The sequence below is a fragment of the Anser brachyrhynchus genome (genome assembly GCF_964034855.1).
Source record: "Anser brachyrhynchus genome assembly, chromosome: 2".
Lineage (NCBI taxonomy): Eukaryota > Metazoa > Chordata > Aves > Anseriformes > Anatidae > Anser > Anser brachyrhynchus.
In genome coordinates this window covers 140,180,167-140,322,748 of record NC_137695.1, presented here as the reverse complement: position 1 = coordinate 140,322,748, position 142,582 = coordinate 140,180,167, and the positions used below count along the sequence as shown (strand labels likewise).

General features: G+C 44.8%; 4 protein-coding genes and 2 long non-coding RNA genes across 17 annotated transcripts in view; 2 read left to right on the top strand and 4 right to left on the bottom strand.

Moving 5' to 3' along the window:
- The window catches only part of BAALC (BAALC binder of MAP3K1 and KLF4), a 26,152-nt gene extending 14,541 nt beyond the window's left edge, over window positions 1-11,611 (bottom strand). Inside the window, exon 1 of the mRNA XM_080579938.1 lies at window positions 11,281-11,611. Within this exon, the coding sequence (XP_080436064.1) occupies window positions 11,281-11,446 (166 nt within the window). The 5' untranslated portion in view covers window positions 11,447-11,611. The remainder of the gene's footprint in view (window positions 1-11,280) is intronic.
- Window positions 11,612-37,009: 25,398 nt separating this feature from the next.
- ATP6V1C1 (ATPase H+ transporting V1 subunit C1) lies at window positions 37,010-54,870 on the bottom strand. Its single transcript, XM_080581683.1, has 13 exons — window positions 54,732-54,870; window positions 49,921-50,102; window positions 48,564-48,631; window positions 47,331-47,416; window positions 46,431-46,525; window positions 44,641-44,732; window positions 43,474-43,572; window positions 42,005-42,073; window positions 40,810-40,902; window positions 40,627-40,720; window positions 40,034-40,131; window positions 38,801-38,927; window positions 37,010-37,616 (listed from the first exon to the last, which is right to left on the bottom strand). Exons 2-13 carry the CDS (start codon window positions 50,050-50,052, stop codon window positions 37,521-37,523), a joined length of 1,149 nt encoding a protein of 382 aa, XP_080437809.1. The 5' UTR covers window positions 50,053-50,102; window positions 54,732-54,870; the 3' UTR covers window positions 37,010-37,520.
- Window positions 54,871-72,003: 17,133 nt separating this feature from the next.
- LOC308189229 lies at window positions 72,004-90,879 on the bottom strand. The gene is made up of 3 exons (XR_013946168.1): window positions 86,608-90,879; window positions 82,800-82,918; window positions 72,004-79,675 (listed from the first exon to the last, which is right to left on the bottom strand). It is a non-coding gene; the product is annotated as an uncharacterized lncRNA (long non-coding RNA).
- AZIN1 (antizyme inhibitor 1) lies at window positions 85,157-119,610 on the top strand. 5 transcript variants are annotated; one of them, XM_080579018.1, is made up of 13 exons: window positions 85,179-85,470; window positions 91,183-91,320; window positions 98,343-98,540; window positions 99,469-99,639; window positions 100,634-100,807; window positions 101,097-101,269; window positions 112,742-112,876; window positions 114,623-114,704; window positions 115,956-116,030; window positions 116,970-117,135; window positions 117,711-117,829; window positions 118,024-118,238; window positions 118,936-119,543. In XM_080579018.1, the coding sequence occupies exons 5-13, from the start codon at window positions 100,706-100,708 to the stop codon at window positions 119,045-119,047; spliced, it is 1,179 nt and encodes a 392-aa protein (XP_080435144.1). In that variant the 5' UTR covers window positions 85,179-85,470; window positions 91,183-91,320; window positions 98,343-98,540; window positions 99,469-99,639; window positions 100,634-100,705; the 3' UTR covers window positions 119,048-119,543. The 5 variants fall into 5 exon arrangements, with proteins under 5 accessions (XP_080435142.1, XP_080435143.1, XP_080435145.1 ...); XM_080579016.1 differs by lacking the exon at window positions 99,469-99,639 and having other exon boundaries at window positions 85,157-85,470; window positions 118,936-119,610; XM_080579017.1 differs by lacking the exon at window positions 99,469-99,639 and having other exon boundaries at window positions 85,178-85,390; window positions 118,936-119,610.
- On the bottom strand, window positions 119,145-134,851 carry LOC308189226. 6 transcript variants are annotated; one of them, XR_013946158.1, is made up of 3 exons: window positions 134,712-134,851; window positions 127,576-134,232; window positions 119,145-126,426 (listed from the first exon to the last, which is right to left on the bottom strand). It is a non-coding gene; the product is annotated as an uncharacterized lncRNA (long non-coding RNA). The 6 variants fall into 6 exon arrangements; XR_013946160.1 differs by lacking the exon at window positions 134,712-134,851 and having other exon boundaries at window positions 119,145-124,062; window positions 124,396-126,426; window positions 127,576-134,702; XR_013946161.1 differs by lacking the exon at window positions 134,712-134,851 and having other exon boundaries at window positions 119,145-124,688; window positions 124,846-126,426; window positions 127,576-134,702.
- On the top strand, window positions 134,718-139,432 carry KLF10 (KLF transcription factor 10). 3 transcript variants are annotated; one of them, XM_080579014.1, is made up of 4 exons: window positions 134,718-134,902; window positions 135,839-136,078; window positions 136,183-137,074; window positions 137,988-139,432. In XM_080579014.1, the coding sequence occupies exons 1-4, from the start codon at window positions 134,804-134,806 to the stop codon at window positions 138,245-138,247; spliced, it is 1,491 nt and encodes a 496-aa protein (XP_080435140.1). In that variant the 5' UTR covers window positions 134,718-134,803; the 3' UTR covers window positions 138,248-139,432. The 3 variants fall into 3 exon arrangements, with proteins under 3 accessions (XP_080435140.1, XP_080435139.1, XP_080435141.1); XM_080579013.1 differs by lacking the exon at window positions 134,718-134,902 and adding an exon at window positions 134,913-135,435; XM_080579015.1 differs by lacking the exon at window positions 134,718-134,902 and adding an exon at window positions 135,329-135,608.
- The last annotated feature ends 3,150 nt before the right edge of the window (window positions 139,433-142,582 follow it).

Sequence of the window (142,582 nt, the reverse complement as noted above, 5' to 3'; positions counted from 1 at the left end):
TACAGCATAGAGTGGGTCCTATTAAAAATGAATGGCTAGGAGGCTGTGAAGAGAGTAGAGCTTAAGTCATTGCCTCTGAAGCAGAAGCCTAAGGGATGATGCCAGATGGTCAGTACATCTGCAACAGACTTTTTTTTTTTTTTCCCAAAAAAGGAAGGATTTGGAAACTTTTGGACATAGCAAAGAGTGAATTTTTTCACTCTGGATAAAGGAGCCAGAAGATCTGCAGAGGGAGAACGTTCTGCAGCAGGAAAATGTCATCAGAAACATCTTGCATTTATTGAATCAGCAGATATAATAATGCAATAAATTTACCTCCCAGACATTCAGAGAATCCAGACTGATTTATCTGAACTCTAACATGATATAAACCGTCGACAGTGAAGCAAAACAAAACAAAACAAACAAACCACAACACAACACAACAAAACAAAACAAAGTATTTGTGTCTTTGCCACTAGGGGCTTGGCATTGCCCCCAGCTCGCAGCATGCCCTGCAGCTGGAGGGGCTGCATCCCATGTCCTGTCATCTGCTTGTCTGAACTCTGCTTGTCCCAGGAGCAAGGCAGTCTCATTTTCTGTTTAGAAAGTACCTACTTTGCTTTCAGGGCTAAGGAACTAGGTAATAAATAAGAGCAATATGAAGAGATCTGTGTTCATGCAAGACAAGAGGACTCAGATAACACTTAATAGATAACAGAAGGCAAATGAGACTCTCTGATCCTCATTTGGCCATGGTTTTGTCATGTTCAGAGCCTTACAGAATTATGTTCTTCTGTAAGACAATGGCATAAAATGTCTAACTTGGTACTAAAAGCACAAGCTCATGATTAATATATTTAACAATGTAAATGATATATGCACAATGGGGTCCTGGTAAAACTGAGAAATTAAGCAACATGTCTTGCTTTCCTTTTTTCCAACTTCATTTCTGAGCATAAGACAAATGTGATTCTTAGAGATCTGTGTATTTCAAAACTTCTCCTATCATGGCTTTTCTGAAACATGGCAAGATGCTCCTCTTGTGTAGATAAAAGGAATTTTTTAGAGATTCTGAAACTGAAATTTAACAAGCGCATGCATAAATAAACGTATGATAAATAGCTCTGAAAGTCTGGTTGGATTTATTACGGCAATATTAAGATTTCTGATATAGAGTACTCAAGGATTCTAGCAGACAAATAGAACACAGGAAAGTCAGCATTAAAGCCACAAACCTTGATGTGCTCTAGATGGTCTTATTTCTCGGTTACAGACAGATGCTAAGTGTTTCCTTACTGGCATGTTTTGATTTCAATTTATGATCCAGAATCATGGTACAACTTCCCTGTTCTTGTAAACAAACTTAACAATTTTGCAACCACATCTATGAAATGAAAGGTGAATATAAAATTTATGTTTATTCCAAATAGTAAAACCACTCCGCGATGATCTTTAATGATGTGCAAAACATCTGCAAAATATTAGCCTGGATTTAGATTTGTTGACTAGTCATGCTGCATGGAAATCTGAGTGCTCTGAAGATGCAGTGATCATTTCAAAGATCAAGATACTGCATGGAAAATAGACTCCAGAAGTAGATTAGGAGGGAATTGGTCTGATCCTGAAGGGAAGATAAGAAATGTAAACTTGAAAGAATTATAATCAGAGTGCTAGGGAAGGACTTCATGACAGAAAGGTATCAGAGTCTGATGGATGAAGATACAGATTTTAATAGCTGGAACAGGAATGAAGAACTGAATTCTCACTACATTGTGGAATAAGTATTAGCAACATTTTGGAAGAGCCTTTGTACACATGGAGAAGTCACAGACATTGATGGCTGAATATTTTTTAAGCCTGGGAAAATCTTGAGATGGAAGAGATTAAAGAATTTACCAGTGCCACATGATGTGCCAGAAACAGACCACTCATTCCTCCAAAGTGAAAACTCAACATACGAATAGCAAACCTCCAAAACACTTTTTATAGTGTTAGAAATATAGACAGAACATGGATCTGATTCTCCATGTGCAGAGATCTATACTACGTTTCAGTACTGCCTGTGAAAAATTCACCATAAAAAATGATACACTCCATGCACGGTGCTGTACTTCATGGCTGTCCAAGCTAAGTCAAGTCACCCCTGTTTTCCAGAGGTGTTTGCTTTTGGATCAGTTCCTGTCTGATACTTTCCTTTTAAAATGAAAAGAAAAAAATAGGGAATCACTGCGCTGGATGGAAAACAAGATGCACGCTGCTGACCCTCTCCCAGCCACCCTTACCACAACTGCTGTACCCACCCTCTCTTAAGGACGGTCCTGAACAGTGGCTTAGATTTGCAGGTGTTCTCATGGTCTTTCTTTCTCCTTAGGGAGGGGGCAATGAAACATCACTCATTTTGTTTTAGAATAATTTCTGGTACAGAACTAGGAAGTATTATTAACATTTTCATTACCTAGCTAATCATGTGTGGAAGCCTAAGATGAGTAGGTTGTATCATTTCAATTAATCACTGAGAGAAGCAGCAAAATATTTAGGCAGATTAAACAGAAATATTCATGAAAAACATCTAAAAACACATGAAATTTGATCCAAATGTCCCTTCAGTTTTGCTCACCAAGGTTCAGCAGCTGGAAATCGAAGCAGAAGCTTCCAGGTAAGACATGAAATGTGCTTTAACAAAGAGTGATTAGCTACTGGAATAATTTAAAAAGACTTTGGCAAAAGGTCAGTGACTGACAAGTTGTAAATTAAGTCTGAATTTCCTGAAGATACTCACACTCCATGTGGGAATTGATTCAGAAAAAAGACAAAGGGCTGTGTGGCCAGTTGAAATTTCCAGCCTTACAGTCTATGTATATTTGAATGGATGTTGATGATTTCACCAGCTCATGTATGAATGTGATCATAAAATATTTTGCCTTAAGATATCCGTATGTATGTGAAAAAGCTGCTGCTCATATTTTGTGTTCATCCTAAAACAATTGCAGTGGTTGTGTTAAAACCTAATGTTATCAGCTGTTAACAATCGGCTAAGTAACTCCATGACAATTTCCTCATCTTTTCTCCTGCCAGTGCTGAACACACTCAGAAATCACTCAGATATGAGAGACAGATACTCATACTTCTAGCACAGCAAGTGTTAGCATAAAACCCTTCTGATAGCCCTCGTGGGAAATGCAAGCAGTTTACAAGAATGACAACTGCAACGTGACAGGAAGCAAGGAGAGGACTATATCCAGCTGAAACATACAGAAATACAAACGTATGCATTGCTAGGAAACTGGTTAAAAAAAAAATAATAAAAATCAGTCAGTAGAGGAGCTGGCTGATTATTTTGCTCTTCAGTAACTGGCATCCACCTGAGCAGGCTAACCTGAACCCATGATCTTCCAGGAGGAATGGGAGGCTGAAAATTACTTCTTTTTCATCAGATGCTTAACATTTAAGGCTGAGTCAAGCCAACGGCAATACAAAATCAGTCTGGAGGCTCTCGGTGCATTTAAGAAAACCTTAAAATGGGAAATCCTACCTTGCAGCCTAAAGCTGCCAATGCTACCAGTAAAATGTTTCTCTCCCATTTACCTGTTTGTTTTACTCTTAACCTGCATTTTTCCTAAACAGATCGGGAAAGGCAGTGTTACAGTCTAGGGAAATAATTATGCATGTGCTCATCAGATAATAAAATTGGGGTAGGAATGCATTGTCTATCACTGTGCAATAAAGGTACAAGCCACTTTTTTTCATGCAAGTGCACTGCAGAGCCATGTATGTAATCACATAATGCATCTTCTGAAATGTTATCCACATAATCTCAAAAAGAGTGCTGCTTTATGGAAGTCAAACCAAAAGCCTTATACTAAACTCATAGTTATATTTTTTTCAGTCTTTCCTATTACTGTATCTGAATTTAAGGTAAAAGACAACTTTAAATCCCAGAACTTTTAGTTGTAATCTACTGATTTCATTTGTAAACTGCAGGAATAGCTGAGAAAAAAGTGGGATGAATAACATCAGTTTTCTTTCTATTAAGAAATATATTTTTATGCCTGACAACAGGTATCCAGATTTTTTTCACTTAAGTGCTGGATTACTGCGCTATGTGCTCAGTGTGAAAATTTTGGAAATTTTAGTCAATGGACAGTGAGGTAAACTGGACTCTGTGCTATGCTTCTCGTATAAACACATTACACCTCTGTTTTGAGACTGGGAGTCTTCACTGGAATCTTATTGCAGTTTTCAGTGTTAGTTTTGAACTATACAATCCTAAACTGGAAAATATAGGATTAGAACAGGTGAGAAAGAGTAAATTCATCCCCCAAAAACAGAAAAGAAGAAAAAAAAAAAAAGGAATTTTTAAATGTCCTGAATGGGAATATAAATGGAGGAAAAAAAGAAAGGGGAGATTTTTCTACAAGAAGGATTTTACAGAACAGTTTCATTCTGAGAAACCTGCAGGCAGCAGGTGCCATTGACAAAAGCACTCAAAGGGGAGAAAAGAGCACAAGGGTTTCCTGCTCGAACACTTGCCCTCTCTCGCCATCCCTCCTGCCCACTGCTGGCTCCAGCAGCGGAGGTCAGCAGCTCTTCCCACAGCTAATGAGAGCCCTTTGGGCAAGCACTAACAACATTCTTCTTGTTGTTGTTGAAGATTTTGGTGCTGCGAGAAAATCGCGAAAATCATCCAGAGAAGGTTCCCAATCCTCTCAGCTGCTTATCATCTCTGCTGATGCCTTTCTACTTGGGGCTACGGTGACAGCAAGGAAACTGTCAAGGTGTTTGTGCACATCGCATTTTAGTGGCTTTGTTTTATCCATGGGTAAATGACTATACTGGGGTAAACTATCAGTCCTAGTGGGTCTACTTTAGACTGCAAGAGGGTTTTAGCAAGACTTGGCCTTTGTCTGAAGGGGAATTAATCAGAGATGAAGAGACCTGATGGGAAAGTCATCACACTATGTTTAAAAATCGTAACTGATTGGGGCTCAGGTTGATCAATCCATTGTCAGCCTTTTCCTTCAGCAAAGCAGAAAGATGCCAGCACCCTGCTTTTGTGGGGCAGGACGGGCAGCCGGAGGGGGCTATTTGCCCCATCAGAACATACTAAACATCACTGGCATCTTTTTGCTGAACTGACAGAACACAAGAAATAAAAATACCCACAAAGCAGATGATCACACAGAATGGCCATAGTGCGAAACAGCAGCAACAGACCCACCCAAATTATTTACTTTCCCTACACATTCTCCCAAACAACATTTACTTCTCTAACAATCCTTCTCTCATAATCTAGTAAAAAGCTTAAGCACATGTGGTCTCAATATCAACAGGACTTTTACCATGCTCAGAAGTAAGGAGATGTTTAAGGAGATGGGTATGGGTCTGATGACTCAGACATACAAGGAAAATGTCCTTAAGTTCTCTGATGATATACTGAGACATTTTGTTGCTTGCAATTCGTATTTCAGCTTTTGTGCTTAAATGACATCTGTACCTATGTGAAATTAAGACAATATTAAACTGTTAAACTAGAGCAAAGGTTAAAATGCATGGCTTGGAAGAATTTACAAGCAATGGTTAGGCTAAAAAATATGGTTATTACAAAAAGCTCTATTTATCCTCTAACTTTTCTAATAATTTTAATGCTGTCTTTCAGTGGTGTAACTATTGGTTTGGGCCATCACTGGCTGAGCAAAACCCAAGGGTATGTGGTCAATGAAGAACGGCAGTGCTGAGTACTGTCTGTGCAGTGGGCTGCCCACCGTCATTTATTGCAGAGATTATCCATTTAGTTCTATTGTTTTCCTCCACTGCTGTCTAAGGTTTTTATAATTCCCTGATCCATAGACTCATGCAAAATTGTGTATTTTTACTGGCAAAGGCTGTTGTTATTTTCCCATTTCCAAGGCAGGAGTACAGCTGGGCAGTGCACCAGTGCTGTTCCCCTTATGTCCTGCTACTTCACATCCCTCTCTGGCAGGCGTGCTGAAAAGTTTAACTAAAGTCAATGAAGCATTTGTGGATGATCAGTTCTTCCAAAACAGCAGGCTCTCTGAGCTTTTGGTATGGAGTTTGTGCTTTCTAATCCTCTTCTTGTGCAGGTGTTAAAGGAGCTGCGATAACACGCTCTACAGAGGAGCCTTACATGTATAGGAAGGCTATTATCCACCCATGTAAACGTTAACACACTAAAAGCTGGTGTACAAAGCTGAGCAGACACATAGGAACCCTGCTTTCTGAAAACCAGATGATAAAAATTAGAAGGAAAAGCTTACTCTCTCTATGAAACATCACACATGCTCTATTTTTCTTTCTTCTCTTGCCTTTTTTTTTTTTTTTGGTGTGGCTTAGAAGGGTTTGTTCAGTACCATCCTCCATACAGAGTCCAGAGACTGTATAATTAAAGTCCAGAAACAATATTAAAATGGGTTCCTCTAACTCATACCATATTATTATACCCAAGATCTGGATTAAGGCAGAATATGGAACTACTGTAATCTGTCTACAGCCCAGGATGATGCTCTGCCTATTCACTTTTACTGTAATTCTGAGCTGCAATAAGGTTATGTCCTTAAAATATCACATGCCAGAATCACTGCTGTAGTTGTTCCTTAAACATACCAGATTTTGAACCAACCAGTTAAACAAGCAGTTTTAACAGGCAGAAGAGATACTGATATACCTGGATTACTCACTAGCAAAAGCGAGCAGTCTTTGGCTCCTAAGTGAAAACAGTTTTTTTTGTTGTTGTTGTTTTGTTTTTTTTTTTTAATTAAATGCTCCTCTGCAGTCTGATTTACAAGAAACAATCTGCTGCACAAAAGAAGTTCTTCATTTACAACCTGATGCTTATTCATTTATCTTAAGCCTTTAACTGTATGTTTACCTGGTAAATGAAGCAAGAGACGATTGCAGCTGTGGTCAAAACCAATCCCAGTCTGTGTTGTTATGGCAACTAGTATTCAAACAGCCCTAGTATTTTTCTAAAACTGCATTCAGTCTCTCCTACTATAAAGAATGGAAAAGCAATTTTCAAAAACTTCTATATGAAAGGTTGCCACTGAAGCACTGCATCCTGCATACTGAGACTTGGCCAGAGGCTAACTGCGAGGATGAACACGGGCTATAAAACTTCCCGTAGCTGGCAGTAATCACAAAACAGCAGCATAATCGTGTCCTTTAACCCCAGAGGAAAGAACAAGAATTATTCATAAGTGCACAACTATGCTAAAGGCAACCGTGTAAAGTAAAATGCTAGTCAACCATGCTTCTAGATACTAACAGCATTTCTCTCCTACTCTTGGGATGGATTTTTTACAGGTTTTTGTTTTTTTTTTTGAATAAAAGGCTACAATCTGCTCCCATTTCATAGCTGTTTTGTGAATGTCTTCACAAAGGGATGAACTGATCCTAGTGTAGGTTTCATTTCTGGCAGATCACCAACTGCAGTTCTATTTTCTGATGTCAATTGTTTCTCCCAGGTGCATCAGGTCATACCTGTGGATAATATTTTTCTTCAGTGTGCTTCAGGAGGAAAGACTTTACTATAGGAATAGTACAAAGCACAAAGACAATAAAAACCAATTGTCTTTGGTTTCAAATCCTTAGCTGATACTGTGAGAGAGGCAATGATAAAAAATAAATGAACATTTTATTAGTCGAGGCACTGAACAAATGAGTTCAGAGACAATCAATACACAGCTTCTCAGCTCTGATACAAGGGAGTTATTTTTCACTTGGTTGCTACATCATTTAAAAATTAATTACTTTTATTTGCATTTAAGTAACAATCTCCAGCCAAGACTGGGGTCGTACTGTGCTACTCACTGTTGGAAACAGTAAGGACAGATCCTGTCCTAAGGAGTTAGCAGCAAATGAGCTAAATCTTGACCGTAAGGTCTTTCTGACCATGAGGCAACATGCTGCTTTATCCAATCTAAGGCACTTTCAAGCGTAATAAAGAAAAAATAATTGAATACAGCAGCTTAGTCACTGAAAAAAATATATAAAATAAATAAATAACAGAAAGAAATAGAAATAAGATGGCCTCCTTGAGAAAAAATAAATTGTTACAGTTGCTACTTAATCAGTTTTTAAAACACTTTTACAGTACTGGTAGGAAATTGTGTATCTTAACTTCCCAGCCTACATATATGCACATATCAGAGAGTTATCCCAACGTAACACAGCAGAATATGCAATTGTGTTCCAAAATACTTCAGTTTTTGTGCAGATTTTTTTTTTAATTTAACCTTTTCCCTGTGGTTTGCTTGTAACCCACGCAGTCCGCCCCTGGGGACCAGCCTGATCCTGTGGATTCTTCCTCCCTCCCAAAGTCATTTCTCGTGCTAACACTTCCACTTAGCTGAATCAGACTGTCTGAAAGGGAAGGCAATTTGTGCAGAGGGTTGCAAGGATCAAGGAACGGTTACCAAGCAGAAATGTAGTCTATTATTTCCCCCAGCTATAGCCTACGCAGTAGCCAAAGCTTGTGAAAAGTTCTTCGCTTGCACACCAATGGTGCTCGTATGAGAAGCCGCTCCTTTGTACTCTCTCATTGTGAGTCTTGCTTTTTTCTCCCTCCTGGAAGCCACTCGCCCTATGAACAGTACATAATCTTGTGGTTTAGAAGATGTCTTTCAATTTCACCACCTGCAGCGCTTCATGAAGTCGTTTATTACTTTTTTACTGCGCTCATCCTTACCAACGCACCCTGTTCATCACTGCCACAGGCTCAGCGCTGTAATGCAGCCAGCTGCGATCACACATATTTGTGTCTGTTAGCGACTGGTCCTGAACCTGGGAAAAATTGTCTGTCTGATTTTAGCTATATTATATAACAATTGCTCTTGTCCCACAGGTCTTCCCCCTCCAAAATGGAGAAAAATGTTAAAATGTAAAAAATCATGTAGGGAAGCGAACAAATATTCTAAGGAAGGATCAGCTGAAATAGAAAGAAAAGAAAAGGGAAGGGAAAATGAAAAAAACTATTGCATGACTTCCTTTTTAATTTAATGAAAATTTAGCTCTCAGAATGCTTTAGTAAATATACAAACATTTGGCTACACAAATACATCCAGTTCCAATGAGAGTAGACACAGAACACTAAATATGCTGTCTTACAAGAAGAGAAGGATAAAATGAAATTTTGGGATGAGATGAGATTACTAAGATTAATATATAGCAGTTACTAGCCCTTTCTTCATTAGTATGCTCACTGATCCTGTATACCACGTTCTTTCCACCTAAAGTAATTTGTCCCTCTTTCCATTTTGATATCCGATGTCCGGGGTTGTTCTTTTGCACTTATTTGACACAAGCCAAAAATCCCAGCCATCTTGTTGTTGTTGGTTCATTCCCCAAATCTTTTCTTCATCCTATCTTCACTTCTCTCTCTTCACTGAATTTCCCCAATTTATTCCAAGGGAAAAATGACAAAGGACAACTGCATCCTCTTCTCCCGGCCGCCTTTGGCTTGTCCCCTTCCCCCTGGCTCCCAGATGCAGCATTTTCTTACCTCCAGTTATCCCAGTTGTTATGGGATCACATCCCATCTCCTCAGCTGCCCCGTCTTCCCCTTCTCCCCTCCCTTATTCCCCTCCTTTGTCTCCCACTCTTCCGTAGTTCTCAGCTCTCACAATGAAGCCGTGCTTTCCTGTTTAAGCCTTAAACCCACACTTGACCTCATTTGCCCCTCCAATTGCTGTTTCCTCTCCCTTTCATCTGTAAATTCACGGAATGCCTCGTTTCTGGTCACTGGAGTACCTCTCCTTAGTCCCTTCCTTTCCTACTCAGCCGTTACCCTACAACAGCTCTCACTGAGGTACTTTATGACTTTCTAGGACCACTGCACATTCCCCAGGTTCCCTGAGCTGCTGGCTGCGGCCAGCCTGGCTGTGTCGAAGTGTGAATCTCCCCTTTCTGAAGCCTTGTCCTTCCTAGTTCCTATTAGCCTCTCCTCTCCTCATTCTTCTTCTCTATTCTCTTCTGCAATATATTTTTGTAGAGTTTTTCTCTTGCCCTAATCATTTACTAGCGTACTCGAGAGTCGTCTCTTGTCCTCTTATCTCTGGTATTCTCGTCTGTGAATTCAATTATCATGTGTTAGTGTAGAACACTTACTGATCTACCCCTTTTTCATCTCCTATTCAGTATCACATCTCAGACTGTATCTGGCTTCTCCGTATGATGTTCAGCCATCAACATAAAGTAAACATGGCTAAAATAGTGATAAGCATGAGTCCCGAGGTCATTCTTACTGTGTCTAGCCTTGACTGCTGGAGATAGTCAATGACTGTTGCCTGTCATTCAAGCTTCCCAGCCAATAGCATCTCAAACCTCATTAAATTCCTTAGCTAATCCTTTTTTTTTTTTTTTTTAATACAGCATTTCATATGCCAACTCACCTTCCAGGTCTCACAATTTGCCATGCAATTTCCGCACAGCCTTCCTCTGGCCCCCACGAGCACAGCATACACCCTTCTCTTCTCCCTCCCTGTCACGTTTCGGTCAGCGCGGAGTCGTCGTCTCCCCACTCCGGCTGGCCGGTGATGCCCACCTTTGACAATTTGCAGCCATGCCCTTTTTGTGATTTCTTCCTGGTGCTTTGTAGCCCAGCATAAAAAGCTGCAAAGCTTCTTCCCTCACCACACGCACGCTGAGGCTGCCCGTATGCATTTACTGCTTTACATGCAAGCTTGGATCTATCTGGGCAGCACTCATATCCGTGTGGTGCTTGTACAACAGCTAGCACAATGAATTTCTGCAGCTGGGCTGAGATTTCTAGACACCGCTGCATACCGACTAGTTCTGAAAACACGTTAAAAGCCCACATCAGATCAGAGCTCCTCGTTCCCTATCCCACCTTCGTCCCTAGTGCAATCCCGTGGATGCACGGCTAAGGCTGTGCCACGAGCTGCCGGGAACTGGGAGACTCAAACTTGGCAGGGCACCATTTGATCCCATTTCTGTTTTGCGCATCTCCCAAATTGCATGGTATGAAGCAGCAGGCTGGGACATCGCTACCTCTTATTTCAAACCTATTTTCTCGAGGAGCTGCTTTGCAAAACAACCCCCAGAACAAACAAACACCCCCCAAATCCCCAAACCCACCGCGTCTTCCACCTCCAAACCCCACCTCCCCTCCCCTCCTGGTGCCCCATGGGGTTCATAAGGCCACTCGCGACCCCCCCCCGGCCACCCAGCCCGGCGGGGGTCCCCGACCCGGCAGTGCCCGGCTCCCCCCAGCCCCATCCCTCCCCGGGGACCCCTCCTCGCCCCCCGCCCGGCCCCGCTCACCGGTGCGCCCCGCGCCCTGCTCCCTCCCTCCGGCCTCGGCGCCGCCGGGCTCCTGCGGGGGGCTCTCGGAGTCGGTGTAGGTCAGCCAGGTGGACTCGGTCTCCCTCGTCCAGCTCTCGTAGTACCGAGGCTCGATGGCGTCTGCCCGGCTGCCCCCGCAGCCCATCGCGGCGCCCGCTCTCAGCGCCGCCGGGGGCTCGGCAGCATCGTGCTGCTCTCACTGGCACAGCTCGGCTCGGTTCGGCACGGCTCGGCACGGCCTCCCCCGTCTCCCCCCGCCTTCCCGCCCCCTCTCCCGCTCACCCCCTCCACTCCATCCCCGTCCCTGTCCCCGCTCCTCCCCGCCTTTATCATCGCCCTCAGCCACCCCTCCCTCCTCCCTGTCCCCTCCCCTCCCTCTTGCCTCCTCTCTCTTCCCAGCCCTTCCCCTCTCCACGGCCCCTTTTTCTCCCCCCGACCCCCTCCTACCCCCCCTCCACCGCCCCCTTGGCTCCCCACCGGGTGCTGCACCCCCCCACGAGGGCGGGGGAACAGTCACCCACCGTGGCTGGCATCCTCCTGGCCTCCTTCCACAGCCCCTTCTGCATCCCGCGGTTGGGTCTTGCAGCCCGTTCCGTAAAGCCACCTGCCCCCTGCTCGATTTCACCCCTGGAGCCTCGCTCCTGGCTTTGGCATTAGCGCAGTTGCTGCTGGGGAACTGGGAACCCAAGGTGCACTGATCAGTGCCTTGCTGAAACTTACACTCTTCCTCCTTCAACGCATGCTTTGGGAAGCACCCGAGAATAAACAGGGCTACGGATGAGATTCCTGTAAAACAGAGTATAATTTACACCAGAGTCAGTAATCTCAGTGGGACATGGGGGCTTGACACTGGCTCACGCTGATGGTGGCTGCCGTTCGTGTTGCAATGGCTGCTTCTCAAGGCCCCAGCAGGGATGGAGCAAGCCCCATTAACATCAGGCCCTGTAGGATCATACCCTGAGAGGGAAACTTTACCCTAAATAGATGTTTCTCTCATGTAATCATTTTGTAGTGGAGCAGCGTGACCACTTCACCCAAAACAAGCTGTGGAGAGGCGCAGAAGTTGTGTGCTGGGCTTCCCGCGGGCACACAGCGCAGGTGTTAGCTCGAAAAGAAGTGCTGGAGAGACTCAGGCTGCCTTACAGCTGGAAGTAGAAGCATGAGGACTCTGTAGCTAAAAGCTCTTGTGCCAAAGGACACTGTAAGACCTTCAGAGGACTTTGGCAGACCCAACCCTTGCATCCCGTCCAGCGGGTACCCCCTTCTGATTGGGAAGGGATTTGGGGCAGAGCAGTCTCTCCACATTGCTGAATCACCACCCATCGCACTTCTGGAAGCAGATGCCTATTTAGATGTTTCTAAGCAGCTTCTCAGCCAAATACTGACTCACGACGATCGTACTTCCCTACCGAGGTCTGCTGAGATCCCTCGCAGCGTGCTGCCGCCGCTGATATTTGTAGCCCACATACTTGTGTTACCGAGGCCCTAGCACCAGTGGGGCAGCGAGCTGGCAGCCATTTTGTCATCACTGGGATCATGCTTTTATGGATTAATAGGACTTTTTTTTTTTAAAAAGGGGTCTCCAACAGAGGGTTTTTGGTTCATCAGAGTGCCCCACCAGCGAATAGTCTCTGGGGCAATAGAATATTGTGGCATTTGGAAGCAAATGAATGGACCTAACACACAACCCACTGGATGTGTGCCCTAAGGGCATGTCCTAGGGAAAACTGCAGAGCATGCCTGAGCCTCCAAAGAAAGCTCGAGCAATGCAATCAGTGTCTCACACCATAATTACAAGAAGCGACTTCCCAGACAGACAGCGCTAAACAACAGACACGCTGCAGCAGAACCTCTGGGGAGGTTTTTTATTTTGTTTTGGTTTAGCTTAAAAATTGGAAAGACTCTTGTAGCACGCTGTCTTATTGCTTGTGTGCCTTCATGTCAGTTAGATTTAAGTTCACAGAGACAGAATTACAGAACGGTTGAGGTTGGAAGGGACCTCTGGAGATCGTCTGGTGCAACCCCCTGCCCAGGCAGGGTGCCCCAGAGCACATTGAACAGGATTGTGTCCAGATGGCTTTTAAATATCTCCAAGGAGGAGACTCCACAACCTCTCTGGACAACCTGTGCCAGTGCTCTGTCACCTGCACAGTAAAGGTGTTCCTCATTCAGATGCTTGCTGTGTTTCTGTTTGTGCCCGTTGCCTCCTGTCCTGGCGCTGGGCACCACTGAGCACAGCCTGGCTCCGTCCTCCCTGCACCCTCCCCTCAGGGATTTACAGACAGAGATGAGATCCCCTGGGCCTCCTCTTCCCCAGGCTGAGCAGTCCCAGCTCTCTCAGCCTCTCCTCACAGGAGGGGTGCTCCAGGCCCTCCGCCATTTAACATCCCTTCACTGAGCTCCAGGTCTCTCTTGTACTGGGGACCCCCAGGTGAGGCCTCACCAGGACTGAAGGGGCAGGATCAGCGCCCTTGGCCTGCTGGCCACACACTTCCAAATGCAGCCCAGGATGCCGTTGGCCTTCTTGGCCACAAGGGCACATTGCTGGCTCATGGTTAACCTGCTGTCCACCAGGACTCCCAGGTCCCCCTCTGTACAGCTACACTCCAGCAGGTCAGCCCCCAGCCTGTACTGGTGCTTGGGGTTATTCCTCCCCAGGTGAAGGACCCTGCACTTGCCCTTATTGAAATTCATGAGGCTCCTCTCTGCCCAACTCTCCAGCCTGTTGAGAGCCTTCTGAAGGGCAGCTCACCCCTCTGGGGTATCAGCCACTCCTCCCAGCTTTGTATCATCAGCAAACTTGCTGAGGATGCACCTCAACCCTTCATCCAGGCCACTGATGAATAAATTAAACGAGATTGGACCCAGCACTGGCCCCTGGGGGACACCACAGCTACAACTGGACTCTGTGCCACTGATGACAACCCTCTGAGCTCTGCCAGCCAGCCAGCCAGTTCTCAATCCACTTCACTGTCCCCTCTTCCAGCCCCCACTTCCTGAGCTTATATCGTGGGAGACAGTGTCAAAAGCCTTGCAGAAGTCCAGGCAGACAGGTTCTGCCTGTACTCACAGAAACTACATCTTCTGATGTATTTTCTGTAACACAGTCTTCAAAGTCTTGAAAAGCCACAGGCAAGAGAACAATGCAGGGCCTCTCTCTCTCTCTCTCTCTCTCTCTCTCTCCTATCACCAATAAAGAAGAATTAGTCTGTAAATGTAAAGCAGGCTCTTAAACCATTGTACTGAACCACAGGACTGTTCATGGAGCCCTGTAAAGGTGCCATTTAACTGGAGCACTCTGCATCAACCTTTCCATTTCTGCTCTTGGTGGAGCACTGAGCAAATTACTGCAGAAAAGTAATAGCGCAAATACCTCTGCGTTCACGTTTACATGCCTGGTGTAATTTCTGAGTGGTTTATTAAATCGCTTGGATGATAATAAGACTGGGTAATTTTCACTGTCAAATATTAAGGTTTGACAAGGCTCAGATTAATTAAAGCATCCTTCAAAACAAAAATGTGTAAATAACTAACAGAAACAGAATACATTTTTCATCTGTAGTAAGTAAACTGTTTGATTTTATTTTCATCAAATCCCAGTGGAACTGAAAAATGCCATTTAAAATTGTATTTTCTTTCCACAGCTAAAAGAAATGCTCTTGTTTGGTGTGTTTTGAATTAATTAAAGAGACTAAGAGAAAAACACGGTTTTGTATTCCTTTGTTAATAGAGTCAAATCCAATCAATTGTAGGCACCTCTGTATAAAATCCATTCTGATTAATTAAGAAAATTACTTCTCACTGGTGAGTGTGCCAGGCACAGTGCAGCATTTCCATGTAACTGCACACTTCTGATCTGCTCCTGAGCTAAGAGCAGACCCCAGGACATGCATCGTTTGTGTGAATGAGCCGGTAGCTATAAAGTGCAGCAAGCTATGACAATTAAATACATTTTCGCTTGCATGTTGGCTGACATGAAGAAGATAGTGGTGGTTTTAATACAGCAATATAACAAGAACATTCATTTGAAAATATTAATTTTTCCTTGCACTGAGAATTGTGTCAGGGAAGAAAGTGGAACAAAAATCTGCCCTCAGAAATGCAAAAATAAGCAGAGTCAAGCTAATCTTAGGCTGAGCCCACCTGTGGAGGGCTGGTCACAGTAAGTGAAGGACCAATATCTGCAGAAATCACAGTGGGAGAAACTTCATGACTTGTCTTTCTTTCTTTCTTTCTTTCTTTCTTGCCTTCCTGCCTTCCTGCCTTCCTTCTTGCCTTATCTTCTTTCATTCTTGCCTTCCTTCTTGCCTTCCTTCCTTCTTTCCCTCTTTCCTTCTTTCCTTCTTTCTTTCCTTCTTCCTTTCCTTCTCTTTTCCCTCCTTTCCTTCCTTTCTTTCCTTTCTTTCCTTTCTTTCCTTTCTTTCTACATTTCAGCACCTGAAGTGTTGCAGCCTGGCAGGAGCGAGATTGAGAATGCAATTCTTTTTGTCTCATTTAATTTGTCACGCTGTTACCATCATGCCGGGAGCTTATTAAGGAAGTAAAATGTGATCTCTGTCTATTAATCATTAGCACAAGTATGGTCTCACATAAATCCTATTAGGGGAGCTTGTAGTGTATTTTAGCTGTTCTGGTTTTGTGCTGCCTGCTGTACAACAGCAGCAATGCTTTTCCTAATAACTGCCAGTAGTGCCCGCTCTGTATATTCTGTTTTGTATCTATTCCAAAAACCAGAATAGGAAGTAAAGGGGCAGAAAAGGCAAGGGATGAACAAGGAAAGGGTCTCCTTTCTTCAAAATAGTTTCTCAAAGCAGATTTAAAATAATTTGATTTCATACTTATCCTCAAAAATAGATGCAGACTTGTGGTAGGATGCAAGGACGTCTTTAGTTTGTCTCACAGTTCATGTGCATGGAGCATCCTTAGCACTGCTACATTCCCAATGGATGGACCAGTCTGTTAATGACAAAAGTAGCCTCACACACTGTAGAGCTCTCAGAGAAACAAAATAGACATGGAGATTTGTCTCTCTCAAAGGGATAAAACAGCATGGAGAGGAAGATGAAGGCGGTGTAAAATCACAGGTCCAACCAATGCCAGTGTATGCCAGATATTAGCTTTACTTGTAAAATCAGATGTCACCTCTTATCCTGATGTTATTTGTGAAGCCCTTATGGATTTCATTACTATATCACTTTTTATCAACTACTGAACAAAGTCACCAGCATCCCACAGATGTGGGGAGCAGGGAAGAAACTGTGGAGGTACTCAGTGTGCCATCTGCAGGAAGATCAGTTGGATATTCTCTTTTCTGTGTGTGCGCAATTCTAGGCCAGTCTTTGAGTGACAAGAATGTTACACAACAGTGCTGTGATTCTGGAACTAAACAACCTGAATTCTGATCGTATCTGAATATATCAACGTTTCTGTCTAGGTTTCCTACATTTTTAAAGGAAACCATTTGCTCTGTACTTCATATAATTTTCTAATATTAATCTGACAGGCATATGAATTAAAATGAGCTGCTTTTCCATCCTACAGAAGAGTCCAGTGACGTCTACCATCAGAAAAAACGAAGAGGTTTTTTTGTTGTTTTATCCGTAGAGGCATGGAGGAAGGAAAAGAAAGAATGACATAAAGAAATATGGTTACTTCTTCCCACATTTATTTCCAAAAATATTTAGGTCGTATTTTTGATTGCACTCCAGGCAGTCTACAAGCATACAGATGCAAGAATTCAATATTGTTTGGAGTTACAAATGTTCTGCACATCCATTAAATATTTTCAAGATATGTGTGCTATTTTGTGTAAGTGAAACTGGACACTATATTTTAAAACTTGTTCTTTTTAGTCAGGTATTTTGTGTATCTGAGGAGAAATAGATTTCATTAGCTGTGTTACATCCATTGGACATCATCACTCTAAGTTTGCAATATGCCTGGAAGCAAGATTGCCGCTGCAGTTTTCACACCATATGTATGAGTCAGCTTTCCTCTTGACAGGCAGGTATTTACCTCAAGGAAATGATCTAGCATTCATCTTTACTTTTATGAGTACTTGTAAAATACAATTTTCTTGGCTTGATTACTCAAATATTTCTCAAAAAAAAATTTCGAATGTATACTATATGATTTCCACATTACTGTGCATTCATTATGTGTATTATGTTCCAACAAGGAAACAATAGCATTCATTTATCTTATGTGGCCATTCAAAGAAGTTTTCAATTTATTATTCACAGCTTACTGAAAATGTGATATTCAATATTAGCTACATCTGAAGGTTCAGAGAGATGCCTCCAAACAGCTCATAACCAGGAAAAGGTTAATTAACCTGCCCTTCCACTTCTTTTCATTTTTAAAGATGACTCTGAAATAGAACCTCAAATCCCAATACCCAGACAGCAAGAGTCTTCAAATTCCCACATCTGAGCCTGCCAATGTAATATCAAATTGGATTAAAATGCTCAAAAGACTAGTTTTCCAGATTCCTCATCGTGGATAACCGTGCCCAAGCAGCACTTAGATTTCCCAAGTTGCTGACCTGTTGTGGAAATTTCAGTCACTGAACTTTCCACACGAAACCTACAAGAGACTTTGCCCCTGCCCTGCACTTCTCACTGCTTGGATCTCCTGGTACCTCCTGCCACAGCTCGCCTTTCCCGATGGCTGCAGTGCACAAGCAGGAGGTTGAGCACCATGTGAGTGTATTGGCTTTCCCAGCAGGACATGTAGAGCTGTTACATAGCAGGCATCCAAGCGTCCTCCCTGCGTGCCATGTTACAGACATTTCATGAATGCGAACGTTGGTCCAGACTTGCCTGCTCGTCCACCTTGCTTTTCCAGTGTGCTGCGTGCAAGCTTCAACGTCAGCATGCGGAAAGATGAGATTTTACTTTTGCCTCCATCTATCTTCTGAAATGTCAGGAATTTAAATATTCTAAAGTTTCCTTGATTTAGGGAATCAGGTTTTGTACCTTTGTCTGCATTTGGAAGGTGGCATCACTCTGTGCTGAATGAGATTGGTCCGATGGCATTCAAGCACGGCAAGTGGATTGAAAAAACTTAGGACAGCAAAGTTGTGCAGTTGGGTGACAATGGAAACAGGGTTTTCTGAAAGTGGGATGTTAGATATCAAGGACACAAAGAAACGGCCTCAAGTTGCACCAGGAGAAGCTTAGATTAGCTATCAGGAAGAATTTCTTCATGGAAAGGGTGGTTAGGCATTGGAATGGGCTGCCCAGGGATGTGGTAGAGTCCACTTAGAGACACGGTTTAGCGATGGGCTTTGGAGTGTTAGGTGATGGTTGGACTTGATGATCTTAAGGGTCTTTTCCAAACTAAATGATTCTATGATTCTATATAGAGAGAGCACTCCCTATATGCTAGACATATTTTCCTTCAGGGAAAATATGTTCTTCAACAGTTTCCTGCAGGTTTGGCCATATTACTCTGTAACTCTGAGAGCTGATGGTTGTTTGCAAAGCCATTCTCTTCAGTGCAGTGTTTGAAGGGCAGCAGAACCAACAGGGGATGCAAATCCTGCCAGATAATGCCATGTAGCAGCAGGTAAGCTGAGATCTCCCTTTTAAGGATGGTATATAATCTTCCTCTGGCCTCTTTGGGTGTCCCAGACCTGTCAAAATAAGCTGAAGACAATGACATGAAATTATTTTCTGGGACTGAATTTGTCAGCTGTACACCATGCTTTGTTTGAGGTTGTTTACACATCAATCAGCCAAGGAGCCCGAGTGCGGTAGATCAAGTGCAGTCTCCACAGGTACAGCCGGGATAATGCAGAGGGAGGCTTCAAATTGCTCACACGGGGGATTTGTGGTGGCAGTCACAGAGGAGAGAGACATTGAATTTGTCACTAGCAGGGCATAAACCAGCCAGTGGCACCTGCAGTACCTTGGTACCAGCCGTGGTGACACTGGAGACGTCAGACCACAGGCAGCGCTGCATGGTGATGGATTTATTCCCCCTAGCCGAGTCCTTGCACAGCTCCTCCCCATAAAATCTGTTTACTCTGTGCTCTGTTCCAAGACTATTTGTCCCTAATTAAGAAGGTAAATCTTCAAACATAGTTATGAAATCAGTATTTCATGGAACTGAATAGCATCCTGGGTGGGAATTTATCACTAAAGACATTCTAGTCAGAGTGAATCTGGAGTTTTATGGCCTTAATACCTAAATCTTAATTAATATAGTTTTAACTTTTTCCTTCACATGCAATCTCCTACCTGCAGGATGCTACAAGATTAAGCATGGTCTGCTATGTTTTTGTTGCTTATAGGTAATTCATTTTTTTTGTTACAGACTAGATGCTATAACAGCCTAAAGCAACAACGCAGTGAAATCTAAATGTAATTAATAAGGAGGTGGGCATATGCTCCATTGGCTGTGTGCAACACTAGGAGAGCTATATAAATTGGGGAATGTATTGGGTTTATGTGGCAAGGTTTTGGTAGCAGGGGGCTGCAGGAGTGGCTTCTGTGAGCAGAGTCCAGAAGCTGCCCCTTTTTAGATAAGGGTCAGTTTCAGCTGGCTCCAAAGGGACCTGCTGCTGCCCAGGGCGTGAAGCTGGTTGGGCCTCTGGGAGAGCAGAGTTAAGAAAGAGGGGAAAAAAAAAAAAATAAAACTGCTGTGCCACAGCAGCTGGGAGAGAGGAGTGAGAAGCAGCCCTGCAGACCCCAGGTCAGTGCAGCAGGAGGGCAGGAGGTGCTCCTGGCACGCAGCAGCAGTTCCCCTGCGGCCTGTGGAGAGGCCCCTGGTGGAGCAGGCTGTCCCCCTGCAGCCCACGGGTCCCACACGGAGCAGATCTCCACGCTGCAGCCCGTGGAGGAGCCCCCGGTGGAGCAGGTGGATGTGGCCTGGAGGAGGCTGCGGCCCATGGAGAGCCCCCGCAGGAGCAGGCCCCGGGCCGGAGCTGCAGCCCGTGGAGAGGAGCCCACGCAGGAGCAGGGGTCTGGGGGGAGCTGCCGCCCGTGGGGGACCCGTGCTGGAGCAGTTTGCTCCTGGGGGATGGACCCCGTGGTACGGAGCCGTGTGGGAGCAGTTCTTGAAGAGCTGCTGCCTGTGGGCAGCCCCCGCAGGCTCAGTTCGGGCAGGACGGCATCCGTGGGAGGGACCCCACGGGGAGCAGTGAAGAAGAAGGAGCAGCAGGGACGAAGTGTTAGGGACTGACCTCAGCCCCCATTCCCCATTCCCCTGTGCCACTTGGGGGGAGGAGGTGGAAGAGGGTGGATGGGGAAAGGTGTTTTTAGTTTGCTTTTTTAGTTTCTTACTTCTCTAGCTTGTTAGTAATGGGTAATAAATTTCATGAATCTCCCTATGCTGAGTCTGTTTTGCCTGTGATGATAATTGTTGAGCGATCTCCCCATCCTTATCTCAGTCCTTGAGCCCTTTCTACCATATTCTCTCCCCCTTTCGCCTTGAGGATGGGGAGTGAGAGAACAGTTGTGGTTGAGCTCAGCTGCCCAGCTGGGTAAAACCACCACAAGGGAATTGCTAATTCTATACACATAGGGTCCATTCTGTCTGCTGTAAACCCAACCAAATATTTTCCTCTCTACTCTTATACTTTGTTTCCATTCTCTGCTGTGCCCAGAGGATGGAAAATAAGGAGAGGAAAACTGGCAGGGTTTGATTATGCTTGTGTTATCTGTGAATTAAGAAAGAGTTCAATTAGAAGAAATCATGCGGAATTTTTAAATCCTGTTTTGTAATTTAATAAAATGTTTTAAAACAACAAGAGAGATTATCCCTATTCAATAAGCACTTTTGACTATTTCTAAGCTTTAGCACATGTTAACTAAATCCTCTCCTGTTGTATGTCTTCCTTTTAGCTCCAGTGCTTCTGCTGAGATATTTTTTAATGGAAATGAAAATCTACCTGACTACAATTATCCTGCATTTAATCTCATTCTTTTAAAGCTCTAATTATGAAAGAGCCTGTTTTGTTGCTCATTTCCTCCTTTACTCTGCCTAAACTCTCGTTGGCCTACAGCAGCTTCTCCCTGAGACTCCCTGGAAGTTTTCACTCTTTGGTATGATGCGGTCAATCCCAAGGGGAGAAAGAAAGAACGGTCCAGTCCAGCAGTGCCCACTGCACACTGCTTTTAACACAAAAGTGTGAAATGCAACTGTAAATATTGTGAGGTCTCAGCCATTTCAGGTTGGTACACAGCGTCTGAGTCACTGGTTGCTGCACAGTGCCTGTGTGCGCGGCGTGTGTCAGTGCAATGGGAGAAGGCAGATGATACCGCTATTATGTGAAATCACTTCCACCCACTGCAGTGACTCACCAGGACGTCACCCAACAGGATTTACATCAGCTCCAAAATATATCTCCGTTATCCATTCCCGTCTCAGCAGATTATTTGTTTCCTCCTCCGGATCCTTCTCTGGATGACAACAACACAGCTACGTGCTTTTCTACCAGAGGTGGCACAGGGCTGGAGGCTCTGCCTCTCTGTTTTCAATTCGTTTGGCAGAACTGAGTTTCTGTCACTTACAGGGGGTGCAGAAATGCAGAACTGTGAGGGCAGTATTTTCTCTTTTCATTGAATGACTGAGCCCTTTTCCCATGAAGGAGGATTTCTTTTTCAGCTAAGATCTGTTGCCTCTACTAGGTCCATCTACAGGTATCTTGAAGCATTGACTCATCTGCTGAATTCACGTAACTGAGCACTGATCTTCCTTTGCCAGCGTGTAAACCGTGATGATTCAGGGGTAGTTTAATCTAGCAGAAGGACCACACAGACTCACTGGTCTCAGTTTAAATTTGCTACTGCTTATAGCACCCATGGGCAAACAAACTGCTCTGGGAAGTCAGCTGGACTTGGCAGGAAGAATCTGGTTTGGAGTAGTCAGCTACTGGCTAGTGGCAGTGCAGCGTCTCAGAGCTGTGGGAGCATAACTGATTTGGGCCTGTTAATAATATTAAATAATTAATTGCATTCTTATTTGTTTGAGGAAGTTGATTAAATTATTAGTTTCCTGGTTCTCTGCTCTGCCATACTTTGCGTATAAATGCAAGCGACATTTAAATGCATTTGAGTATTTGGGCTTAAATTAAATTGAACTCAGAGTGGTTTACAAATTGGAACGTCTCTGGAAGTTTGGAGTTCTGGCTCTGTACCTTATTTCTCAAACCCATAAAAAAGGAAATATTCTAGAGTTGGATTGCTGCTTAAGTAAATATAGCATATAAAAGTAAAATAAACCAATAAATAAATAAATGATCTATCAAAAAATCTCAAAACACATGGGGGAATTACTGACGGAGCTTTTCTATCTCTGCGCAGGGACAAGAAGTAATTCCCTGTACGAAGCAGCAGGTGACCAGTGCTCAGGAGAGGGGGCTGCTGTCACCCACCGGGCAGCATTTCCCCCTTGGCCACCTGGTCCTGAGCGCCCAGCTGCACTCTCAGCTAAGCACGGGCACGTGGAGCTGGGGAACACCACCCCCTGCAGAAGCTGCTGCATCTCTGTCTGTCCGTCTGCCCTGCTCCGGAGGTGCCAGAGCTCCCTGGCTGTGCTTAAAATCTGACTTCACCTATTTTATCCATTGCTGATAATTGATATTGAGAGTTCCCAGGTCTGGCTCTGTCCAAAGGCCAAAGCACAAAGAAAAGGCCTACAAGAGAAGCTTCACTCACCTGTCCTATAATCAAAGCTGTGCAGATTGAAATGTAGTATTTCACAGCTATGGGACTCTTCCAAGATTTTCCACGTTCTTTATTAGACAATTTCCAGGCATCACTTGCCCTCACTAGTAACTAAGTCCATGTCAGTTTTTAACTGCCAGAATTTTTTTCTTTATCTTCTTAAGTAACTTTTTGACCTTTGGATCCACATAAAGCAATACATCATTATAAAAATATCAAGAATTTACCTCTCTCTAGGAATTGTTTGCAGGTGAAAAATAGACTTTCCTATTCTGACTTCATGCTTTACTTTTATTTTCTTTTTAAACAGCAGTTTGTAATTACAACTTACCAAAGATAAGACTATGCAAGAACTTCTCACCAGCCAGAAAGCTGTGCCCTGTCCCTAGCTGGATTACTTTCAAGATATCATTTCCTAGTCAGCACTGACATGTTCAGCAAAGATCTGGTTGCAAATAATAATTCCTCTTTATTGTCCTTATTTCAAGAGCTTCATCATGGTATGTTGGTCAGGTTTTGAAAATCCATTTCAATATAAGTAACTTTTTATTAGCGTTATAAATTACTCTAAGTTTGAAAACAATTATATACAACTTTTTTTATTATTATTATTTTTTTTCCTGAATGGCTGAATGATGAGCTGAAATGTCTGCTTTTATGATTATGATTATGATTGTGATTATTATTATTATTGTTATTATTGTTATTATTATTATTTTATTTAAGCAGTTACCAGATTTCAGTGTAGGATATTTTGAATAATATCTGCCTAGAACATTATGACGCCTTCGAAAGCACAAATTGGAGGATCTACACGTTGTATAAGAATCTGCATTTTAACAGGCTAATCATATCTGTTATCAACATGGTAAAAAATTGGTTTACTAGAATACGGCTGATCACAAATGGCTAAAAATGTATGCTAACTTTGAGCAGACAAAATCGAGGCATGCTTTTATTTTTAAACAGAGAGGAAGGCACTGAAGTAATTTCAGGACTAGGATCTACTCAAGTGTTATTTGGCTGTTTAAAACTACATGTTTTACAAGCAAATAGGCACTAGTTCAGCAATCCAGTTCATTTCGAGACAGTTACAGAAGTTACGTGTGGAAATTTTGTGGGTTTTGTTATGCACAGTGGTCCTGTCGGGCTTAAAAGCTACTCACTCTCCAGCTTTTACCAAGTGAAACTTCTAGTCACGAATGAATATGGCATAAATGCTACATAAAAGCTCAACAGCTTTGAAAATCGCCTTCTCCTGAGAATTACCTGAATTTACTGTTGATACTTGGTTTCAATAGGGAAGATGTTTGTGTTGCCGATGTACAAAAAGCATGGGAGAAGTTCTCTCATGACAAGATGAGCTTTTATTTATCTGTCTTCTCCAGCACACTTCAGGCCTCCTGCTGGTGTTCTCCCCTGGTTCATGAGGTGAACTCACCAGACTGGAGCTCTTCACTCTAGAGGGCATCGAGGACTGCAGATTAAAATAAATTAAGTCTGATCTTCTTGGATACCAGCTCAGTGCATGAAGAAAAACACAACACAGTTGTGGAGTCTGATCAGACCCAGACCTACAGGCCAGAGAGAAAGGAAATTAAGCTCTGGTGATTTCTGGCAGTGAAGATCCTCATGCAAAAACATCAGGAGTCCTGCTCAGATTAAATCAGTACGGCTATGAGAGGAGGTTAGCAAAGTCAGTTCTGTCCCTGTTAATGGAACATTTTTTTGTATTTTCAGGAAAAGAAAAAAACAACAGAGGTTTGTACAGATACATGCTGATGTTCATGTGTGCAAGTATCGCCCAACTGTGAGAAAGGATCCGGAGTCCAGGAAATGGAGGAGGAGCTCGTCCACGCATACTTACAGAAAATCTCTCAGATGTAATCATGAGGTTGCCCTGAGTGCACCGATGAGACAGAGACTAAGCAGTTATTTCAGTGAAAAATTCTTTGCCCAATGTCACCTAACTTAGGCAAATGCCACCCATTCGTGCCGAGAACATTCCCTGAAATTTTGGAATTACTCAGCTGTTGTTTTTAGAAGATGCTGCGCTGCAGAGGAAAACAGCACCATAGGGCATCGCCTCACTTCTCGGTTAAGCCTAACATTGACAATTGCTTCAGCGCACAGATTATTTATTAGCAGCTTTACCCTGCACCTGGGAGCCCTTACCATGCGCCGCGGGTTTGTTGTACCACATCTGTGTGAAGAGAACAGTATGATTCACCTGGACCCTAAGAGATTACAGGCTGATAGCTGGCATGGGCTTGGTTGTTGTTTACTGTTTGCATTCCTAATGGTTGAGGCAAGGTGATGAGCCCAAATCTGCTGTCATTGAGCACAGATTTATTAGTGATATAACACCCATGTGTTCGGTGTGTGGCTGGGCTTGCGTGTGGCAGAGTGGTATCATCACCTTTGTTTCATTCTCTGAGTGTGATTCATCACAAACATATGGAGAAAACCCACAAATTTAAATAGCTTCAAAAAGAGTTTAAAAACAACAACAACACTGAAGAAAGCTTCATCTTAAAGCTGCACAGCATAACACTGCAAAGCAGGGTTTTGTGGAGAGCTTTGTGTAAGGACCACAGTTGGCTGGACACATGGCAGAATGGAAGCATAGTGCTAGGGATTCAGCTGGAGACTCAGACACCTAAACCTGCCTGTGCCCCACTACAGTCAATGGGGATCCAATCAATAGCTTGGAGAGCTAATAGATGGCCCATTCAGAAGGGGTTCGAGTCAGGTGGATAAGCAAAACACCAACTGCTGTGTGATGTGCCCCTGCCTGGTCTCCCACCACCCATCCAGGAGGACATGAACCTCCTGTAGGTCCCATGTCTTACCTACCCATCCTCCTGGGGCATCGCAGCTGCTTTATGGCACATCAGATGGCACTGGGCACAGTTATACAACTGCAACAAGCTCTGCGCCTCCAGTGAGAGGCTAGGACACATGTAGACAACAACACGAATTGTGCTCTCTGGAGCTGAATCTCACCCCCTGTCTTGCTTGGTTAAGCTGCCTTCTGTCTGCTGCCTCTGCTCTTTCCATTCCTTCTCAGGAGATGCTCATGCTGATAGAGATGCCTTGTCCATATTACCCAGAAATGCTGGATGCTTCACGACTTGTTTCTCTGAGATATTTTTGTTTGTAAAGACTTACTTAAATAGAGATATGACAATGTGTTAATAATTACATGGAAAAAAAGAACATGGTTAGTGTGTAAAGTAGCTGACCTACTTCTAAATATTGTTGTGAACTTTGCATTTATCTTCTTGTAAGGCTCCAATTTCACAGTTTTGTTTTACTAGAAAAGAGTTCAAGAGGAGTAACATCCCTACATAGGTATTTTAAGCACAAATGGATTTTGCATGGTTTTTCAGGTTCCACTGTTAAACTCCTTGGGGTCCTTGAATGAGAACTAATGAGAGAAACAAAGGCCTGAATAAGGTAACTGAATTATCTGCCAGTGAAGCAGTGCAGCAGGAAAATTATAGGTTTGATTCACAATTTTGAGTGAAATCCTTGCCTGACTGAAATAACTGACAAAACTGTCATTAACTGAAATGGGGACAATATTCGACTGATTCATTTTAGCTTTTTCACTTTTAAAGCTCTAAGGTTTGAAGTGCTTGTGTATTTATATGACAAAAATATATTTATTATTAAAACTGCTTTTCCCACCTTAACACAGAAGAATAATTTTCCACTTTTCTTAAGTAATACTTTTCTATAAGGTGAGCTAAAGTATTTAATGAATCTAAAGCAGTTTTTAAGGTATTTTAAGATTATTATTATTTTAATTTTAAAGTTACTTTAGACTGTACTTAAATAATTATCTATATATTTTTCCATTTGAAAAAATGTAGATTTATTAAAAATAGCTATTTTGCAGTAGTAAGCACACTTTCTAATAATTACTAGAAAAATGACAGGATGCATATACCATAATTAATTCTGGTATCATTTGAACTAGATGTTCCTAAAAGTTTAATCACAAACTTTCCACAGGTTTTGGTCCCACTTGAAAACACTGAGAGTAAAAGGCCTGAAACTGTCATTTGCACTAGCAGTGACTATCCAGCAATCGTACCACTGGATGTGATGGCAGTGACTGTCTTCTCGGCACCTACATGTGCCCCAGCAGGTGAGCTGTGCGGGTGTTTGAAGATGGTTTTAATGCTGCAGTCGCAGACAGACCATTCTGAAGGGCTGGCTTCTTCTTTCATTCATCTTAAAAAAAAAAAATTAAAATTATAAGAGCTGGTTTGGACCACCTCATACCTTCGGAGAAGGTACGGCTGATGGATCCATTTTGCCAAAAGAGTCAACACGTGCTTTACCTATCAGAGCTGAGAAAAGGAGCAGGATGGCCTAAGCCTCAGCACTTCCACAGGCTGGGAAGTCCAATCAAGGCCTGGGTGAAAACTGGACCTTCACTAATTCAAAGTCACCTTCACTTGTAACAAAGACTGCTCAGAGATAAACACTCGCCAGCACTTTTCTGAATTCTTGTGAAAAGTTTCACCACAAGACTTGTTTTAAAGGCCCAGGATAGTGTTCTGGGCAGTGGCATGGGGCACAGAATATGTTTCCACCATCGCAAATACATGGCGCTTGCCGTTGCCAGTTTGAGGGAGTGTGATACAACCAATCTGCCGGGCTTTCCATTCAGCAATATCTAAAGCCAGCTGGATGGCCTTCACTTCTGCAAATCAGCTCGATTCACCCTCTCCTTCAGCAGTTTCTGCGACTTGCCGTGTAGGACTCCACACAGCAGCCTTCCACCTCTGATGTTTACCCCCAATACGACAGGACCGATCAGTGAACAGGGCATATTGCCTCTCATTTTCTGGTCGCTTATTATACAGTGGGGCTTCTTCAGCACGTGTCACCTCCTCCTCTGGTGCTACTCCAAAATCTTTGCCTTCTGGACAATACGTGACCACTTCCAAGATTGCTGGGCGACTGGGGTTTCCTGTTTGAGCCCGCTGTGTGATCAGTGCAACCCCCTTTACTCCACGTAGCATCAGTTGCATGATGTGTAAAGGGGGCCCTCCCTTTGAACATACAGCCCAGCACCGGCAGTCTGGATGCCAGGAGCTGTGCTTCGGTACCAACCACTTCCAAAGCAGCACAAACCCCTTCATACACTGCCAATATCTCTTTTTTGGTTGGAATATAGTGGGCCTTGGATCCTCTGTATCCCTGACCCCAAAACCCGAGGGGTCGACTTCAAGTCTGCCCTGGCTCTTTCTGCCAGAGGCTCCAGGCGGGCCCATTCTCCCCAGCTGCAGCACAGAGCACATTTTTTACATCTTGTCCTGCTTGAACTGGTCCCAGGGCTACTGCATGAACTACCTCCCATTTAATTCGTTCAAAGGCTTGTCATTGCTCAGGGCCCCATTACATGTCTCCAGAAACTAACCGCTTTGGAGAGCTAGGAGAAGAATTTACCTTTTAGTGTTTGAAAAGAATTTTTGTATTCCTGTTTCATTCCGCTGAAGGCAACCTGTTGTGTTAAACTGTGCTCCCAAGAGCACAATCTTATCACTTTGTAATGAGTTTCTCTCTGCGTTTGCTGTGTATTTCCTGTTACATTCATCTAAAGCGTGTAACAGCAACTCAGGATGTTTGTTTTCAAGTTCTGTTCTGATAAGTAGCACTGCAGATAGGAGTGTGTGCTCTCCTCTGCTCTACCCTACCCTGGGCTAGAATTTATAAGCTCCGCGATTGTCATTGTTTTCTATAGAAAATGAAGTAACTTTAAGTTATTTGCATGTTAGACACACGCTACTTAGATCTCTCATTTGAATAAATGTTGATTGCTTTTTCCATAAGGAACCAATTCTGTCCTTCAAACACCTTTAAAAGCTTAAATGATGTGGCACTGGAGCTGTCCCTGATAATCACAGGTACTTACTGTAGCCTGGCAAGCAGTTCTACAATGCGGGTTTTTTTATTCTGATTTCCCCATGACAGAATGTGATAAATGGATAACTTTTGCTTTGCTATGCAATAGGAAGCTACTGGCATTTCTTTGTTATTTCATAGGTCTTCTTCTTAACCAAGTGTTATTTCTCAAGCAATTACAAACACAACTTTTGTGGCACCTATTTACTAGTGGTTAATCTTAACCTTGAACCAAGATGTAAAAACATTCACACCAATATCAGTATTTCTGATTACGATTTTGCGAGGGGCAACTGGGGTTTTGCAAGGGGTTTCTGGGGACAGCTTGGTTTTAGTCGCCGGTCAAAACTGTGTTTTTCCATCTTGCCTCTTCAAACATTTTCTGTATTATCGGTAACTGAAAAATCCATATATAATTTAATTTTTTCCAGACCCTTAATCAGTGGAGCATAATGGCTAGATTGATTGAGTAATTTGTCAGAGTACATTTTGTCCGATGGTCCTTTGGTACACCCGTGGCTGCTGCAGCATGGCTGGCCCCGAGTCACGCAGACGTCCAAGGTCCAGGGCAGAGGAGTGACAACAAGCAGGTTGCAAGCCTCTTGTAACAACGCAGCCAATTAGTATGCTGTGAAATGTAACCGATTCCGGAACAGTACTGCCCGAGGAGTAGTTTTACTAATGTCTACAAACTTTCACATGGGTGAATTTGGCAAGTTAGGTTGTTGCTTAGCTCTGGGAGATAAAGACAGGGATGCATCAGAATTTAGGGCAAGCAAGCAGGGACTGCAAATACTGAATACTTCTAAGAAAACCAGGCTGCTGAGAAGAGAGGAAGAATATTGCTTAGCAACATGAAAACATTCAAAACTGCAACCTCTGGTAGAGTGAAGGAGTACAGAAGAATGAGAGCAAGAGTAAGATAGGAAAGTCAAAGTAGCCGAAGGACAAAAGCTAAGAGGCTCAGTAAAGAGCATGCAGTGACCTACTGAAAGGTGACGTGACAGAGCAAAGAAGATTGGGGAGGAACTGGCCATTGTTCTTGGCTGCTTTTATGTGCAAAATGGGTTCCTAAGGAGTAGACTGTTCCTTGCACTCTAGATCAGTATTCTTTCTTGTGGTTGTTTTCCCCATCAGGTTTACAGGTGAAGTTAAGTTGAAAACCCTTTTCTGACTAGTGCCCCCTCTTTCCCTGTTTTGTAAGCTCTGACTGGGAGAAAAGGAGGGCAGCAGCTCCTGGGGTGGCTTTGCATCACAGCCAAGGTCTTCACAAGCACTTCCAACACCCAGGCTTGTTTCCATCTCCCTTGTGCTAGGCTGGTGCTTGTGTGCGAGTGCAGTGCCACGAGCCAGAGCAGGTAGCCCACACATGGGAAAATGCAGAGTTCCCAGCTGGATCCATTGGCAGCTCTGCCTCGTTGTACTGGCACTATTACTGGCACAAGGCAGGGAATGGCAAAACAGACATACAAGTAAAGTACCTGTGTAGTCCTGTCCACAGTGACTGTGAATTCCTCCTGAGGAGTCTGGAAAGAAGAGGCAAGCCTCTCTCTCTTTTCAAAAAAAAAGGTGAAAAGGTCTGCAAAAATGCTTTACAGTCTCCGTCTGCAGGGTCATTCTGTCATTTCCCTTTGTGGCCGTGGGTGTGAAGCAGGGCTGCATGTTGAAAAAGAGATGGTCCAGAAGTTTGAAAGTTAATGACTTCTGCACCGATGAAAAAAAAGCACATGATTCCTAACATTCACTGCATTTAATATTTGGTAAAATCAATTGAAAGAGTAAATGGTGTAGCCAACAAATCCACTTCTAAAATACTGCAATCCCATACTGTACCTGAAGTGAGAAATATAAATTTCTAGGTAGCAATTCTGAGTTTGCCAGAATCCTGGTTTGCTGTCAGGACGTTCCCTTCCAGCTCATCAATGAGTATTTGATTATGTGTGCAGCAGCATGTTAATTTCAGGAGAGTGTGGTGAAAGAAAGCATCAGAGTTATGTACAATATTAAAAATTTCCTTGGCATTATGAGACCACGAGATGAAATCATTAAAGGATCTCTTTAGCTCAAACCTTAATCACTTGGCAAAAGCTGAGCGAGTTTTCACCCTGACTGCTCTTTAGAAGTAGCTCGAGATTGCTCTCTAGAGGTGAAAAATCAAGATTTCATTTCTTCAAGAATTCATTAAAGAGCACACACACACAGGACATAAAGAATGTTAGAAGTTCTTAATTAAACTTCAGAATACAAAAGGCAAAAACACTTATTTTTTTTAAAAAGAACCATACTCGGGCCAATAAATAGCAAACAGACCTACAACCGTGTGTATGGTCGCTTTTCTTTTTTGTAAGTCTAACATGAAAATACAATATTGACAAACAGCATTTGCTATTCCAAGCTGGCTCTAAATCATCTACTTTTACTTAATTTAACTTTCCCTGTAGTTTTCCTCATACAAAACAGGTGTGTCCTCCCCCGTTTCCTCACAGCCTCTCTTCTCACCGGATTTAAATAAATTGTACATACTAGCCCAACAGTTTTAGGGAAATATAATGTTGCAATAATCTTCTTACAGGCGCTAATGAACCTTAGGAAAAATTATGTTAAATTCATAGAAGAGAATCATAGAATCATCTAGGCTGAAAAAGACCTCTGAGACCAGCAAGTCCAACCATCAACCTGAGCTGCTGAGTTCCACCACTAAACCATGTCTCCTAGTCCCATGTCCACACGTCTCTTAAATGCCTCCAGGGATGGGGACTCCACCTCTTCCCAGGGCAGGCTGTTCCAATGCTCGACCGCACTCTCAGTGAAGAAATCCTTCCTCGAGTCCAACCTAAATCTCCACTGGCACAATGAAGTTCAATGAAGTTGCACTAGCAGGAATCCAAATATTACACTTATGTTTTCCCTGACTGTCCAAAATGAGAACTTCTTAGCTATATAACAAACCCCGACTGTTGCAAAATTGAGGAGTCATGATTTACTCTATCAGTGATTCTTCCAGTTTGTGACATAGTACAGAAGATGCAGGAGTTCATCTGCTTGTGCGAACACAACACTGAAAAGATCCCATCCCCACCAAGTAAAGGGTGTTGCCGTTTGCTTATGACTTGTCTCACATATTGTGCCCTTAAAGACATGTAAGTCAGCGTAAGATAAACTATACAGCGTCTACCTGGAGGCTAACACTGAGCTGCTGGCAAATGTTAAAGTCTTTCGCTCTAAGAATCAAATGTAAGGTAGGTAGAACACTGCCTTTGGTGACATAAGAGATCAGCAGAAGTCAAACGTCCCTTCCGCGGTATGAATTCTACCAAAACCAAAACAACCAAATTCCTGAGAAGTTACCTTCTAAACACTTATTTTCAGGAATCAGTCACTGTGGTTCAATGTTCTTCTGTATCTAATAAATAAGCAGGACAGAGATGCATTTATCTTTCAGAAAGCTTTCAAAATCATTAATATCTTTATGGAAATTAAACTAACTCAGAGGTTTAAAAGCGGGGTGTTTCAAAATGCCACTATATTGAAAAAAAAGAACCAAAGACCTCACATCTGCTGGCCACTCTGGTTTGCTGTGTATAACAGCTGTAGTCCTTAAAATAAAAGCAGCCCCAGAAGCAAGTTCTTGAATACTGCAGGAGCACTCACACACATTTCTGGCCAAGAAAAAATTACAGCAACAATTAAAACATATTTAATAATAATAATAAAAAAACAGTAATTCAATATGTCACCAGATTGCTTCCTGTATCTATCACCTTACCTGATACAAAATCTTTTTTTATGCCCATTTAACGTTTGATTTTATAATGCACAGAGGAACAAGACATTCTTCTCCCTGCCTGTGAGCCACGGCCATTTTGTACAGAATTCCCTTTCCCTTCCTCCTCCTCTTTAACTCTTACGGTGGTGCTGCAGTACCCTTTTACCTTGAATTACCTTCAGTCTCTCCCTTCTCCCTGCTGAATCTTCTGTTCTGCCCTCGAGCAGCCCACGTGCCATTACAGCCCCGCAGCCACGGAGGTGCCTCTCCAGAGGTTGGGGTGCCTTGCCCAGCGCGCCCGCTCAGGGCAGGGTCAGCCAGCGCAGGTCGCTCACGTCTGAATCCCATCAGGTTCTGAGGATCTCCGAGGAGGAGGCTCCACCAACCTCTCTGGGCAACCTGTACCACTGCTTGGCCACCTCCCTCACCCCATTGACAATGCTCTCCCTGGAGCAGCCCAGAATGGTCATGGCCTCCTTTGCTGCAAGGGCACGTTGCTGCCTCGTGTTCACCTTCCTCTCCAACAGGAGGCCCAGGCCTTTCCTTGCAGCACTGCGTCCCAGCTGGTCGGCCACCAGCCCTCTGGTTATTCCTCCCCCGGTGCAGAACTTCAGACTTCCCTCTGTTGAGCTTCACGAGGGTCCTGTCAGCCTATTTCTCCAGTGTGTTGAGGTCCCTGTGAACGGGGACCACCTGGCGTATCGGCCATCCTCCCACTGCTGGCTCCAGCACTGACCCCTGGGCACACCACCAGCAGTAACTGACCGCTGGGTCTTCATGCCGTTGATCACAACACTTGGAGCCTGTCACCTCACCTCACCTCAGTCTGTCTCACTGTCCGCTTCCCTGCTGGACATCCACATTTCTTCTTCTGCCCGTTTCTCCACTCCTCCTCATCCCCCGTCCTGGTGATCCTGGAACTCACTGTAGGTATTATTTTCTAATACAATTTCACTACTAAGTTTTATTTGTGAAATATTCAATGATATCCATCAGCATTTCAAGACCCACGTTAAACTCACTAAAATATTAATACGTTGCTATTTTAGACACTTCTGCTGTGCAGCAGCTGTTTCTCCTTCTCAGATTTCGACTATTTACAGCCGTGTAAATCATGAAAATCCACTTATGCCTGCTTTTCCTATTAGGACATAAATCACCTGTCATTACTTACTATAGTAAAATTTCCATACTCCTCACATTCTGGAGAAGACTATGCTCTTCATTTCTTCCACAAATTCCTTTCTACTTTAATTCTAATCACTTGTCGTACTTCTCAGAGATGGAATGAAAACTTTCCATTTCTATGCAGTTTAAACCCTGTTCCACTTGCCAGGACTCCTTTAAGGACTGCAGAACTGTATCAAAACTGCACAAAGAGGTTTTTATTGTAGCGTTTTGGTATGAATTAAAACTAATACAGACTAACTGCCATTCCTGTACCCAAATTACCCTTCCTCACCACTAGGAAAGCCCAACAGCATCAGACACCTCTGTTACTCCACAGTTTGTCATTATTAACTTTTAACAGTTGTCTCCTCACAAACAGGAATTCTGAATCGACCACTGCAGCCCCAGGTAACTCCAGTCTCCATGTACCACCAAAAGGCAGTACGCTGCAGTTACTCCCCTGCAGCCTGTGGAGAGGACACTGGAGCAGATCCCCACGCCGCAGCCTGCGGAGGACCCCATGGTGGGGCAGGTGGACGTGTCCTGAAGGAACCGTGGCTCAGGGAGGACCCACGCTAGAGCAGGTTTACCCCAAAGGATCGCAGCCCATGGAGTAGGGGATGAGGGTGAGGAAGGAGTAACAAAAAGGAACTGTTACAATCCAACTGTAACCCCTCATTCCCCATCCCCATCCCCATCCCCGCTGTGCTGCTGGGGCAGGCAACAGAAGAAGAGTGAGGAAAGAAGTCGAGCCTGAGATAAAAAGGAGGGGGGAGAAGGTGGGTTTCTTTTTTTGTTTTGTCTTTCTCACCATCCTAATTATTTTAATTGGCAATGATTTTTATTTTTTTTTTCCTGAGAGGTTCACCTGCAACAGTAATTAGTAAGCGATCTGTCTTCATCTCAACCCACAAGCTTTTTCACCTTGCTTTCTCACCCCATCCTGGTGAAGAAGGGGGGTGAGAGGGCAGCACGGTGGGCATCTGGCAGCCACCAAGGCCAACAACCCACCACAGCCTCCAATGCAAATTTCCCATATTTCAACCTGTGTCCTCTGCCTCTTATTACTATGTATCGCTGAGAAGTGCTCAGTCCCACCAGAAGGCTCCACCTTCCCTGCATCCTCTGCTCAGTTAGGAACAGCAGTACGATCACTCCTTAGCATTCTCTGCTCCAGTATGGACAGAACTCTCCCAGGTTCTCCTTGTATGTGGTACTGCCATACGCTCCAGCCCCCTGCCCAGCTTGGCAGCCTCCACTTGCTCCATTTTGTCGATGTTTTCCACGCACTGCAGAGTCCAGACATCATCTCACACAACGGGGAAGGATGGCTACCCCTGGACCCGTAGACTACCCTCTTACTAAATACAAACCTGGTTGGACTGTGCTACGTTTGCAACTTGCTTTCCACAAGGAGTCCCAGGTCCTTTTCTGCAGAGCTGCTGCTTGCAGGTCAGTCAGCCCCCTGCCCGTACCGGGGCATACAGGTCTCCCCTCTCCCGGAGACAGACTTGTTCTTCCCTTCGTTGCAGTTCACGAGGTGTCCACAAGCCCATTTCCCCCCGTGTCCAGGTGCACCTGAGCAGCAGACCTGTCCTGTCAGCACACTGACTGCTTTCCTCCTCCCCAAGCACAGGGTGATTATTCTATCGTCCAGCTGCCTCTTGCTTCCTGCATCAAGGACTTCTTCATTTGAGAAGACGCCAGTGCTGCTTCAGCAGGCACTACAGCTACCTTGAACAGGTCAAAGCGTACAGGAAAGCTGTTTCTGCACTGCTTATGGGAACTGTAAGCCTTTACCTTGCACTTGTTTGTAGAAGCGTTTTGAAAACACGACCAAAAAGAACTAAAAGGAAGAACAGAGAGAAGTGTTTAGCCTGAGTCCTTCTGTGATCACCAAAACAGGATTAAATGCTTTTTTGGGGGGAGGGAAAGGGAACTTTGCCCTAAGTAGTTCATTACACAGTTACGGTGAGCTCAGACCTAAGACAACTATGTAGACAATAATAATAAAATTATTTTTCAATACTTTTTCAATACAATTTTTCAATATTTTTCAATACAATTTTTCAATATTTTTCAATTATTTTTCAAAAATGTTTCAATTTTTTCAATATTCAACTGTTGATTTATACAGGGGAGGAGCTGACTGAAAAAGGGAAAAACCTTAAACTTGCTCAAACACTTTGAAAACCAGGTCAAGGCAGTAAACAGCTGTTACCTCCTGTGAAGGAAGGGAAGGACCATGGGAGTACAGGCACAACTGACTACTTGATGTTAGTCTTTTCCCTTTTAGCTGTAAAAATTACCATATGTAAAAAAAAAAAAAGCAAATATAATTAAGAGATTTTTTTTTAGAGAGACTGCAGAATCCCAGTTCATTATCAGTAGCGAGATGCAACTCTTGCTTTCAACAGCTAGCCTTTCCTTTTCGTAATCAGAGATTCGCTGTTGACTTAGAGATAAATTCCTCAAAACTGCTTCTGATTCATGATTAGAATCTACAGCTGAAAGCTCTGCACTGCACAGCCTCACAGCACTCCATTTTAAGGACCAAAGTGGAAAAAAAATCCAGCAGTTACAATCTCAATCTTAATTCAAGTCAGTTTTAAAGGGTACTGCAGGTGTTTGTTTTTTTAAAACACATTTAGCAGCTGGAATATATAGTGTATTTGCAAGGGGTGTGATAATTGCAATGGAAATAAACAACCCCTCTCTACATACATTCAATGGAAGCTGTCATTTGCTTTGTAAGGATAGGAAAGGATGACACACACACACACACAAAAAACAACGACACACTAAGAACCAAAGAAGGAATGTAATAATTCAGTGGTCCCTGGCTGCAACTGAATGAAAAGAGCAAAGAATTATCAAAAAGATTCCCTATCATCCTAGCTTGTTAGCATCCCACCTTACAGTCATCTTCCTAATAATTATCTCAAGTCTTTTCCTTAAGGTCATGAAGATATCAATGTAAAAAACATTCACATGTAGGTCTGGTGGCCAGAGTATTTCTGCACACAACAGGAGAAATACCTGCAACTCTTAAAATTGCGTTGAAGTCCATGGTAATTCTGTACCACTGCACACAGGATGCAGCTCTGGTTTTAGGACTTAACATATTGCTTCAGTTTAGACACAGACATCTGTAGTTAGGTGTTGCACAAGAAAGGGAGACATTTGCACAGGTATGTTTATTTTTTTTCCTGTGTGTTTACAGTGCTTCAATTGTAATTGTACAACATTCAAAAAGCACAATTTCTTACCAATCTTACATACTTTACATCACAGTTCAACAATGTTAACACAAGTGTATTTACTAAATCAAACAGAATGGCCATAAACATTTACACTATTCTTCTGTAAACAATTTTTTTAATAAACAATGGGAAATGGAATTAATACAGATCACCATATGAAAGAGGAATGACCTTTTCCTTAAATAAATCACTCTGTTTATAAATACTTCGGTTCTCTCAATATACATTTACAGACATAATTGTTAAAAGCAGATTGCCTACACTTTCCTTTAAAAAGAAAATGTCTGGAGATGGATCACTGTGGGTAAAATTCACCTAACATATGAAGCAAGCATGTGATTAGTAGAGTGTTAAAGGTATTACTGTACTTCACCCTCACTTCAGCTTGTTTACACCAACACAGAGGATTGTCATGTTAGGGAACTTTTACTTGAATTCCAGTAAATTGCAATCAATCTTGTAGTACACGTATGGGTAGTACTCCTGCTGGCTGAGGTTTAAGCCTGGAATATCCATAGTTGCCTGCAAGTGAAGTTTGGAAGCCAGTTATACTCTTACAACTCACATTTCTACTCAGAAGTAGATTAAAGCATTCGTATGTTTGAGAAACAAATAGGACGGGCAAGACTTCAAGCTTAAATTTCCATGTTCAAGTGACTGTTTAAGCAACAGACAACAAGTCAGAACTTGGCCAAATATTAACCTATTTTTCAAAATGAAACAAGTGCTTTCACAGAACCTAAGTAGCTTTGTATCCACAATCCACATCTGTTGCTATAGTAAACACTGCCACTAAATGGAAAGCAAAGGGCTGCAATTACGTTTTACTATTGTTAAACTCAGCCAGTTATAGGCTGCTGAGTGATCCAAAAAGTTACATGAAACTTAGCATCCCATTTTCACCTTGTCTCACATCCCCTCTCCGCCAAAGAGTCCTTGAAATACTTCGGAAAAAACATTACTATAAATATAATTTTAGGGAAGATCATTTTAAATCTTTTAAAAATATAGCTAAACTCATTGTGTGGTCTACCTCTACTTATTTAACTATGAAAAGCACAGCTTTTCAATACAAAATGAAGGTGGTAGAATAAGCCTCCCAGCAAACCAGCTTTAAACATGAAAATGAGACACCTCTACAGGTGGCAAGGATGACTCCACCTTCACAACTCAATCTCTGTCAGCAGAGAAGAACAATAATACAAACTTCAAAACAGACAGATATGCAACTAGAAGAAAGATCATTTCAGTATTTTAAGGCCACTGCTATCTCAGGAAGTGGACAATTTATGTATTCCTTCTGGGCTCAAAAAATAGTAAATGTGTTCAAGTTCCTTAAGCCTAGTTTCAGATCAAAGTTGACTTTATTTGAATTCTTTGAGAACGTGAACATGTATCCAGCCTGTAAGGCATCTTCCCATTGGTAGCAGGGAAGAATGCAGTAAGAGGGAAGAATTCAGTAAGAAGTGACTTGGGACTTTTACACTAGACAGCTCTTCAAATGCATTAGTTGCAACTTTAAATACTACCTTCCTTTGCAAAAATGTAAAGTAGAGGTGTTATTTTTATAAGGAGACAGTTTTCTATACTGTGAGAGAACTGTAAAAAATATGGAGAGATGTAGCTTTTCAGTAACACTAGTAAATTTTTATTAGAACAGAATAAACCTAATACTGCATGGGAGTAGCAGTTACAAAAATACTTACATCAATGATGGCTGCTGCACTGCTGTCAAGGTGTTTGTATAAGTCATACAAAACCTCCCTCAGTTTCTTCATTGTTTTCTTATTAGGCTGAAGCAGCATTGCCTGGAAGTTAACCGGCAAACCATACCTGAAAAAGTTAATCAGACAACTATGAAAATGCTGAAATAAACCTCCGTTTATCATTTCAAAGCAGAGTTTTATTTTACTTTGAGAAAGAATCCTATTGCTGATGAGGAAAGTCTACTCATTTTCATAAAATCATTCTGATTCTACAGTTCATAATAAGATGTAAAGTGGAACTTCAACTTTGAAATAACAGAACAGATATTTAAATGCCTTTAAAATCCCTGAATGCTTAGCACAACTCAAAAAGTTACCTGAAGTCTGGACTGAATTTTGAACATTCCCAGTAATCTACTTGCAAGGCTCTGCTTCTGCCACTAGGTGGAGAATCTAGTCTCTATTCCACCCTCCTTTCTAGATATGTGGAAACATTTGCCAATACTCAAACTAAGTCCAACTGTCTTCTTTACTCAAGTTTGTCTTCAAAACCTGCCTGCAGCGGCTATGAAAAAAGACTAGATTCCAAGTTAATATGCATTTTTCCTCCTCCAATTGTTTTCTTTATAGCAACTCTTACCAAAATTAACTAAAAAAGTCTTCCAGTTTTCTGATCAAGTCCTTTCCACTCTGAAAAAACAGATAATTTCTTTTATAGAACTACAACAACTGTTTATGTCAACTTATTACCTATACTTCTGAATAGGTATGAAGAAAACAAAACCAGATGCACTTTACAGTTAGAATATTGAATAAGAACTGTTGCTTATTAGCACACATTTCAAGATGTCAAACTATAGCACTAAAAGCATAAGAACTTTTTATTCTGAACTATTCACATTTCTCACTTAAACAGATGATACACTAAGCTCTTTTTACAAGCAGCTCAGTTAAAGCAAGCTAAAAAAAATCAGCAGTAATGACTTGCTGCAATCTAGAGTACCTATAACTCCCATCAAGCACTGGGAGAACACACAATTATCTACTTCAAATGTTCCACAACTGGAAGCAAGAGTTATGTGACCAACTATTCTTGCATCCCACTCTTTGCCTTTGATTACTCCTTCCTGTAAGGCAGGCATTCACAAACCTCAGGCTACTAAAGCTGAGCTAGATGTGCTTTTTCCCTTCCTAAACTTTGCAACAATTTATTATTCAGGTCTGTCTCATTACCTTAGAACAGATTCAACAAAAACTCGTAGTGCTTTCACATGAATCCATGCAATGAAAGCTTCACTGAAATTAACTTTCAGCCACCGAACCAGAGGCCCCTGTGAAAGAGAAAAAAAATCTTACACAGAAGAATCAGACAGTTAAGCATGTTTAAGCAAATACTCATTATTTATATCATAATATAAAGATAACTTAAAGGCAGAGTTCACACTATTGATATAATGGGTCAAGGGTAGTTTTCTACAAAGTAAAGATTCATTTAACAAGAACTCTGTTCTCTCTTCAGTACACCATCCCACCTGTCCATGGGCTAACTGTATTAAGGACCATTTCAACAATATCTGATTATTTCATTCAAATGTTCGTCCATTTTCAAACTTCACATACTATCAGCTGCAATCCTAGCGCTTGGTTCAACACAGTTAAGAGCAACTCAGCTATCCCTGAGCAGACTAGCTGGGCTGCAGGCTGACTATGTGTCATGTCATCCCTGCAGTATGTTCTCAGAATCACAAGCTCATGAAATCATTATGCAGTATTAACATGTCTTAGACATCTTAGGTTTCTATAATGACTAGCTTATACAAACTTACAAACTGTTTCTTCTTGTCAGTTGACAGCCTATTCATTTCTTCTTTATCAGCTTTCATCTCTTCTTCATTATACTGGAAGTCACGGACCATAAATCTGCATTTGGAAGTGGATAAAAATCAGAAGTGGCTATCTAGAGATGCTTCAAAACACAACAGAGAGAACACATACAAAATAAGCCTTACTTATATTCTCTTGCTTTATGCTTGAAGTCATCCACTGCCTTCCTGAATAAGGTGACATTGCAAAGGTAACTATCTTGATCCTCAAAAAGTACACTACACAGAAAAAAAGTCAGAATTATTAAGGTTCGAGTCACTACAGATCTGAAATACAATAGGTTAAGTTGTACTTTATTGCTACTTAGGCAGGAACATAAATGTAGATAATCACATGGGATTAGTTCACAAATTAAATGCTCTCTATAGAAAGTAACTGAAGCTTTAGCAACCACTCTTAATTACCCCCTCAGTAAAGAGTGGCACTTTGCATTTCATGTTCAGACACTTCACCACTCAGAAGCACTTCATATGCGCCTATGTATTTGGTCAAGTTAAAATTATTTTACTGGAAAGGGAATTGAAGTCAGTTTAGTACCGAAAAATTTAGACTACAGAATTACTGGAAATGTATGTTCTAAAGAAAAAGGAAATGGATTTAAAATACAGAAGTACTCAAATTAAGACAACAGAAATTGATTAGAAAGTGTTACTTATACTTTAAAGAAGATGCCAAGATTTACTATTTTATACTTCAATATAATGCCTATTCTGAGAATTCACCTTGAGGAAAAAGCCTTGTTGAAATTTAGACTGTTTCTCAATCCCATATTTTTTCTCAAACTGTTGTATAACACTTGTATTGAACAAGTCACCTCTTCTTTACCCATCCCTATATGCGATAGTTTCCCCAGTAATTAAATCAGAATCATTAGCAGATCTAGGCTGAAGTTGATCCAACTAAAATGTGACGTAAGGGAGAACAACCTCAGATTTTGTAAGGGGCATGGAGTTAGTAGTATCACCTATCTAGATCTACCCTATCAAAACCCGACTGTCAATTTAAATTAACACCACATCAATGCTTTATGCTACATGTTGACTTTATTTTTGATGTGGTAACGAAGTTGCTAAAGTGGCTTAACCCTGTTAATCAAATCCTGGCATTCATCTTCCCCATCATAAACGTCAGCACCAGTTTGGTACCAAGGGCCTTTGTTAGCACGCAACAACATAATCAAGCTTGATTGACTCAGATAAAACTATAAAGCTAGACATTTTGACAAGCTTTAGACTAATCTTTAGAATTTAAAGTCAATACAGATAAAGATCAAAAAAATGTAACACAAGCAAATGTGAGATCTAACATCTGACAACTTACTTGCTGGAACGTGGCACAACCATCTCCGCTAGTGTTTCATATTGCTTAACCCAGTCATTATAGTTTAACCTAGAGAGCACACAGGTCGTGATTACTTTTAGCATTGTAGACAAAGATCTTAGATTAGTATGTCAAGTTTTTTTTAAAAAGTTAAAAACATTTAATTATCACATCTTCCAACACAGATGTATGTTGTTAGAAATACAAAAGTCATCAGGGACAATTCTCCTCATACCATTTTTTAAGACTATTGCTAAATAAACTACATTAGCCAAAGTGAGAAATATTTTATCTTTGGTCTTCATAGAAGTTGACAGGTGCACAATTTCTGAAGTCAAGTAATGATGAAATTAAATCAGTCATCATTCAATATTGTTCTCAGAGGGCCAAATGGACTTAACTGTCAAGGTTTATCAGAAACTCCTCACACAGCTCTGCTCTTCTGAGTTACTAAAGGGAATACTTCTTCCACAACTACAAACAGGTTCCCCAAAGTCTTGCACTTGCCTAAAAGACCACTGAGCATTCGGGAAGCCCTGCCCTCCTGTAGCTGGTGGTGAAGGGATTCTACCCCTAAAACACTAAAAATAAGTCAAAGGTAAAAGAAAAATAACAGCTGAGGTATGCTAACCACCAGTTTTCTGCTAAAACTACTGCACCTGTTTTGCCTTCACCAGAGTTTTACACATGACAGACTACTACTGCATGCAATAAACAGCCCACATGCTATCTGCACAAGTTAGAAACTCTCCTTGTGCCTATCTCCAGGGAGACAGGCTAGCACTACAAAGCAGAATGAGCTGTCCAAAGCTTTGGCATTTTCCTTTATTTTACAAGCGTTTTGAAGACATATGTATCACAACTTTCCTTGGCCAGGGAAAAAGGGTGGTTTTTTTTATTGTTTTATTTCAGATGAGGAACAGCCTGTTCATTTTAAAGTTTCATGTTAAAGGTTTAACGTGACATAAGCACTATTGCATGAGTAGAGACAGAGAAATACAAAAGCAGTGTTCTCACAACCTGGAAAAGCGGGGAGTAAAGTAAAGGGTTCACTTGGTTAACTACATGGTGAATGCCAGCATAGAGCTAACCTGGGTAGTTCTATCACTAAGCCTTCTAATGGAAAACAACTCATGTTTTCACTCAGTACTTATTATTTTCGTAAGGATACTTTCTGCAGCATGAATCACCACGGCTAATACTAGATAAGAGACCTAAGTCTATACTCCCAGTTTCTCTAAAGAAATTCACGAGCACTCAGCATTGCTTAGGGTGAGCTCCTACAAACAATGGAATATTATACACACAGGCTCAATTGCAGTAGGTGTCCACATGTTTATGTTAGTAGATCCAGGAAAACTCAAAGCAATTTCAGTCATCTTTTCTTACAGCATTATAGGATTGTGGGGTCTACTGTTTGATTTAAATTTATTATTTTATCCTGCTCTTCAGAGAAGCAATGAACTTACTTTGGTACAATCACTAATAATGTGACCAAGTATTCTGAATCAAGTACAAAGTCCTCTTTCTTTACAATATCAGCAAGGCTTCTGGTTAGCAAGCTTCCTCTGTAGAGAAACAAAGACAATCAGAGCAAACACGTTTAAGAATTGAGCTGGTACAGACAACAGTTTCTATTGCTTGAAAACATAACATATTTCATTTAAGCATTCAGTATGGCAGATCAAACAAAGTGTCCTTACATGAATGTTATATACACAAAACTTTCTATCAGTAGCTCACTACTTTTTATCATTAGCTCACTCAGTGCTGTGTGTCATTTCCATATTCCAAAAACCTCACGAACTTAAGAAGCCAAGTTCTCTTTTTAAAAGTGATCTAAGAACACAAGAACCATCAAATTCTCTGTGAAGGCCAATATATGGAACCTCAGTTACAACCAAGCTACTGCAGACCTACATACAGAACCCCAATGAAAATTTAAAGCAGCAGCACATTGCCTTATTCACAAAAGAAGAACCTACACAGATTTAATGGGGCTTAGCTGACAGATTACCATGGCTTAACAAGGAACTTATGGCTCCCTCATAAAACAGCTATCATTAGTCTGACCCACAGACCTGAATGAGCCACCAGGCTTTCATCATTAACGATAATGGGAGGGTTGAGTCAAATTAATCAACCATATTTGGACAGAACTACTGTATCTCAGCTACTTGTCATGTGTACATGACAAGGCAGCATGTGGTCCTTTTTTAATTTGTCACTTGCATGTATGCAACAGCTGTCTCTCTGCTGGTTGCTTTTGAGGGAAGACACCCGATTAATAGATATGCCTAGAGCACAAATTGGAGTGAAGGAAAAAACTTCCTTGTTTAGCCAGACGTAAGCAGCAGTGCTACACACCACTTCAACAGCAAGCTTCTTTCAAGGGCTTCAGCAATTTATACGATTTGTACATGCGTTTGTCTATTTCACTATCGCTTGCCAATCACAAGTGAGAGATTACCAGGAAGTCAGCTGGTAATAAGCATCCTTCTATCACATATGCTACTCAAGACTGATAAATGCCTCAAAAACACATTAAGCTTAGAGCCAGCTTCACACATTACTAAGTTCTCATGGTTAGAAAAGTTTCCTGCATTGCATTAGCAAAAAAATTAAATGTGACTTACGCATTCTTTCTTTCCAAATTCTGAAGGTTCCCTTTTAGATTATTGTATGCCGAGGCTCTTGCTTTAAGATCATTGTCAATCTGGTTTACTCCCTTGAAGATCAAAAAAGTGTCTAAAGAACTGAGTTTTTAAATGATTTCTTAATTTCAAAGCTTAGATCTTTCATCTGCTAACAAGAACTCATTGAAAAATACACAAGCTAAAATGTTTATTTCTCTAGGGCTTAACAAGCTTCACTCAAGACTCAGAAAATTTTATGTTACAATTCCTACAGAGGAAAATGAACCAATAATAAGAATTACACATCCTCTTCTGAATTAGTGGTATCAACTGGACATGCACGCAGCTGATCAACTCCACCAGCTTGAGGTTACCACCCTCCAGCTCAGCTGACAGAAAAGATTATTTAAGTTTACCTTCACACTGTGATACAAGTTTACTGGTTAACACTGGGTAACCTGTCCTTCAGCTGTTTTTCACACTTTCCTCTCAAGAGTTTCAGTGGCAAAAATGATGGTACAGTCTTATAAGCAGCAAATCAAGATTCAAGTAATGCAAACCAATAATGCTTTGCACCATCTACAACTTAAGATGAGACTCTGCTGCACTGTATTAGCTTATTGCATGTTTTTTCTTGCACTTCTCCTTGAGATGAACAGCCTTGCTCACTCTGAAAGATAAGAGTATCAACTAGATGTACCACCTATCTCATTCCAAATGGCTGTTATTACTTGCCATTCTAAGTATTACCACTTTTTTTTTCTGGAGTTATTTCCCATTTTGTACACTTTAAAAGAAAAATACCATAAGTTCTATCACCATCTCCCTTCACCAAGTCATCTGCTGCTGTTTTACATTGGCAATGGTTTACAGATATAAAGGAAAATCTGTTTTACAGGTATTTTCGACAATCAGTAACAATTTATATACTTCAGAATGTCTGGAGTTGCACAGGGCCAGTTTCAGATAGACACAAACAATATTTCAGACAGATGTATTTACTTCAGACGATAAATGCATTTGTCTAATTGTTAGCAACATTCTCCATTTAATGACTCTGGTACCTTTTGATCATCTTTGAAACTCTTATATTAAGACTGTAACTATTTCACCGTTTAGACTGACTTATATTTGGCTTGCCAGTCCTCCTCAAGTAAGCCACCCTTCTCAAACATATCCTCTAGATTAATTGGAATAATTACAAAAGTAGTTAATTCCCAGTTAGGTCGTTTGGCAGCAAGTTGAAAAACACAAACCAAACTAAGTAATAAATAGCTCTCAAACATCCACTCATACTTCTACCAGGCTGTACAATGAAATATTTTTAAAATCAGTGTACTTAGCGAACAGCTGGGTAGCTGTAAGAACTTGGTGCAGCATTGCTCTGGCATTATACCACTGCCTACTCTCTCCTCCACCACAGTAAGTAGGTACAAGTACACGGGAATTGCCAGGGGCACGTATCTGAGCATGTAGTTAAGAAACTCTCCTTTTAATTGTGCCCAGGCTGTTGACAAAACATTCTGCTGGCATACACCACTTCAGGATACTACAAACAGCACTTCAGCTTGGGTATCCAGATTTCATTTTTACAAAATAAATCTTTCTTAACAGCTATGTCACTTTGTTATACAGCGACCTTGTTTATGGTAACACACAAGTTCACTTGTCTGCACCAGGAAGAAGTTGTTAAAAGCATGAATATCCTGGCAGGAAAAAAAGCTTTGAGTATTACACAATGTGCATAAAATAACTCAAGCAAAAACGCTTTATAAAACAAATGACCTTACCTTTGCAATAATTTCTGAAATATTCTTCAAGGATTGCTTGATCGGATATTTGGCCATATCCCACTGGAACCTTGTGATATAGGTGACCAAGTCAACTAAAATTTTGAAGAGGGACTTTGTTAAGACAGACAATAAGATGACTGATGTACTCCATTTAGGAATATTTTAGCAGAAGAGTACTGTAAGAGACTACTGTAGACCTTCGCACATATGTAACCTGTTGCTTAAGGAATCTGAAAATAAACTACCAAAATCTTAAGTTTTCTGTGACCTCTGCCTTCAGATATTGATATCTTTCCATCTCTGTAGACCCTAAAATGGTATTTACTAGTAACTACGATGGCTGGAGAAGCACAGACAAAATCAACCATTATTTTGCTTTGTATGAAAAATGGCTGGGAGAAGGCAGGGTTACGACTGTTACGTGCCTCATCTGAAGCAGCAGTTTTGTAAAACTATAGGACAGACTATCCCAAGTCCCTCTCTTAAAATAATTGTGTTAATTAGGACTGCTGCACTTGTTTTCACATTAATCCATTCATACTAACCTCTCTCCAGCACAGTTTATGAAAAAATGTATGTATTCAGACGACAGACCTGTACAAAGAACGTTTTTAATGACCAGTAACAGCCATTTTTATGTTCCACCAAGAACTTCTGATGATAGCCTTAAAGGATCAAAAGGCTTCTACAAGTGAATATTTAATATGCAGATCTGTAATTTTTTGCTATTTCGGATCCTATCATTCCTTTCAGGGTAAACGACCCGTGGGAAAACATGTTTCCATACCTAAACTAGGCTTTCAGAACATCAAACAGAAGCAGCATTAAATGTGTGTCTGGATCACCGCCTTCCCTCCTACCTCTCTTAGGATGTACATATTACGGTTAACACCTTACCTCCATTAGCCAGAAGATTTTCCTGAACTTTATCTTTACTGTCTTCCAGAACATCAGCCATATACTGGGCCACCTTCTTCACAACGCTGAAAAATGAAAGATAAAGCTAATAAAAAAAGAAAAGATTGCCATTTTGAGAAATGCTATTCCTAAAACTCATATGATATTGTCTGGAAATTAAGAGATTGGATCAGGCATAAAGTGTTGAACGCTTTACACATAAGTTTTTCAAGAGTACCAACTGGGCTTGCTATCTGAAGGAGACCAACTCAAACACATGTCAATTTATTTAAGTCATTCTCGAGCACTGCTGCTCATCAGTTCTCAACAAAATTAAGCTACTTCCCTTGCCTCCAGGGAATAAAGGTTGACACTTTCAAGTGTAATCCCACTATACTCCAAATTTTTTCCCCCCTCCTTTGCTTTTCTCGAGTCTCTGAATGTTTCAAAATCCTAACCCCATTCTCAAAATATGTAGTGAGGTAGAAATCATCAATAATAAAAATTAAACACAAGGCAACTGTGACAATGAAAAATGAAAGAAAACCAAAGAGCTATAGGGAAAACCCAGCCCAAAGCCCTCATGAGATCTGAGGCACAAGACCTGCCTTCTCCAGTAGAAAAGCTAATGTTTAATATTACTCACATGTGCCATGCCAAACATTTTCCTGTTCTGTTTAAAAACAACTACTTAATACTTCTCTCCTTGAAACAGAAGATAGCTCCATAAGTTCTGGCTATGGAAAGTTTAGTTATATTAGCTCAAAAATCACTCTCAAAGGACCATTAGTTCCTTCAAAATAAACAGCCTTTGCATTTAAATTTTAATGCTGTGTAATCATCTCAGTGGGTTAAGAAATGTGTTACCTTCCTGAAGTCTATAAAGAATACTCTAACTTGCTAAAATGCATTTTACTCCATCTCACCATCACTTCCTGCAGCTGCCGTACTCAATTCTGACCAGCTCTCCAGAATCTGGCACCACACAGCACTACTACAGGGAGAACCAGCCTTCATCAATGCATAATGTCCCGCTGTTCCACGAGAAGTGTCCCCCCCAAGCACAGATAGTAGGAAAAACAGCTTAGCCTACTGAAATCAGCTTATTGACTGCATACAAAGGATCACTATGAAACCTAAAAAGGTTGAAAAAAGCCCACGAATCATTGTGGATTGGCAAACCATCACATCATTGTTCAAATATTTTACATGCTGGTAAAAATAAACTGTTACCCCTCCACAAATGCATCCAGCTTAGCCAGCTCATCTGACAGACCAACTAAAACATCCAGTGTCCCGACCTAGAAGGAAGAATCAAAATACATTAGCAATTGTATACAAACCTAGAAAAAGAAAACACCCCTAAAACAGTTCAACTAAATACATAGAAGCCAGGCCATTTATATTGCACATAAATTTAAGGTATACTCAGCCTCTGCCCCCTTTAGGAATAATTTAATTCACAGGAAATAAAAAGAACAGAAACAAAAACAATTGTTAGTAACTGTAGTGAGCCACAGGAGTTTTCAGCGATAATTTCTCTAAATATTGTAGGTACCCCCTAGGTTGAAGGTCATCCTAACTCACATCCACGGAGCTCCTGGGAAGAGACTGACACTGATTGTACTACTAGATGTAGGAAGAGGGACTACTTCTCCTGAAATAACTCAGGATGGTCTAAAGACGAACGATGAGTTATGGCAGATGGAAAATGCTCTAAAAAGACAGCGTGTGCTCTGGGTCTGTTCCCTAGTGGAGGCAGAATGAGGCAGCATGCCACCTGAACTTGAACCATTCTGTAGACAGACAGGGGTGGCATTTTTTCCCCTTCATTTTGATAATCTCTCACTTATAAAGGATTAAACTGAGCTCACCATTCTTTTTGTTCGAGACACATGCTGGTGTCAGACCTTTTCTTGATGTCTCCTACCTTTTCCATAGCCTGATACTTGTAGTTAACCAAGAGAAACTGCTTTCAGATTTTGTTTCTCTTCCCTTCTCACAGTAATACCTCAAATGGTTTCCTTCCTATTTTCTGTAACACTCACTGGCTGGTCACACTCAAATGCTCTCAGCTGGAGACAAGTGCTACTTCTGGACACAGAAAAAGCAGTAACTGTTTGGTCATCTCCCCTGTTTTAAATCAAGCCACTTTGCTGCATCTCAGCCAGAAAAGCAGCAGCAGACACATCAGAAGTGTAAAAAAAAAAAAAAAAGAAAAGAAAATCATGTCATCTGAATCTGAATACTTGGATTGCAAATCTCCGTTTGCACCTTGATTTCCAAAGCTAATTTTCTTCTCCAGCTACCTGCTAGCAGTATGAGACCCCAACTGCTTCCTGTGGAAAAAAACCTGCTTTATTAGCTGAAAGAATGCAATTTGATGAACCTTTAAAACTTACAGTATGAGAAATAATCTTATAATTCCAGAGAAAAGATAATTGTTCGTCTAAATTAATGTTTAGATCCACACATACTCATCAAAAGACATCAGCTGTTTTCTCTAAGAAGCCTGCAAGTATTCATCACCTACAGTTTTAGTCTAAAGAAACAAACACACTTCTTAGGACATGACAGGGGGCTTACGTACCTTCAGGTCTGGAATATTGAACTTTGAATTAGTAGAAAGATTGTTATTTTTTGTGGTCGCTGCGTGTAGTTTCTCCCATGTCTGTTGACAAGTTTTTTCCCCAGGAGCAGAAATGAGCCAGAACTCGGTCATTTTTGTCTCTTATCTTGATGCTTTCTGCTTCTGAAGACAGGGGCAAGATGCTAGTAGGAGAAGGGAAGTGGGATGGAAGAAAGAATATCTGCCATTAGTTTAGGATTTAAAGCTTTGCCTGAAGAAAAATCATCCTGTTCCATGTAACTGAAATGCAGTCCTAGCCACTGGAAGAGATTCTACCAAGAGTATCACGTGGTTCCAAATTCACTTTTTCCTATCTCCCAAATCACATTTGCACGGTTGCAGAGTATTTTTAAACTGCCCATCCTGCAAGTTAAAGGCTGAGTTTGCAACATTAACATCTGCAACTCCACAAAAGATTATAAGCAATCTAACTGAAAATAAATCCAATAACACAAGACCCAAATCACGTTTTCAAAGCTCTGTGTAATCTCCAAGATCTCTGTAACAGACTGCTTTCTCTGTACATGCAAGAGAAACATATTTCAGCTCTGACACTAGAGCCTTTCCAATCACTTTTCAGATTAGAACAGTATTTCAAAGTCAATTAATACGCCATTTAAATGTATTTTAGGCAAACTTTGCTTAAGTGAATAAACTAAGAGGGCTCTCCCAGCAGCTGAGCATTTTGCCATGAAGGGGGGCTCTATTCTAGTCTCGGTACCTCTGTTGTCATTGCAGACTTTCCACAAAATTATACCAACACTAACATTATCAAGAGAGATCCAGTACTAAACACAGTTTATGTTACAGGGCTTGCTTAGGGAAACGTTAACCGTGTTATCGCACATAATGGGCCTCCACTGGAGGTCTACTATCAACATTTTGAAGAAAAACAAAATTTCCTCTTATTCTGAGGACTTAGATGCATTATCTTCCTTAACACTTGCCAAACTCGGTGAGTCTGTAGCACGTTACGCTTTCCTACGCTTCATTGAACCCTGGCCCTATAAAAGACCCAGTCAAGTTTACTGTAAACTTCACCCACGCACGGAGACATCCCTGCAGCTCACACACACACACTCAAGTGGCTAAGCTTTAGATTGGCTTTTGCTTGGACACGATTACGCTAAGACTAGCAGAGGCTTTGGAATGGATGTTGACTAAATAAAAGGCAGAAGTTCAGGTGGCAGCAGCAAGTATCCCCGCACGAGGCAGAAGAGCCGAAGCACAGAAGTCCAAGGCTCCTGTTCAGTAAAACAGACGGAACACTGCGTTCTCATGCTTTCCACTAAAACACAAATAGACCTTCCAGAAAATGTATAAAGTTTCCAGAGATTACACCAGATAAGGAAACAGTTGCATGTTCACAATGACAGTCTCATTCTCTGCATTACAGATTGGAAAAAAAAAATCTAAACATCTCTCCCCAGGAAAAAAAAATCTCTAATGGATCCATTGCAAAGAATAATTGGAAAACTTTAGTTACTGAAAGCAATCTTTTAAAGTCGGTTTTCAAGGACTGACTGTGCAGACTAAATATTGACAAGTCTACCATAAACATAACTGGCTGCAAACACCTGAGAGACTTGCAGCAAAAATTTAATCATGCTAAAAAAAAAAGTGAACTAGAGCACTTCATGATTCCTTAATACCAGAGGGGAAAAAAAAAAAACGAGTTGTTCAACTCAATAACCAAGATCTTTTTCTACTGCTCAAAGCAAACAAGCAAAGATGGAGCAGTTGTCACTTCCAGGAATCACAAAGCTACAGAACACCTTTTACCTGTTCCCCCCCCCCAATTTTTCTCTGCCTGGTTGGTTTCCAAGAAGCTCTGTCCCACTCCAACAACCAGGGGAAGTAAGATCATCCCCATCCCAGACACCCACTCGGTGCAGGATTATTTGAAATGGTCAGCGGGGAGGAGTACCGACACTGCCAGACACGTGAAAGACCGATAACCAGGCACTTCTCCAGCCAGACACAGACTAGTTTCAGCATCACGGCTTTTTTATGGTCCCAGAAAGGTTTTCAAATACATACACAGGAAAAAAGCTTCACAGAAAAGTTTTAAACGTTTGTTTGGATGCTTGTTCTGTGTAAGGAAGATGGAGTTTGCAACCAGAACTACAGGGAACGAGGAACAAGAAGTGGAAAAAGGAGAAGTGCAATAGAACTGTAAGAAAAACAGAAACAGACACTAGCCAGCCAAAAATACATATTGGCCCCCTGCAAAATGAAAGCTGTTACACTTGAAGAGCACCAGAGGAAAAAAAGGCAGGAAATACCACGGGTTTGGATCATTTAAGTATGCTGACGGTTTTTTATTTTTTATTTTTTAACTAAACTATTATTTTATTCCCTTGAACTGGAAATAATGGTATGTAGCCTTCCCTGAGATCCACTGCTGCAGTAAACTCATTCTCTCTTTAGGTCAAGAGGTATTTGTAAGCTGGCAAGCGCTGGCATCTCAACAGCCTGTAAAACCTAGCAGCGGTCTCGTTTTGGCCTTAACAACAGAACTACAAGGATAACAAGCAATTACCTGGATACTGCCCATGAATTAGCTGCACCTTGCCTCGAGAAGACTCCTCAGTGTTGTAGTTTTGATGGTATTTCAAACTGCACTTGCACAACTATCTCAACACCCCCAAATTCCAGTCCAATCCGTACTGCAATCTCACTGTGCTAAGCGCTGTCTGTATAAGGATGTAGTCCTGACTTCAACTGAAAGTCTGAGGCATTCTGTGTTGAAAACTAAGTTACATGGGAAAACAAACACAAGAACAAAAGCACACAAATAACAACCCTCTTGTGAGTTTTTTAAAACAAGCTGGCAGAAACAGATTTTGTTTAGCCTCTGGTTACCTCGTATCCCAAGAAAACCCCGAAGGGGCATTCAAAATTTCAAGTTCTCTGCTAACAAACCTGTGATTAACTTTCTTTCCTTTCTCTACTTAGCTATTTATTGCAACTGTAAACTTTAACTGAAGCAGAGTATCTACGGCAGAAGTAGGGAGGAGAACCCAAACAAAGAGCTGTCTACCAGCCACCATCGCACCCTCCTCACTCCCAGTGAGCACTAACTGCATTATTCCAGTCAATTTTTCCCCAGATGTCCCTGCTTTTATGTTCTTGGATAACAAACCCAGGGAAACAACCTACAAGAAGCAATAGGAGCGGGCGAATGAGCTTTTGTTTACACCCTGGACCTATGTGACTGGCACTGTTTTGTAACATACTGCTGGGTGGAATTTGTCATAGGATGGTTTTACCTAATTACTGTCAGCTATTTTTGCTATTCCAATTATTTCTGATGTACATTCATAAAAGAGCAGAAACATTCATAAATGGACATCCAAATTCATAAATGACATCGTCTACAACACGTAAATACATCAACTTAAAAATATGCAGTGCCATAGCACAAACACAGTTCATCGAGCTAACTTTCATTCCATGCTGCACCACAGCGATACTGAGCGAGCAGGAACCATGCTGCTAATTCTGCTGGATCTGGTAAAGCTGTCAAGAAATAAAACAATTTCTGAGATGTCATTATAAGTATATTCTGACCAACTTAAGCATGAAGGGCTTGCTATACAATGAGAAATTAAAAAAAAAAAAGTGGAAAACCCATTAAGCCAGGAAAATAAGAAGCAAAGCTTATAGAGAAACCTCTCTGCAGACCAGGCTGAACCAAAGTTTAGCAGTTCCAGGAAGAGGTTCTGGAATTCCAGCTTCATATACAGCATTAAGCAAGCCACATCGATTCTTACAAAACCTCAAGGTCATTAAATTATTATTTTCATACCGCTCAACTGAAGCACCAGCATCTCAAATAAATAAATGAATAAAATCTTGTGAGACCAGTGATGCTTTGACCCCCCTTCACCTTGTTTAGTACGCACAAAGAATGCGACCTCCCACTTTTAAGGGCTTAATACCACAAATACCTGAGAACACACTTCTGTCATTTTAGGTTGAAGGACTGAGCGGCGTCCCACTGAATTCCTCTTGACGCCTTCCCATAAACATGTCTGCAACACGACTCTGAAGCACAATAAAGGCTTCCATGAGCCCTCAGACAGTGGTTTATGTAACACAAACACTGCCAGGGCGTTCTGCTAGGCAAATAAACGCAACTCATCTACACGGTGTTCTCGGAACATCGCCTCCCTTGAAGCTTTTCCGCTGAATTACCTGTGCTTGAACCCCAGCTACTCCAATACCTGAAACAGGTTCGATATATTATTTTGAGCAGATTTCGCATGGCTACCCATAACTGATAGGGCTTAATTTTTGTATCGTTAACAAAAGAGGACAGCGGGAGGAAAAGGGACCTCAGAAGTAAAACCTCCCAGGCAGCACGCCCCGATGTGCCCCACGAAGCCTCCGAGCAGTCCTTTCTGCGACGTACTTGGGCACACACACACCGAGCGATGCCGGGACGGGATTTGCACTGCGGCTTCCCCTCGCGGCAGGCGGGCAGGCACCACGGCCTGCCCTTCCCCAGCCAGCTCCCAGCGCCCGGAGCCGCCCCGGCTGCCGCCAGAGGCCATCTTCTCCTCAGCCCTGCCCCCCAAAACCCCTCCTGACGCCGGCCTCTCGCCCTCCACCCCCCCCAAACTCCCCTCCCGGTGAGGCAGCCGGGCCCGGGGCCTCCCCCTCAGCCCTCCCCGGTGCCACAGGCCGGGAACGAGCCCCGGGGGCGCCCCAAAACCTCGACACCCCCCACCCCCAGACCCCTTCCCGCCCCCCGCCGCCCTCCTCACCGGCGGCCGCGGCCCCGTCACGGCGCCATCCCGCCCAACCGCCCCGCGTCACGTGACCGCCGCCCTCAGCTGACGCCGCCGCGGCGCCGGTCACGAGGAGAGGGTGAGAGGGGCGGGGCGGGGCCGGTCTCAGAGCGCGAGGGTCGCGGGTTCGAGACCCGGCTCTGCCCCTCAGGGCTTTGGCGGTTGTTGGGGTAAAGGAGGGAAATAGGTGGGATGGGGAGAGGTTGGCGTTTCGTGGCGGAAAATACAACTGGTGAACTCATCGGCGCTGTTTGGGGAGAAAATGCTGAAGTTTGGTGTTATGTTTTTTTTTACCCACAGCGCTGTGCTTGGCTCTTGGTGCTGGGTGACCAGAGGCAGGGGGTCGCATCCTGCTGGGTGAGGCAGTGAGAGACTGCAAGCCACATACGGGTCGGAGTGGCCTCGGCTGCAGACAGGCTTTATACAGGGTCACAGAATGGTTTGGGTTGGAAGGGACCCTAAAGCCCACCCAGCTCCACCCCCTGCCATGGGCAGGGACACCTCCCACCAGCCCAGGTTGCCCAAAGCCCCATCCAGCCTGGCCTTGAGCACCCCCAGGGATGGGGCATCCACAGCTTCTCTGGGCAGCCTGTGCCAGGGCCTCACCGCCCTCTGAGTAAAGAATTTCTTCCTAACATCTAATCTAAATCTCCCCTCTTTTAGCTTAAAGCTTATTCCCCCTTGTCCTAGCATTACAGCCCCTATAAAGAGTCCCTCCCCAGCTTTCCTGTAGCCCCCTTTAGGCACCGGAAGGCCGCTGTAAGGTCTGCCCGGGGCCTTCTCTTCTCCAGGCTGAACCCCAGCTCCCTCAGCCTGTCTGCATACGAGAGGTGCTCCAGCCCTTCTCATCTCCTTGGCCCTTCTCTGGACTCACTCTAATACTTCCATGTCTTTAAATATCATTATGTCTTTAGGAGAGAGAAGGCTACTCAGGTTTGAAACCCTATGGGTTCATTCTTGCTGTGTTTGTCTGACTTTGTCAGCTAAACTCTTGGAAAGCAGTCTTGGAAAATGTGATGGCAGCTCACTGATCAATACTATCAGTGTATGTGTACTTAAATGCTTTACTGCTATTGACCTACAGTGAAAGACTTGGGAAAGAAGACAGTATGCAGGCAGGTGGAGAGTAGGAAAAGATGAATTTAGAAAGAAACTGTTGCAGTTTTATTTTGGCACTAAAACCCCTTTTCCTTACTTTGCACTGTAATTCCTAAGTGAAAAATACCAGGCTGAAAATTGGTGTATTACTAGAGCAGCCAATTCCTTTTATTGTTTGAAACTGCTTATCATCTTAATTCACAGTATTATCTGGAGAAAGCAGGAACCATGCACAAAAAGCCAACTACTGTGGTGGTTTGTTGGTTTTGATGAACCAAGCAATTCTTTCTTTCTTTCTTTTTTTTTTTTTCAAGTGGGCACAATTTAGCACAAGCCTATAGCCACAGGTGGGTCATGGGGAACTCCCTTCCGCTGGCAGTACCAAGAAGGCACAGATGTGATAGCAGATACCAAAAAGGTGACTTCACACAGTCCCATCCCAGCAGAGTATGTGCTTTCATGCCTCTGGGAGCAACTCCAGGCCTCTAGTCTAGTGGTCTTCTCCCCCGTAAGTATTTATAGATCTAGCTGTTCCAGACTTTGCTTAGTCAAGCTCAAAGCATGAATGTTGTTAAACAACAACTGATGTGGCTAGTCAGTCTTTCTGTAGCCATTCATGTTGTTCTTCAGCCACCAGAGGCTTCTAAAAATATTCCCATCACCGAACTGCCCACAGCCATTCGTAATATCCTAGACATGCTCCTACTGGTACAATTGTGTTAGAGAAATATTTTTCATACCAGTATTAAAAAAAGCATGCTCTTAAAATAATCCAGTAAGGAAGAAATTTACCTACATTAAAAGTGTGCAAACTAATTTTTAAATACCTGCGTTCCAAATTCCATCAAGAAACATTTCTTAATGGCTCAATTATTAACATTCAATCAGTTTTCAGTGGAAATTATTGTAAAACTTAGCAACAAGCACATTTTCTCATTATTATTACAAGCTATTTCCTGTAAATGTAGCAATATATGCCATATACCAACACTAACTAGCAAATGCAAGTCATTAGCTATGTTATTTTTGGAACAAGATAAGATTTTTGAGTGATCCATAGCTCCAAGCTATCAGACGGAAACTTGGCATTATCCTCTATAAATAAACATAGTAGCTAGTGAATGATACTATAAAGTACTTAACAGAGGAATAGAAAACATTTCTGACCTGCATGATGACAACTGGCTTGTAAAACTGCAGGAGGGGATTCTGAGGACAAGTACCTAGAAACTACCACTGCCTAATGTGGCTGCTTTTGTAAAAATATCTGTGATTTCATTAATTAAGATCAAAGAGGTACAAAGCAGGCCTATAGGCAACCTGTAATGCTTCACTAGAAAACAAACAACAACAACAATGGAAAAAAGAATTAACAGAAATGAAATAATCAGGATATTATATGTCATATATATATATGTCATATATATATGTCAGTCTCACGTCAGTGCCTGGTAAAATTATGGAGAGGATGATCCTTGAAGTTATTGAAGCGCACCTGGGGGACAATGCAGTCATTGGTCCCAGCCAACATGGGTTCATGAGGGGTAGGTCCTGCCTAACAAATTTGATTTCCTTTTATGATAAGATCACCCATCTAGTCGATCAAGGGAAACCAGCTGATGTGATCTTTTTGGACTTCAGCAAAGCTTTTGACATGGTTTCCCATAGGATCCTACTGGACAAAATGTCCAGCATACAGCTAAACAAAAACATCATACGATGGGTGAGCAATTGGCTGACGGGCAGGGCTCAAAGGGTTGTGGTAAATGGGGCCACATCCGGCTGGTGGATGGTCACTAGTGGGGTCCCTCAAGGCTTCATTTTAGGGCCAGTCCTCTTCAATGTTTTTATAAATGATTTGGATGTAGGACTAGAAGGTGTTCTGAGCAAATTTGCCGACGACACTAAACTTGGAGGAGTTGTGGATTCGGATGAGGGTGGAAAGGCCTTGCAGAGAGATCTGGACAGATTGGAGAGCTGGGCGATCACCAACCACATGAAGTTTAACAAAAGCAAGTGCTGGGTCCTGCACCTGGGACGGGGCAACCCTGGCTATACGTACAGACTGGGCGACGAGATGCTGGAGAGCAGCCCTGCAGAGAGGGATCTGGGGGTTGTGGTTGACAGCAAGGTGAGTATGAGCCAGCAGTGTGCCCTGGCAGCCAGGAGGGCCAACCGTATCCTGGGGTGCATCAAGCACAGCATTGCTAGTCGGTCAAGGGAAGTGATTGTCCCGCTCTACTCTGAGCTGGTGCGGCCTCACCTCAAGTACTGTGTGCAGTTCTGGGCACCACAGTACAAAAAGGACATGAAACTGTTGGAGAGTGGCCAGAGGAGGGCGACGAAGATGGTGAAGGGCCTAGAGGGTAAAACTTATGAGGGGCAGCTGAGGTCACTGGGCCTGTTCAGCCCGGAGAAGAGGAGGCTGAGGGGGGACCTCATCGCAGTCTACAACTTCCTCGTGAGAGGGAGTGGAGAGGCAGGTGACCTATTCTTTGTTATCACCAGTGACAGGACCCATGGGAACGGTGTGAAGCTGAGGCAGGGGAAGTTTAGGCTGGACATCAGGAAGAGGTTCTTCACCGAGAGGGTGGTTGCACACTGGAACAGGCTCCCCAGGGACGTAGTCACTGCACCAAGCCTGTCTGAATTTAAGAAGAGATTGGACTGTGCACTTAGTCGCATGGTCTAAACTTTTGGGCAGACCTGTGCAGTGCCAGGAGTTGGACTTGGTGATCGTTATGGGTCCCTTCCAACTCGGGATATTCTACGATTCTATGATTCTGTGATTAGCACCCTCAGACTAAACACACAATAAGAATGAATTTCAACATGGTCTTTGGGCAACCTGTCAGTGAGAAACCTAAGCCAGGCATGCACTAATTGTAAACGCTGTCATGGAGAATACTGCAAAGGAATATTTAGCACCAGAGCTGCTACAGTATGAGTAGTTGTATGGTAGATTAAACAGATATGTTCGCTAATATTTTTATAAACATACTTATCCATATCGTTGCTCCATCTGGCCTGACAAGGATGTTTTTATGAAGACTCACAAGTCTGAAAGAAATAGCACAATAATTATCCCTTTAAATCATTGCATATGAATCCAATTCTATAGCACAAATTTATGTCAAAGAAGACCAACTCTCCACATAAGCATACAGTCAGCCTTGGATAACTCGTTTTTGTTCATCAAAACACTTATGCATAGGGTAAACACAGATTGACTTGAGTGTGCACAAGGGTGCACCGAGCTATTTGCAGATGAAATTTCTGGGCCTTTAAAATCCAGAAAGCTTAACCTAGGAGTTAGGCAAGAGGCAGCAGGGTGGCAGTGCTGCCCTTTAGGCCTGATCTTCTACCAGCTGCAGATAGTGATGGCTTTTTAGATTTGGAGATCGAAAATATGAACACATGAGATGGGCTATGGAAGTAGCTGCTGCCATTTGAAAAAAATGGTGATGAAAGTAACATTACCCCGGGCTCAAATAGCCCCACAGTACTCATATGACCCGGAGCACGTGTGCCACACCAGGCAGCAATGGGGAGTCCCCGGATGCCAGCGCGCTCATTGGAAATCCACGCCTGCTATGCGGGGGCCTTGGCCAAAAAGCCCATTGCAGGCTGATGTCAGAAGCCATTCGAGGACTCTGTCCCGTAAAGCCCTGTCATTTGCATCGTGAGTTGAGGTCTCCATTCCACGTTCCCTCACAGCGATGAATGTTTCCAAAATGAACACGGTGAAAAGATTTTGGTTTTTCTTTCTAGTGCAATGACTCTTGACATCTCTGTGCATTTCTTTGGGAGATGCAGATTTTATTCCAGTTGTGATGATTCACCCATTTTCTATCCATTTACTTGTTTTGATTTGTAGCCAACTTTTCTGCAGTGATCTCTGCAGATACGTGTTCTTTGGTGTGTCGATGACAGATACGACGTAGGTTGGCAGAGATGGAATAGATTTCCCTCACTTTCTGGTGTTCTCTGTGGCTGGTTCCTCAGATACTATACAAATAAAAGCTGAAATCCAGACCTCCTGAAGACAATGGAAGTATTACCATCAGTTTAATAAGATCACAATTTTAGTCAGTTTTATTGATGTGTCAGCAGGATGTTTTATTCTGATGATAATGTTACTAAAATAAAGATTCTATACAATTTGCAGGGGTAAAGGCCTAAAACATTAAAGCTCTTATTTTCTAAAGTCTGAAAATATCTGTAGATCAAAAGATAGAAAAGAGTAATATTACTATACATGCAGCCTGGCATCAAGTTGCATTGGATTCAAATATCTGAAAAATAGCAAGTAACTGGTGTAAGATAATGATGTCCTGTATAACACCGGGAAACTGTAGTGCAAAACCTCAGCCTGCAGCCTCTATCAGTTTGCCTGGTAAGAGAGTGAGAGAACAATTATTGTTTTCCCAAAGTTATTCAAAAAGTTTTAGATGAAAAGGGTGACTCTTGATTTTTTGTTTTCTTCTTTTTAGTCAGCCTGGAAAGTGGAGAGAAAATTAGCTTGTATTACTTTGTTATTTACTTTTATTTTTCATGGAGGTGGCGACACATGTTCTGAAGACGTTTTAGTAAAAGGTACATATCAAAGCAGATTGCATTTTAATCTTCTTGATGTTGCCAGGGAGACACAAGCTTTAAGACTGAAATTTAAATCTTTGAAAAAATATATTTGCAAACTGGAGCAGAAATGGTATGTTTGCTTCAGCCAAGCTTTGTGAAAGAGAATCTGTCTCTTCCCTTGCTGTTCCCCTGCTTTAAAACTGCCTCCCTGTCTTTCAGCTTCACATCATGGACGTAAGGAAGCTAATCAATTTGAATTTTACAAAAATAAAAATGTCCTGAATGTCCAGTTGCAATTGAAATCCCCATATATGTATGTATGCATATAGACATTTAATTATTCCATACAGTGTGGGCAACATCTTCAGGACAAGAGCAGAAAGTCTTAAACCATCACGCCTAAAAGCTTTGGAGAAGGACGCATTCTGATGGACTTGAAATCTACATCCAAAACCTTGTTCCAAATCAAGCCGAGGGAGGTTAGGAAGAGCATTTTCACACCCCGAGCGCGTGCTCCACGCGGGCAGCAGTGAGCAGTGCCTCGCTGTGTTGGGCGCAGGACAGGGCGTCCTCGAGCACCGAGATACCTGGGGGCGCACCTGGTTTATGGAAGGGGGGCACCAGGAAGCTTGGCACCGTCACGGGTCTGTGTTTCGGAGCCGAGCTGACGGGCTTGTGTCGGAGTTGCTACAGGGCTGGGTTCCTCGCTAGGGGCTGGAAGGGCTTCAGCAAACCCTGGGGCATGCGGCACATTTCAGCCACGGAGCTGCGCAGCTCTGCGGTCCACACGCTGCTGCACCAGGCTTCGTGTTGGTCCCACTCTCGAGTAACATGAGTTCAGACAACGTGCTCTTTGGCCAGCACACCTGCATCTACAGCAGAATTTGGCCAGTGATGCCAGCAGACCTTTGCAGGGCGCATGGTACTTGAAGCAGTTACACGTTTGGTCTGGGAGCAGAACGGTTGGATGCTCTGTGACGCGTGTGAGCAGCCAGGAGTGACCTGTGTGGGCACCCCCGACGCCAGACGTCACTTCACTGCAGTTAAATGCCTGAGGCCGATGGTGAACTTCACCAAGTGAAGTTGGGTTAGGTAACTCAGTATCACAGAAAGATATTTCAATAAATTATATGTCTGTATATTCTGAAAAATGGAAGGGCTATATAATCACAGCAGCAATAGCAACAGTGGACTGGTAACTTAGTTTGTGAGACTGTGAAGATACAAGTGACAGTAAAGTACTAACTATTATAATTTGCTGTCCAGGTCTGTAAGCACTCATTTAACTAGGCAGGACATCCCTTGCGCCTTTGTAGACGGTACCTTTGAACACAGAAGTTGCTGGTCAAAGTAGAGATAATGCACGTTACTACCTGAGTGATATTGACAGGAAAAAGAAAAGCTGTCTCACCTCTACGTAAACTGACCTGAGGAATTTTTCTCAAAAAAATCTTCTTCTTTTTAAAAAAAAATAAAAAAAGACAATTTGACTAACTTAGTGTATTATCTTCAATTTTCAGTTTCTTCTCATTCAAATCCTTTGGTTATAATCCCAGCCAAATATTTTCCCCATCACAGCATTGTATTAGAAAAGGTTTAGGGCATAGTTTGATAAGAAACTATTTGGCATCAGTGCCAGCTTACAAAGTCATTGTCTCCCGTCCGTGTCCTTGACTGCTGATCCCTGCCCTGCATTACCTCCCCTTCTGGCCAGTTCTGCACCAGCACAAGCATTCTGCGGTCACACAGTGGATTGATGTGGCTGAAAAAACAACCTTTTTTGCCCCCCGGTTAATTTTCAGTTCTTTAACCTGATTTACTCAGTGGCTGTGTAAATGTGTTGCTGGGAAGAACCGAGCTGCTGTGGGAATGAGACCCAGAAGGTACAGGAGCACCGAGCTGTTAAGCTGATTCATTCCACTGACTACTTAATCATGCCCTCACATAAATAAAATTATGTATGTGTTTGTGGTTTATATGGTTTTGTATGGTTTTGTGCTAACGCTAACAAAATAAAAAGTGCCAAATACAAAATTCATACATCATTTGGTGGTTTTATCTTTACTTAAAACTTCTGATAGAGGGCAATGTTAGCACAACTCATTGACTGATTCCCAGTTCTGTCCTCGTTTCTCACAGTCTATAAATGATGGCATGTCTGTCTCTTCACAGGCATGCTGCAAAGCTAATGTTTCACTCGGGGTTCCTGGGATCTGAAGTCTCATTTTGCCCAGCATACCTCTGAGGCGACTACATTGACTGTGTGACACTTCGCTGCATATTTATTTTTAATTCGCCTAAAGGGCAGTGATTTACCTGCTGGTACATTTAGATATTGAAGTATATTCCCCAAGTGACAGTGGAAATCTTTTGCTTGTTCTCACCGTGTTTTTTTTTAGCCAGTGGACAGATGGACTAAAGAAGTGCTAAAATCCAGGCAGTGCATTGGAAATGCTCAATATGGGCAACGGAGTAAGAATGAGCATCGTCAGTTAAAACCAGCCAAGCTGCTGCCCAAAGCACAGCTAAATCTTCGTTAGATTTGATGACCTGTGGTTTCCTTTGCTCGTCTTTTTATTATTCAGGATTTCTTGGTCCTGTTCGGTAAAGAAGCAACATGTGGGAGAAGATTCGGGAAAGGCTGCTCTCAGTGCAAAGTGATAGTGCAAATAGTATATTCAGTAAAAAAATAATGAAAACTGCTGTTTTTCAGTGTTTCTTTAGCTTGGAATTGATGTTCCCAGCCATAAAAGCTGGAAGCATCAAAACTTTGAAGAGTTTTGTAGCACAGTCTTACAGTCTCCAAAGATTTAGTTAGCTCCTCCATCTCACCTTTGCTTTCTCACATGACATTTGTTTTTCTGGCTTGGTTATTGTGAGGAAAGAGAATTCAGGGGGTTTGTTGAACAAAACAAAACCATAAGGCTCTATTTTTCCAATGAAATGGGCTTAGACATCAAAACAAAGCCTTGCCTTAAAAACGGTGACTGAGTCTACGAGAAGACAATTGTTGTTTCTGGGTTTAAAGAAAGATAAAGTTAAATCCTGCCACACTAAATCAGCTGCAAAACTTCTACTGAATGTGTGGGATTACACCCTTGGGATGCAATTTAAGCATTAAAGAACTGCAATCTGTGTATGTGCAACAGGTGAGCTTTAACAGCAAGGTGCAAATAAACAAATATTCCTGCTATCAAACCTGCTAACAGTCGCAAGCAATGTCGTGTTTCTTACTGCAGAATCACACTATATTGATTTTTCTTCCTAAGAAAAGAAGACCTGAAACACAACCAAGCTACTGATGTGCATTATCCAAAGTGAGGTAAAAAGGATTATTGTTAAGGTGAGTTACCTCATGTTCGCAGCACAGTTCAGGAGTCCTGACAGGACTTTTGCTCCCGGAAAACATTACTTGTTGGAAAGATAACCCTTCCTTTAGCAGAGTGAAATGACCCCACCGAAGACACCTGAGTTCATTGGAGCACTTACTCCTCACCTAAGAGGATAAACGTTCACCCAGCAGTGGCATTTGGATATTTTATCTTTGAATCTATTCCAAAGGGATATTCCAAGGTTCAGACAAGGAGTACATTTTATTTTCTCTCACACTTGGAATGCAGAAACACAATCAACATCTTCCAGTCAATTCCATCACCATCTTTTGCACCATTTTATTCTGTTTATTTTGCAGCTGAAAGTATTCAAAGTCCCTCTTTTTACAGGGCTGTTCTGGGCTTGGCTTCAACGATGTACTAGATTCTTCCATGTCAAATTCCTTCGAATCACATTTATTCTGCTTGGGTAAATTAGTAACCGGATTGACTGTGTTTCAATTAAACTGTGAAAATCAGACATGAGTTTGCTCTGAAACCCCTGGTTTTGGAAAATTTAATGTGAAACATGACCTTCTTAAGATAAGGCATGCACTGAGAACAATACAGATTTCTAGAACTGTTGACACTTGTTATGTGGATTTGAGGCAGCTGTAAGACAAGTAGGTGCTTTTTCTTGCCTAAAGCACAACTTGGATGCCAAATAATCAAATTTGGTAGATGCAGTTGCGAGTTACAAGCTAGGAAATGCCTAACATGTTGCAGGTGAGAAATGAGATGTAAAAGTTTGAATAAAAATAGATAATAATGGCATTCTTTAATACCACTCACTCATAAATCTCCAAGTAATATGTATCACTGGTATATTTTTGTTTTATGGATGAGACGAATGAAGCACTGGGAGGAGAGGTGGCTTGCTGCCGTGTACCAGCAAAGCAGCATTAGAGAAAAGCTTGAACCCAGGGCTTGAACACAGAGTGAGGATGGCCACACCGTCAGAGCGACTACCTTTTCCAGGTTATTTTGGAAACCAACTGTCTAAATGTTGTCTTACTAACTGTGTTTCAGGTAGAAACATGGTCAGGAAGGGCATAGTTGGGAGAGATGCCCTTCTCTTGAGCCATGATGGAAGGAAGGATACTACAGCTGGACAATAACTCTGTGGAAAACTTTGGTTCTTCCCACTGAGAAAAAAAAAGTGGTGACTTTTTGTCAGACAGTGCTCCTGACAGTGCAGAGCTCACATTGCTCACAAAAGTGCTTGGTGGATCTCTTCCCTTCCTCTCTGCAGCTAAATGAGGTCCCTACATCAGCTGCAGCTATGGTTTCTAAAAAAAAAAACATTGTTAGAAAAGTATTTTTTTCTTTTCTTTTGCATTGATTTGCATGTTTTATTTCTTCTTTGAGCAAGTTAATTGTTCTTGACCACTTTCTTCCCATCTGCTTTTCTTCTTCCTAGTGTGTTTTTTTTGCAGGGTACCAGGAGCAAAGTTTTAGCCTATGTTTAATCTCCTGCATATTCAGCTTCCCTAGTCCTCTACTTGCATCACTGGGACGGAGGAGTTACACGGATCTGGAGTTACATGTATGCTGCAGAGCTATGCTATGGTCTGTGCACACGGGCAGGGTGCATGGGGAAAGCCTGGGTGTGCCTATGGTGCTCACCTGCTTTGGATGCAGCACTCGTGCTGTGGATGCACACAAGTCCAGCACAGAGCACGACCTCTGCTGAAACCCAGGTGAGAAAAGGCAGCCTTGCTGTGACCCTCTCTGGTGAAACTGAGACCTCTATAAGTGTTACAGTAACACAGCAAGGGAGCTTGGGGACTTTGTGCCTTTCATCCGAGGGCTTTACACACAATTAAGCTTTACCATAACCTGTTTAATAGAAGCAGTCCTTTTTATAGACATGTTAGAGAGATGTAACACAAGGCTTTTTCTAAACTACTTTAGTGGCAAAAATCTCACTGTTAAAACCTCACATTTTAAATCTGATCTAGATAAAGTGAGGCAGTTTTTCTATTACAGGCACGCCTCAGGGCATGGAGAGACTAACGTTGCGATTCCCGATGTGCGGAGCATCCACGGCTGCTGTTAATTTCATTTGGGAATCTGAATGCTTAACATTCATGAAAATCTGGCCCTCAGCAATGGGGCCGGCTGTGGCTGGTCCTGCACACGGCTATAAGCACAGACACTGCCCCGGGGTCCTGCTCTGCTCTGCGCTGCCCTGCCCAGGGGTACGTGGGCGAGATGCCCATGGGCCCAGGGCTGGCACCTGGCAGGAAGAGCAGGGCGCGTTTCAGGGTTTCATGGCTCTGAACCATGATATTGATGCTAACGTGCAAACTGCAGCAGTGTCAGCTCCAAAAGGTTCAAAATAAGTAATTAAAAAAAAACCTTGTGATTGCATTTTAGAGATATTTGCTCCTTTCTGATGGCACACTTTTGAGGTTTTCTCTACAGCCTTCGATTCCTCCTTTACTAAACAAGCAGATCTCTCTTTGCAGCACATCAGCAGTAAAATACACGTAATATCACAAGCTCTCACAGTAACTTACCCAGAGTTGCAACACTGCAGCTGGCATACTACGCGTGCATGGAGACCTTTTGCCTCTGCAGCTCACACAACCCATTGGTCTTAACATCGCGCTTCTAAGCATCTGAGCTGCTGAATGAATCCAGATTTGGTGATCTGGTGAGAGCTGGTGTTTGCGGGGAAAGTGGGGGATCTGAGTAGTACTTGGCAAGTCCTTTGCCGAGTTAGTGGTGTGCACAAACTGCTGGATATTTCTGCTTATGGGATTGTTTTTTAAATTTGTCTTCTTAATCCTCAGGGTAGGTAATTTTTACAGAAAGATCATATATGTCTAAATTCAGGTCTTAAAAGTGTTCCTTTGTGGAAAGGGAGTGTGCAGGGCTAATTCTGAAGGAGAGTTACCATCTCTCTATGACCATAACACGCCTGTAATCTGCAAGATTTAACTGTTTTCAAGGGTCGTGAACAAGCACCCCCAGTGAGCCTCCCCCCCGTACAGTGACAGGGCAGTTCATGCGCCAGGTTGACATTTGGGGGATTTTCTCCTTCAAGTTATTCGTGAACTTATAGAAGAAGTAAAATACACGAGTGAGTGAGAAACTGCTGAAAAGGAGGGAGCTGTCACTAGGGCTATAACTATTGCAAAGTCACATCATTTTTTAAGGTGACACGCGTATATGTGTTGCATCAGCTGTTTTGCTGGATTAGCTGCATGGCTCACAGAGCCCTATATCCTTTCCCTGACAGTAGTCAGCAGAGGAAGGGCCAAGAAATGTCCTAATCCTGATTAGCTAAGGATTGGTGTAAACCTTGACTGCTTGCGGAATTTCAAACTGTTGCAACTGCGTGCTCCTGTGAATATTCATGCCCTTGCTGACTCTTACAAAGATTTTCCTGTAAGTTACAGCAGTCGTGAGTCCCACAATGAAACTGCCCATCATAGAAACAGCTGCACTTCACATCACATCCAAATGTGTCACATTTTAATTTCTTCAACTGTCCGTTTGTCCTTGCATCATTGGAGAGGACGGAAATCCATAATTTACCTTTTCTATATTGTCATTGTTCAATGCGTTTCTGTTACTTGTATTTTTGTGTTTAAGGAGACTTTTCTATCTTCAGGCTTGCTCACACTGGAAAGAAACAGAATCACAGAATCACACAATCACAGTCTTAAGTGCTGGTCTGAGGTGTGCAAGGATGGCTGGGAACAACCCAAAACGAGGGGCAGGGTGCTGAGAGATTACTTGCTTGCAATTTTACAGATTATGGCCAATATCGAAGATTAATTTTAAGTGATCAGGGAAGGAGAGGGGAAGAAGTAGGCCAGCTGGGCCAGCTGTGTCAAAGAGCTGCGAGGGAGCGGAAAGGAGAAGGTGGGAGGAGGTTTGGTATCTCTGCAGCCACTGTGCAGCCCCAAACTCTGTGGCGCTCCGATTCAAAGAGAATTGGGTCGTACGGGCAAGTGTGGAAGGAAGCTGGGTGTCTTTCCTTAGCTTTTCAAGCAGTTGCATGTCCCAGGTGGGACTGTCTGCAGAACTGTCAGTTTGGTTTTGTCTTTTTAATTCTATTCTATTCTATTCTATTCTATTCTATTCTATTCTATTCTATTCTATTCTATTCTATTCTATTCTATTCTATTCTATTCTATTCTATTCTATTCTATTCTATTCTATTCTATTCTATTCTATTCTATTCTATTCTATTCTAGCTTCATTTCCAGATTAGCTGGACATTTTTAGCCGAGAGCAATGTGGGAACCATTTATTCTGCGAGGACTTTCCCCTTAAAGGCAAGCTTGCAGCACTAAAGGTCTCACAGGCTGTGCGGAGGGCTGGCAGCAGTTTCTGAGCAACAGCCAAAAATATGTTCTTGCAGCAGCGTTTCCACACTGATGGCACTACAACAGAGGCAGCCCCGCTACAGGCGGAGGCAGTGAAACCACGTTTTGGCAGAGCCCGGAATTCCGACCGCATAGATGCAAGGGTAGCTGTCCTTTTTGCCGTTTTATTCTTCTTTGCCCAAGGCAGTGATGAGGATTATGTTCATATGGCGAGTAAAAACAGCCTTAATAAACACATCCTAGGTCTTTATCCTCTCACTTTTATCTCGCCCCAGAATTATCCGCATCGCTTTGAAGTGCCTCTCTGAAGCCAGGAGGAGACCGCTGTGGCGCTGGGTGCTGGGAAGGCAACTCTTTGGTAGTTGCAAGTTCTGCGGAGGGGAGGAGGAGAGAAACCCCCGATGTTGCTGCTGCTTCAGCCCTGCTTCAGCTGGTGGGGGGAGAGAACGAATGCCGTGGATTTCGCACCCTTTGCAGCTGGGGCCGAGAAGGGGTTTCAGATGACTTGTGCAAAGGGCCTACAGTTTCAGGGTAGCACATGCCAGGAAGGACATTCTCTTCTACCTAGCTAATTCCAAAAATATAATCTGCAGCCGCTGGCTGATCCGAGGGAGCCTCACGCGTGTACAGTGCTCGGCTGTCGGTTGACCTAGTTGTGAGTGCAGGGAGTCGTACACAATAACCGGCCTGTCAAGTGACGGCAGATTTCTCTACCCAAACAAGCAAACAAGAAATTAAAGAAAAGCTCCAGCCGCGCCGATAGATAAGCTCGTAGGGGCACACAGGGCTTGTTTGTTTGGTGTGGGGCTTGTTCTGTCCTCTCCTTGAACCCAGCGAGATGGGTGGGAAGCTGCAGCGAGCTGCAGCGCAGAGCTTCCAAGACGCGGTGTCTGAGCATCCGTCCTGCCCTGCATCCTCCCGTGCTCAGGGAAGTCCCCTCTGTCGTGCTCGTGTCTTCCTGTGAGAGAGAAAAGGAAAGGCTGACGCCCTCTCTGTTGTATCACCCCAGTCACAGGCACCAAAATGTACCAGTGAGACGAGCCACGGCGCTGGCGGTCCCGTGCCTGCCTGCTGGTGATTTCCTTATCACCGACCATCGAAGGCCCTTTGGGGAGCACTAATGGGACCTGATTTCAGAGGAAAAGCGTGTGGCATTTCTGATCAGTGGCTCTCTTAGGAGTGCACAGCCCCTAAAGGATCAGCTATAAACTTCCAGGTGCTGGTCTAAATCCTTTTCACTTCCGAAAGCACGCAGACACAAGAATTGTCCTGTGCTAGCAAATACAACTTCCGCTGCTCCCGTGTGTTTGGGGGCCATGCCATGTAAGTATTTGGGATGGCATTTAAAAATAGCTTCAGGAATATTCAGAAAAGTATTTTCCGCAACAGAACTTTCAGCCTCAGGTACAGTCCAGCAGGGTGGTGCTGGGGGTGCCACTGCCCCTCAGAGGGGGGGCTTGCTGCTATGGGACAGCCTTGCTGGTATCCCATAACACAGATGTGCAGCAGCTTGCTTCATGCTGTGTTCTAAAAGAGTCTTTGTGACCGTGTTAAGTAACGAGGACAGGGTTTACAGCGTGAAGAAGGTGGTTGTTTGCTCAGCAGCATCGCTACCCGACGAGCCAGGCACTTTACTGGGCTGTTTGCTGCCCTAGCCTGTTTCTCATCAGTATTGCAGAGTGTTTTTATCAGGGTATTTTCTTATCTGAAAAATATCTTCAGATGCAGGGAAGTGGCCCCGTCACTTCATCTTATTAAAAAGAAGGCCAATAAATATATCCCTTCTCGGTTTGGCTGTATCTGGGAGGTGTACACTGCATTTCCAGCGGGATCGGTAGAAGACTGTGATGCGTGGCTAACATTCAGGTCAGGGATGCTTTAGATGTATAGCTGCAGCAAGCCTGAGGCAAACAAAGCTGATCTGCATGCAATATATTCTCTTAATGAACAGACAGATGAAGGAAGGCAGACCTTGCTGTGTTACAGCTATGTTTTTTAGGATCCTACAGATCACAGCCTCCTTTTGTAATATTTCTGTGAGAAATAAACGCTCTAGGAACCATTCTTCCTACAACAGCGCCAGTGCGGATGGAACCGTGGGGAGAACCTCATCACCAGCAGGACAAAGGACCAGCACAGAGCTGCTTTTTGTCTGTAATGCATTACCCTGCGTACACAATCACGGGCCACGGTGCTGGAGCCAAACCTTCTGGACCAGGCCCAGCTCCTGCAGGTGTCACCACGGCGGTGCCTCCACCTCCTTCAAAGCCACGGCTCCTCTCCAGCAGCTCCACCACACTGGCCCCTGCTCGGTCCCACAGACCTCCTTCCCCCGCAGGACTAATTGGGATCCCCTTGTGTCCTTGCAACACAGCTGCACAAGCACGTCAGGGTTTGTGCTCCCCACCAGGGTGCTGCCAACAGAAGGTCTCTGTACGGATTTCTGAGCGTATCCTTGGAGGTCTGTAGTTTTCTGCTTTTCCCACTTCACGATATGAGACCGCAAGAATATAACACTGGTTTCTGAGAATATTAGTGCAACAGTTTGGCGAGAACTTTAAACTCTCAGGGTGCAAGAAATGGGAATAGAAGGTGACTTGGGCCTTTTTTTTTTTTTTTTTTGGCTTTTAATCATTTGCAAAATACCAAATAACGTTGCTCACTTACGATGCAATAGAAGTATCATCTGTTAGAGACGGATGAACAAAGAAGATAATATCATGCAAACTCAATCTGTGCTCCGATTCCTGGCTGGGTGTTAAAAATCCACCTCTCTGCTCCTGCCAGGTGGCTTTGCCTTGGATTTGGGTGGCCAAGGCTCACTGCAAGCACCGCATGCAGCACCGAGGGCACGGCGGGGGCCGAGCAGTGGGCCGAGGGCTGGCACTGCTGAGCGGGGGACTGGGGGTCCTGCTCCCTCCCTCCGTGAGGAAAACCACAAGGCACAGGGGAGCAGGAGTCAGAGCAGAGCCATTGCAAGATTTTCTGCAATGTTTTAAAAGGGCTGTTTGTTATAATAAGTTGTGGATGTGGAAATGTTTATTTTTTTTTCCTCCTCCTGGAGGTGTGTGTTAAAAAAAAAAAAACAACACCAATTGTGGCTTGCTGTATTTTTTCTTTCATGAATTGTACGCCTAGAGCAGGGCTTTTTACACTGCGATCCTCTTCAGTACCAGATCTAAATAGAGGATACTTACTGTGCACCTATGGGGATTAAGAAGACATGGTTTCTTTTATGGAAGGAGGCAACTGCAAGGTTTAGGTTTCTTCCTAACAGTTCAGTAGCTGCATTGCAAATAGTGTCACTACTTATATCGCCCATATTTACATAGTCTAAATATCACCAAAGAACGTAGGCTGCAAGAATCTGCGTCACAGAAATTCCTTTATCTTGCTTTTTGCAGTGCAAAAGAAAAGTCCAGTCATGGTAAAGTGTTCTTTGTTGCAAATTGTGTGTTAAGCACAATGAACACTCAAGGTACAAATCTGGAAATGATTCCAAGAAGGATTTCCGTCCTGGAGTTCTTTAAATTAATTCTTTGTTCATCATCTGTAATGATTAAATCCTCCGTATTGGTCTGGCATATATACAAAATTGTGATTGCCCTGTTGTGAACCAAAGCAATGCTTAGTACAATGTAGAGGACTGAAATGATACTCATTATCACAGTGGTACTGATTGTGGCTACCACTGCAGTAGCTTTTATTAAATTAATCACTTCAGAAGACACATAATATGTGATTGGACTTATCAAGATGAGTTATTTCTTCTCATCAAAATGAGTTACTTGTAACCTGCTGGCTTGCAAGAGATGAAGCTGAAAAATAAGACAATTGTAACTGCAATTAGCACCACACATCCGAAGGATATCTTGAACTTGTGCTCCTATTATATTTGGAGTTGTTATGACAAGTTTAACTGTTATGTGGCCTCTGGGGCCAAATCCTATTTGAATAATGGCGATAGTAAAATTAATGTATTTGAAACATCTATAAAATTCCTCTCCTGAGTTTGGGTAGCTAGGATCATCTATGCTTAACTACAATTATTATATTTTTTTCTAAGAAAATATTTTTCTCTTTCTAGAAGCACAAATATTCCTATCTTCAGACTTTTCTGGTTGCTTTTTCCCCCAGCGGGCTGTAACTTTCACCTAACTGCATGAACTGTCCCATGTTGTTTTAGATAGCTTATACTCCATGTTTGGCACTTCCTAACCTAAATCATTGCAAAAGAGGAATTTTGATTTTTTGAGTGTCATCAATTTCAGCTGTAATTTCAGCCCCCTCTTATCATTCCTAACCTCCCAGTGCACACAAAACACAACGTAGTTCTTTGAAACCGACATTGCTGTTCCTCTGTCCAAAGAGACCATCTTGGAATGACTGGGAATGGATGCTCTGCTCTGTATTTTATCTCCTGAAATACACCATGTTCATTTTGCAGTTATCATAGTGGATGCTAACATTGTTTGTTTTGTTGTTTATACTTTTGTAATATTATTTTTATTGGTGTTCTGGATATCGAATTGTAAGAGCATTCTTGGCAAGGAGCGTGTGCAGCTCCTGGCTCCTCCTCTTAACACTCTCAGTCACTTTGGTTGATGCTGTGACTGCGGTCATGGTGACACCTTCAGAGCATCACTCAAGCACATTAATGCAGCTTTAATTACTGATACAGCCACCCTGTCAATAAGCAGGCTATGCTGTACCATCAGATAATTCTTTGCGGGCATTTATGCTTATTTATTCACCCACAGCATAAAGCCACTTGACCTTTGGTAAAGTTTGTTGCTTAATCTCTGTGTATCGTTCTCCATACATTCCCCTCAAAATTTATTCCCCACAGGCTTCTCCAGTGTCTCATGAAAACCTGGATTTCTGGTCTGGCGTTTGGGTTGACCTTTTTTTTTTTTTCTTTTTTTTTTTGTTTTTCCCATGAAGCTTCTTTGGAATATCAGGATTCCCATCTGCCTGAAAACCCAAAGCAGTTAAATGCAATTTCAGGCAGTTTTTCTGCTTGAGGGCATGATTTCAGTTTGCTCATTATGACAGCCTTGCAGTACAAGTTGTTATCTGGCACGGGTAGGTGTATAGCTTTGTATTTTCATTGGAATCTCACTCATTTATTCTCTGTTCTGGGAGTACTGAAAGCTTACCATGTCATTAGTATTCTTTGTGGTCTTTTGAAAAATATCAGCTGCATCATTATAACGCCAGGAGAATGGGTCTCTCTCAAATGTGTCTCAAGTTCCCCTCCTATTAGGGCATGAAAACTATGTGAAAACTTCATTTTTGGCCCGAGCCAAAGCGGTTGCACGTAGAACCGAGCATTAGCGGCAACTAATTACGCTCTCCAGAGCTTCAGAGCAGCAGAAGACAACATCAGTGACTAGAGGAGGACGAGCAGGGAGTGACCTGGTTTCCCAAAGTTGTGCAGACAGCGACGGGAGCCGCGGCTGATGAGGAATGCTAATGGTGTCACGCAGCTGGCATCTCGCGCTCGGTGCCGCCAGCGGGCCAGGCCGGCCCCGTGCTGCTTCCAGGACGAGTGGTTCCGCTGGCGTGTTCTGCAAGCGGATAATTTAAGTCTCCCGTATGGCAGGCTGTGGCAAACTGAAACATTAAATGTGCCCCGTGGCATCAGCCTGCCGCTGTCCCATGAAGGCCATCTGGTGTGTGGTAGGAAAAATGTGGGGAAAAAAAGATGGAGACAAGACTGCCACAGGTGAGGCTCTAACACGGGTCTCCAGAAGAAGACAGAAGCTTCCCTGAGAAACGCAGACCCTTTGGTGTGCTAAAATCAAAGAGCTGAACTCACCAGGGCTGAAGGGAACGCAGAGCGAATAGGACGGAAGGCCTGTGCTGCAGTAACAGACTGCTACTGTTGGTTTGGTAGCCTTCCCTCCAGCTGAAAAATAAGCTGCCTGCTGCTTTCTGGTATTTCTGTTGGAAAATCTGAAGTCTAGAAGTCACGCGTCTCCTGTCAAAAATCCTTACGAACGTTGCTATGGCAAAGGCAGGGGTGAGGAAGACGCTGCCGAGGTTCACGGTGGCGAAGGGGAGCTCGCTGCGCCAGGCAGCCCTGCCCAGCCACGGGCGGCCTCGCGGGGCCCCATTTCTCAACACTGAGCACCTCGAGGAAACGCTGGCCCAGGCAAAAGGCTGGCAGGAGGCAGGATGGCTTTTGGATGGTGGGAGCATTTTTCTGATCAGAATTTAGAAACCAGACGGCTTGAAAAGACAATAACGAGACAGCGCTTCAGAACAAAGGGCAGCAACACAACGGTGTCTTTCTTAGCTGTGGTGCTGCAAGTGGGATCGCGCGTGCCAAATCTTCTGTTGTGTTTGCTGGTTTTATTCAAGGTGAACAGATTTATGAGTGTATTATATGTGTGGCAGAATAAGAAGGATGATTTGAATGTCTAGTTCATTAATTTTTCTCCACAGAAAAATGATAGGATACCCTTACATGCCCATTTCTACTTAGCACTTGGCAGAAGGGACAATCCACAGTTGCTAATTTTTAAGATTTTACGGTGACACAATATGGCATTTGGCGTGTTTTTTGTCACGAAACACCGGTAGGTTTTCTGAGTTCTCCATAGCAATCATTTCCTCCTATCCTCTTCAGTGGAACTGAACTGCTGAGAAGAGCCCCCATCAAAAAAAGGAGTAAGGAAACTTCGAGTTCAGAAAATGAGACAGTGGGAGCACCAAGGATGAGAAAGATACCAGGATGAGCAAAAAATCCTGAGGAATTAGATAAATAGGAGGAGGAAGAAACATTAAGGGAACTGCAGAAGAGGGTAAGACCAGCGGTATGCCTGGTGGGCCTCGGGGGGAGAGGCGAGAGCACAGGGCCTGGCTTGTCATCCTTAGTAAGATAACCACTGAAAGGGAAATCGAATGCCCCCTTCTGCAGCCCCTCACGTTATGAAATGAAAGAAGTTTCTCCAAATAGTAAGCAGAATTTGCCATGCCTGCACTTGTCTTGAAACTTGAAATAAAAAATATCAAGGCGGAATAGGCCTCCTTCAGCAACAGGAGGAAATCTGAATATGAGTGAAAAACATGATGAATTTTTAATAGCTGTATTTTTAAAGTAGCTGTGGTAATTTTGTGATTTTTAGTGGTTTTTTGTTTGTTTGTTTGTTTGTTTTTCCTTTTTTAACACTTGAGCCTGTCAGTGTAGTGTGGCACATTAGAAAACTCTTTCCACTGTTAACTCTACTGGAAGACTTTCCGCAGCGCTGGAGATCTGTTATTTTACATGTGTCCTGCTTTTGCCACCAGGGAATTTCAATAGGTATTTACATAGCAAAGTCTGGCATTCACCAGTTATACTTAATACCTTGCAGAAATGGTAAAATTTGGGCAAGTCATGTTTCCTGAAGTCCAGGCACTTATCTTTTCAGCCAAAATATGATTTCTGGGATCAGGTTCTCTGCTGCCATCTGTTCTCAGTTTTTATTTTGTAAGGCATGGCACGCGTATTCCTCAGCTGGATTAGGTCCACATCAACAAGACAAATACTGAAGGCAAGGTTTAAAGTGGAAATTCAGAAAGCAGAGTAGTTGGATAAGCTCCATGGTAAGCAATGCTGCATTTCAAGGGCTAACAATTCCTACACTCAAATATTTGTATTCTCAGGGACTACACTCTTCATTAATTTGCAGTTACCATGATGAAGTCATAATAAATTTCAGGGAAGAAGGAAAATAAAAGTAAAGATTGTTCAAGGTAAATGTTAGAAGTCCATTTTATTTTTACAAATTCCCAGGAAATACGCTGAAGGATTCCTGTCACAGCCATGAGGGTCTAGTTGTATGGATTCACTTTCTTGTTATTGTTGCATTAGTTTTTTTGGTTGGTTGGTTGGTTGGTTGTTTTGTTTGTTTGTTTGTTTGTTTGTTTGTTTTGCTGGAGGGGATGATGATACAGACAAGGTTAATTTTCAGTAAATTACATGAGTATTCAAACAACTCCATGGCTGTTCAGTGCAACAGCTGGCTCAGTGCAGGTGAGAGCAAGCCTTCCGACAGGTCTTATTAACAGTTTTAAGGGGCATTATGTTAACAATGCCATAAGAGCATTTAAATCCAGACATTCTACTTAAGAACATACATTCATTAAGGGAATATAAATTAAAGTCATCAGTAACAGGCAGTGTAATTAACATTTCTGATTTATGCAATGATCAGAAATGCATATGAAATTCTTCCAGTTTAAGATTTGTGAAAATGATGATTTGGGCATTGACAATTATTTACTAGATGAAACTCCTAGATTATTTTTTTTTCCCAGACTTTAATAACTCAATTTGAAACTTATCAGTTTGCCACGGTTTACAATATATTAGATGTTAAATGCAAGAGTATAACCATTAGCTTTTTATAATAAATGCTCTGTTGTAAGAAATAATTTAGCATATCATCAAAACAAATAGTAGAACTAATTGCATTCAATTTATCTTTGGCCATGTCCAATCTGGTGTGGTATTTAAAAGCAAACTTTGTCCAGGAGTTAAATAGAAGTCATTGAAACTGATTACACTTAAGATTGTGTTTACATGTGGTAAAATCTGAGAAACACAATCCGTAGATTATTATTTTAATCAAACTTCTAAACCCCATTTCTCTTACAGAAAAGGGTAAACATTTCCTTGGCTCCTCAGGGCAAAGCTGAAAGCCCAAAGCCCTGCTCTGTATCTAGAAAGGGATCAGGACGTCCAGAATGAAGGAAAGACACAGTGCCACGTGGCAGGAGGATATCTGGACCACGCTTCACTTCATGTGTTTCTCTCCTGCGAGGGCAACCCACCTGCAGGCCCCTTCCATCACCAGCAGCGGGCTGGGGCTGCTCAGCCCATCTGCACCCTCCTGCCGGCACCCAGCCCAGCCACAGGACCACAGCCTCCTCCCAGGTGTGGTGCTGAGGCCCTGCCTCGCACCGGGAAGGGGCAAAGAAAATTCTAAAATATACAGGAAAGTGATACATAACATGAGAGGAAAGAAGGGTATAAAAAAGAAATTGGCAAGAAGGAGAGAATGGTGGTGTTTCTGGTAATTAAAAGGGTTTTTAGGCTGCCTGCTGAGCTCCATCAAGAAGACTCTTTATCAGGGAGTGTAGTGATAGGACAAGGGGGAATGGCTTTAAACTAAATGAGGGTAGGTTTAGATTAGATATTAGGAAGAAATTGTTTACTCAGAGGGTGGTGAGGCCCTGGCACAGGCTGCCCAGAGAAGCTGTGGATGCCCCATCCCTGGAGGTGCTCAAGGCCAGGCTGGATGGGGCTTTGGGCAGCCTGGTCTGGTGGGAGGTGTCCCTGCCCATGGCAGGGGGTTGGAACTGGGTGGGCTTTAAGGTCTCTTCCAACCCAAACCATTCTGTGATTCTATAATTCTAAGTGTGTAGAATTCTGAAAATGTCCCAGTGATCCGGGGAACGTGCTCCTGCCACATCAACGTGTTCGTGTCACTGTTGATGCTTGCAGGAATCTTGTGTGAGGCTGCATCCTTCACTCTTCTGCTACTTATTTCATAATGTACCATAAGAAACAATTAGGTGCCTTGAAATCTTTTAATTGCAGGAAAATGTATTCTAAAAAGCACTCCTTATTATTCCTTTTCTTGCTGTTTCAAGCGTCAACAGAATTATCTGCCTCTTTTCTACATGATCTTTAACAAAACAAACCAATCCTGTTCTCAGAGCGCTAGGCACAGTTAATAGCTGCAAACCAGGTTTAGTGGAGATTTTCACGATGGTGATTAGGTAGGCAACATCCACAGCACAGTGCTCACTGGTCTGAGCCACAGTTTGCTGTCCCCTGTCCCTGGAGGTCTCCCCAGGGAGGTGAGCAGCAGAGCTGTGTTCCCTTTGCAGGGACGTCCTGGGGACTAATGGCCAGGCTCAGGTCAGCAGCTGTCAGCAGCTCATACCTCCTGCTCGGTGGCGGCTTTGCCAAGCCTGACCCTGCCGCCCCTACATGATCCTTGGGGTCATTCCTTGGGTTTTGGGAAAAGTTAGAAACAACTGAGATCTTCTGGCTTGGCAACGTATCTTCTGGTTTGAGTGTGCACACTGGGCCATGCACCCTCGCTGCTGGGTACCAAAAAAGAGGGTCAAGCACCAGCCAGAAGATATTGCCCCAGTCTTGTCTGATGATTCCTTCACATCCAGCTTTCACTTGCTCTTCACAATGGTCACATTCAGAGGGTACTGACTATTCAGGCCGGCTGTGATGAAATGCAGTGTAATAAAAATAATTCATCCCTGTTGCCTTGCTTTGCTAACTTTCCTCGTGGTTCTGTGTGTTGAGTGGAAGTAGCAAAGCAAGGGGCTGCACTAACACAGTATCCTGAGCAGACGACATCCATAGCTGCTACTTCACCTTCAGCAACATCGTGCCTGACCCAGGATGCTGCCTCACATTCTCGAGCGAACTGTGGCTGAAGGCCTGAACCAGATCAGCTGGCTCAGGGGATCTTAATGGCAAGAACATTTAAAAGGGATTTCCTTCCCAGTTTTTGAGGACCACAGAAAGACCGAGCCTGGAAAAAGAAATTACAAGCTACAAATCTTAGAGATGAGGACCAGTCCCAAGCCACAGGTACATGAACACAGTTTGCTTGAGATGAAAAATACAGCTTGGTTGCAACCACTTAGGGACTCAAAAACTTGCTGACTATCTCTTTAGAGGCCCCAGGTAGCAGCAGCACCACTACTGCAGTGCTCTGACAACTAAATGCACAAGTTCAGAGCCTTGTAACCCCTCTCCTTGCAAGGTATGTGACAGATCCTGCAGATCCTTCAGTACGCTCTTCATTGTGTTGTAGGAGTAATTATTCCATGTAGGTCACTGCTGACAGACGTGGCATATATGGGTTTTCTTTATTTCATGGGGAAAAAAATGTCTTTTCGAAAAAGTCTGTCTTTACTTCTAATACACACGATAAAGAAAATTCAGATTCTGGAGGCAGCAAATAGCGCCAGTCTGCTCATCTTATTCCTACTAACATTAGCAAATCTATTCATGCAAGTAAAGTAAACAGGGTTTATCTTAAATGGGTCAATCTTTTTTTCCAAATGCATTGTCACTTGTTTTGAAAACACTGAAGGAGTTTGCTAGGTTTTAGTCTGTCTGAGTCCTGCCCCTTTCACCCTAGTAGGAAAAGCCTCTGCCTGGCATCGTGGCTCTCTTATCCCAAGAATGTGCGAGACAATGCTGTTAATCAAACAGAAAATGCAGACGCACGTTCAGAGACATCTCAGACTGCACTGACGTGCAATCTTGAGAGACTGCGTTCCTTCTTGCTGCTCACCGGTCCCGCGGGGGAGATGACTGCCACCTCCCAGAGCAGGAAGGGTGGTGGAAGACACTGATGAGTGTGAAGTGCTCCTTCAGGGGTTAGGCGGAAAACTTCCTCTCTGGAGACTGCGAACTGATGGAGCTCATGCTCGACGAAATGCCCTAGCAGCCAGGGAAGCTCAGACAAACCGCTGTGGCTGCTGTGGGCTTCTCTATCTAGAAAACATGAGCAGAATACACGTGTGTTCGGCAAGCTGAGCGGTGACTGACAAGAATTACTAGCAAGCAAAGGAGCCTGACAACGCCCTTACTCTTCGCATGAAGCTAGAACCAAATTTGGGGAAGACTACTTACACAAATCCTACAAGGCTGAGAAAAAACATCTGGAAAGAAAAGATTCCTTGCAAATGCAACAAACAGCAACACGTATGTTTGATGAGAATATTTAACAGAAAAGACTCTCTCCATTATAAAAACACCAGTAACAGCATGCTATAGTTTTTTAACCTCCATCAGAAGGCTTGGATGGTAAACAGCCCACTTCATCCCGCTTTAGTGCTTGGACTGCTGCATTTTTAAGTTGATGTAGTCTTATCACTGTTGACTAGTTCATTCTCCTGGGAACAGACACCTCCTGTTTATCCACAGAGGGAAAACTCATTCCTCGTCTCTGATCAAAAGACGTTTGTAATGAGAAAAGATAAATTCCACCGAGACCAAACCCTTGGCCACTGGCTGATCCTGCAGGTTTTCGTGATGATCTGTGACACGCGGATACAAGGAAGTAGAATGTGAGTGATTAATATACAACTAAACACCTACCACATAACGAGCCCAAGTCATTTCCAACCTGGGCTGGGCTTAGGCACATTTCCTAACAGTAAAAAGTCCATATCCTGTTGCAGACACTTAGAGCTTTTGGATCTTCCTGCCCTTTACTAGCTAATACAGTGTTTAAATGCAGGTCACTGGACTCTAAAGTAATGCTCATATTTGAATATTCTCTTCAATAGTCCTTATTCAATAGCTCGGATTTTTAGTTCACAATCATTTAGTTTTAGTTTCTGGCCATCCTGTCTAGATTTTAGTAGAGGTGAATTACATTCTAGCATTGGACCATCAGGAGAGCATAGCTGTAAAAGCAAAAGCAGACTTATGGTATATTCCTGGATACCAATAAAACAAGACTGAATTTTCTGTTGCTATTTCCCTCTACCTTTGGTATTGTAAAACAACTGCAATTTAATTTTACTTGCTTATGGTACCTTTATATAGCACTTTGAGCCACTGTTTCCATGAATTTTCCACGTGTGACATCACCCCATGAGCATCTGTAGAAGCTAAGTCAGGCAAAGTGATGAGCTGGTGTATAATCCTTTTTTAACCTTTCCTTCGTGTAAATCACTTAGCTTGAGTATGAGATCTATTCTCTAACTACTCCCTGCATAAATTATACTTTATCTTACTCGTCTTCTGAAACCAAGCTAATCCAAGCCCGGACTTTATTTCTGCCCCAGTTATTTTGGTCCAACAAATGACTCAGTAAATACAGGCGAGAGGTGACTGCTGTCTGTGAGCTAAGGCAGATTTGTCTTTCCTTGCACCACCTCTGGACTTTTACTAATTGGGAATCATTTCTCCAGCTGGTTACCAGTGTTTCTTTCCACTGGATAGGAACAGTGATAGCTCTAAAGCATGCAGCAAGGAAAAATGTGCTAAGATAAGAGGACCAAACTAATAGTACTTCCAGGAGGTCCTATTTATACAGGCCATTTCACTAAAAAGAGGGACTACAGGAACTCTGGTATATCTACTGCATGGTGGGAATAAGAGTTCCAGATCTCTGACCGCCCTCATGTTCCTTTTCTCATGTGTCTGCCCTGTGCACAGAAGTTCCTGCCCTAAGCAGCTCAGGCAAAAATTAAATTTTGACTGACTCTTTCCTCCTGCCTTAACGTCCTGCTGGACAGCTACAGTTTGCTAACTATTCCTGGCACCGAATGCCTCCGCAAGGATGAGAAGCCAAGAGAGGAACCGTATTGCCAAGTTCAAGCATTCAGAAATTGCAATAACCTTTTCCCTGCAACAAAAGTGGATCATTATTTGTATTTGTCTTCCGTTGTTCTGAGTTTTCAGTACACATGTTTCCAACTCTTCTCTACGATCACTGGGGCTGGGGACGTTTTATTCTCGATGGAAGATGAAATACATAATTCCTGCACCTGAGGCTTTAAGAAAAAACACCAACTACTGCAAGAGTTGGCAGCAGTGGGGGAAGAGGAAGAGGAGATGGAGGAGGAAATAATCTCATTCTCTCACCTGCAGGAGCGGAATCTGATCCCCTGCTGATGTCTGGTGATAGAGGGTGCATCAGGGAGGAAAGGAAATGGGAGAACCAGAGGAGAGAAGAGGTAGCCCATAGGAAGACATAAAGAGAAGGAAATACTTTGGATTAGTGGGGAAGGTCATCAGGCTATGTAGCCTTCAGACATCTGTCCAAATCAATTTGAAACTCCAGACCATGGGATTACCTCACCAGAGAGTATTTTTTGCATTCCAAAATGAGAGGTGGGGAAGGGTGTCCTTCCTGCTCCTGTTTATCTGAGTCAGAAGGATAAAACCTAATTTTGTCTACATCCAACTGTGAACAGTGCGGGAAAGAAAATGTGTGGAGGTACAAAAGGAAATGTAGTAGAAGTGCCTCACGACTGGAAGTAAGGGCTCTACCTGCATCTTGTGCTCTGTTGCCCTTTTATCTTTGCAGAGCAAAGCGTGAGCTGTTTTTACTCTAGTAATCTATGAAATACATTGTGCAAGTGGAGCCATGCAAGATTATTAGTTAAAGTATTAAAACTGAGTGTAAAGAAATGTCAGTGAAGCAAAGGACATTTTATTTTAGCTTTTTTACATTTTGCCTGTCCAGACAAAACAGCACTAATTTTGTGCAGGACTATACTAAACCTATATATATTTGAGCTGTGACATCAGCTTTCTATTTCTGCATTAATATCACCAGTGAAAGTGGAAACACTGTATAAAGTGTTCGTCCACCATTTTCTTCTCATTTTGTATGTAGATCAGTCTTGAACAGCATGCCACTTTTTTTTTTTTCTGTAGACTGGAGAGGATGAAGTTTATGTTTCTGTTTTCAAGTGTTGCTTCCTCCATGAGCAGGAAATCCTCCCTCTCTCCCTCCATTTTTAAAATAGCTGACAGTGTGCCCCCAGTTAATTGCATATCAAACTGAAGTTCTTTTTCCTGTCCTACGTGACTGTCCTCCCCTCTTAAATAGTCTGTCTGTTTTCATATTCATGGTAAGAATATCAAAAACATCCCCTACCTAGCAAAACAAGAACTCCTCCGGGAAGACGAACGTAGACGAAATGGCAGTAACTGATGTGATGGTTACATCACTCACGTACTGCTGGGATATCTTCAGCTGCTACCATCAGGAGAAGTCTAAGAACATAGAAAAGAATAAATAGTTCTACATAGAACTAGTATTGACTTATTATTTGCCATTTTCCTTCATCACCACTTTTTGGCTGCACCTAAACTCCCGCAACATTCAACCCCAAACTTTTCAAGTCTTTTTCCTCTTTTAAATCCCTTCCAAAAAATATTTTTAAAAATCTTTATTCAGATACACAATATAACTTTCTCAAGGTATATTTTCCTCTGTGTGTATCACTATAACCTTTGTCCTTCCCTCTAATCCTCCCTCCATTTTTGTCTGTTAATGATTCACATTTATTGTGCCTTGTCCAAGATCTGCCCAAATCTCTCTTCCTATCTCTCAATAGCTTTCTTTTTCTTTTTTTTTTTCCTTTTGTGCGTGTGTGTATTGTTTGTTTGTTTGCTTTCTCCGATTCCTCCTTCTGCACTTACATTCTGGAATAGTAATTCAAAAGGGCAGGCAAGTGACCAATGAAGTGTGTCATACAGAACATACTTGAGAAAACAGCAGTGTAAACCGTTCCATTTTTATTCCTGAATGCAGGGTCTGTTGCAAATGTATGTGAGAGGTCTTCTGATTTCAGAATCAATGTGCCTGGTTGTACTGACTTCATCCATATCCTACTAGCGTTCTTATCAAGAAAGATGAGACACTGTACCAAGACTGAATATATTTTTCAGTTCACTTCCTCCTCATTTAAAATGATTTTCAAAAGAGAAGGTGACAACAGATGAAAAGAGTAAACAAACTTCATCACTGCATGCTACAGAACTTCTGTTTCATTTTATTTCTGAAGAGATGACAGATGTGTATCCGTTCACCACTTTTCTAAATTCACTGTTATAAAACTGAACAAACCTAGCTTTGCTTTGGAAGGCAAAAAAATCCTAATTGCAATAATTTTTTTTTTTTTTTAAGAAAATGAGCATGTCCTTAGATGAACAATTACCTTTCGGTACAATTATTTTCCATCCACATCCTTTGGTGGGTCTCAGTGAACTGGATGATTACTATTTATTTTTTTCCCCACTTTTTTTAGTGAAAGAACTGTGACTACTGGAGTGAGTTTAAAGAACCCTACAGTCCTGTGTGCTCTGGTAAAACTGACATGGCAGGCTGGGGCTGTGGAGATCAGGGTTCAGCCTTCAGCTCCACCATGGAACTCCTTCGTGACCTTCAGCTACGCTACCTATCTCTGAGCGGCTGTTTCCCACTCGCACCGTGAGCTGCACTTCCTTGCCAGCGTGTTATGAAAAGTAATAAAGGTTTGGGGATGCGCACAAGGTGTATGAGCGCTTAAGTGGAACTCTGTGAAACATATGGGGCAGCTAAATCCCGTGGTTAACATACTTACTTACGGCAGTCTTTAAAATGAAATGACTTGAAATGGAAGACTGAGGCTTGCCTGGTCGCTTCCAACCCAAACCATTGTATGATTCTGTCACTCGCCTCCTCCAGGGAGTGTTATTAACAGCTTACTAATGCACGGCGTATCGGTAGGAGTTGGGCTCTCGTTAACTGGGTGAACAAGGCTGCTCACCAGCCACGAAGACCTCTTTTCTTCTGCCATCTGCCCAGGGCCGTGGTGACACCGGTCTGGTCTGGAGTTTGTGAAAGCCGTTAGGGAAGCGGGCTCAAGCTGTCACACCAAGTCTTATATGGGTAACCGCTTGTCCCGGGCTCTGAGGGACGCCTCTCATTCGATCCCTAAGTGCTCCCTGACCCGCTTTCTGCACGGAACTACAAAAAAGGTCTGCAGAAAAGCGCCTCTGCGAGCACTACCTTAAAAAGGCCAGGCGTTTGGAAACTACCGAGCCGTCTGCGCCACAAACGTTTTGTCCTCCCTGCACCCCCCGCCAGGGCTCCCTTCGCCCCGCAGCTCCCACACACACCCCCACCTCCCCAAACAGCCTGCTGCCCTCCCCAAGCCCACGGAAACCGCTCGGGGAGAGCCAAAAAGGCGGCCAAGAGCCCCCTGCCCGGCACCCCGGGGGGGAAGCTCCCCGCGGGGAGGCCAGGCCGCGGCGGCGCCGCCTCCATTTTGGGCAGCGCGGCACTGGCAGCGCCTCCGCGGCTCCCGACGCCCGCTGTGGGGCTGCCCGGCACCGAGCCGAGCCGGGACCCGGCTGCGAGCCGAGCCCCGAGCGGGAGGGGACCGAAAGGCTCCGCTCGGTGGCGGCGGCGGCGGCTCCCGCCCCGCGGAGCGCTGACGCGTGGCGCCGGTCCCTCCCCGCCGCTATAAGAGCGCTGCCGGCGGCGCCCCCTTCTCCTCTCGTCGCCGCTCGCCTCGCTGCTCGGTGGCCGTGCTCCTGCCTCCGCCCCCCCGCTGCCGCAGCCTCCCCCCGGCCCGCTCCGGCTCCGTCTCTCTGTGTCTGTGCCCTCCCGTCCCGGCGCTGCGCTGCGCTTCCCCCCGCCGGTCTCCCCCGCAGCCTATGGCCCTGGAAGGCGCCGCTGCCGCCGCCTGTATTTCTGCTGTAGGTTCCCACATCCCTCTTTAAAAATTCCGCCTAAAAAGAGAAGACGATTTACCAAATCTTTCGGGCCGTTATCTCACGTGAGTACCGGGGACGGCGTCCCCAGCACCTCCCGCACGGGGCACACCCGGGGTGTCCCGTCCGTCCGTCCCCCCCCCCCCCATTGCCGGGCCGGGGTCGGTGCCGGGGCTCCCGGCTCGGGGAAGGGGGCGGCGGGCGGGGAGGGGCGGCCGGCGGCGGGTCCCTGCGCCCCGCGGGGGTGGAAGGAGCCGTCCCCGCTCCCCCGGCCGGGGGGCACAGAGCAGCCCCGTCCCCCGGGAGAGCGGCGGCACTCGGCGGGGTGGAGGTGTGGGGCTGCCCCTTCCCCGGGGCGAGCCCAGCTGCCACCGGCAGCGGCAGATGGAGAGCAGCGGGGCTGAGTCAGAGCCGGGGCTCCCCCGCTCCCCCGGCGCGCAGCGGGGTCGCCGCCGCCCGGCGTGGGGCCGCCAGCCCGGAGATGGGACGGGACGGGACGGGAGGAGGCGGCAGGGCGGCGGGACCCCCCTCCCCGAGCCCCGGCGGTGCCGGCGGGGGTCAGCGGGCGCCGCGCTAACATGGCGGCCGGCAGCGCCTGCGGGAGGCGGGAGGCGGCAGCGGGAGGCCGGGCACCGCGGCCGGGGCCGCGCCGGGGCGGCCGCCGCCGGCGCCGCCGCCTCGCGGGGCTGGGCTGTGAGGGGGCGGCGGGGCCGGGGGCTCCGAGGGGAGCGGGCGAGGGTCTCGGCGGCGGCCCTAACATGGCGGATCCCCGCGGAGGGGGGCTGCTGCGCGGCTGCCGGCCCCCCTAGCCGAGCCGGGGCAGGTCCCGGCGGCGAGGGGGGACGTGGCGGTGCCCGGCGGTGGGGTCCCCTCGTCCCGGGGCACGGGGGGCTTCGGCCTCTCGGGGAGAGGAGGCGCCCCGGTGCTTTGGCATGCGAGCCCCGCTGGCCCCGTGCTTGTCACAGCGCTGGCTGCCCTGCGGGTCCGGGCTGAGCCGTTTCCCCCCGGTTAAAATGACAGGAGGAGAGCCCCGTCCCGGGGAGTGCCGGCTGCTGAGGAGGGGAGGCTGGAGAAGCAGAAGCAGCGCCCGTGGCACGGCAGAGGCGTCTCTCCTCGCCTGCTTCTCAGGGGCCATGTTGTGTGTAGCCGTGACCATCCATCCGGGTTCTCCTCCCGTGCTGTCACACCTCCCTGCCCCTCACCTGAGCGGCTCCTGGGGCGGCACAGGGTCACCTCAGGGGGATCTCACCCGTCCCTCTCTGTGCTGCTCACGGGGGGGGTCGCAACGCCGAGCGGCGGTGACGGCACGAGTCATGAGGGTGCCGCACAAGTCAGGAGGGTATTGCACAAGTGGCTCTTTCCTGCACGCGAGTGGGGATGACGGGGCAAATTGCCGTAACGCTGAGGTGCCGGGGAGTCCGGCGGGGTGTGGGGGAAAGGGGAGGCCTTCCCTCTCGTTCAGCTATCTCCTCCCATGGCCAGAGGTGTTTCTCCCTCCCGAGGAGCAGAAAAGATGAGCAGAAGAAAGCTTGTCTCAAGGACGCACGCTTTCCCCTCCCCTTGGTCAGCCAGTCAGCGCAGCGGCAGCAGGTTTGGTGCTGCCGGTCCTTCTGGAAGTCTCCTGCTTCAGCCTCAGCCTCCTCCGTTTGGTGGCCTCGGCCAGTCCTTGTGGCCCACCCGGCTGCTTGCGGTAGCTTTCGGAAAGCATAGGGCAGAGAGGCAGTTGAGCGGTGGCCCAGCTCCCGACTGTGTGTGTGTGTGTGTGTGTAAAACACGTGCCTGGGTGCCAGGGCGTGCTGAGACCCCGCTCAGGGTCAGCATGGTGTGGGACAGGGGTGTCATGCCCCAGTGAAGGGGACTGCGAGCACAGGGCACCTGGCACGGCTGAGGAGGATGCCACCGCACCTTGCCACCAGACCGCACCACGGACCCTACCCGGTCAGTAGCTGGCCTCATTCAGAGCCTGAGAAGGTGCGTGTCTGTGCTGGGGGGACCCCCGTTGTTGCGGAGAGGACAGTAAGTGTGCTGAAACCTTCTCCCAAGCCTTTCCGAAGCGCGTCTTCTGCGCTGTAAAACCCTGCACAGCCGGTGCGTGCCAGCAGACGGGAGAAGCGCTGTGTTTCAGACCTCTGCAGCAGTCTCCGGTGGCTGAGCATGATTCGATTGTGTACTGCTCCCAGTCGAACACAGCCGCCCTGCACGAAAACACGGCGCAGCATCCAGTAAAGCAGCTCAGGTCTACCTCCTCTGCCTACCCAGAAGCGGGGCTGGGCTTCCTGCGCTGCGTGGCAGAGGGTTCGGGAGGATGCTGCCCCACTTCCACTCCCACCCCAGCCGCTGGGTTTGTGTCTCTGAAGCCCCTGCACTTGCTCGCCATTCTTCCCCTGATAAACGTGTGAGAGGCAGCAGTGGTGGGGGGGCGGTGGGGGTTGTGGATAATAGTGATGGTAGGAGGGGTTTGTTCCAGTCTGGACTGGTCCAGTCTAGTTCTTTCCTTCCTGTCACCCTGTGAACAATGCTGCTGCCACTGTGGCTGATGCTTGCGACACTGCAGCCCCCTCCCCATGTGTTTCGGGCTGTGGCGAGTGCAGGGGAGGTGCCCCCTCCTCTCCCCTCCTCTGCCTGGGGTGGGCTGAGCAGGCTGGCCAGCCTCCATCCCTCTCTCCCTCCCTCTGTCCTTCCAGGGGAGAGCAGAGAGCCTCCAGCTCCAGGGAACAGGCTGTTAGACCCGAGAGAAAGAGGGGTCTTTACAGCAGTTTGTGTGGGGTGGCATCCTCTGGTGCTAAACAGCAATGCAAAATCTCCTCCTGCTTTACTGGAGGCAGGAGGAGGACTCACTGCATCCACCAGCGCTGCAGCCTGCCTGGAGGCGAGCAGCTCATGCGTCTGGGTTAGCCTGGTGTGCTGGTGGCTGTTTCTTTTTTTTTTTTTCCCCCTTAAAAAAGGCTAATGCCTTTTTTAAGGTGTATATTTGGGGTAATGCTCAGCTGGAGTGTATGATTTGAAAATGATTCAATCTCTCCAATTAAAGGAGGGACAGAGTGCTCTGGCAGGGAATTTAGACTGTCCCTTCCTGAAAAGATGCTTAATCATCTAATGGACTAATTTGGATATAATGGCAAATTTCAGTTCAAAACACTCTTGATCCAGTGCAGGAGAGAGTGCGGTCGATGGGCGAATTTCTGGCAGACCACGTGCTCCTCAGGACAGCAAGCAGAGCTACGCTTTCCCTCAGAGACCGCCTCACCGAAATGCCTTGGCACTGATCTGGAAAAGACCCATTGTACCAGAAGAATAGCTTGTTTTATTTGTGGACCAGAGTAACTTTGGTGCCTCTGAGTCTGTCGGTTTAAATGTGTGAGGTCATTTCTAGATTTTTAGGGTTTGGCCCTTGGATATTTTAGCTCAGATCATTACAAGACCTCTTTTTGGAACCTGAGAGATGCTGTGGATCATCTTAGTGAAGAAAATGAATTACGCTCAGTTTTGTAGGACTATCTGTATCGTGTTTGGGGGGGCAGATGAGCTGGAAAGAGCTCGTGCTGGTGCTTGTAGGGCTTATCAGGCAGATGCAGTTGTTTGGCAATACTGTGTTCTTTGGACAGTTAGGGGGGTTATTTTGTTCCTCAGGTGAGTGCTACTATTTGGTATAAAGTACAGCATTGCTGGTTGAGCTGCAGTCAGACTCAAGGCACCTGCTAGTATACTTACAGATGGCAGATAAATACATGCATATAGGTGCCACTTGATTATTAAAAGGCAAAGCTGCCCCCTTGTTTATTCCCACAAAGCTTGGTGTTTAGCAAAGAACACTTCTGTACCTACTTTAACACCCTTAAACAGTGGAACTTTTTCTGCCTCATCACATGGGCAGTTTCTCTAAAAATGGGACTGTCCTCGTCTATTATGGACATCTAACACATTTCTATGGCTTAAAATGGTAGTCCTGCTCTACTACCATGGAGCAAGCTAACTCTTAATTAAATCACTTGCCTTGTAGAATAAAAGTAGTAGGATTTGAAATGCTCAAATCCTACTGTTTCCATCTCTGAGTATTTAATATTGGCAAATCTGCATGGAAGAGGCAAGTCAAGAGAGTATTTTTTAAGCACATATGTAGTTTCTTCAGATAAATAATCTTCATTTAAAAGAAATTCTGAAGGGCATTTGGAACTCAGCACAGCTCGTAGTCAACGATCGCTAAAGAAAGCGATCAGTTTTCATTCCAATGCCATGGAAACTTTTTCTGTGTGCTTTCTACTTGGCACGTGTGAGAGCATTTATCAGAGCAGTACTGCTGATGATATTTGTCTGAAGCATGTCCTTTTAGGTTTTGCACTACAGGGTCATGTGCTCCCCCTAGAAGCACCAGTTTTTAATGACTTGTCCTTCTAGGAAGGTGGACTTATAATCACTGAAATCGGTACGAGTCCTTGAGCATAATCAGAACAGCATAGTGGAGCTCCTGGTTGATTTTACAAAAACCAAGCGCTGACTGTTCTTAAAAGTGTTGTATGCATAATCTGAAGACAAGACGTTACTGATTTCTTGCGTTAATGAAAGAAAGGGATGATTAAACACAATGCATATACATTAATCCTACCTGGCAGAATTCCTGAATATCTCAAACAAGTCTGAAGTAGTGAGGCTTATTTTTGATACTGAATGCTAGTGCTAATCTTTATGCTAAAGCTGGAGAGATTGCTCTGTAGAGTTGCTGTGAAAAAGTTGCCCTCAAGGTAGGGTACAGCTGTTTAGCTTTCTAATAGCAAGAATAACTGGAAAAATACACTTTGGCAGTTTGCTTAACCGTATTGTGGTTGAAAAGATGATAGCCTGGGTTAGGCGATTCCCAGAAGCCAGGTTTTTGTAGTCTGCGCTTGTAGTCTCATTTAAATAATGGGAGCAGCAAAGGTTTATTTTTATTTTTTTTACAATACGTTGGTGCATTCCCCATTTCATGTCGTAGACCACAGTGAATTTGTGGAAACTTTGGTGTGTGCTGGGTTTACACAGGGCCAGTTCTGTACTGTGTTTGAGCCCGTGAAAATGACAGTTCCTTTCAGAGGGCATAACTTCTCAGCGGGGCTGGTTTGTGTCTGCGTGACTGCCTTTTATGTTCCTTGTACCCTTTTCTGTGATTGCTTTACCTTAATTTGAGTAAACTAGCCTTGTACTTCTAAAAAGCCTCCTTGGTGTTGTGTGTAACATCCTTAGACTTTAGGGGCCAGCTGAAATGTCTCCTCATTCCTGAAGGCAAGCCTAAGTTTCTTTCTTTTCACTGTCTTGCTCATCCCTGAATTTGTACGTACTGTGCTCAGCCTCACTATATAAAGCCCTGTTTTCACCCTCAAAGACATGTCCATTCACAGCAGAGAAAGAGAATGTGGCAAAGGAATTACAAAGTAGAAAGGAAGTGGGGGGTGGAACCAGAAAAATTGCAACACTTACAGGGTTAAAAACATTTTGGGTGCGGGTGGAGAGTCCTTTGCTTTAAAAGTCTTCCAGTTCAGACGATGAAAGATGAGTACAAACAAGCAGTTTATATGTGCCTATTTCATGTGTCCTAGCAGTGCTTCGTACATCTGACTTGATCTGGCTCAGAGTTCACGTTCACTGTTGAAAACTGGGCGTTTTATGTGATTATAGACTTTCACAGTGGGAAGTTGCAAACCTCCTTAACTGCAGCGCTAAAAATGCATGTTCTGTGTTTTAAGATTAAGCTTTTATTTTGTTCTGGCGATGAAATTTATTTTTGCACGCATTTCTTCCTACAGGGCAAAATCTCTGATCAAGTTTACAACTATCCAGAGGGCTTAGGAGAAGTGCTTTATAGAGAACAGTTCGACTTCAACGCTGAGCCACCTTGGGAACCTAGCTGATGATAGTAGGGTTCCATCTCCTAACTTGTCCATGTAAGTCTTTTTTTTTTTTTTCCTTGCTCTTCATCTGTATGAAAGAGTCCAAGTGCTTCCAAAAATGTGAACAGTATGTATTGGCTTTCTGAGATACAAAATACCTGTCTTTATGCAGCTTAGCAAAAATTGGAAAGCAGGAGCATGCATGGTATCCTGGGCTTTCATTCAAGGTAGCACTGTAATTTTTTTTACTTACCTAGTACTTTTCTCAACAGTGTTATCTGATCAACTTCTGTGGGACTTAAACATGTGTTAGTAAACTTCGTACTTTTCTGCACTAGGGCCACTGGCTACAGAAATCCGAAAATAAGCTGCAGTAGCTTCAGTCTCAGAGTGGTAATTTGGAAGTTATGAATTCACACTGCGTGCCTATTAACATCAAACCATGATTTGCTGAGTACTGTGTGATTTCTGAGGGTGTTTTACACTCAAATAGTTAAAAATTTGCTATTGTAAACAGTAACTAATGCTGATCAAGGGTGTGCCTTCCCAAATGCCCGTCTCCATTATTTGCTAATTATTATTCACTTCCACAAATAGTTGTAGTTGAGCTACAGTAGAATGTGGAATTCTGTGTTGGATGGAAGTCATGCACCAATTATAAACCTCTTTAAATTTAAAGAGGCAAACAGTTATTAAAGCAAAACAAAACCCGTGATAACTGAAAAAAAGTGAACACATGTGGTTGATCTTAAGGAGCACAGAAAACTCTGGAATGTGTGTGGTTATCCTGTTCTGTTAACACAAAAGAGTAGCTTTGTGTGGTTTTAACAATACCCTGAAATGCATTTGTAACATCTGAGTTAAGCTGATTTTATGTAGTATTCTTGTCAGGCTATCTGGTATTTTTGTTGTTGGGCTTAGTACCTACAAATTATATAAAGCTTCTTAATGTCAAACTATAGAATGAGAATGGTTAAGTGCATTTAACCGATAAATTAACTGATAAAGGCATTTCTTAAAGACCGCAAAGAGTTTAGATACCAGTTACGTTGGTATGTCTCCTAATAAGGTACTTCACGTAGATGACGCTGTCCTTTGAAAATACTGCAGGAAGGGAAGCACAGGGTGAGCTTGGCTTATCATGATTTCTGTATTTTATCTCCAGAGGTGGTGTTTTTCTGATTTTGTTTGAAATGTGTTGGAATTAGCCAAATGTATCTGGTTCTGTGTGGATGACTGTTCAAGTGAATACAGCTAACATTGAGAATTCTCTATGTATTGCTGTTGTTTTGTAGGTAACAACTGTTTTTTTGTAGGCAGATCTGAGAAAATTCTCTTGCTTAGCCTCTGGGTTTCAGTTCACTTTTGAATGAGGGTAGGACTTCCTAGCGTGACGTCTTGCACTTCAACAGTAGTAAAGTAAACAAGCAATTAAAAGGTAGCAAAGGCAGCAGAATTGTTAGGAGGAAGGAGAGCATATAGTACAACCTCTTAAGGTACTGGAAATGAATTTTAATTTCTTAAACAACTCTGAAGTAATTTTGACTTTGAAGTTTTGTTCTTTGGGGGGAAGGCTGCTCTGGTACCTTCACTGAGATTGTTTTCTCTAACTAGTGGACTGTGCTGCAGCAAGTAGCGCAAGGTGTAGCTTGTCCTAGAATGGAAACACAGCTGGGTTTGCTATATTTGTGGCTGAAAGTTCAGATTTTCTGCATGCTTATTTTGCTCTAGGATCTATTATGTCTTTAGTGCTAATATACTGTCCACAAATACAACTAGTTCAATATTGAATGTGGAGGTGATGTATGTAGCAGTTCTCTGTAAGCGTTTGCCAGTAAATCAGCATGGCTTGGTGTGCTGAAGCATGGGTAATTGCCTCAAACACAGCTAAGATATATTTAAGTTAGCCAGCTAATTGGTAGTTTGAGTCCTGTTCAACTTGTAAAGCGATTTAATGGGGAAAAAGGTCAATTGAGCTTTTAAATATAACTGTTAATCTTATATTGCAATGGAACTTAAATAAAAATCTTCTGTCTGAAGGTATACTTATATTCCCATTAAACTTGCTTCCTTTTTATAATTCTCTCCCTCCCACTTTTGTCGTTGTATCAACGCTGGCCATGGAAGAACTTGGGGTTTTAGTTCTGTCTTGCTCTCAAGCTCTGACTTCCTGAGCAAACAGTTTGGCAGCTGAGGTCTGAGGTGTTGCTCCTTTGAAAACTTGTTCTATTTATTGCCACGTCTGGTTGGTTGGAAATGGAGGGAATTACCAAGGGAAAGCTGATCTATTAGGCAGCCCTGTGCGTGCCCAGTGGGAGCAGGAGTTATTTGGGCTGGCTGGCCTTTCAAGCTCTCTTGCCTTTCTGTCCGAATGGGGCTGGGTGGCAGTAGGGAAACGAGAGCTGGGAGCACAGTAGAGGGCCAGTGGGCAGCGTGGAAAGTGAATATTAGCAGCGACTGGTAAGTGTGGGGAGAGGGAAGGGAAGTGAGGTAGCACTTCTCTTTCATGAGGGTGCAAGCAAACGTGGTACCACGGAAGTATACGTGCGATTACAAGAGTATGCCTTTTGGTAAGCTTTGCTGGCTTATCAGCTTTGAATAATGTATTCAAATGTCAAGAAAGCAGAAGAAAGTTCTTGAAAGCATGGATGTTGCGGAAGAAAATGTCAAATAGGGCATTATTTCTGAGTACCTCCTCCTTGCTCGCTTTCTTCTTCATCACAGATGCTCCGTTACATGGCTCATTTAATGGTGTGAAATACTGCTGAAGGGAGGCAGGGGGAAATTAACCTGAGCTGCGCAGGTATTCTGCAGCGACCCTCGTTGGATTTGTGCCGAGAGGCAAACCTGAGTGATGCAAAATGCCCAATGTCATTGTAAATAGAGAGAGCTGCTTCGGGATTTCCATTACTTGGCTAACGATTGCATTCAGCTAACTGAGTGATGAGGACACAAGTTAGTGAAACAGCATCTTGGAATACTCTTTAAAGATGCTCTGAATATAAACGGGCATTTCTTGTACTGAAAACAGGGGACTCATGTTTCTACCTTCCTAGTATATCTGCTTCTGTATTTAATTGGCAACGTTAGTGATAAAATGCTTCAATTTTTTTGATCTTTTACTCTTGAAGAACCAGTACAGTAAGGAACGTGAGATGAAGGTCTTCTAAGTCTTTAGGATTTTTGCATTGGCATAATTGTTAATCTCATAAATATTTATTTTGTCTACTGAGACGTGTAGTTGAAAGGCATTATTGGGAACCTGTCTGGTTTGTGGAGACTTTGTTCTCTGCGGAGGAAGTTTTTAGTGAAAAAACCCTTTTTTTTTTTTTTCCAGGCCAAACAATGTGTAATTCTGACAATAAAAAGAAAAAAATGGAAGCAACGAGTTTGTTATGGATGCTTGCATATGACAAGCATGTGTTTAGCCGCTTTTCAGAGTATTTTAATTTTCTTGTGTTCCAGATGTTTGCGTCAATTGCAGTGTTTACATATTTGAACTTTAAGATAAAAGTTCTTCATCTGGGAAATCATTGTGTTAAATCTTGAAGAGCCTGAGGATGTAATGCTTACTTCAAAGAAAGCAACTACATGCCTATGTAGAAGTCTCCATACCACTTGACAGCTTTTGTTTGCCCTTAAATATATGCCCTGGAGCACTGTGCAGACTAACATTTCGGGAACTAAAATGGGTGGTGTTACCACATGAAGTTTGTCAAATTATGAGTTGCATTAAGTCAGCATTCCCAGTGTGGACTGAACTCTGTATTGTAATGATTTGACTGTCCTACAGATTCGGAAGTCTTAAACCATCCTTCTGATTTTCTTTTGCCTGTGTTCATTTGGTCTTCCACAGATTTTACCATTGATTCTCCTCCTACTTTGGGATGGGAGGTCAGGAGGGGCAGAACAGAGTAAGGTGATATAGCACAATGCCAAATCCCTCTTCATGTGTTAAAGAAAAATGTATGCACCGTTGTGTGATGCTGCTGTGGCAGCGTTGGTAGGAATTTCAGTTTTCTCTGTGGATTTTCTGTCTTGCTCTCAACAAGAGTGAAGAGAGAATTTCTTCCAGAGCAGAAGAAATTGGAGAGGAGAGTAATGAGCTGGGACTCTGAGGATGGAAGTTGGTAGGCTCTTTTACTAGATGAATTTTGCAAAATGAAAAGCTTGATGTCACAGACATGCTTAGGAAAAGCAAGTGCTGTTTAGCAGCCTGGGAGAGGTTATACTAGGTTGTTTATGGCTTCCTGCAAGCTATGTTATTTGTCCGTACTAGTATGGGTTCATTTTTTGTCTCTGCCTCTTGATCATAAGATGCTTTTGGATAACTGAATTATGAGAGGCAGCGTTTTAGGAAATGACCTGCATCAAAGCTAACAAAAAGCTCTTACTGTGTTAATTAAACCTTGCTGTTGTTTAAAGTTGGTATGATCAATTAGTTAAATAAAATGCAAATGTTTTTACCGTCTTTCATAGAGCAACTTGCCTGTGTGAAGCTAATCTGTTTATTTTTGCTCTCTAACATTTTTCTTAATCTTCGACTTAGCAGAGTAAGTTGAAGTTAAGTCTTAAGTAAACTTTCTAGTTAAGTGTTCATGTCGTTTTTGCTTTCAGGGAGCTCACGGTAAAAATGCTTCTTCCCCCTCTATGCTTTATTTAATCTTGCTCTCTTTCCTTCCCACAGGACCTCCCTAAAAGTAAAAATGTAGCTTTTGGAGGAAAGTTGACAATGACACTGTCTCTGTAAACTATAGACACCACAATCATTGACTATGAAAAAGCTTTATTTTAAAAGTGCTACAAAATTAGCCTAAATCCCCTCCCGTGTAACTCAGACAAATACTAGGACTTGGAGAGAAAAAAGCCGGCTGCTTGTTTAGACCAAGCTTCATGTGCAGTCAGAGGCACCAGCAATTAGCCTGCAGGGTGTGTGTGTGTCTGAGTCTAAAATCCATTCAGTGCTTGTGACTGCTTCCATTGAGTGTCCCGGGACCTTCCAACAGGACAGATCTGTGCTTCCTCCCAGGGAGGGTGGGTGGAGACATGCATTAGTACAGTGGAAGGGACTCATGACCATCTGCATGCTTCAGAGTGTAGGAAGTGGCTTGTCGTACTAAAACCAACCAGACAAAAAAAAAAAAATCCAGCTTTAAAATCTAGCCTAGTACCCTTTTCTAGACAGTAAATCCTGAATTTAGTTTTGCCTTCGGACTGTTTGGTGGGCTTGTACAATAATGTTAGGGAATGGTGAGCTTACGGTCAGAAATACAGAACTTGTCCAACAACTTGAAAAAAGAAGGTTAATTATGAGGCTTCTGTCAGCCCGGTCACTTCACATGCTTTCAGTTGCAGATACTTGCAGTTTTGGTAGATGGGATGTGAGTGGGGAGGGGGAACAAGAAACTGGGATCGTAGATCACCCTATACAGGGTTACTCTGTCAGAATATTGTCATTGAGGCTTGCTGAACTTTTTCTAAAGTCATGGGACTGATTGTATGTGTTCCAAGCGTATTGTAGGTTTAGATGCCACGCAAAATGTATTTTTCCTTTAAATTATAACACTCCTCAGTGTAACAAAAGGATTTAGAAAGTTATAGGTTTTGAATGGGTAATGTTACATTTGAATAACCTGCTGAAAATGGAAATCATTTTGCTTTTGCGTGTGTTCAGCATGGTTGTTTACTTACTCCTCTCTTTGGGTATTCTTCATGCAGCGGGACTAGAAAAGGTCTGTTGTAGGAGAAAGAAAGTTTAATGTTTTATTACACAACCAGCATGTTCCTGAGGTTGTATGAAGTACTTCTAAACTTTATACATTAGGCTGTTTGAGTCATAGCATAAATTTGCAGAAATTTATGGCAGAAATTATTCCAAGAGAACTAAACTGCTATTACCATTTAAATTATATTCATAGCTTTTCTTCTGTTGACCTTCAGATTTCTAATACTCTGGAATTGTATTGAGTCTTCAGTAAAATGCTGATGCTAGATTTCTTCTCAGGAGAAAAAAAAAATGTGTTTTTTGTACTCTGCTACTGGAAACCACTGGTATTTTACGGAGGTGAATGTGTTCAGGTCTTTGTTCTAATTAGCTGGCAAATCAAGGATACCCATGAAGTACCTGTTCCGAGCATGATGGTGGCTGTGTAAATATGGCTCCAGTGTTCCCGTTTGTTTCATTGATTCCAAGTCAAACTGAATTTGTAAGCTTGTTAGCCTCCTTAAAGGAATTTTAGCTGTTACTCAAACTTCAAACGAGATGTGACTCTGAAGATGTTTTTCCTGGTTGTTGAAATGTCTGCCACCTAGTCATTGTTTTTATAATTATAATTTACTTGCCATACCGATGTCAGGATTTATCTTAGCCTTTCATAATTGTTTTGGGTCTTCAGGATTCACTTAAGCGTATGACTCACTTGTGAGGCAAGTATGCTGAGTAAGAAGCATGCTTATCTTTGTTATTCATCTCCTGGATATTTTATTGAAAATTTTCACTACCACTGAGTTAAATTCACCTGGCAGGAGATAATTCTTTTGAGAAACATAGGTGGCATACTCAGAATGAAGGATCCAGGAAGCATGCAAAGCTCATGCCAGTGTTTTCCCTGCTACTGGCTATAATGACAAGAAGTAAGAGCAACTGCTTTTCAGTTGTCTTTCTTAATATTAGCTTGAGTTGAAAGGAAGCTCAAGTAACTATCTCTTCATGTTGTTAGCAGTGTTAACCAAACTTATGTTGCAAATGTTGGCTTTTATTTATTTACCTATTCTAGGGAGGCAGTGGAATAAACATGAGACAAGTAATTATCATGACCTTATGAACATTTGAAGCCAAAACCATCTTATTAGCTTTTAGGGTCTCAGTAAAGCATTGTTTTAACATCCAGCTGCAATGTTTCTGGTTTCTATTCACATTTTTGACTGGAAGCCTGTATTTCTGTTATTTTTAAAGCCAAATACAGGTGTCTTTAGAAAACAACCAGCTTTGCTTAATAAATACTATTCTAATTCTGTCAAAAGATGAAGGGTATGCTTTGTGCCTCTTTTCCCATTGGTTTGTTTTCTTTGTACAGTTTGTTGCATAATTTAAGGACCCGGATTTAAGGCTTGGAAGCCCATCCCTTGTGTTTCTTGGTTTATGACTGTCGGCTTCGCGGAATACGGCTGAGATGAAAGGATTTCTCGAGGATGCAAATTACTCCATTGGCCTGTTGGATGAAGGAGCAACTCTTGCAGATGTTATTGACAACTGTATTTATGAACATACTCATGTAAGTTTTATAAATTTTCCAGATCTTCTGGTTTAGTTCTAAGTCTTCAAACTAGGTCAAGGTATTTAGCACTGATGATCTGACAGCAACAGAGGAACAGTCGGCTAAAATTCACCTTATAAAGTAGTTACCCATTCTAATTTTACTTCATGTTGTTTGTTTTCCTAAGGCTGAATTCTGTTGGGGAAATTTGGACAGCAATTGTTACCTCCCTGAGCATGGTTAACAGGAAGGTAATTTTGCTGATTGTGTTAAATACAGGTTCCTATCTCATTCTTCAAAGAAATGTTGTTTTCAGTGGGGTTTAGACCAGGAACCTGAAATTTGACAAGCGTGTATTGCTGAGTTAAAAACAATTTTCTGCTTTTTCCCTGAAAATACACCAAAGTTTGGACAAATGCATGTGCTGAGCCAGCTTAAAGCCATGTTTAAAATTTCTGTGGTCAGACATAATCATATGGTTGTACACCTTCCCTACCTTCCCAGGTGTAAGAAGCACAGGTATCAAGACCAAGAACACTGTGAGGTGCAGCTTTTTTCTTCCAAGAAAATAAACTGGTCTAAAAGCTATTGAGGCTTAGCAATCCACTGGAAAAAAAAATTAAATAACTCTGTGTATACGGTAGTAATAGTTATTGAAATCAGGCTTCACTCATTTCTTAGGAGGTAGGAAGATGTTGTAGGCTTTGTTTTGTTGACAAGGCTGTAGAAAGAAAGACCTTTATGAAAAATTAAGTTTAATTAGCAAGTCCTGTATCTTTAATATGCCACACCTATGAGTTGTTCACTTTTTTCCCTTGGTTTACCAAAACTGATGTTCAAATGCAAGTGCTCATCTATAGTACAGCAAATAGCTAAATCCCATGGCCTTCTGAACTCAGGTAAAGGATTCCCAAATCCTGATTCCTAATATTCTTTTTCTGTCTAGCAAATAAATAGGTAAACTACTGGCAACATGTCATGTCTCCAACCACTGGCTGGCTCACAGAGGATAGCTGCCTCCTGCTGCTTTCATTTACTCCTTTAGCTCAAGGGGTAGAGGCGTGTGCCATGGATCTAAAGCTCCAGATCCCATTCCTGCTGGTGACCCGTACAGGGGGTCAGTATGCTTCCACCCGATGGAATTTCTATTTGTGTTATTTTTTAAACAAAAATAAAGACATTGTGTACAATAAGCCACAACAAAGTTTTGTATCTGCGTTTTGTATCTAGTCAAATGCTAGAATTAACGTTTGATGTACAGTCTTAATTCAGATTGATCATGTATTTTGTGATGGTCTTTAATATAATTAGGCTATTTGTTTACAGGATTTTTACTGAGTGCACATTATGAACAAATACAGAATGATCAGTTTGGATTTTGGTCCTCTACATCGACATCATGACTTGATATTAAGCAAGACTGTGGTGACAGATGCACAAGGGGGACTGTTGCAGTTTCCAGAAAACTATCTGTGCATTTTGTTAAAGATCATGTACTTGACTCTGCAACTTTAACGTGTTGAATTAAGTTCTTTAAATTCTGCTTAAACTTTGTGCTCCATAAAATGTGGAGAACAGTCTCAATAATGTAATTCATGTAGTCAAATTTATTATCAAACAAATTTTCAATAAAATGAGCTATTATCTAGATGTTGAAGTAATGGTAGTACATTAGACTTTTTTTCCTTGTGTAATAAGCTGCAAATTATGTTGAGACTGTGGTCGCTTTCATCCCAGTGGATTTTCTTCCTCCAAAGAATCGCAGACTTCTAAAAATGCTAAGTTGGAAGTGATTTGTAACCTATTTTGTATTTTTAGATAAACTGAGTATTTGGCCTTTAAGTTTTATCTTTTGTCCAGGAATTTCAGATTATTATCTATAAGCCATTCATAATATTTTTGAAGTGGTAGGTATTACCTTTGATTTTAAAGCTAGTTCAAATTGCTAGGTAAAAGTACAAACAAGAGAATTGCTCAGGGTCAAACCTAGAAGTTAATATCAGGACCAAAAAAAAATACATAATTCTTTATGACTTTTTCTTAGGTTGTTTGTGTTTTGACAGCAAACTCACAATGTCAGGTATTTTATTTTCCTAACTTCGTTTTTTTAGACCGGAAAAAGAGCATTTTATGTTGGTGATCTTGGAAAGCTTGTAAAGAAAAACATACAATGGCAGAATGTGATGGCACCAATAAAACCATTTTATCCTGTAAGATGCAATTCTACTCCAGGTGTACTCGAAATTCTGGGAACCCTTGGGATTGGATTTGCATGTTCCAGTAAAGTAAGTGTTCATTGTCTTCATATCTGTCTTCCTTATTTCCTTCCATCTGTCCAGTGTTTTAAAAACAGATTTTTTAGTATTAAGTGCTGTGGTTATATATAATATAGTCTAAAATGTGAACTCCTATGTTCAGCTGGCTGTTAAAAATCTATTCTTCCATCCTAAAAGCGGTGGTTAGTTTTCTGTATCTTATTTGGACTACTTCCTACAGTGCTAGAGCACAGTTTCTTCACTGAGTTTTCAGTTAGTGCACTTGACTGTGAAACTCTGGTATGCTCCTGTTTTTCAGTCTGAAATGGCATTGGTACAAGGCCTGGGCATTTCTCCTGAAAACATTATATATACAAATCCTTGCAAGCAAGCTTCTCAGATAAAGTATGCGGCAAAAGCTGGGATAAACATCATGACTTGTGACAGTGATATCGAGCTGAAGAAAATTGCACGTAACCATCCAAATGCTAAGTAAGTGTCAAAATTATGCTTTTGCTTTTTACGTTGGAGAGGTTTAATTTTGCCTGTATTCTGGGTTGTTTGTTAAGCTGCAGCAATGATACATAGCTTCTTTAATACAACTTGCATATCTGTTTATCTCTTCTCTTTATGATATCTGTCTTGAAGGTAGTTTTTTTTTCCCCTCAAGTTTTTTCCTCTGAGTCTCAGCTTCCTATATGATAGTAAGGCCCTTGTTTTGGGAGAGATCTTGTAGTAGGGCAGTCTTTGTAGAAAGGTTTCAGTCATCAAATCTCAGGAGTCTGGCACGTTGTCATCCGCAAGTCCATTCTTCTGTTTTGTTGTGATTTCTGTTTTTCCCTTTAGAATATTCTGTTCGAAAATGAGTGGCTTCAGCCTAAGAATGTGCTGAGATTATCAGCAAATCAGCTTGTGCACTGGGTCCCATCTAGGGCTTGGATGTGCTGTGCAGGTGTTAAATATACCTACAGATATAAGCCCACTGTTAGTGAGAAATCTAACTCCAGTTCTATTTCTAGTCACTTCAGCATTGGCACAGATGCTTTCTGTAGAGATCATCAAAGCTGATATTCTGGCTGTTAAAAAAAGACTGGTAGATGCTCATGTCATTAAGCATCACCTCCTTCACGTACGAAAGCTTTTGCTGTGGGTCACTTTTTTGAAGTCAGAGCCTAAGTGGATATTATATTGCTTCCCAGTGACTAATGCGGTACAGCTTCCTGACAGCTTCGTCAGAGCACATTAAAAGATGGGATTCCTGGCATCCTTTTCAGAGTTACTGGTTCTAGACTGTCCTTAAAGAGTCCTGTCATCTCAAAACTGTGGCCATAGTTACAGAACTGGCAAAATTCTACAGAGTCATACAGAGTTTGGAGACTACTCATACTGTGTGCTTGGCTTCTGTTTTCATATTGCTGTTGGTAGTGACTACTCTTCATCCTCATAGCAGCCTGTCAGTGTTTTGCATGCTGGGGAGTAGTTCTTGTATTAGTTATCAGAGATCACGTTCTTTGTACTCTGCGTAAAATTTTTACCTTGACGGACTCCGCAAATCTGAGTGCCTTGGCAAAGTTATGGCTGTCTTTTACGTCATTTAGTATTTTACCGGTTTTTACTGGTGCTTTTATAGTGTTTTATTATTTTTTGCCAATTTGCTTCTTCGAATCTAACAGAGAACTCCTTCTAAAAGAGGCATCTTAATGTCCACAGTAAGAGAAGTTAGGATGCAGATTTTTCTTGAGACAGTACAATTGCCAAACAGAGAAGCAGAGTGAAGGAGTTGCACAAACTCTTTACATTTTTTCAAGGATCCTATAGTCTAATATTTGAAATAATTATTATTTATTAAGGACAAGAAATTTAACTTTCATAAAAGAACTGTAAATTGCCATCTGTTTTCTAGAAACCTGATCTCAAGTTCTCCTACTTGGTAGAGAGTTGTTTGGTTCTGTTTTTAATTTGAATTCTCTTACTCAGTTCATTAATACTTTGATACTGGAGTGATAACCATGGGCTTTATTTTTCTTCCTTGGTGCATTTTTAAAATGTTGAAGCCTTGTGTTGTGGTTTAACCCGGCTGGCAGCTAAACACCACACAGCCGTTCGCTCACCCTCCCCCCTCCCTCTCTGGGATGGGGGGAGAGAAACGGGAAAGTGAAGCCTGTGAGTTGAGATAAAGACAGTTTATTAAGACAGGAAAATAATAATAACAATAATAATAATAATAGTGATAATGGTAATAGTATTAACAATAATAATGTGTAAGAAAACAAGTGATGCACAACGCAATTGCTCACCACCCGCTGACCGATGCCCAGCCTATTCCCGAGCCGCCGGCCCCCCCACCCCGGCCAGCCACCCCTATATATTGTTTAGCATGACGTCAGATGGTATGGAATACCCCTTTGGCCAGTTTGGGTCAGCTGTCCTGGGTCTGTCCCCTCCCAGCTCCTGCTGCACCCCCAGCCTGCTCGCTGGCAGGACAGAGCAAGAAGCCGAAAAGTCCTTGGCCTGGTGTAAACACTGCTCTGCAACAATTAAAACATCAGCATGTTATCAGCGCTCTTCTCATCCTAATCCAAAACATAGCACCCTACCAGCTACTATGAGCTACTTAACTCTGTCCTAACTGGAACCAGGACAGATATCCACCCCTTATTCCATACCATTTATGTCATGCTCAGGTTACACTCTGTCCAATACATTCTAATTAATCATCATTTTCATCTATGATATATAGCAATCATGGTAGTGATGACATACATTATTATATAATAATTAACATACTACAATTCAACTCATGGGCTATTCTCACCCAGTATCAAATCCCCTTGAGGTACACACCGGACCTCCCCATTCTTTTGCATTACCCACCAAGTGCATCCAGGTCCCTGAGCAAAAGCAATTCCATGAATGGGTTTGCCTTTTCCTGAGGCAGGAGTAACCCAGACTGTTTTACCCAGCATGTTTCTTACGTGCACTACAGGAACTTTATCCCCTTCTACAGTGCGTAACAGGTTTGATTGGGCAGGTCCAGCTCGGTTGGCAGATCCCCTGGTATTGACTAACCAGGTGGCCTTTGCCAAATGTGTATCCCAATTTTTGAATGTCCCAGCACCCATTGCTTTCAGTGTAGTCTTCAACAGTCCATTGTATCGTTCAACTTTTCCAGAGGCTGGTGCATGATAGGGGATGTGATACACCCACTCAATACCATGTTCTTTGGCCCAAGTGTCTATAAGGTTGTTTCGGAAATGAGTCCCGTTGTCTGACTCAATTCTCTCTGGGGTGCCATGTCGCCATAAGACTTGCTTTTCAAGGCCCAGGATAGTGTTCCGGGCGGTGGCATGGGGCACAGGATATGTTTCCAGCCATCCGGTGGTTGCTTCCACCATTGTAAGTACGTGGCGCTTGCCGTTGCGGGTTTGAGGGAGTGTAATGTAATCAATCTGCCAGGCCTCTCCATATTTATATTTCAGCCATCGTCCTCCATACCAAAGAGGTTTTGACCGTTTGGCTTGCTTGATTGCAGCACATGTTTCACAGTCATGAATAACCTGTGCTATAGTGTCCATGGTCAGGTCCACCCCTCGATCACGAGCCCATCTGTAGGTTGCATCTCTACCTTGATGGCCTGAGGTGTCATGGGCCCATCGGGCTATAAATAATTCACCTTTATGTTGCCAGTCCAGGTCCACCTGAGCCACTTCAATCTTAGCAGCCTGATCCACCTGCTGGTTGTTTTGGTGTTCTTCAGTAGCCCGATTCTTGGGCACATGAGCATCTACATGGCGTACCTTTACAACCAGGTTCTCTACCCGGGCAGCAATATCTTGCCACAATGCCGCAGCCCAGATGGGCTTGCCCCTGCGCTGCCAGTTGTTCTGCTTCCATTGCTGTAACCACCCCCACAGGGCATTTGCTACCATCCATGAATCAGTATAGAGATAGAGAACTGGCCACTTTTCTCGTTCAGCAATATCTAAAGCCAGCTGAATGGCTTTTACTTCTGCAAACTGACTCGATTCACCTTCTCCCTCAGCAGCTTCTGCAACTCGTCGTGTAGGACTCCATACAGCAGCTTTCCATCTCCGATGCTTTCCCACAATACGACAGGACCCGTCAGTGAACAAGGCATATTTCTTCTCGTTTTCCGGTAGCTTGTTGTACAGGGGGGCTTCTTCAGCACGAACCACCTCCTCCTCTGGTGATATCCCAAAGTATTTGCCTTCTGGCCAGTCCATAATCACCTCCAAGATTCCTGGGCGACTGGGGTTTCCTATTCGAGCCCGCTGAGTAATCAGTGCAACCCACTTGCTCCATGTAGCATCAGTTGCATGATGCGTAGAGGGGACCCTTCCTTTGAACATCCAGCCTAGTACCGGCAGTCGGGGTGCCAGGAGGAGCTGCACTTCAGTACCGACCACTTCCGAAGCAGATCGAACTCCTTCATATGCTGCCAATATCTCCTTTTCAGTTGGAGTATAGCGGGCTTCAGATCCTCTGTATCCCCGACTCCAAAACCCCAGGGGTCGACCTCGAGTTTCCCCAGGTTCTTTCTGCCAGAGGCTCCAGGTGGGACCATTCTCTCCGGCTGCGGTGTAGAGCACATTCTTTACATCTGGTCCTGTTCGGACTGGCCCGAGGGCTACTGCATGAACTATTTCCTGCTTAATTTGTTCAAAGGCTTGTCGTTGCTCAGGGCCCCATTCAAAAGCATTCTTCTTACGGGTTACTTGGTAGAGCGGGTTTACAATCAGACTGTAATTTGGAATATGCATTCTCCAAAACCCCACGACACCTAGGAAAGTTTGTGTTTCTTTTTTGCTAGTTGGTGGAGACATAGCTGTTATTTTGTTGATCACATCCATTGGGATTTGACGGCGTCCATCTTGCCATTTTATTCCTAAAAACTGGATCTCTCGTGCAGGTCCTTTAACTTTATTCTGTTTTATGGCAAAACCGGCCTTCAGAAGGATTTGGACTATTTTCTTCCCTTTCTCGAAAACTTCTTCTGCAGTGTCACCCCACACAATGATGTCATCGATGTACTGCAGGTGTTCAGGAGCTTCCCCCTGCTCCAGCGCAGACTGGATCAGTCCATGGCAAATGGTAGGGCTGTGTTTCCACCCCTGGGGCAGCCGATTCCAAGTATATTGGACTCCCCTCCAAGTGAAAGCAAACTGTGGCCTGCACTGTGCTGCTAGAGGGATGGAGAAAAATGCATTAGCGATATCAATTGTGGCATACCACTTGGCTGCCTTTGATTCCAGTTCATACTGGAGTTCTAGCATGTCCGGCACTGCAGCACTCAGTGGTGGCGTGACTTCGTTCAGGCCACGATAGTCCACTGTTAGTCTCCACTCACCATTAGACTTTCGCACTGGCCATATGGGACTATTAAAAGGTGAATGAGTCTTGCTGATCACTCCTTGGCTCTCCAGTTGACGAATTAGCTTATGGATGGGACTCAGGGAGTCTCGGTTGGTGCGATATTGCCGCCGGTGCACAGTTGTGGTAGCGATCGGCACTTGCTGTTCTTCAACCCTCAGCAACCCCACAACAGAAGGGTCCTCTGAGAGACCAGGCAAGGTAGACAACTGTTTAATGTCCTCTGTCTCCAAAGCAGCTATGCCAAAAGCCCAGCGGAACCCTTTTGGGTCCTTGAAATATCCTCTTCTAAGATAGTCTATGCCAAGGATGCACGGAGCATCTGGGCCAGTCACAATACGGTGCTTTTGCCACTCATTACCGGTTAGACTCACTTCAGCCTCCAATACAGTTAACTGCTGGGATCCCCCCGTCACACCATAAATACAGATGGGCTCTGGCCCTTTATAGCTTGATGGCATTAGAGTACATTGTGCACCGGTGTCTACCAAAGCCTTATACTTCTGTGCGTCTGACGTGCCAGGCCATCGAATCCACACAGTCCAATAAACTCGATTGTCCCTTTCCTCCCCCTGGCTGGAGGCAGGGCCCCTCTAGTCCTGGTCAGAATCTTCATTTCTGTGTTTAAAGGACTGCCTGCTGGAAGTTGGAGCAGCAAACCTTTCAGAGAACTCCTTTTTCCCAATTGTTTTCCTTTGCAATTCACGTACCCGTGCCTCTAGGGTCGCAGTAGATTTTCCATCCCATTTTCTCATGTCCTCTCCATGGTCACGTAGGTAAAACCATAGGGTGGCGCGGTGTGTGTGCCCACCATATTGTCTTCCTTGCATAGATGAACGTTTACCCCTAATAGCTGAGACACTGGTTTGTACAGGTGGGGAGGAAAATAAACTCTCTTTAAGTTGGTGGATCTCTTCAGAAAGTTTCTCCAAGGTATTCTCTTTTAGCTGGTGAACACTAGTTCGTTCAGGTGAAGGGGAAGATAATCTTTCTTCAAGTTGGTGGATCTTTTCAGAAAGTTTCTCCAAAGCATTCTCTTTTAGCTGGTGGACACTGGTTCGTTCAGGTGAAGGGGAAGATAATCTTTCTTCAAGTTGGTGGATCTTTTCAGAAAGTTTCTCTAAAGCATTCTCTTTTAGCTGGTGGACACTGGTTCGTTCAGGTGGAGGGGAAGATAAATTCTCTTTAAGTTGGTGGACCTCTTCAGAGAGTTTCTCCACAGCTGAGACACAGGCCTTTAGGGAAGAGGAGAGATTTCCTTCGTACTGCCGGAGTATTTTAGTCACTTCATTCACTGTGGGATTCTCCTCCGTTTTCCAGGTTAGTATTGCCAATGAGTTGGCATATGATGATGGGGCACTCCGTACAAACTTCCGCCACATGGGTGGTGTACACTGGACTGCATCTGGATCTGTGGATGTTTGTGCGTCATCTAGGTCCTTATAAATTACTTCCCGTACGGCCAATTCCCTCAGGTACTGAATTCCCTTCTCCATGGTGGTCCATTTGCTTGGTAAACATACAAGTTCTTCCTTGAAGAGATACCTTTCCTTCACAGCTGACAGGAGACGCCTCCAGAGGCTGCGAGATTGTGCTCCATCTCCAATTGCTTTGTCAATGCATGCGTCCCTAGCAAGGGATCCCAGCCGCCTGGCTTCCTTGCCCTCCAATTCCACATAATTGGCTCCCGTGTCCCAGCACCGGAGCAGCCAGGTGACAAGCTGCTCGCCTATACAGCGACCAAAATCTTTTCGCACATCTCGTAGCTCACGCTGGTATAGAGTCCGGGTAATTACTGTTGATTTTCCGACATCCTCATCCTCATCTTCAGTCTCCTGCACCTTTGATGGCTGGTATGGAGTCCGGGTAGTTACTGTTGATTTTTCGCCATCCTCATCCTCATCTTCAGTCTCCTGCACCTTTGATGGCCCAGCCTCGTCTTCACTTCGCCCAGACTTAGCAGAAGACTGTCTGCGTTTTAAACGACCTGAGCCTCTATACCATTTTTTCACCTTGTCTACAGGGGCAACTTGCACTGCTACAGCTCGTTTCTCTGACCCAGCCACAGGGTCTGCCACAGGGGTTGGAATACCCTCTGCGGGGTCAACTTGCACTGCTACAGCTCGTTTCTCTGACCCAGACACAGGGTCTGCCACAGGGCTTGGAATACACTCTGCGGGGTCAACTTGCACTGCTACAGCTCGTTTCTCTGACCCAGACACAGGGTCTGCCACAGGGGTTGGGATACCCTCTGCGGGGTCAACTTGCACTGCTACAGCTCGTTTCTCTGACCCAGCCACAGGAGTGGGAGCAGCTGCACGAGCTGGGGCAGCTGCAGGAGCTGGGGCAGCTGCAGGAGCTGGAGCGGCTGCAGGGGCTGGAGCGGCTGCAGGAGCTGGAGCTGGAGCAGCTGCAGGAGCTGGAGCGGCTGCAGGAGCTGGAGCTGGAGTAGCTGCAGGAGCTGGAGCTGGAGTGGCTGCAGGAGCTGGAGCTGGAGCGGCTGCAGGAGCCGGAACGGCTGCAGGAGCTGGAGCTGGAGCAGCTGCAGGAGCTGGAGCGGCTGCAGGAGCTGGAGCTGGAGTAGCTGCAGGAGCTGGAGCTGGAGTGGCTGCAGGAGCTGGAGTGGCTGCAGGAGCTGGAACTGGAGCGGCTGCAGGAGCTGGAGCTGGAGTAGCTGCAGGAGCTGGAACTGGAGCGGCTGCAGGAGCTGGAGCGGCTGCAGGAGCTGGAGCTGGAGTAGCTGCAGGAGCTGGAGCTGGAGCGGCTGCAGGAGCTGGAGTGGCTGCAGGAGCTGGAACTGGAGCGGCTGCAGGAGCTGGAGCTGGAGTAGCTGCAGGAGCTGGAACTGGAGCGGCTGCAGGAGCTGGAGCGGCTGCAGGAGCTGGAGCTGGAGTAGCTGCAGGAGCTGGAACTGGAGCGGCTGCAGGAGCTGCAGCTGGAGCTGGAGCGGCTGCAGGAGCTGGAGCTGGAGTAGCTGCAGGAGCTGGAACTGGAGCGGCTGCAGGAGCTGGAGCTGGAGTGGCTGCGGGAGCTGGAACTGGAGCGGCTGCAGGAGCTGCAGCTGGAGTAGCTGCAGGAGCTGGAACTGGAGCGGCTGCAGGAGCTGCAGCTGGAGTAGCTGCAGGAGCTGGAACTGGGGCGGCTGCAGGAGCTGGAGCTAGGTTGCTAATAACATCAATTGCAGCTCGATAGGCACAAGCCAGACCCCAGCACGCTACAGTGATTTGTGTCACTTTGGAACTGCCAGAGTCATGACACCTTTTTTTCAAGCATTCTGCCAGCTTTTTAGGATTTTGCAGTTGTTCAGGGGTGAATGTCCAAAACACTGGAGGTGACCACTGCTCTAGAAACCTGCCCATATCCTCCCACACTCCCTGCCACTCGCAACTATCCCGCCTCAAGACAGATCTCCGGATGAGATTCCTAAGTAGTTGTTTAACCCTCCACAAAATCTGAAGCGCATTCAGGAGACATAACAACAAGAGCAGGCTGGTCTGAGTATCCCAAGGATATTCAACATCTCGGAGAACCACCGTAACTAGCTCGGGGGATAAGAGGGTGGTGGTGAAGGAGAAAGGGAGAGTGAACAGGTAGGGAAACATGTCTTCCCCTGTCCCCTTCACAGATTGGCTCCCTAACGAAAACAGGCAATAGGTGTAATTGCTAATAGTTTCCGAGATATGGGTTCCAAAGTATAGAGTCGACGTCAGTGCTGAGTACAAATACCAGGTTAAAGTCGTGACCAGATATTTCATCATTTCATAAGCCATTGTTACACCGCACAGTACCATAACAATCTTAAACCAGGGCCCGGAAAGGATAAACAGTGCAACAGGGAGCACATACAGAAAGTAACGCACCATAAAACTCAATTTGGAATACAGGTACAGCAGACTGGAGATTAAGGCAATCAACATCGTGACTAGCAACTATTAAGCAGGTCCAATACTTATACCAATTTTAGTTTAACACACTCTGGTCAGATTTGTCGATATCTCAACCCTTCGGGCCCCACGTTGGGCGCCAAAAAGACTGTTGTGGTTTAACCCGGCTGGCAGCTAAACACCACACAGCCGTTCGCTCACCCTCCCCCCTCCCTCTCTGGGATGGGGGGAGAGAAACGGGAAAGTGAAGCCTGTGAGTTGAGATAAAGACAGTTTATTAAGACAGGAAAATAATAATAACAATAATAATAATAATAGTGATAATGGTAATAGTATTAACAATAATAATGTGTAAGAAAACAAGTGATGCACAACGCAATTGCTCACCACCCGCTGACCGATGCCCAGCCTATCCCCGAGCCGCCGGCCCCCCCACCCCGGCCAGCCACCCCTATATATTGTTTAGCATGACGTCAGATGGTATGGAATACCCCTTTGGCCAGTTTGGGTCAGCTGTCCTGGGTCTGTCCCCTCCCAGCTCCTGCTGCACCCCCAGCCTGCTCGCTGGCAGGACAGAGCAAGAAGCCGAAAAGTCCTTGGCCTGGTGTAAACACTGCTCTGCAACAATTAAAACATCAGCATGTTATCAGCGCTCTTCTCATCCTAATCCAAAACATAGCACCCTACCAGCTACTATGAGCTACTTAACTCTGTCCTAACTGGAACCAGGACACCTTGATACAGCCTTGTTCTTCCTCTGTATGGCAGTCACAGCTAGGTTGTCTTCTGTAGATAAAGCTAACTGCACTCTGCCAGAGGAAGTCCTGCTTAAGAAACTGTAATTCTGCTCCTCCTAATTTTCAGAAAATCTTTGTAACTTTGTGCACTAACAGTTATCCAGATGTATCTGTCTTTGGAAGTCTCGGTAACTTGAGATTGCGAATTCTTTGAATAAAGAGGAGAAATGTGAGAAAGGAATACCTACAGCTTTACTTTCTATCATTTCCTTCTAATAAATTCTGCTTGGAAAAGTCCAAAGGTAACAGCTAAGGTTGGTGGTGTCCTAAGAGCTCCATCAGAGGAATAGCTCTTTTTAAGGATCAATGCTTCTTGAAAAATAAAAATTAAAAAAAAGCAAACCTCCAAGCATACACATCATCCTCTATCCCTGCTCTAAGAGGCTGAGATGTAGGAAGAAAGATCATCCTAAAACTTCTAGAAGTAAGAATTATGCTTCTTCACAGTGGCTTCCACTAGAGGGAGGGAGAATCTCTTAGCTGATTTATAATGCTGCTATAGCAGTTTATCAATAAAATATAATATAGGGTGTTGTCTTTAAGAAATGGTTTTAACTAATGTTAATGTGAGGTTACAAACAATAATATTATGGTTTTGAAATTCTTTAAAAGGTTAAAAAAAAAAGGAACACTTAATAGTTTTTAATATAGTCAGCCAAATGCTTTACAAAATGTGATTTGAGTACAGAGTTCTCAGAGATGTCTGTGCTAGTAGACAAACAGCACACTAGAGGCCGGGCAGTGTCTCAAGAAGAATGAAGTGATAGACCTTAATTTTAAGGAGGATTGCTTGGTAACTGGTGTGAGAATTCAGGGTTTTTTTGCTCTTTACAAAATGCATTTTAAACACATCGTGAGACATTTGAAAAGGACTCTTAGAAGTCAAGGTAGGTGTTAACCATGACAAAATGCGTTGAACTAGGCTAAGTTGGCTTGTTGCATGTCTTGAAAAGAACTATTTCATTTTGGGCACAGAGCTTTGCCATTTGTTTGTGCCCTTCCTGTTGGCTAACTCTAACGTGCTCCCGTGTAGTCTGTGTATAACACAATCCAACTTCTGTTGCGTTTACCACGTGGTTTAATAAGATGATTTTTATTGTGGCTGGGGGAGCAGGAAAGGCGGTGAGTTTCTTGGTGGACAGCAGTTTGAATTTGTAAACCTTGGGGGTGTACCTGGAGAGGGTTTGACATAAGCGTGCCTTTGCCACTCAAGTGTTGTTTAATGCAGCAAACGGTCAAGGACTGATGCTGAGGCTTGCCGAGCCTACGCAGAGTTAGGCTTTGACCTGAGTGGGGACCTTATCTCGCTGCCTAAGGCTGTAAGAGGTGGTGCTGAGTGCATTGCTGCTCCACAGGAGCCTGCAGGGAGCAGGGGAAGAGTGGGGACCCCCAAACCATGTGCCCAGGTCCCTTGGGGGGGCAGAGGACATGGCCAGGGTGTACTTTGAATGTGTCAGCCAAAGGTTCTCCAGGTGTTACATTGAACCACATCTGACACAAGACTGACTCAAGGGGGTTCTCCATCCTCCCGTGGGCTACAAAGGAGGTCAGAGACGGGAAAACCATGTTACAGTCACTAAGGGTGTTAAGGGAAAGCATACTTTATTAGAAGGTAACGTTCTCTTTTATTACAGCACTCAACAGACTCTTGCTGCTACAAAAGAGTCTTAGTTGCTGCATTTCGAAATCCCTTATCCTTGTTGGCTCCATGTTTTAGCCCCTAATTGCTAGTTTTTTCTCTGTACAGGATTGTTTTTATTAGGTTCACTTGACTCATCCATCGATGGAGCTGGAGTACTGACAACATAATCAACATACTTCTGACAGTCTTCAGGCTTCACATGTGCTGATGATGTAAACCAACTGCCCCAATCATCTTCCCCTTCTCTTAGGCTCTTACTGCACATTGCCACAGAAGACATTACTGCTGATGAGGAGATGAATATGAAGTTTGGCACCACCCTGAAGAACTGTAGGCATCTGATGGAATGTGCTAAGGAGTTTGGAGTCCAAATAGTTGGTGTTAAGTGAGTAACTTCATTGTTCTCTGCTGGCTGGGACGATGTTTATATGATGTGTTCAAGACTTAGAACTACAGCACAAAAGGACTTTTTTCCCCCTTTTTTGGCACTTCTTTTTTTTTTACAGGGATTTAGAAATAAAACGTTTTGGATCATGATTTTTTGCTTGTAAGCAAAGCACTAATATCCAAGCAAAAACTAGTGAAACAAAGTAACTATTACTGACATTGAAGCAATTTGAAATAGAGTATCAAAAATCTTTCTGCTGGTGTTAAAGCAAGGTTTAAAAACCTTTCTTGTCTTATATCTTTGCTCTTGAACTTCCACAGTAACTTGATTTTTATTTTTTCCAGTAATAAATAGTAGACCAGATAAGCTGCTAGTATAACATGAGATAGCTTGGACAGATTCTTGAACAAGGTGAACATGAGGTTACTTTCAAAGAGCTGAGTCCTGTGTCACTTCTTGATCATTAAGATACAGTATTCAGAAAGGTTTTTGATGTGCCAGTGACAGAAATTGAATCCTGGTGTTCTGAGAGCTTCCAAATCATCTGTGGTATTTTAATTTTAAGCCTGACACAAAGATTTCACTGTATGGAGGAAAAATGCACACACAGTTTTTGTTTCGTCTAACTTTAGCTACTAATGTATGACATTCACAAATGGTTTCAGAAGGCAATCAAATGAGATGGGTTGTCAAAACAGCAAAAAAAGTATTTTAAAACAAAAGGTTTTGAAGATTTTAAACAATTTTGTTTTGATTTAAATCTATCCAGAATTGATGTTAGGGGATAGCAGTACTATAATCATTAAAAATGATGAATCTCTTTTAAAATATATTACACTACTGAGGAAATAAACATTTGTTTTAATATCCAGAACATCTACGCCAACTTTAACCAAGAACCCACGGTTTTTGTGCATTTCAAGTTTAAAAAGTGAAGGTTGCTCATAACCTTTGTGTCAGACTGGTATTCCTTAAAGAATTGAATAGACAATGTGGTGGCTCAGATGGGTATATGCGTGCACGGTCTGTCCAGAACTAGCAGACCATACTAGGAAGCCTGTGGGCGTGCTGGTGCTCACTGTATTACCTCAGCTGCTAGCAGTGTTTGGGCACTGCCTAAGCCTTTTGGACAAGGAGCCAGAGGGGTTTCAGGAGCTTGTGGGAGGCATTGGTACTCCTCTGGTGCTGGTTACCTGCTCACCAGCCTGCTTGTGAAGTCAAGATCTGGCTTAAGGTGAAGAGGCTTCAGAGCAGTGTGGCAGAGGGACATGTCCCTCCGTGCCCTCTCCCCAGTGTTGGAGTGAGTAGATAGTGTGTTTTGGGAGTAGAGCTGCGTGGCCCAGGGGAGAGGGTGTGCAAGCAAGGCCATGAAAATGAGGATGGGAGACAGGAGACTTCCTACAGGTACTCAGTTAGCGTTGGCACCCATGGAGGAAAACTTTAACCTGTTTAGGAGCAGAGACTGAAAGGTTCTGTGAGTCTCTTATTTCTTAAATATGAGCCTGTTGTAGGATATTTTTAGCAGTAAGAGGTTGCTAAGCTAAGATAGGCCTTGTGGAATCCAGTGGAAGAGAAGGCAGTCATCTGAGTGTGTTCTTTACACGGTCAATATACAATTATGCAAACTTGTCTTGTGCCACTTGGAAGCAAATTACTTCCCCTACTGTTGTAGACAGTGAAACAGTTTGCTTGGTCTGAAAGCTGCAAGGATCTGTGCATTAACAGCGTTTTTATTTCTTTCAGATTTCACGTTTCAGGCTCTTGCAAGGAACTGCAAACGTACATTCATGCTATATCTGATGCTCGGTGTGTGTTTGACATGGCTGTAAGTAGATAATTCACCTGCATGTGCTTCAGTAGAGGATCCGTTCTATTCTAATCATACTAACAAGCCAACCACAGTGTTTCCAAAGTGTATCCATGTAGGGAAAAACCTTCTAGTAAGGCAATAAACACTTCATCATGAGACAATTCGTAGAGGATAAAACAAACCTTACAAACTTCTTGTGGACAAAAGTTAATGAATGCTGTCCCACTGACAGGGAATAGCCTAGTGTGCCACTGGTTATAGAGCAATAAGTTGTTTACAGGCACCACTGGAAAGAAAAAGCGTTGATATGTTTACATAAAAAAACAAAGATACTTGCTAAGACAACCTACTTTCCTGAAAAAAATGAAGCTAAATGGTTGAAATAAATAACTGCTGTTACTCGGTATTCATTTACAAAAAAAAAAAAAAATCATTTCCTAGTTTTGGTAAAGGCTTCTTGAAATTCAAATTTCAAATCCTGCAAATACACAATTGGCTTTTCTTAAGTTATATTAAAATATTAACCATTTGTATCTTGTCATTTATGATAGAACTACTAACCCAGTGCACATGACTTCTGAGGTTATTTGCTACAATGCTTATATGTTAAAGATACAATATTTTGTGGTGGGCATCTGAATTTGTATGAAGAATGGATTTATTAGATGTTTCAGATGACTCACATAAATGAGTCTTATATGTTCTACATATTGCAAAATTCAAAAATCACTTCTCAAAGTATTTTTGTATAAATGAGAAGCTTATAAGCTAGATAGAGAAGAATCTAAATTAATCTCTTTACTCTTATTATTGCAGTTAGTGCATTATCTGTGACAGGTTACACATGGAGGGCAACAAAACAGAAGTTCTCACTGATCTTTGTGTGAATTCATTGTAGCAGACTCGTCACATAAGCGATATCTGAAAGACTTGTATTATACAGATCAGTGAGTTCCTAACTCGTCAGAAGGCTCTGCCCTGATCCACAGATACTGAGTATAACAAATACCACAAAATGGGAGTTGACGTTGCTGTGGGACTTCTACGTGAGAATTGTGCAACCAGCCTCTATTGACATCCTAATGCTGTTACTACTATGTTTAGTGGGAACTGTACTAATGCCTACTAAGATACAATTTGCTCGCTAGACTATGCTTTGCTAAATATGCTCAAAATATAACTTGATAAAAAATATCCACAGTAAAAGGCAACTTTTTTGTTACAGTTGTCTCTGTATTTACGTTCTGTTCTGCCTATGTATTTTAGGAAGAATTTGGCTTTAAGATGAACATGTTGGATATTGGTGGAGGCTTCACAGGTTCAGAACTTCAGCTTGAAGAGGTATGCAAAGTATTGAAAGTTCAAACTCTTATTTTGATTTAAGTTGAAGTGTTTCACCTTCAAACAGAAACTGACATTGATAGCTGAAGCTTATTCTAAATTCCATACTAAACTGTAAGCCATAAGATCCAAATAATTGGTTTTATATTCTTTATCCTGGGAGTGTAATCAGTCCTTTTAAATCTCGTTTGTATTGAATAAACTCTGATTTCCATAGTTCAATCTGTGACATAACTTCTGCTAAGGTGAATTGGGCCAGTAACTTTTTTTTTGTGGCTGACTATATATTTTATGTCTAACTGGTTGCTCTTGCATGGTTTGGGCAAAGACTGCTTAGCATTCTTTGGATCATAAACTGTATTGCTACTGTACAAAAGCTTCAGGCACTTTGCTTTAGAATTGAAGACTGATAGTTTTGCTTTTAAACAAAACTTTTAACATGGATTTGGCATAAATTGGATCTTAATTCATTGGATCTTAATTCTTAAATAATCAAAAATGTGGCTTAAGATTTGAGCATCAGTGTTAAAACACTCATTCTGTTTCTAATGCAAAAACATTCAGAACCAATCACACAAAGGCACTTTTGCTGTTCTTCTGGCTTTGTATGTAACTTTACATTCTCTGTTGTGCCAGAGAAACTTTGAAATTACTTTTGTTGTCTTTAGTGAACCTCGGCGTGAGCTTTGGTTGGGAGGAGGGACTGCATGATACTCAGACTCATGGTGTTCAATTGTCAGTGTTTAGCAGGATGACCTATGTTTAAACACTCTTGGTAAACTTTGCACTTCTGGGTAAGGACACTTGTCATAATAGAGGAACAGAGTAAGCTTTTTGTCATGCTTTCTGGAACTGTACACTGCTGTCTTGAGAGGGTGTGTGTGATATACACACATAACCTGAGTCACATGTGTCCTATCTGTGATTTCAACTTCCTAGATTAACCATGTCATCAGGCCACTGCTGGATGTCTACTTTCCTAAGGAATCTGGTATTGATGTGATTGCAGAGCCTGGATGTTACTATGTTTCATCTGCATTTACACTAGCAGTTAACATCATTGCAAAGAAAACTGTTGAGTACGACAAACTTCTTCCTTCTGGAAGTAAGCAATGTATTTACCTTTAGTGTGGTCTGAATTGGTAGAGACAACTGCTCGCTTCTTATAGCCAGGATAAACTAGTTTGTTCTGGCATATATTTAATATATACCTTTTGCTGCATTGTAATCCACCTCTTGGGTTCTGACCATATATTATAAATGTAACAAAGAAAATGAAATGCATAGGTTTGGCATTTCTGGTTTATTTATTATGTTTGACTTGTCAGTGGTTAAACCTAGATTAGGTGCTTTACATAAGGTGTATTGGAAGGGTCTGTATTAGACTAACATGGACAAGTACAAAACCAAGCTGGTTTGTGCTCTGCTAAAGTAGACATTGGTCTTATATTCTTTACAGTGATTGTTACTGAAAATATTTATTTTACTAAGCCTCACATTTAATATTCCAACTGAATTGTTAATCTCATTTTGTACTGATTACTCTGTCCGTAATCCTCGCGTTCTGATGCATGGAACTCCCTTTTCAGGGGAAAACAGTTGACTTAAGTAGTCTTTCTGCAACCTAACTTATGACTGAAAAAATACATGCAAGATAACTTTTTTTTAAATTTCTTCCAGTGGAGCAAGCCAGGAATGATGATGAACCAGTATTTACATATTACATAAATGATGGTGTTTATGGTTCTTTTGCGAGTAAATTGTCTGAGAAACTGAATACTAACCCAGGGGTTCACAAGGTGAGTCCTTCTGTATTCTTCAGAGATAGGCCTTATTACAATTTTATTTTTAAAATATATGTTTGATACATGTATACAATACTTTTTTAAAAAAAATCATGTGTACAATTATTTGTAAAATTATCCTCTTGTATACTTGAACACTTTCTTATTGAATAAACTGAAGCCTGAATTACTGGTACATTTCCATATAGAAATACAAGGAAGATGAGCCTCTGTTCGCAAGCAGCCTTTGGGGTCCATCCTGTGATGAGCTTGATCAAATTGTGGAAAACTGTCTTCTTCCTGAGTTGAGCGTTGGAGATTGGCTGATCTTTGATAATATGGGTTCTGGTACCTTAGGTGAACAGTCTACCTTTAACGACTATCAGAGGCCACTGATTTACTACATGATGTCTTTCAGTGACTGGTAAGAAAATTCTTGATAGTTGCAAGATTTCACTCGTTTCAAGAGCACGTGCGTGCAGCCAGATATCAACTATTTTTGTGACGGCAAATACAGGAAGATGCAACTGAGCAGAAGAGCGTGCTTTTTTGTGCGGTGTGGTTCTTTTTTTAATTATTCTGTCTGACTTTGCGAAGACTAAACTGCGAGCTGTAATAACATGCCTACTTTGCTTTAGGGTTGACAAAGGGAAGCATAATGTGAACTGTTGCGAGTTTATTGGTAGCTGTTCCTGAGTCATGCTTGACATCAACTGTTGAGGTTCCCCTAATCCAATTAGGAAATCTTACATTTACAAGACTTTGCATTTGCAAATATACAGTTAGGAAAAACTACAAAATTCCTAATACAGTTCCTAATTGTAACTTGCGTAGGGTATTGGTATCGCAGGTTGTAGGCAGGAAGGGTCATTGCTCAGTTGCATAGGCAGTAAGAATTGGGTAATGTTCCAGTGCCTAGGTAGCCAGGTCCCTGCACACCTGTTGATGGAGTCACAGCCCTTTTGTGTCTGTCACGTACATGCGTAGTCAGTTCTCCCCTCTGCTGAGACTGAGGTCAACATATCCAGGGGCAGTAGACTTCTAATGCTATTTCCAAGGCTGGTTTCTGAAATTAAATTGTACGCAAGCTCCTTGTTACAACTCATACTTCTTTGCTGCAGGGATGAGATGCAAGATGCTGGAATTACTTCAGACACATTGATGAAGAACTTCTTCTTTGTGCCTTCTTGCATTCAGCTGAGCCCAGAAGACCGCTTTTCCACTGCAGCTTAAACAGGCATTAACGCTTCATTTAGACCTGCAGTTGCAAGTCTGTAGTTTGTCTGGTCAACATTCCAGTGTGGAAGAAATGGAACAATCTTGAATTCAATTCATTCTCTTCAAAACTTGAAAAAAAGTAGTAATAGCTAATGGGGACCAGGCAAAACAAGCTACAGCTACAATTCACTGGGGGGTGGGAGGGTTAGATAATGGCATCCAAATTTAAACTTAAGTTTGTTCAACCCCTGAGCGTTTAAATATGCAACAAAATGGATGACTTAGTGGAGATGGAAACCCATCACTTGGGTTCTTCAACAGTTTACATACAAGTACACAGTTTTTATACTAAGGATTCCTGTTAGAAAAGTCTTGTAAAGTTATTGTCTTTCGCCCAGATATATCAAATGTCAGTGGGAGACCAGTGTGATTTCATTAGATGTTTAGTGTATTTAGAATGTGTAAATTTGTGCTTTGAACTGTAGTTTAATAAATGTAAAATTGCATCATAGTATTTGTTGTATTTGACCCTTGATGTATCCCTTGTACGATTGCAATAAAACTTTGTGTAGATTTTACTGTTTTTCAGGCTAACTTTGGGAGGGGCTAGGCAGAAGATGCAGCTATAAAATAGGTAGATGTATACATGACTGAGAAGCCTTCTTCTCTTTAACCCGTTCTTTCAGCTTTGCATTAAACAGTAAGTAATTTCAGCTCGATAAACCTGTAGAAAGTGCAAGTCCTAAGTTCCTGGAAGGCTAAAATGCAAGGTGTGGTGTTTAGTTCTATGGTATGGCCTTAGCTGCAGTTCTAACACCACATAGCAAACCTGCAATAGATGATAAATGTACGAAGATGAGGTAGTCTTGTAGCTAGCATGCATGTAGTGCCCCCAAGGCAGCATGGGTTAGTACAGCTTCACAAGGCTTTTTTTGATGGTGTTCAGTGAGTAGTACAACTTTCAAATTCAGCTAATTCTGTATATTGTGAACTCTTACAAGAAGGGCTGTGCACCGGACTTTCTTTAAATTTACCCACGAAGTAAAGGTAATGCATGCTAACAGAAATATGTATGGCAACTGCATCGAGTCATTTGAACTGCTGAAACCATTCAGGGGCTTTCTTTGTTACTGGAGCCTCTTGATTTCTTCTGGGTTCTTTTTTTTACCTTCTCATTTTAACTTCATCTCCTGTGTGAGAATTGGATGGAGGGGTGTCAGGGTTTTGGAATGGTGCGTTAAATTCTGGATCCTGTAACCAAAGGGGAGGAGAATGGTGCTTTAAACCTTTAGTCAGAGGCAAAATTTCTACATTTTGGTTGCAAGTATATTTTAAGTGAGTGCCAGCTGGTAGGAAATCTTAATTTTTTTTATTCTGTAAGGTGTAAAGATTTTGTAAAACTTGATGAATTTTTAATTGAAAGTGGGGGGGGGAACTTGCCACAGAACAAACGTGTCAGATTGGACTCAACTTGTCAGAACAGTTCTACCAACCAGCTAAAAAGTACAGAATGACTTCTGTTTTGAAGATGGTTGCTCTTAAGAAATATCACTGGAATTAGATGTGGAAGTACAAAAGGAGGAAGTAATGATAGTAGGAAGCCTTTTTTTTTTTTTGAAACCTAAAGTTACTATCCATCCTTAAATTTCAAGAAATCAACATGCACCTAGTTCAGTCTACTAGTTTTCTTACAAATTTTTCTTTAAGTCTTTCCTTAGACAAAAGAGACTTTCCAGTTTTTAACTATGACATACAAATTATAGTTGTCTGAGATAATTTAAAAGGAGTCTGTTATGCAGTCTTAAGGAAAACTGTTTTATGTTAATTTACAGGTCAGTTAAAGTTACATGATACAGTGGTCAGAGCAGGAATATCCATTGTGCTTGAAGACAGCTTGCCTTTAAAAACAATCTGGAGTTTGAACCCAGCATGTATTTCAACCCAATTTGCTAAGTGTTGCTATTTGTTGATATTGTTATTGCAACTCAGCATTTTACGGAAAATATAAAAGTGGAATGATTTCTCTATAGTACGTGGAGTTAATGTAGCTTTGTCATGCTCAATACACATCTGCAACTCCACCGGTTGACTGAGGACACTGATCTTGCTGACCTGCTGCTACAGCTAGCTATGGTAGTGGGCATTTCATTGATTATTTTGTACAGTCTACTCATCTTGTACGAAATGTATCCCACCTCTTTGAAGTACTGTCGTACACGCCTTCAGTCTGCATGCTAGTTCTCCATGAATATGCAGGGCCAAGACTTGAGACAACACCAGGTTACAAACAGCTTTAAGCTATGCCAGCTGCATGTGTACTGAGCAGCTGCACAATTAATTGGCTCGCATTGGCTCAAAAATTAAAGGTAGCGTTGTGGATCCATCACTGGATATGTTCCTACTTCAGGTATACGCTGCTGTCCCCTGAATTGCTGCTGTCTGGGAGGCCAGTGTTGTAGTCTTAGTGTGTTTTAGTAGGCTAGATGCAGAATTTAAAAAATCTGTAACTAAATGAAAGCAGTTGCTTTAGAAGATAGTGAAAGAACAGGTTTGTACCTCTTCAAAACACCTTCGCTTCTTGCAGCTGGGTAGGTGATGTGCTGGAGCATAATGCCTGACCTTGCAGATCAGCTGAACTTTGCTTTTTTTTTTTTCATTTCTTCTGAGAGAGTCCAACCCTCAGCCAAAGCGTGGCCCGTGGCCCACACGGTTGGTCTCGTTCTCGCAGTGGCGTGGCTGGCCGTGCTACTGGGGGCTCTGCCGTCTGCCCCCATCCAAAAGGGGAACAAAGGGACCCAGCAGCACATGGGAGGCAGCGGTGCCCACTGTGGGGCCAGGGCAGGCTGGCAGCTGGGAATGAGAAGAAACTGGTTATGTGCTGAGGGTGGCCTGTCCTCACTAGTCTAGCCAGTGGAGGGATGTTAGACAATTGCAGGTTTATTTTTCCCTTGCTAGAAGCATTATGCTGACTTCTGGCTTCTTGGTTGGTATCTTGGTTGCTCTTTATTTCCTACTTTGCCTTTATAAAAATTCAACATTTCATGTAAGTAGTGGCATATAACTCAGTCCCGTAATTTAATAATGCTTTAATTGTGTGAAGTACTTGCCCAGAGGGCAAGGGAAAAGTGTAACCTGTTTCTGTGTGCAACCCTTGCCCAGTTGGCAGCAGTGGATGGTGAGCGTGTGCGTTTGTCTATGGGGCTGGGACTGGGAATACCGAGGGAGGGCACGCTGAGGATGGAGCTGCTGGGTGCAGTTGTGCTTCCTGATCCTGGCTTCCCTTGGAAAACGATGGCCACGTGCGCACGTCTGTGCTGGGGGCGATGGAGCAGTGCGAGGGCGATGGGCGCCCTGTTGTCGAGGTCTGCGTCCGAAGAATCCCAGGCTGTCTTTCACTTTGTGTCTTAATCCCTTGGCAGCCGCGCAGTCTTTAATTTTCATTGGGTGCATTAATAGGATTACCCGCGCAGCTACAGAGGACAGAGCTAATTGTGCTAATTGTGCTCATCAGTAAATCAGAAAAGAAGCTCTCGGGGAGGCGGTGGCACGAGCCTCACCGCTGCGTTAGGGCTGCTGCTCCTGGTCCCTTGGCCGCGAGCGAGCGCACAGCGATGTGGGTGGGTTGTTTGCTGTGCACTGCCAGTCCTGTAAGCGCTCTTAAATGTAATACTGTCAGTAAATATAATGCTCATCACTAATGTGACTTGGTGAGTACCACGAATTTTTGGATCCCGATTGTATGTTTTGCTCAATCCCATGCTGTCTGAACAACGTGACCCTTCCTCGTACTGCCGGGAAAACCTCAAATATTTGTCACGAGCTTACTGCGCTGCTCACACTGAAATGCCTGCAGCGAAGGCAGTGACAGGACAGGGGAGCTGGTGCTTCAGCTCTCAGCAGTAACGTAAAACCAGGGGGCACGGATGCTTTTGTTGCTGGGGCCAGTTCATGTGAATCCAGACAGCGAAGGGGTGTGCATTACCAGAACCGGTGGGCTCCGGGAGGGCTGCACTCCTCCCTCTTCCTGGTACATTCCCCTAAACTGACTGATTATCTAGCCTTGTAGCTCTGAACTGACGGGGGCAGAAACCACGTGCTGTCACCCTGCTTCAGCAGCGCAGCATGGCCTCGGGCTGGCCGCAGGGCAGGGGGTGACAGAAATCAGGGGAGCACCCAAGGAGCTGTGGGGTCGGACAGACTTCGCTGTTGGCAAACAGGAGCGTGGCTGCGGGCACCCTGGCACAGATCAGTCCCGTTAAAAGGTCCAATTCCAATAAATTATGATTTTCCAACAAACCCAGCCCGCTTCCCCGCTTTCTTCAAGGCGGAGGTGCTCGGAGACCGCTCTCCTCTGCCTCCAAAGCCGCGCCGAGCTGCTCTGGCCCGGATTCAAGGCCGCTGCTATCAGCGGGGTGCGACCTGCGGCGTGGGCGCAGCTCCGCTCGCGGCGCCGTGCACCGCTCATCCACTTACCCACTTATCCATTTATCCCTGCGGGGCCAGGAACGGCACCTGACGCCCGCCCACGCTGCGGGCTGCAGCTGCCGGCGGCAGCCGGGCATCGCCTCCCGGCCCTGCCGAGCTGGAAGCGCCGCAGCCGAAATTTTCCGCTTGGGATGCGAGATCAGAACAGACTTTGCTGCTCTCTCTGGGTGTGGATCCTCCCCGTGCTCCAACCCAAGCTGGAGAGGGGTGTTCAGGTTGGCCTCAGCCGTGTGTTTCCATATCATCAGACTTCCTTTGAATGTGCAATTTCTTTTATTTTTTTCCTCTACGGTGACTACTTTAAATTCCCCAATGACGTGTCATTGTCAAGCTTCTGCATTTTCTCTCATATTGCGACAACTTTAACTTAAACTACGTTGCCTTGCAAGGTGAGCTTTCTCTTGAAATGCACTTACACAGACATACACCGTGCTCGGGTCTGCCCAGACCCACAGCTGGGCACCTCTGCGGCACATCTGTGTGACAGATGCTCAACAAACTGCTCATTTCTTCAGTGCACCTCACAGCTTCTCGCTGATCGTGCGCTAAAAGGAGATGTAAGGTTAGTGGTCTCATTTTGGGGGTCAAATAAACGACTGTAGACCCCAAGACTGCTGTCTGAGATGTGACGTGCAAGGGGAGGGGGAAGCTGAGGGCACGCACAAAGCAGCCTGCTCTGCAATAAGCTAAGCTCAAACTAGCTGAAGCCCCAGACAGAAAGTAAGAAGGCATCGTCTCAGCATTCAGTGTATGGTTAATATTTTTAAAGATATTGAAATATTCAGCCTCTGCCCGGGGCTGTGCTGCCCAGCGTAGCAAACTGATAGAGGCACGCAGCAGGGCTGTGAGTGATGGGTGTGGAGGAGATCGGCACCCACCTTGCCACGGCCACGGAGCTGCGAGGAAGCTCCAGGAGAAGCGCTGGGCTTGTGCTGGGGGCTGGCTCCGCTCCCGGTGGCGCACCCGCAGCAGAAGGGGCCGAGAGCTCAGAGAGCAGCATGCGGGATTTCGCTCCTCACGTTTTTTTTGGTTGCATCCAATACCTTCCTGCGCGTGCATGTACCGCAGTTGGCGGAGCCACGCGGCGCTTTCCTGACGTATATTGGAGGCCAGATATGTAACTGCGCTGCTGAGAGGTTTCAGATGAGAAAATCTTTCCGGGACATTTAATCTGTATAAATAATCACAATAACAAAGGGCCTTTATAAATTTATGCTTAGCGCTGACAACCTCCTTGCTGCCCTACTCAGCATAAAATTTGTGCAGACTGCAACTAAAGAACTTCCTCACTAAACAAAACAGTAAAGGGGTAAGATAAATGGACATACCTGGAGAAACAAATGCTTTTTAGAGTTCCACTTAAACACGTTTTAATTTGTATTTTATGGCAACAAGAAAGGAGTACTTAGAAATGATTCCAGCAGGGAAAAGTTCTTGCCCTGATGTACTAAAAGAAAGAATTATCGCTGAGATTTTCAGATCTGCCTTAAAGATTCAAGTGTCCAAGTAAAATAAAGTGAGCATCCAGATCCATGCTATGTCCCTGAAAACCCTCCTACCCGTGTGCACAGGGCCACGCATATACAAGTACCTGGATTTGTACGAGCAGACCGCTTCAGCGAAGCAACTTCTCTTCACGGGATTCCGAGTTTGTAAATACACCGAAATGAACTCCAGCTACTTGCGGTGTTTGAAAGGCTGCTCGGTTAGTCTATCAGATGACCTAATCGATACTGATTGTTTATTTAACAAGAGTAAATTTGACCTAGAAGTTTCTAAAGCCTCAAGCTCTCCAGCACACGGTGCCAGCAGGATTATTTAAGGGCATCGAGACAGTTGCCACACAGCACGGCAGTAACCAAGCCCGCAGGTAGGTGAGTTGGGGCTGGCCAGCCCCAGTGCTATTAATAGGTAGTCCATGAATGGGAGGAGGGTCTGCGGATAGGGCCACGCACAGGTCTGCCCCTGAGAACTGCAGCCTCACTGTGCCATCCTAACACGGGTTTCATAAAGCTTCCTTCAGCACGGGTTGCTGCGCTGTGTTTCTTCAGTTTAATAGATACTTTTCATGAAGTGGCTTATTTTACGTGTATGTACGCCAGCTTCTCAGCTTTGCCTTCCATAGTTGTGTTAGGCAGGACGACGCCGTATCACAGATTTCACTGTGACTACGAGCATTCACAAGGCCTCAAATCGCTCTGATATGAAATCTGAGCCTTTAACTCACTGCAGGTGAGGAAACAGACCCAAAGTGCAACATCAAACCGATAAAATGTGACAATGCACCTCAAAGTGGGGCAGAAAATACTGGGGTGAGGTAGAGGGGGGACCTCGCACCAGCTTTAGGAATTCCCAAGTCTTCTCCTCCAGAAGATGGAAGAACAAACAAAACTTTCTGGAGAATTATCACAGATGTGACCTGCTCCAGAGAGCTATCTATACGTTACAGCCTACAGCTGTAGGCATCTTTTGGTCTCGTGAGGTTGATTTGAACTTGCGGTTAATGTCAAAGCTTCCTGAGGACAGAAGAAGCCAAAGGACTTCCACCTGTGCTACTTCTGTCTGTATTCGTGTTCCAGCACCGGTCTCAGCCAGCACTCACTGGTCATGAGCAGGAGCCACGAGGAGGGCACCTGCTGCTTGTGCGTCCAGGTACGTGCAACGGAAATACGAAAACACAAGCAGAACAAAAAGTGGCAGATGTGTCCATGAAAGGCTTTGTCAAGTAAAGGGGGTCACGGGAACCCTGGGGCTCTTGTTTGCTGCTTTCTGTGCCACCCCCGCTCACACCGATGCGGGAAATGTCCGTTGCTGGGAGGGATCTGAAGACGGTTCCTGGTAAGCACGTGATCCCGACCACTCAGAGTGGGATGACGGTGTTTTCTGACTGATGATTAAAACCGTTCCAGCTGCAAAACAAACACACACATGCACATAAACATTGCAACATCAGTGTTTCTTTTACAATGGCTGGTGCCATCAAATAAACAAAAATGGCCTTCAGGAGCGGCTCCTGAACCCAACAGCCGGACACATGATTTCTTCTGGTAGTGATCCATCTTTCATGTGCTGTCTTTCAGTCCTTGCTCAAAATAATTCACTGCACTGGGAATCAACAGCTGCAGAATCACACCCTCTTTCTGCCTGCCAAATATCAGCATTTTCTGTCCCTAAACAAAGTGAGATGAAATAGCATTTTCCAAGAATGCCTTTGTGCTGCCAGTACTGCAAAACCAACAGTCACTTTTCAGCAGCACCCATGAAAAGGCTTAATGGGCTGCTGAAAAGGAACGTGTCAGCCAGTCTTCAGTCATTCATATTGGCGTGAAAGCAGAGCTCACCTACAAAACCCACATCAAGTTGCCTCATCAACTGGAAAATACTTGGAAAATGTTGAAAAAAAAAATCATAAAACCAAGTATTTCTGAAAGTAGTGAGAAATGAGTGCCAAGTCTCTCCCAGAAGAATGCACCTGGTTGTAAGCAAGTCTTCTTCTCTTCTTTATTTTTATTTTATTTTTTAAACAAGCTACACTTGTGAATCAGCTCTTGGAAATCGCAGGGATCACAAAGCCTGTGACCCCAGTCTTCCAGCTGTACCCAGAAAAGTAACCCCAGGGGCTAGGAAGAGGCTCAAGGTGGACAAATACTTTTCCACCTAGCAGAACAGAGCCTCTCTACCTATGCTGCCCCACAGGAGAGCCACCTCTGACAGACAGTGAGGGTCAGCTGCTGCCCCATGTAATAAACTGAGAGAAAATGGGAGAAAATGGAAGCTTCTCGCTCAGGACAGAGGTGAAGAAGCAGATCTGGGAGAGCCTGGTTTCCTGCAGGCTTTGAGACTATTCCCCAGGTGCCCCCTCTCAATAGCAACAGCATCCCTTCTCCTCTACTTCCTTGTCCCCAGAACAAGATCCTCAGGCTTCCTCAGCTCCTAAATTGTCATACCCAGCGCTCCCACCACTGTGACTCCTCTCTGTCCAGGTTCTCCTCAGCCTTGCAGGCTGCTCACAGTTGGATTCCCCTCACGTCGCCCACCCGCTCGGCACGGCTACCCACCTGTGGAAGCTGTCCGCGCTCCCGTTATCAGCACCGGAGATGGAGTTGTCATTGCTGAGTGCAATTCCTCCCACATCAGGCAAAAGATGAAATGCACCCCAAACCCCATGATTTGTATTTTATAGCACTCCAATGACTATAAAAAGAGTTATAAAGGCAGACGCTTCCGCTGTAAGCACCTAATCTTAGCCAAACCCTACCCACAGTGGCTCTGGGTACATTTATATTCACTTTGCCATTTGAACCAGAGAACAACCTCGGGCCCAGGGCCACGCGGTGCGAACTGGCTCGCTTCCCAGCCGCTCGCAACAAGGGTCCTCTGGAGCAGATGATGTGCACCCACGGCAGAGATGAGCAGGAGCACGAGGTCCGTGCCAGAGCACTCCCCTCCTGCCTGGGCCTCGCTGGCCTCCCACGCCAGCACGCTCACCAGCGCAGGCCGTGCTCCACGGCCCTCGGCCGCTGTTTTGCAACAGATGCGTGCATAGACATCTGCAGCCCTCCAGGCATTGACCTCACCCACGGTCTCTTCTTCCCCTTGTGGAGAGGAGACTTTGGACTTTTAGCTGGCTGAGGGAAGTCATTGTCCTGCTCTGGGCTGCGCTGGTGTGGCCTCACCTCGGGCACTGCATGTGGTTTTGGGTGCCACAGTATGAGAAGGACATAAAACTATTAGAGAGTGGCCAAAAGAGGGCTACAGAGATGGTGAAGGGTCTAGAGGGGAAGATGTATGAGGAGTGGCTGAGGTGCCTTGGTTTGTTCAGCCCAGAGCAGAGCAGGCTGAGGGGAGGCCTCATGGCGGCCTGCAGCTCCCTCACGAGGGGAGCGGAGGGGCAGGCGCTGAGCTCTGCTCTCTGGGGACAGCGACAGGACCCGAGGGAACGGCATGGGGCTGGGACAGGGGAGGGTCAGGCTGGGGGTTAGGGAAAGGTTCTGCACCCAGAGGGTGGTCGGGCACTGGGACAGGCTCCCCAGGGCAGTAGTCACAGCACCGAGCCTGCTGGAGTTCAAGTGTTTGGACAACGCTCTCTGAAACGTGGTCTGATTTTTGGGTGGTCCTGTGTGGAGCCAGGAGTTGAACTCGATGATCCTTGTGTGCCCCTTCCAACTTAAAATAAGCTATGACCAGGGAGACAACAGTCCCAGGTGGGCTCAGACTGACAGGGTCTTTACAAGGCTGCCTGCCCACCCCTTAACACTGGCACATCCCTTATTGGACCCGCCTGCACAGAAAGGAGAACTGCCCCCACCCTTCGGAGGCTGGCAACAACCGCAGATTCATGGATACCATAACCAGCTAATCCAGCTCGGTCTGTGGTGCAGATGCCATCAGTAAAGCATGTCCTGCCCACTAGGGACAGGCCAGTGCCCTCCTCTTCCAGAAGAACCTCCATGATGTCAGGGAGCTCCGCGCGCCACCACAAATGGGGCCGGCACCCTGCTGTGGCTCGCCTGCCCCTCTCCTTGCTGCTGTGGCTCCCGCAGAGTATCGGTGGGACAAGGTGCAGCATGACTCCAAGGACGAGCTGTGGGACAGAGGAGCTGAGTCAAGGGTTGCCTCATGTCAACAGTGAGCTGCAAGACCCAAGTGCACATCTCCAACGGTGGGATGCAGGGCCAAGGCTCACCCTGTGGTGAGCCTCAGGAACGAGATGTGTGTCCCAAAAAGTGCACTGCAGGACCACAGCGAGCCGCACAGAGGAGAGTTCGGGGAGTGGCGAGATGCCAGCACCCTGCTGCCAGGCGGGAGGTTGGGACAGGCCGCACATGGCGTTCCCCGTGTGATCTCCCTCTGCCTGAGGCACTGACACAAGCGGGAGAACCAACGATGAGCACCTACTCCCTGCGCACTCCCCACGTAGAAAATCATTGCTTCCCCCAGCCCCGCCAACCTGCTCCTGTGTTATCTGCAAGAAAGCCACTCGAGATGAGCAGCACTGGCAAAGCCCAGGGGTTTCGCACACTTCATGGGCACTTTGAGCAAGTTCTTCTGGCCACAAGCGCAATCCCACTGCTGGGGGGGTCCCTCCCAGGGGGCTCTGATGAAGCCATCATGACCTGCATGCTGTCCATCTGGAGAGTAAACGGGGATCTACCCTGCAACCCCTCACATGGCTCAGATACAGCAGAGATATTGCATCGAGCAGCACCAAATTGGGCTTTCACACAGCCTCTTTAAAAATAATAATAATAAAAAATATTGCTCAATTCTTGCCGTGCTGCCAAGAGACTATCTGGGCTATCTGAGCAGCAAAGCCACGACTCCAATGACGTCTGTTTAAATGAGACATAAGGCCTTGATCTCCACAGGTCCCTAAAGGGTGCCCTTAGTTCCTGTGACGTCTTAAGGAAAAAAGAAATCAATTACTAATAGTGAGATGATTGCTTAACAGCATGCCAGTGGTGTGTTTTGTACTGTGATGCCAAGGGTGCGGTATGTGACCAGAGGCATTTGGCAAGAGATAGCGCTGGGATATGAGAGCTCAAGGCCTGCCAAGACATACTGGAGGATTGTTTTGGGTGCAAGGAGTCAAACTGGACACCGTGTAGTCTTTCCTGTATGTAGGACATACTACCTGCAATTTTGTACCTGCATTTCCCTATCCAGAAACTATTTGCTTGCTTGAATATGAACTGACACATATGCAGTGGGGGTTGGATCAAATATTAGCATCACAGAACTGGTAGTGGTTCCCGCAATATTAAATTTACTGATAGTTTTGCTCCATCACATCTGTCTTATGTGGCTGAAACTAGTCAACAGTTCAAAAAATATTAAAGGAAGGTAGGCTTAAAGAAAAGAATTACCTTTATTCACATGACTGTTATCAAAACACTTGTATTTGGGGGTGTAGACATGCTGTTACTTTTGTTAGAAGAAGGAAAGTCCCTGCTGACTTCCATACTGCAATAATATGTCAAATGAAATGCCCTGCTCACTCCACCACCTGCATCCGTCCAGGATACTTACCATCAGAGGAACTCCTGAAATGCAGCAGCTACTATGTCACTGTGTAGCAAGCAAATTCAGTTTTGGCATGAAAAAGCAAGCAAATGTACTTCTAATGCTTCCATCAGGAAAAATATTTATCTGATCAGAGCATGGACAGGTGGCTTTGTCAGCTACACACGCTCACTGTTCAGGGCTCACAGGCTGTCTTCTCCTTTCACTTAAATCAGCTTCTTAGTTTCTGATTTTGTTAACAGTAATTTAGATTGATCAGTTGGGTTTTATACAAAAGAGTTAATTAAATTGTGACAGCGGGAAAGCTCTGAATATAACAAATATGCCAAAGAGGTAGAACACAGGCTCCTATGTCAGCCTCGAAAGCAGAAAAGGCTTTCAGTTGTGTTTCCTGATATTTTCGAAGCTGTCTGCAAATAAACAATGCCCCTCTGCCATACCCTTCCACAGCTTTCCAAAGGTATCCGTGTTCTTAAATGGCACACCTCGGCATCACACTCAGGGCCCAACAGTGTTGCCCTTTATTTGTCGTGTCACTAAACCCACCAGCGTTGCACAAATGAAGAAAGAACGCACGAGATACTAAACAGAAATAAACCCTGGGTCATACCGTGTGAAGTGAAATACGAAGCACGATCCGCGTGGAAAGAATCAACAAACCATTCCAATATTAACTCCTGATTTCCACTCCGCCGAATTCCCAGGATTTCTGCAGTCAAGGCATGCAGAGAGCATGCGACTTGGCTGGTTTGGCCACATCAAAGCTCTGGCTGCCCTTCCACAACGACAGATGGGAAACAGGGCGGTAGCCGGTACCATCATCGTGTCCTGCAAAGAAACACGCCGCGGGACCCGAGGAAGGTTCTGTTTGGTGTACAACCTGATCCGGCACTTCAGGAACTGAACACGAATCCTGCCGCGATCTCCAGCGGGTACTGAGCCAGTCATTTACTTACCTCGGTTCCTTCTGATCTGACAAAAATAACCATCCACCTACGGTTTTCTGTGAAACAAGCACGCACCTAATATAGAGGTTAAAAATACCCACCGGTGGCCCGTCATCAGCCGTGGAATACGGCTTCTTGCTTATTAGCACGTAGAAGCCAAGACTTCAGGGTAAGGGAGCAACTTAAAGCTCCCTTCTCAATTCTTCATGACGAAGCCAAGATAAGCCACCGATAACAGCAGGTTGAAATTCAGGTTTCGACTGCTGGACAGGACTGAAGGTACACAGTTGGCCAGTGATTTACCAGCTGTGATGCCAAGTCTCTTCCCTAATTTATCCTCCCGATCCCACAACAATTTACCTTTCCACATCAGAAAAATATGACCTGCAGGCTGCCTAAGTGGTTTCCTGGGAAATCTAGACTTCAGATACAGTGTAATAGGCATAAATAAATAACCCACAAGTGCTTAAACGTCAAACTTCTGAGCGCCTTTAGAAAGCAAACACATCAGCTTGCTCCTAGATTGCATAAAGCCACGTCCCCAGCTTCTCCAGGAAACTGAACGAAAAACACCAACACATCCAAACCGACAGTCATAGCTCAGTGACTGCCAAAGAAAATCACCTTTACTGAAATCCGCTCACTTGCCAAAAAGAAGTGTATCTTACCTGCCTTAGGCTTCACTAGGGGTGTTTTTTTGTTTTGTTTTGTTTTGTTTTTTTTCCCCCCACCAGCCTGTCTCCCGTGGCAGCCGTGCAAACACCAGCATTGCTAACAGCCTCTGAAGCCTTCCACCGAAGGGCGCTGAGCAGGCGAGGCAGGACAGGGCCGCGCTGACTCAGAGCGGCCGCAAACACTCGGGAGACAAGGGCTGTGAGCAATGCTGTGCAACGCGCACGTACACACCAACTGGGCTCGGTACCGGGTAGGGGAGGAACGCAGTGCTGCCAGGACTCGCTGGGTCTGGAAATCGGGCGGGTAAAATAAACTAAAGCAAGCCTTAATGCTGATTATACGTAAGTTCTGTTTTTCGCCTGGTGTACTAATAAGAAATTCCCAAGCCAGGACGACGTGGGCTTTTCCTAAGGGCAGGATGTGCGGGGAAAATGGGGCATGAAAAGGAAGAGGAAAGAAGTTACAGGAGACGAAAAGGGAGACGAGCCGCCCTACTGCCGACGGCACGCTCCACCTCCCCAGCTATCTGATACGCAAAGCTCTGAGACTGCTGTGTGCCGTGGAGAGACGCCTGTCCAACCATTAATAAACGAACACGAGCGGTAGGAGCCGTGCCAGGGTGTGCAGCTGGAGCTCTCGCCCGTGCCCCCGGCTGTCCCTTCCCCTCCTGCCATTTCGGAGCTGCGTCTCCCCGGCCGCCCCCTCAGCCCCAGCTGCTTTCAGACGCCCACCGCACCGCTCTGCTCCGCGCAGGGAAGCGAGCTGTCACATTTTCCAGCCTCTGAAGCTGAGATTATTTTTGGGAGAGGTGGTTTTGACAGTCCCACCCTGCAGCGCGCAGCGCAGGGGAAGGAGAGGGGAAGGGAAGAGCAATCCAAGATGTATGGGGGCCCTCGTAGTGAAACAGTTTTACCCCCCCGGGACACCCGGGGTGTGTGCTATGAAGGGATTGGAGGTGCTGGGGGGACAGAGCTCCTGCGGGGTACGGGATCCAAGCAGCAGCTCGGTCCCTCCAGTCATGAGGGCTGCCTTTTCCCAGGCTGCCCCCAGGGACTTGAAGCGCTGCCGCCGCGAGGAGACGTGGCTGGGGTGGCGGTGCCTGTGGAGAGCCAGGCTCCCTGAAGCCAGCCCAGCCCCTCACGGCCAGCTCTCTGCTCCCCAACAGCCCCAAGCCCTGGCTGCATCCCAGGGCAGCAAGGCAGGCTTCCACCACCCATCAGCACCCGGCCCTCACCTGGAGATCAGGCCTAAAGATCCTGAAGAGGGGAAACAAAAGGGGATTTTGGCCGAAAGGCACACGGAGGTGTGGGACGCAGCGCGGTCGTTTGTAAGCACCTGTTTGCTACTGCTAGCGAAAAAGATTTGGATCATGCCGAATTAAATCCTCCTTTGGGAATTCCCTCTAGATAAGGCAGGTAAGCCAATCGGTTTCTCTGCAAGCATGGCAGGGATTTAATAAAACCTAGCCAAAAGGCAAGTAGCAACGCAGTGCTGCCACGGGTTGCACAATACACCCGGGAGATGGGAGCTACTGATTTCGCTGTTAAGCGATAACGATTTTCACGGGTATTAAGATAGCAGGAGCTGCTGTAAGAGCTTTGGCAGCAGGACTGAGGGGAGAGGGATCTCGCCTAAACGGGCTGAGGGGAAATTGGAGGGAGCATCCCGCCAGGTGCGCATGTGGGCAGCGGTATGAGGAGAAGTAATAGAAATTCAAACCGTACGATGTACCAGTGGAAGCTGTGGAATGAAAGCAATAAAAAAGTGTTTTTTTTTTTTCTGAGAATAAAAATACAACTTATGTCAATAAGCAAGTCTCTGAACTGACTGAGAAGCGTTTCGGATTATTTTTATTTTTTTTAGTTGTAATACCCTCGTTTTTCCTTCAGGCTGGAGAACCCGCCCGCCTGCTCTTCCCGCGGCACTCTCCGCTTCCAGCAGGATAAATCGTTCTGGGAGGTTTCCCAGCAGGTTCCGGGAGGACACCAGCCGCCGCCAGCCCCCCCCGCTCCCTGCCTGCCGACAGGGGGAGAGGAATTCCGCAGAGCAGACCCGCAGACCTTGACGCGGCTGTGAGAGAGGGAGACGCGTTAGCACCGGCACGCTTCGTGACAGAAAACCGCCGCGGGTGACGGGGAGCTCCGCGAGGAGCCGGCAGCGCGGCCATCTTCCCCCCCCCCCCCCAAACCCAAAACCTGACAGGAAAACGAGCCCCACGCCACGGCTGCGGCCGGGAGGCGGCCCCCGCCCTTGCGTGGCGCCGCGGCGTGAGGTAATTAGCCGCCTCCCGGCTAATTAGCAGCCGCTAGCCGGCCCCGCTTCACCTCAGCGCAACTTCACCTCAGGGCGGCTTCACCTCAGGGCACCCCCTCCCCTCAGCCCCCCCCGCACCACGTGACCTCCCCTCACGCCGACGGGGGGGCTCTGACTCAGCCGGCGGGGACCCGCCCGCGGGGGCGCGCACGCCGCGCCACCACCCCGGGCACGCCGCGGGGCAGCCGCCGATCACGCGCGGGCGCCGCGCTCCCATTGGCCGGCGCCTCACACACCTTTGGCGCTGATTGGACGGCCCGGGCGGCGGGAGCCCCGCCCATCGCCCCGCCCCTCTCCGGCGCGAGGCGCTGGGGGTGCCGGCGGCGGGATGGGGAGCGGCGAGCAGAAGGCGGCGGGCGGCGGTGGCGGGCGGACGTCGGAGGCGGCGGCTCCTGTCAGCATCTCCCGCCGCCGACACCGGCCAGCGGTGAGCGCGGCGGGACCGGGGGTGCGGGGAGCTGGGGGAGCGCTGGGCTGAGGGGCCGGGAGCCCGGCGGGGTGATGCCGGCCCCCCCCCCCGGAGCTGTGCGGGCGGGGCCCGGCTCCTTCCTGCCGCGGGCGGGGGCGCAGTGGGTGAAAGGTCGGCGCGCGGCGCTCCCCGGCCCGAGCAGCCGCCGATCACGCTTTGTTCGCGTGGCCCCCCCCGTCCCCGGCCGCGCCTCTGCCCGCCGCCGGCCAATGGGAGCGCCGCGGGGGGGGGAGGCGAGCCAATGGGGGCGGCGGGGGGGCGGGGCCTCGGCGCTGGGCGGGAGGGAGGGGGGCGGCGGTTGGGCGCGCGCCACCGTCACCTCGGCGCACCCCAACGGCCGCGGGGGGGGGGGGCGGGGGGGAGGCGGCGCCTCACGGTCCCCTCAGCGCCACCCGCGCCCCTCAGCCGCCCCCGGAGACCCGAGCCCGGAGCTGCTGCGGCTCCCCCGGCTCCCCTGCGGTCCCCCCCGGCTTGAGCCACCTCAGGGAAAGGCGCGTCTGGATGAGCGGTGCCGCGGGAAGGGAGCGGGGGCGCGGTGCGGGGAGGGGTTGTGCCTCGGGTTCGGCTGGGAGACTCGGTGTTACCGTTTCGGGCGCTGCGCTCGCGATGTGGAGGGACTTAAGGTGTTGCTGAAGGTTTGGGGAAGGTCTTTTGTCTCCAGAAGGTATGTAATCTTCGCCAGATGGCCAGATTTCCCCGCAAACAGGTTCGTGACAGCATTATATAAAGGAGAAAGAGGGCAGGGAAATGCAGACATATCCCCCACATCATCAGGCGTGTTTGTCTGGCGCGGGTTGCTTTGTTTTGTTTTTACAAAGCCTTCGGACAATTGGCTAAATGCTTAGGCTTAGCCATCAGGTTTAAAGGGTTATTTTTTTCCGCTGACCCAAACAGGAGGAAGAAATGGAGGTGATGACTGAGAAACGGAGAGATGCTAGATATTTCTGGAACAATACCCCTGAAAAAAGCGATTATGAGGCTGTGGAAGCCCTTATCTCTATGAGTTGCAACTGGAATTCTGACTTCAAGAAATACGCCGACGTGAGACCTATAACTCCAGCATCTGATATGTCGGAAGAGAGCGACGAGACTTTGCTTCCTGGAGCAGCAGACTTTAACACGATACCCGCATTTGTAAGTCTTTAATACCGCGCGTGCGTGCGTGCCCCTTTCTCAGGGTGAGTGTGGGAACAGGTTGGTAACACGCCCCCCCCTTACCTTCCCTCTTCTCCCCGCAGTGCCTGACTCCACCCTACAGCCCGTCGGACTTGGAGATGTCTCAAGTCGTCCACCCGGGGCCACCAGCGCCACCTGCAGCGCACTGCAAGTCGCTGGCTGAAGCCGCCAAGCCGCCCCTCGCCGCACCTTACACGGAGACCCCCCGGCCTCCAGCACCCAGGCCTCTGAAGGCGCAAGCGACCAGCGTTATTCGCCATACGGCCGATGCTCAGCTTTGCAATCACAAAACCTGCCCGGTGAGAACAGCCAGCGTGCTGAAATACCAGGACGGTGTTTCACGGGAAACCGATAGTAAACAGAGCGCCGAAGCGGAGCGCTCAGCGGCGGCGCCGGGCAGAGTGAGTTATGAAAGTGGCAAACTGCCAGCTGCGGAAGGAAAAACTGCAGAACCAGCTGGCGGCGCCGAGCCCTCGACGAAGCCCGCGGTCAGCAGGCATCAGTCTGTCCCCGGAGCGGCGCAGTGCTCGGCGCTGGTGGCACCCCCGTGCCCCGTGCCGGGAAGCGGAGCCCCCCCCGTGCCGGTGATTTGCCAGATGGTCCCGCTGCCTGCCAGCAACTCGGTGGTGACGGCCGTCGTGCCCAGCACCACGGCGAGCCAGCAGCCAGCGCTCTGCCAGCCCATGGTGTTCATGGGTGCTCAAGTTCCCAAAGGCGCCGTTATGTTTGTCGTGCCCCAGCCCGTGGTGCAGAGCACGAAGGCGCCCATCCTTAGCCCAAACGGCACCAGACTCTCTCCTATTGCCCCTGCTCCCGGCTTCGTGCCTTCTGCAGCCAAAGTCACTCCCCCTCTCGATTCTTCAAGGATACGAAGTCACGTCTGCAACTACCCGGGATGTGGGAAAACTTACTTCAAGAGCTCCCATTTGAAGGCTCATGTCCGAACACACACAGGTTGGTCGCTCTTTCTGGGTGTTACAAATCAGCCTAGAAAGCTGCCGCTCCGTGCGCTGCTTGTTGGGGGTCTCACACTTACCGGATTTGTTCGTGGGGTGATTTGTGGGGCAGTAGTGAAACCCTGCTTTCACCGCTGTGCGTGTAATAATGCTGCCTGGTCTCTGCTAGGAATTACCCCGGAGGGGAAGTTGATTCAGCAGCTTGTTTGTGTTGGCCCTGCTCCGTGCCAGAGGGCAGGCAGTACCGCTTGTGACAGGCACGGGGAGCCAGGCCTTGCCCAAACGCAGAGCGTGCCCTTCTGCAGTTAAACGCGCCTCGTTAGGCTTCTCCACAAGAGTGCCTTTGTCAGAAGTAGGTAAAACTTAAAAGGGATTTTTTTATGAAAGAAAGCAGCGTCCACCCCACTCTGTTCCTACCTTGGTTATCTTCGGCAGCTTCCCCACGCCTCAGCTCTTAATCACAGGAGCAGAAAGTGACGTGTGTCAGCACGTGGGCTCACAGCGCGCCACCAGAGCTCTGTCACTTCCAGCTGGGACTAACGCGGCTGCAGGCTGCGTTTCAGCGGGGTGCTTTGGTCTCCGTAATCTGCAGACGTGTGGAGCTGAGCGGTGCGGTCAGCTGGCCTTGGAGACACAAAGAGCATCTCACATGGTTCAGCTTCCGCAGGGTTTTTATTTTTAACCCGTTGTGCTACTTAGCCTTGACGACAGTGAGTCTGCGTGTTTTAAAAATAGCATATTAACATTCTTCTGCATTTCACGTGGCTGAAAATAATACCTAGATAGGATTTGGCTCAACTGTTGTAGTGAAAACTTTTTTTAAAAATAAGTCAAATGCTGTTAAGACAGTAGTGTTTGTTGCTCAGCTGGTATTCATGGTATTTTTTTGTCTTTTTTTTTTTTCCTTTTAGGAGAAAAGCCCTTCAGCTGCAGTTGGAAAGGCTGTGAGAGGAGGTTTGCGCGGTCTGATGAACTGTCCCGTCACCGCAGAACGCACACGGGCGAGAAGAAGTTTGCGTGCCCGATGTGCGAGCGGCGGTTCATGCGGAGCGACCACCTGACGAAGCACGCCCGCCGCCACCTCTCGGCGAAGAAGTTACCGAACTGGCAAATGGAAGTGAGCAAGCTGAACGACATCGCTGCGCCGCCTCCCTCGGCAGCTGCGCAGTGACGGGACTTACTCGGAACACGGCGGAATTAACTGTTGGCGCTGGGATATGCCAGTTTTAAAAAGAAAAAAAGAAAAAAAAAAAAAGCTTTTGCTCCAGCTCTGCGGTTCTCCGGTGCCAGCTGCTGATGGCGGCGCGGCGGAGAGGCAAAGGCAGTTTGTGCTCGGCCACAGAAAGTGCTGAGAGAGTGGGCGGCTGGCTGCACTAGCGGGCGTCTTTTGCACTGGTGAGGAGAGAGAAAGGGAAGGGTGTAGAGCAGAGCAGCACGCGCCGTGCACCTTCTGAATTCGGCAGATCGTTCATACACACTAAATGTCAGCCGCACCGCTGCGGTGCTGACGGTTCGCCGCTGATGCGTGAGACCGGCGCGGATTTAATGACCGGTTGGGAATCTCCAGCACGGCGCAGATGAGAACGATGGCGATGTACGGGCGCAGCTTGACGGCCCAGCACGTACGCGCCTCAGATAAGCCGAACCGGTGTTTGTACTCCTGCCGCCTCGTCTCGGTTGGAGTTCTCTCCTCCTGCCCGCTCTCGGGGCCCAGCCACGCGGGTGATTTGGTGCCAGGCGCCGGGAGGCTGCGGTGCCGGCTTCGCCCTGCTGCCCGAGGTGGGCTTGGGTGGGCGCTAAGGGGGGGCACCGGGAGGGGTTTGGAAGCCTCGTGATGATTACAACCGGTCACCCTCGGGCATCGTACGGTGCTTCCGCTGTTGTGTTGCTTACGGTTTCCTTCGTACCTTCTCAAAACTCTGCACCGCGGCATTTTTTTGTAAGCAGATACAGTGCACTTTTCAGAACAATGTAGGTGTAAACTACTCGGGTTGATTAAGAAAGGAAAACGAGAACCTTAGGCTTCTTGAGGGTGTTTTTCTTTGAAAGACGGCTTATACTAAAAATGAATTATGGATATGCTATGTATTGTATTAAATTAGGAAGTTGTGATTTGAAGAGTAATATGAGGCAGTAAAGACACCGCCTAGAATTAAAGCTGTATATTTTGTGACAAATAATGCATCAACTTTCACTATCTATTTTATCATGCTATGTTGAGGACACGTATCAGAAAGTGAACCGTTTGAAAATAGTGTATTAGATACGCTCTTTTGTGACTACTTAAAGATTTGCACATTTCTTATGTTGTACTTTATACTTTGTTTACAATAAAACCAATTTTCTTTAATATAGACCTTTTGTTTTCGTAGCAGAACTTCATCATTGTTAACCTCAAACCAAAGCGTGGTGCCCGTCAGTGCGTGTCCCGACCAGCGAGAATCCGTCTGTCTCTTAACCTTTGATTTACAAGCTCCGTAAAGCCAGCAGGGGTGCAACATGAAGTCTGCGCTTCCTGCCTGGAACCTTTTTTCCTCCCTACTCTTCATCCGTCCCTCTCCTTTTCTCCACGCACTCAGAATAAATGCGTTCGTGTGGGCCATCATGAGAGCGGTGGAAAACAGTCCGGTTTTTTGGTGGTGGTGGTGGAACTGCCCCGTCTCGCCCCCAGTGAAATGCAGCCCCTGCTGTGGAGCCGGGCGCAGGTGGCGGCTGCTGCCTGGTGCAGGTTGTGCGGGCTTCATCCTGCTCCGCTCCCCTCCCCTGCCTGCAGGGATTCCCGAATTTCACAGCTGTGGCTGGTGACTCACTGTCATTCCTATAGGCTATGTGGGATCCTCGCCGTTCCTGTTTGACGCAGCGCCCTGCCTAGGAACAACGTGAGTCATGGTGCCCTCCTGGCTCCTGGAGGGGAGGCAGGAGCCGGGCTCCTTCCCTGCAGAACAGACCTCACGAGCAGTAGTGCCCGTCCGCTGTCTTGCCTCAAAACACGCCGTATTTCGTGCTGCGTTTCCACCCCGCAGCCACCTCTGCCGACGGATTTGCCCGTGGGCGTGCAATTTCTCTCTGCACGCTAGCTGTCCGGGAGCAGCACCGGCAGGAGGGAGGTTTTTAACAGCCACAACCCTCCTCACCCTCTCCAGGCTCTCTGGTGACACGAGGGAGGAGTCGGTGACACCGGGTGGCCTTCAGTGACACGGGGACGCCCGCGGAGCCAGGCGAGCTGCCGGCGGGGCTCTGCGCGGCACGCGGAGGTGGAACCGCTCCCTCTGGGTGCAGGGGCTCGGGGCCTGGTCACCCCAGCGGTCTGCGCCGGGGTTAATCTCTGCAGAGAGGATGGCGAGAAGGCTGGAAAAAGCCCTGGTTTTCCCCTCGCGGTCGGGAGCACAACAATTTCCATTGCGGCAGGCCTGGATGCTGCACGGGGGAACTAACACATACTTTAACAGAGAGGTCCCGCGACGGGGCAGCCGGCCGGGAGCCTGCGAGGACAACCGGGGCGGCTCCTCCGGCTGTCCCACGCGCAGAGCGACGTGCTCCGGGGATTTTCCCCTCTGCCTTCTGTCCGCCCCGTCAGGAAGGGTTTTCGTCTCCGGCGAGCCCTGGAGCGTGAGGTGTCCCCCTGGCAGCTCGCCATGGCTGCCGCAAATAGACGTCTCCCTCCCTCGTCTGCTTTGGCAGCAGGCTTCTGTCACCAAGGGAACGCTCGCGAGCTGTCAGAAAAGTTGCAGCCCGAAATCGGGGCTGGAGGAACGATGAATGAAGGGAGAGGAGTGTTACGGGCTCGGGCTGCTCCGTGCCGCGGAGTTTCTGCAGGAGGAAAAAAAAGGTGTGTGGTCAGGGGGGGAGGTGTTCGGCTGGGGTGAGCGTTTCTGGGATACGCTTTCCAAGGGGGGTAGAGCGTGCCACGCAGCGCTGACCCGCTGCCCTTTCCAGGGCATTGAGGTCTGGAAGGCATCCTGCTTCTGCCAAAGGACAAATCGGTGCCTAGGGAGCAAGAACTGAAGGCACCCTTATCCTTACTGCAGCCATGAGGCTGAACCTGCCAGTGCACTTGCTGCGTTGTGATATAAATCGGGTAACGATAACGTGAATTGTGATCGGTAATTCGGAACCTTGCCTAGGATGCCACAGCTTTGGTGAGACTTTAAACTGACTTGTGTATTCTGCTGGGGAAGGCAAAGTGACTTCCTTGTAAGGAAAAACCTGCTCTCTTTTAATTTTAATCCTGAACTCTCTTTTAATTTTATTTTGAAGGTTTCGGTGGATATCAAGGTGCCTGCTAAATGTTCCCCAGACCCTGCGTGAAACCTGCGAGGCGTACACCCAGCCTGTCTCCTGAGCGCCTACAGCACATTCAGGAGGAACCAACATTTGTCAAGTCTAGTTTTTTAACAAAACCTTCACGAGCTCATCATGTCATTAACGCAGTCTGGGCTGAATTCCATCAAGTTGTCAGCGTTTAATTGCGAAGGCTGTGATCTCCGCAGCGCTTGCGAGGTGCCTGGCACTGGGTGCATGCCACGAACAGAAAGCTGAGGCGTTTTAAACACTTCTGCTTGGGAAGGAGAGGAAAGAGAGCTTTTGATGCTTAATTACCTGGTAGGCAGCTGAAAAGCACAGCCCCCAACTTCCCAAAGTGAAAAGAAGAACAGGGAGTATTTTTGCCGCCTTGTGTGCGCAAGCCGTGCAGTCAGCCCGGTGAAGACATAATTCTCAATCAGCAGCAGTCGGTGTTCATTAGATGTTCAGGTTGGAAATGAGGAGACATTTCTCCTCGGAAAGAGCAGTCAGGCACTGGGACGGGTTGCCCAGGGAGGTGGTGGCGTCACCGTCCCTGGGGGTGTTCAAGGAAAGGTTGGACGTGGTGCTTGGGGACGTGGTTTAATGGGTGACATTTGGTGGCAGGGGGATGGTTGGACCAGGTGATCTTGGAGGTCTTTTCCAACCTTAATGATTGTGTGATTCTATGACTTTGAAAGGATAAGGGTGAGGGTGGCCGAAGGGATCCTCCTGCTCCCAGCCGTGGGACAAAGACCTGCCCCAACCCGTGGGCTCGCCTCCATCGGCGCTTCGCTCGCTGCTCAGGCAGGTGCTGCGCTCACCTCCGTGGGGTTCCACAAGGAAATCATGTTGGCAAAAATGTCTGTCCATTTTCTGAAATAAATGGAAAACTTGGCATCCCTGTTACATTCTCAGTGTAGTAACTGGGTCAAAAACATTCAGCAATGATCTAAGGAGAATGAAATTGTTCCCGTCTGCAAGCGCCTGGAGGGAAGCAGAGGGGACAGGGCGAGGACACGCAGACTAGCTGCCCTCGGTGGCATCGCCTCAGTCTTGCATGGGCTCATACTAACACTAATCCGTCCAGCTGTGGGGCAGCAGGAAGTATTTCACGTCTTTCCATGGGAAAACATCATAAATAGTTGTTAATCTGAGCTGCTGGGATCTCTTTCTCTCTATTTGTGCAAGAGAGTTCAATTCCCTGCTTGAGAGCAGCAACAAG

Coding starts and splice junctions, on each gene's coding strand:
- ATP6V1C1 (XM_080581683.1), bottom strand. CDS start 50,052: ATGACCGAGTTCTGGCTCATTTCTGCTCCTGGGGAAAAAACTTGTCAA. Junction 48,632..49,920: donor TCAATATTCCAGACCTGAAG/GTACGTAAGCCC, acceptor TCTTCCTTCTAG/GTCGGGACACTGGATGTTTT. Junction 37,617..38,800: donor GTGCAGCAGCCATCATTGAT/GTAAGTATTTTT, acceptor CTTCACTTGCAG/GCAACTATGGATATTCCAGG.
- AZIN1 (XM_080579016.1), top strand. CDS start 98,439: ATGAAAGGATTTCTCGAGGATGCAAATTACTCCATTGGCCTGTTGGAT. Junction 101,270..112,741: donor CGTAACCATCCAAATGCTAA/GTAAGTGTCAAA, acceptor CCCTTCTCTTAG/GCTCTTACTGCACATTGCCA. Junction 114,705..115,955: donor GGTGTGTGTTTGACATGGCT/GTAAGTAGATAA, acceptor TATGTATTTTAG/GAAGAATTTGGCTTTAAGAT.
- KLF10 (XM_080579013.1), top strand. CDS start 134,977: ATGCCGGCCCCCCCCCCCGGAGCTGTGCGGGCGGGGCCCGGCTCCTTC. Junction 136,079..136,182: donor TTAACACGATACCCGCATTT/GTAAGTCTTTAA, acceptor TTCTCCCCGCAG/TGCCTGACTCCACCCTACAG. Junction 137,075..137,987: donor TCATGTCCGAACACACACAG/GTTGGTCGCTCT, acceptor TTTTCCTTTTAG/GAGAAAAGCCCTTCAGCTGC.